This window comes from Cibotium barometz, chromosome 38 (genome assembly GCF_041138505.1).
Source record: "Cibotium barometz isolate CiBa-2024 chromosome 38, ASM4113850v1, whole genome shotgun sequence".
NCBI lineage: Eukaryota > Viridiplantae > Streptophyta > Polypodiopsida > Cyatheales > Cibotiaceae > Cibotium > Cibotium barometz.
Window position 1 is genome coordinate 44531724 of NC_141083.1, and position 144179 is coordinate 44675902.

Here is a 144179-nt window from a genome sequence, read left to right on the forward strand (position 1 = left end):
CACTTAACCTCAACTCCCAACTATGTGGCCTATTATGGACCATCCACACCTTCCACCTCCATAGGAGCTTCACCACCAACTTAGGTGACACGAGAACATGATCGCCATTAGGAAGGGGAGTGTGTCAACCACTCCATTGGTTAACATGGTTTTCACCCGTCTGACCTACCAGAACGCGCATGGCCATCTTACAGAGGCCCGAATAGACACTTATCTTTTGTAAGTGTCCATTAGGAAGGGGAGTGTGTCAACCACTCCATTGGTTAACATGGTTTTCACCCGTCTGACCTACCAGAACGCGTGTGGCCATCTTACAGGCCCGAATGGACACTTAACTTTTGTAAGACGATACTAGAACATATAAAGACTAGACCCAATGACACATGCTTCGATAAAGCTAGGGTAAGCTCTTGACTTGAACAATTGGTCACACTTTGGAATAACCAATGGCACTACAGCAACTGGGGCATGCATAGCAACACGAAGTAGGCTTTACACCCAAAGGATAAATAGTGAACGCACAAGCAATGGGTCAAAAACAACAAACATATAGAATAAACAAAAGCAGTATTTGGACACGTGCAAGATGTGCAAAGTGAGAGGTGCTTCAATCAATAATGGACAATGGTGATGGTGAACAAAAAGTGTGTTTCGATCCATGAGTGATGCCAGTTGGGTGGGCTTCAATTCATGAAGCAATGATCAAATAGGTGTACTTCAATCCACAATCCATGAGCAACGGTAAACATGTGAGCTTCAATCCATGAGGCAAGCATGTATATATGCATGCCTTGCGGTAAATAGGTGAGCTTCAATCCATGAATCCATGAGCGATGGTAAATAGGTGCTTCTTCAATCCATGAAGCAATGGCTTCAATCCATGTGCGTGGTAAATAGGTGCGCTTCAATCCATGAAGTAAGCATATATATATATATATATATATATAGATATATATATATATAGAGAGAGAGAGAGAGAGAGAGAGAGAGAATTGAAAACAATGGTCTTGTATATTAAAAAAGGAATTGCAGCTTTTAGATGCTTTTTGTTTAAAATATATATATTTCTTTGAAGTATGTTGGTTTTAGAGAAGTTACAAGGATACATAAGACATGTTACAATATATATATAAATCGCCACAATAGTTTAATAATCATAGCTTTCTATGGTCATTGTTTAGGCTCTTTTTGCAAACAAACCAAAAACGGATTTAATTTTTAAGCATTACCTTTAAAAGGAAATCTAAATAAAATTTTAAGCACCACAAATACAATATAAAATTGCTTCTATTGTATTTAATCCATTGGCATGTACTTTCTATCAACTATAGACATTTCTTTTTTACACATCTCAAGGCTATTACAACATTTTTATGGTATTTTTAATAATTCTAAAATTTTAAATTTTATTGAATACATTCTTTTTTTCAAAACCTTTTACCATAGGTATCTAGATGTATCATGAAAGTGTAAGTTCCTTTACCTTTCCACTTCCTCAAAATTCATAAATAAGTCTTAAAAACACCAACAGACACTTCATGTAGACGACTAGTGTTAAAAGGCTTACAAAGTCCGTCCTAGGCAAAAACCCACTCGACACAAAAGCTATGCACAGCAAGCCAAAACCTGAACGCAGACGCTTTGTCAATAGTTATGATGATTATCGGATGATGGTCGTCTTGTTCTGATTATTACAACAGTGAGAGTGAGAGTAGGGAACCCTAGTAAAACGCAATATAAAAGCAGCGCAATGACAGAATTTTGCTATGTACCATAGAAAGCAAATACTATGCGAGGGCCTTTTGTTAGGGGAGAGAGAAGAATGAATCTGTAAGAACGAGAATTCGACCAGCACTTGTCCATCTTGAGAATCTCCATACCTCATTCTTTTAACTACAGCATTGGAACCACCCATGTTTGTAGCAGAACCAATTCTGCAAACATACCCACTTCTAATATCAAGGAATTACACATTGTCTATTGGCAGCTCTATAAATCAACCATAGAATTATATAGAGAGAGGAGTGTTTGTAGCAGAACCGATTCTGCAAACATACCACTTCTAATATCAAGGAATTACACATTGTCTATCAGCCTCAGATTGGCAGCTTTATAAATCAACCATAGAATTATATAGAGAGAGAGTGTATCCATGAAGGCTGTATTCCCTTTAGGAAAAGGGAAAATGCTCATGCACGTAACAGCTCACAAAGTCTCCACTTGGCTACAGTTCACTCAGCATGGATTTCCTGTGCACTAGTGGCCAGTCGAACATAACTGAATGACGTTTTGTCTTGTAAAGTTCAGTGAAGTTTTAGAACTCTGCTGACACAAGGATGACTGTAAAATTTTAGGCAACCATAGCCATGACAGTGAACCCTGTGCCCCTGTATCGTATGCAGCAGGACACGTTTGGCATCTTTGTTTGAGGAGCTTACCACAGCTTAACCACTATGTTGTCTTTCACACCAATCTCGAGCATTTTGGAACATACGCAGCCATGGACTAGGGCCTGCTGGATCTAAGGCCTCCCATTCTCTTGGATACCAGGGGTATTGCCACATGAGATAGCATCGCTCGGGATGAGGCATCATGGCCAAGTGCCTACCATCTGGAGAGCACAATGCAGCAATGCCTAAAGGTGAGCCGTTTGGATTGAATGGGTAGGTCTCTGTCACTTCCCCAATGTCATCACAATACCTAACTGGGGCCAGATTGGAGTTGATAACTTTCTCCAAAACTGTCTGGTCAGGAAACAGTGCGCGTCCTTCTCCATGGGCAACCCAAATTCCAGTTGTTGTGCCAGACATGCCTTCAAGCATTATGGCGGGTGAGTCTTCAATCCTGACAGAGCTGAATCTGCATTCAAATCGACCAGATTCATTATGGATAAACCGGGGTTGGGATTTATCATCGTTGCCTCTCTGCAAACTACGGGCCTCAACACCAGGAATCCAGCCTAGAAGGGCCATGAGCTGGCAGCCGTTGCAAACACCAAGGCTGAATGTATCCGGACGTCTGTAGAACTCTTCAAACTGCATCAAAATGGCTCTCCAATGTTAGTCTCCTTTGTCAGCTTTCTGAATCATAACACTACAAATCTTACAAACAAGTGAGAAAATACCTGTTGCAAAAGAGCATCATTGAAACGAATAGTAGCTGCCCATCCCTTTCCAGAGTCTAAAACATCTGCATAGCTAAAACCCCCGACAAAAACTACTCCTCTGAAGTCCTTCAAGCTGATGCTTTTTGACAGTAGATCAGACATGGCAACATCCCAAGGCTCAAAACCTGCAGAGTACACCATGGCTGACATTTCTCGATCACCATTACTTCCCTCCTCTCTAACGATGGCCACTTTCGGCTTTGCTTCGGATGTTATGAGCTTCTCTTTTGTCTTGGTAGGAGTAAATGAAAGCTTCCATGAAGGCAGAGTCCTGCTTTTTAGTCCTTGTTGCTCAGCTTCAACACATGACTCCAACCTCTGCAGCCTCTCTAAAGTAAAACTAGTCTCTTCCCAGATGTCCCGCAGCTCCATGGTTGATGCACTTATACATTCATGACCATTGACTGATAAATTTATGAGTGGTGAGGTTGTAACATGGCCAATCATAGTACAAGAAACACCAGCTGCTGCAAGCTCATCAATTATTTCATTCTGCATCCTATGATCAACCTACAAGCATGTAGACAGAACAACACACTTCTGATACCAGCAGTTTGGAAAGTAGTGCAGAAATAATGCCACTTCTAGAAAGAAAAAATTGGCAAGATATCTCATGTTACCGACCTCAAGCAGCAGACCTAACTCCTCAGCAAATAAAGTTTCAAACAGGGAAAGCCTAGAAGATTGACTGCCATCAGGTGTTTGCAGGCAAACTTTCAAGCCACAATTGCCAGCGAATGCCATTTCCAATAATGCAACAATTATACCACCATCACTTATATCATGCCCAGCAGAAATGACTTTCTTATCCAGCAGGCCCTGTAAAACGAGCCTCATTGAGTTATGCAAGCAAAACAGAGAAGGCTCAACACTGAATAGAGAGAGTGTCTCACCTGTACAGCTAAGAAAACTTTTCCAAGGTAAGAAACATCATCCAAGTCCGGGCAGACGTTGCCAATCTGAAGGGAAAAAAAAAAACTAATGTATCAATGGGCAGAACAAAGGCAAGGAAGTTTTCGTGTAGCAGGTAAGTAGACTGACCAATCTGAACCTACCTGATCAAAGGCCTGTGCAAGGGCAGACCCTCCAAGCCGACGCTTTCCATTTGCTAGGTCGATGTACAAAAGCACCCCTTTGTCTCCAAGCTGCACAACATGAAAAAGCATCATGACATTTTTTCCTCTTGAACAACTGTGAGGTAGATGAATGCTAACTTTGAACATCAACTAGTGTGGCTGTAAAACAAATCCTAACCTTCAAATCAGGTGTAACTGTTTTGGTTATATCCGGGCATGTTGCATAGACACTTATGACCAAGTCACCTGGAGCTTTCACCAATTGTCCCCCTGCTTGAGCAGCCATAGACAGGCTGTCTTTCCCACCATCAATGGCTATTTTCAGTTCAATCATGGCATCTCGTAGGGCAACTGCAGCATCATACATGCAAGCCCCTTCACCATCAAGCTTAGCAGCATACATCCAATTTCCACTGGCTTTAACATCCTCAAGTGCAGTTACCTGCCAAATTTGCACCGACATATTCAGTTTCACAAATTACCCTACAGATGCAATGAGAACAGAAGCAGTTTATTACCTTTGCCCACACAAGGTTTGTGAGGGCTTCGCCCACTGCCAACCTAGCCATCGCCTTGGGATCAAGTAGCCCCTGAACAACGGACAAAAAAACAAGCGTAACCATCCGCCGTCGATAAGAATTAAATGTAGCAAGAATTCTTGTACAGAGAAGATGATACAAAACCTTGATAGGTTGTTCACCAATAGCACAGGCGCCACCAGTTAGACCTGTGTAGGTCTGCAGCACAGAACCTTAACTTATCAGCGTCAAGCCTACAGTATTCCATGTATTCCTTTTCTCGCTCAACTAAAAGTACAAGCCTTAGTGTTCCATTGTCACAATTCAATACTTTCTATGTGAACAGCTTTTCAAAATAGTTGACTTGTTGCCCATGCATCTTCTGGTCAATAACTTCCCCCTGGCACTCTGCATCATTAAGTAATTGCTTGATTTGTCTATCAGGTAAACACTCGACCAAATTGGTTAGCCAATTAGCCGCTTGGGCTTGAGCTATTCAGGTCTTTTCTTCATCACGAGTGTCAATGCATCATCTAATAATCATGCCAAAGTCCAACAGGAACAAATCTCCGTAGATTAAGAGCCACAAACAAGGAATCATCACAAACTCACGTAACATAACACCCATCAGAGCAAAGCTCTGGGAAAACCCTGTGTACAACATGTATCTCAGTTCTATTAGAATCTATCAAAAGACATACCAGGACCAACAAGTCTACCTAGGACTTTGAAGAGTTAAACTGCCTAGCAGAGGCTGTCTTACTTCCACATTTTCAACCCTGTAGGCATAAGCCATTGAGGCCAATTATATTTAGCTACCTGAAGTCCCAAAATTTCAAATGAGGAAAATTTAACACATCCCTCGGGCCCCATTGTTGTGAATTTAACCTCACTTCATTAGCTATTTTAATGATAAAATTAAAGGTTCCATTATGGGTCTTCCGGCAGTTCCATTTTCTTACAAAGGGGTGTTAATGGTCCAGTGTGACATTGTAATGAATGATTGATGTGAGCCTTGTGGGGGAAATAATCTTGACGTTGATGTAAACAGTGAAATAAGAAAAGTACCATGAATGATAAAAGCTACTAGAAAACTAAAGATTAAAGCAGAACATTTCAGTTGGCCAAGTGAACACTAATTGAGCCATTTGTCATACTTATTCAATCAACATTAATTTAAGCAGCCAACTTCTGGCTCATTCAAAAAATAAAATTAGACCTGAGCAATTACTGCCACATCTGAGAGCGTGAGCTGGAGAGGGCCTACAGTTTGCTGCTGTGCAACAAGGCCAGTTACACACCGATCAACCTACAAACAGAAAAGAGCGCATAAATCAAACACAAGTTAAACCTCACAAATATGTCGTTATAGTAAAAACACTCTTGTAAAGTATCCACAAAAGGCTTCATTGCACTTTCTCAAAGAAAGAACATACCTTTGTCGTTAAAAAACGCTTGGAACAGACAGAGGGAAGATGTAAAACTCGTTTAAGAGCATCCATGACAGAAACTCCAGGTGCAAGATCAAAGGGCTCACATACAGGCTCCTTTCTCACAAATTCAAACCTCTTCCTTGGCATGTCGCCCAGCACCTGAAGCTCACAAAAGACAAAACAGGAAAATAAGAAGCACAATAATCAAGTACATTCAGTATCAAGAATTTTAAGTACAGAACATTAGAAACGGATCGGATAACAAACATCATCTTCTTATCCAATCAAAAATCACAAAGAAGTTCCACAAAGCTATGCCTTCCTATCCATTCAACATCAATATTAAAGTTTGATCAATCCAATAGAGCCACAAAACTAGTATAGCTAGAGGTGGCAGAGGTAGCAATAACCAAAAATAACAGCAGTGGTACTCTAAAGGCATATATCCAACTTTATGTATGCTTTTGTTTTCGACCAAAAAAAACAACGCTTCTGCTGATCACCCTAAATGGTTTACAATATGCAAAGGTCTCACAAAATCGGACACAATTTTTCTTTCCTGCAAAGTAACTTTGTGCAAACTCACCTTTTTTCTTTGGCTAGTGAAACCCTAACTCTTCATTATTTTGATTCAGAGACAATAGTAGCGTCAAGATCGGACAGAGCTCCATGCATAGCAGCCCACTGAACAACCACCCCCCACACACGAAATACTACACACACAACCCACCCAGCGGTGCCTCCCCCACAGGGTCAACCTCTCGCCCTCCTGCCCACCCTCACACTTCTGCCCTTCCCAGTGTTTGCTTGTAGATCTAGGATCTCCGGCAACTTGGACTGAAATGAGAAGGTATCGATCATCTCTGTACTTTGACCAATTCAGTTGTACTTTAATAGGATTACAAAGGTCGTCTTCTTATACAATAAAAAATGATGTACCACAAAGCTATGCCTTCCTATCCGTTCAATGTCAATATTAAAGTTTGATCAATCCAATAGAGCCACAAAACTAGTATAGCTAGAGCTGGCAGAGGTAGCAATAACCAAAAATAATTGCAATGGTACTCCAAAGGCATATATCCAACCTTCTGTATACTTTTGTTTTCGACCAAAAAAAAACAACAACAATGCTTCTGCTGACCACCCTAAATGGTTTACAATATGCAAAGGTGTCTGATGTGTCTCTTTATTACTATTTTGTACCCAGGATGATATACCTCATGGATATGATGTAACCTTTTGGTCTCATAGGTCATTTTGGCATTTTGAAGACGTTAATACAGTACTGCACATTGAGCCCCTAGTGATAGAGCTCCATCCATCCCTTGTCAGTTTTGATGGTCCACTCTCCCATCGATCCTTAGCTTTTCAGCTTTGTACCTTGTACCTTTTTCTATTATCTGGATACCCAAAGGACATTGACAGTTGTATATTGTTTTGTCTCATAGGCCGACTTCGGCCTCTAGTAGACGTTAATAAAGCTTTCTTTCTTTCTCTCTCTCCCCTTTGTTTTGCTTCCGCATTGTGCAACTTTATCAAGGTATCAGACGACTAGGTCCCTGCTGCCCATTTCTGTGTTTTGCTCCCTCTTCTGCATTTTCGGCGGACAAAGACATTGCTACATTTTCTTCTATTACTCTCCCTTCTTGATCAGCGTTTTCATCTCCTATTGCTCCTGCCCTGCGTTTCCTCGCGAAGTCCATGTGCAATCTGGAGGGGCTGCATTGGTTGGTGATTGGTTGGTTGTGTTTTCTGTTGAACCTGAGTTTTTTTCTTCTATGCCTCTCCTTCATCCACGTCTTCTTCCTGCCATGCTCTTGTCTTTGCGTTTTTCTCCTGATTGGTGCAAAGGTGCTATGTTGGAGGTGCTGCGTTTTTCTTTCCTAGGAATTTGCAGCAGCTTTTGCAAGGAGTGTCCGCTATTTTACAGTCAGGTCAGCAACTAGAGGTGGTGTGTTTGCGTATGGTGCAGCCATTGGCTTTGACAGATCCTCTCCTTTCCCAGCTTCTTCTTTTCCCTTCCGGAGGCTGCTTTCCGGTGCGTTTTGGTGGATTGTTTGCAGCCCCTTTCTCTCTCAGTTTTGAAAGGGGGCTTGTTAAACAATCCTAAAATAGGATTGATCATGGTGATAGATATAGATTAAGCAACAAAATTAAGGTGGATTAAACCACACTAAGAACTCCATAAGAGAGAGAGATTGCACACTCAACACTTAATTCTATTACTTTATTGCATTCACAATGATCCATACAATGATATAGGCTTTCTAGCTTTTTTCCACTTTACACATCATTATCCATGTGTCAACTCCTTTTTCACTCTTTTGGTCAACACTCACACACCATTCAATATTACATGTGACATTCTTATCTTGCACCTCTAGGGTGCTTTCCCACATACACACAACACCGCGATTACATCTCCAAACACCCCCTCTTAATCGAGGTGTTCCACAACTTCACCTATCATCATCACCCATATCAATGTAGCATTGCACAACCGCAATCGCTACCTCTCAACACTCCCCCTCAATGATACATTGCAGTGTCCATCAAACAAATATATGTGCGCGTGTCTACCATCTTAGACACCAAGTCCATTTTGAGCCAACTCGCTCACAGCGGAACCACTGAGTCCAATTTGAACATATAAGTTTGGGTGGAAACCAACCCATGCGCATGCACCTCACACGTGCATCGCTCATGCACACATCACGCGACAACCATTTTGAGCTTCTCAGTGAGGTCAGGCAAGGCAACCTCATACCATGGGTGATTACAAAAAAAAACCTCGTTTTGAGCACGCAGGCTCGGGCACAATTACCCATCATCAATTGTGGGTGAGAATAAAAATTACAAAGTCTTTTGGCTGAAGCCGGACAGCGACCCACGTGTCAACACATATACATGGGATATTTTATACAAACAAGGCAAACACATGCTGCTCTTTTATGCATGTGAACAAGGCCTTAAGTGTTTACAAGAACTTGTGTGAATGGGGGCTTAATAAGGTAAATTTTAGGCCTTACGTTAGAACTTTGAACGTTATCTTTTTTTTTTTTAAAGAAATTTGTGAACCATTCACTGCAGCCACCATCTTGTCATTGGCATGATGCTGCGCTCTAATTTGCAGCTTTTCTTTTCTGCTACACTCCAAGACTGCCAATCGGGCCCACAAGTCAGATGGTCAGTTGGCCTTCTTCTCCAAGGGAACCTGCACTTCTTCCTGATCATTAGTGTCTTGCTTGGCCTTTCTCAGTAGCTCTTGTTCCACCTTGATTGTCTCTGCGAGCTTGTTCAGTTGTCGACTCTGGTTGGTCAGCTCGGCGGCCTCGGCTCCGCCCACCACCAATCCGCCTATGCCTATAGCTAGCGCACCGGCCGTGGCTGCCGTGGTGCTTATGGACACCTCTGCACTTGCTCATCAGCGCCTTTTTGCAGTCAAGCTTGAGGTTAAGCTTGTTTCCCTAACGGGATCGCTGATGATCATTCACCCTCCTTGCAGAGCGTGGGTCTGTTGATGCTCGTTTATCTCTGAGGCCTCTTGACCATTCGAAGTCTGCCCTCTTCTTAGATTTTTTAAGGCTTGTTTGCGCTAGGAAATGATAAGTGATTGCATAGTTCAGATGAGACCTTCTTTGATTACAGCAAAAGTTCTTTCGCTCCTAGCTGATCCCAGCGTTTCTGATAAAGTAAAAATTAGTGTTTTGAGATTGAAACTCTCTCTCTCTCACATGTTCATACGCTACTATGCTGCCCTTCTTACTTGCTGCTTAACATTGTGTGTGCAACAAGCGCCTCTGAATTTGCCACGACTACTTGCTTGCTTTCTTTTGCTGCAAGAGCTCATCCCAACTATCATGGCAACCTTAGACTTAGCTTTGCATTGCTAAGTGCTCTAAGTGTTGCATCCATGCTCGTCTTTACCACCAACTTCATTGCTTTCTCTTTAGGGCTCCATATGCCCAAGCTTAGCTCGTACACCGATTTGGGGTGCTGATCCACTTCCATCCTTACTATAGAATCTCCCTTTGCAGCCCTCTTCTAGCTGCAATTTTTGCCTCTTCATTTAACCTCACTCTTGAGGTTTACATAGCCATTATCTCATGACTACCTTGAGCTCCCAAATGAACTCCATAACCTTGCATGCTGAACTTTCAAGGCCCCTAAAAAGGGACAGGTCTTTCTCTTTGTGAAAGGGGGAGAAGAAGCTTGCAAGGCTTCCACCGCTCTCCATTGACACAACCTTCGAGCTCTCTTACCTCACCTTTCTCATCTCTCCAATCACTTTTTACATGTTTTTCTTTTCTGGTGTACTTTGTGGTTGTGTACGAGACTTTGTGGTGTACTTGCGAGCTTCGGATGCACGTGTTTCATTCTATCTCAGTTTTAGACCAGCGTGTTATGATGTATGTGTTTGTTTTTCACATGCAAGATAGGGTTTAACAATAAAAAAATAATAACAGCCTCCTAAAGCTGCTGAAAACAGCCTCCTACCTGCAAGAGCCTCACCCCCCCTTCCAACTCACTCACCGAAGGCAATAGGTGACAATTTCTGGCTGCTTACTGAAAAAGTTGTACACAGGTCTTTATCTTTGTGTATTAATATCTTGATTGAAATAATCACATTGCTTTGCAATTCTTGCTCCATCGAGTGTTTTCTTTAATTGATATAATTTCTTCCACTACTATCCCCTATCTAGGACGTGTGCAAGCTTCCTCATTTTCTCTAACTTGTTTGGATCTCATTCTCACAGTCTGCATATCCATCAGCAGCCAGCTTCTTCCCCAAATGACCAACTCTGGTGACCTTATGCCAGGCAGGGCACATTGGGTGTCACTGGGTGGAGATTTCAACGCGATAAGAGTCCCCAAGAATCACCAAAGCAGTCACGCAAACTCCACCATCTTTGGGGAGGGAAAGAGCACATTGGTAGGAGTTGATCTTCTCCATAGGGGTCACAACTCACAATGCCTAGCATCCTTCAGGGCTACACCACTCACCTTTTCTCCATGTCATACTGCACCAGCACCTATCCCAATAGTCATGCTAGAGCATTTCTACTTTGACGAATGGGCCTGTGATCGGGGAGACTCGGTGTGCATACCAACTGATGACCAAACTCTCTGACTGCCTCATCCAAGACTCTGAGGTGTGATAGCGAGTAGAGGAGATCTCGGAGACGACCTTCCCTTGGCTCTTCCGCACAATACCGGATAGAGCGGTTGAGGAAATCAGCTTATTTCTCAAGTCATCACCTCAGGATTGGCTCTAGACCTCCCAAGAGCCTCCGTTATAGCCTAGCTTCGCTTCAACACCTTCAGTAGCAGACCCCAGATAGCCCTTGGATCATAGTGCAAACGGAGGCTCCCAAAGCAACCTTGAAGCCTTGGACTCCTGATGGGTAGAGTACCACTACCATTCAAGAGCACCTTTTTGGAAGGCTAGTGACCCAAAGTTTCTCCACTGTCACCCAAAGCCTTTTTGGAAGGCTAGTGACCCAAAGTTTCTCCACTGTCACCCAACCCCACCACCAGTGCAACAATGTTTACTACCTCCACGGTCCACACTGAGTCATGGAGTTGACCCACTGCTCCTTTGTTTCTTTTTTGAATGTAAATCAACCACTCTAGCACCCTTTCTGATAGTACAACAGCTTCCACTAGCATATCAAAATCAATGTGAACTAAAACCATCAAAGCCAATGCTTCATGTAGCTTCGGCTATAGGCCCTGTACAAACCATCCAACGGTGACTTCGTTGGATGGATGATTGGCCAAATCCACCCATCCACGGAAAGTGTGAAATTTAGCTAAATAATCCTCCATAGGTAGCTTCTTCTACCTGAACGTCTTGGAAATGCGATACCATTGAAGAAATGCATCTCGCAATGCTGATGCATCTGGAAATTGCATAGGAGCTGTCCTAAATAAAGAGTGACATGTTGTAGCTTATGAGAGCCGTAGATTACATGATGCAGAGCTCTCTCTTGGCGTTTATGAGAAAGAGCTCTTGAATGTAATTCATGAGCTTCGGCTATAGGCCCTATACGAACCATCCAATAGTGACTTCGTTGGATGGATGATTGGCCAAATCCTTCCATCCGCGGAAAGTGTGAAATTTAGCTAAAGAATCCTCCATAGGCAGCTTCTTCTACCCGAACGTCTTGGAAATGTGATACCGTTGAAGAAACGCATCTCGCAATGCTGATGCATTTGGAAATTGCATAGGAGTTGTCCTAAATAAAGAGGGACATGTTGTAGCTTATGAGAGCCGTAGATTACATAATGCAGAGCTCTCTCTTGGTGTTTATGAGAAAGAGCTCTTGAGTGTAATTCATGCACGAACCATATGGAAACATTACCTTCTTGGGGCTGATTTCACTATGAAGACAGATCACCAGAGTTTGAGGTATTTTCTTATCCAAACTAAATTGTCAGAGAAGCATATGAGGATGGCTAATTTCCTCTCTATGTTTCATTTTCAGACCTTCCACACCCCACGAAAGAAGAATGTAGTGGCATGAAAGCTATATGTAGCAGCTATTGATTTGTATCATACGAATGCTGATTTTGCCACTATTTGGGCTGACTTGATGGCTGGTCATGCATATGCCTCATATGTGATCAAAGAGGGTTATCTTATGAAAGGTAATTGTCTATGTGTGGTGTCTCACATGAGGCAAAAGGTTTTGGATGAGTGCCATGCTCCTCCATATGCTGGTCGGTCATAGAGGCATAATGCCTACTACGCACATGATTGAGCAGTATTTCTTTTGGCCAGGTATGCGAAAAGACATAGAGGCACATGTACGTGCATGTATCACCGGTCAATGTTGGAATTAGGGTTGCAGGAAAGCACACAAAGCTTGGAGAAGAAGAAGCAAGAATGTACACAACACAAAGTATTAGATTGTGTCAATGTACAAAAGATAAGTTAGCCCTAGAAGGATGGGCGTATATACAAGCCGGGGGAAAAAACCTCCTAAAGAGGGAAAAAGTACCCCAGCGGTCCTAAGTGTGTTCACACACATCACTGCCTATATATATATGGCAACAAATCCCCCCTGGGAGTGATGGTGTGAATGAGAGCTGGCACTCATGTATAGGGGAGTACCATGCCCGAAGTAGATCAGTCCACAAAGGGGAGCAAGCCCAAAGCTTTGCGGAAAGCTTTGAACTTCTCACGAGGAAGCGCCTTTGTGAAAAGATCGGCGAGGTTGTCCTGTGTTGGCACATAGGCCAAGCTGATCTCTCCTGCTGAGAGTCTCTCCCTGACATAGTGATAATGCACCTCAATGTGCTTTGTGCGAGCATGAAAAACTGGGTTTCTCGCAACTGCCAATGCGCTCTGACTGTCAGTGAAGATAGAGGTGGCAGACTCCTGTCCAACACCCAAGTTAGCCATAAGCCGTCTGAGCCACACACACTCAACCGTAGCTGTGAAAGCTGCCCTGTACTCAGCTTCACAACTAGAAGTGGCCACATTAGGTTGCTTCTTGCTCAACCAAGATATGCATGAGCTACCGAGCATGAAACAAAAACCACTTGTGGACACTCTTGTGTCATAGCAACCAGCCCAATCAAAGTCCGAAAAAGCATGTAAATCTGGCGGCAACGATCCCCCCTTGGGATAAAACAACCCAAGATGTATGGTGCCATTCAAGTAGCGAAAGATGCGTTTAACTGCATTCCAATGCTGAGACCCTGGGCTATGCATAAACCTGCTCACCTGTGAGACTGCAAACTGGATGTCCGGCCTCGTAATGCATACATAAATGAGGCAACCAACAGCTGTCTGATAGAGTGTGACATCAAAGTGATCTCCAGCATCATGAAGACTCAACTTCAAACCTGTCTCCATTGGAGTAGCAATAGGCTTGCAGTCTTCAAGGCCAAATCTCCGTAACAATGTCTCAATATACTTTGTCTGACACAAAGCAATACCTCCATCACACTGCTTAAATTGTATCCCCAAATAATGATGCAAATGCCCCAAATCTAACATCTCAAAAGAGGCATTCAAATCAGCCTTAAAATCAGCAATATGACTTTCATTTGGTTCTCTGAGCACCATGTCATCGACATAGAGAGCAATGATTAGATGTACATCATCCACACATTTAACATATAAAGTACTTTCTGTTGGACTATTCTGAAAACCATGTACAGTCAAATATGCATGTATCTTTTCATACCAAGCTCGTGGAGCTTGCTTTAAACCATATAAAGCCTTTTTCAACCTGCACACTTTGTTTTCCTGCCCTCTTTGAACAAAACCACGAGGCTGCGATACATACACCTCCTCATGCAAATCTCCATTCAAGAACGCAGTCTTTATGTCCAACTGATGTACATTCCAACCATTATGAGCTGCCAATGCACAAATGCTACGAATGGTAGTCATATGACAAGTAGGAGCAAAGGTCTCATCAAAATCAATGCCCTTTTCTTGAGCATAACCCTTTGCAACAAGTCTAGCCTTATAGCGATCAACACTGCCATCTGGCTTTCGTTTCAACTTAAAAACCCACTTACATCCAATGACCTTTTTACCAATAGGCAAATCACACAAAGACCATGTTCCATTCTTCATTATAGCATCATATTCACTTTGCATTGCAGCCAACCAATTTTCTGATTTTTGTGCCTCATCAAATGAAAGAGGTTCTTCCTCTTCACACATACTAGACACAGCCAAAGCATAACAATCTGATGCATAAGAGGCATGCTGAAAACCTGAACGAGTACGACTAGATATAGGTGCATCAATTTTACTATCACGCAAGGTTTGCACCAACCATTTAGGCATACCTCTAGCCTGCTCATTTTCAGCCCTATCCTCAGAAATTACATCCTGTAAATCTGCATCAGAAATAGACTGATCTATGATGTCGTTTGAAATCTGCATAGGTTGAATATTTGCCTGATTAGGACTTACATTTGAATTCCCACCTGTAAAGAGAGGCAACAATGTATTAAATACATCCCGTGAGCTCACACCTGTCTCTTTGGTACATGATAACAAAGGCTGCAGAGCATCTTCCACAAAAAAAACATCTCGACTAATCAAGATACGCTTTGACTGCGGATGATACAATCTGTAACCCTTGCTCTCAGCACTGTAACCAACAAAAATGCATTTGACAGCCTTATCATCCAATTTCTTGCGTTGTTGCACAGGCACTAAAGCATAGGCCAAGCAACCAAAGACACGCAAGTGACCAATAGAAGGCTTCCTACCATGCCAAGCTTCGTATGAAGTAATAGACTCCAAGGCCTTAGTGGGACACCTATTGAGTACATATGCAGCACACATGACAGCCTCAAGCCAAAATGCATGTGGCAAAGCTTGGCTCTTGACCATACATCATGCCATCTCCATAAGTGACCTGTTTTTCCTCTCAGTAACACCATTTTGCTGAGGGGTATGTAGACATATGCTCACTTATGGTAGTGCTATGTGTGAACAGGACTTAACCAAGGGCACTTTTTCCCATGTGGTTTTTCCCCTTGGACATCAAGTGTGAAAGGACACTGTAACATATAATATTTTGTACTTCTATATTATATGGATGTGGCACACATGCAAGGGTTGACTTGCATTTTGTGGATACCACACTTTTGGCTCACTCTCTCTCTCTCTCTCATTTCTGTGTGTGAGCTTCTCTACCCTGCACCTAACCCTAATGTGCAGGTTTGTGTGTGTGAGTGTGTGAGTCCAACACCCAACATTTGGTATCAAAGCTGGGAGCTTGCCCTGGAGCAGTGCTTGTGTGAATCTGCAGAAAAAAACTGTGGAATTCCGTCGACGCTGTGTTTTTTCCGTCGACTGCGAATTTCCGTCGACGCTGTGTTTTTCCGTCGACGTCCGTCCGTCTGTGGCTTCCGTCCGCCAGTTCCGTCCAACTGCTCCACCGTCCGGCCACCGAATTCGGGCGGCACTAGTGGGGAGCCCACCACCACCACTCAGCTCGCGGGCGGCACCGCCGTTCCCAGCCGACAGCCACAGCAACTTACGTGGCTCCGTTCATCCGGCAGCCAGTGCCCGTCGGTTCTGTTCCTCCGTCAGAGCCCCCGAGCCCCCAGCCGGTCGACGTCAACACCTTTCTGTTCCGGCGCCCAGCAACGCTCCGTCCGGCGTCTGGTGCTCCATTCTGGCCGTCGACCAAGTCCGGCATCTGGTGCTCCCTTCTGGCACGTCTTCGTTCCAATCACCGCCTGCTCCCACCCGCCGTCGCCGTTCAGTTCCAGGCCTCCCAGCGCCTCGTCGCCTCTCGCTCGCCCGACACCACCATGCCCAGCAGCTCCCAGCACCCCTCTGCTTTTCTCCCCGTCGGCTGCCCACAGCCATCGTAACGGCTCCACTGCTCGCCCGTTACAGGCCATTCGCGCTAGCTCACGACTCCAGCGCTGGCCTCACTCTTGTCCGACTCCAACGCCTTCACCTGCCATTCGCCTCTACGCGTTTCACCTTCGCTTCCACCTGGCTGCTGCCCGTCGACAGAAGAGTCTACCTGCCGACAGCTCCTCGACACTCTCTTCATGTCTCCATCCGGCTACAGATACCCGCCTGCAGCTCGTTGAGTCTCCACCTGCACCGACTCCCAGGTCTCTTCTCGACTGTACTTCCGTGCTTCAACTTCCCTGGCTGTGCATCATTGCTGCCCAGGTAACTTTGTTTCAGTAAACAGAAAAAAAAATAAACAAAGAAAACCAAGGAAGATTTGACAGATTGCAGGTGGTGGATTCAGGCAAATTGGGGGATTTCTCAATTTCAGGACAAATTAAAAAAAATTGGGCATTTTGCTTTGCCTGCAATTTGGGGGTTTTTGAAATTGAGGTCAAAATCAGCAAATTGGGGGTTTTCAAAATTGAGGTCAAAATTGGCAAATTGAAGCTCTTACATTTGCAGAAATTTGGGGCTTTTCTGAAAATTGGCCAATTAGATGCACATTGAAGCGATTGGAGTGCATAAAAATTGGGGATTTTCTGATTACAGCTGCGATTTGTCGCGTATGTATACACATTGAGTGTAATTGGACAATTTGGTGCAGGTTTACACTTGCTTTGGTTTGCAGGCATACATTTGCACAGGACATTTGGTTGCCTGGCAGTGCACATTGGTGCTTGGTTTGCTTGCAGATATATTTTGTTGACATGGCACAGAATGCTACAGATGTATTTGGTGTGCTCACCCAGGAGGACAAGCTGGATGGATCTAATTACTCCCTCTGGAGTTTTATGGTCCGTAATTTGCTGGTAGCCAAAGGGCTTTGGGGCATCGTGTGTGGTGATGACACACGCCCACATACCATTCAGCCAGCAACGCCTCAAAGGGGAGGTGCTCAAAGAGCTCCTGATGTAGATCCTGCTCCCACACAAGAGCAGAAGAGATGGGACTCTAGAGATGCACAGGCCATGTCATTGATAGCCCTTTCAGTGAAAAGGACTATTATTCCGCACATTCGTTCATGCAAGACATCGAAGTTTGCATGGGACACATTGGAAGCAATGTATCAGGTACGCAACGAAGCAAGAGTTGCCTACTTGAAGAGGCAATTGGATCTTCTTTCTATGGATGAGGGTGACTCTATGGCAGATCATCTCACCAAAGTGAAAGATTTGCAGGAACAATTGCTCAACATTGATGAGGTTATCCCAGACAGACAGATGGTCACCAACACTCTTCATTCTTTACTGCCTTCCTACTTGGGCTTTCACACCTCTCTCAACCTCTCGATAAGAGGAGGTGGTGATCCCGTCACTTTTGAAGAGCTCGTGGGTTTACTCTTGCAGGAAGAGCAAACAAGAGCAAACATATCGAGCAACCGTGGTGGAGAAAAGGCATTTACAGCCAAGGATAAGGGTAAAGCAAAGAGCTTTAAGCATGGGGGACAACAGTCTAGCAAGGCTGGTCATGGACAGCCCTCTTCTAGTGGTGAAAAGTCTGACAAAGGGGATGCAAACAAGCCCAAAAAGAAGGGCAAATGTCACTACTGCCATAAGCCTGGACACTACATTATATGCTTCAAAAGGGCATCAAACACCAATGTACTGTGCCTTATACACCACAGCAGAATGGTGTAGCTGAAAGGAAAAATAGATCTCTCGTGGAGATGGCAAGATGCATGGTGAAAGCACAAAAGTTGCCTCACAAATTTTGGATGGAAGCTATAATGTGTGCAACTCATGTGTTGAACAGGTGTCCAACAAAAGCTTTGAAAACCATAACACCATTTGAGGCTTGGTATAGCCGAAAGCCAACAGTGGATTATATGCGTACATTTGGGTGTTTGGCATATGCACGTGCCAGAACAACTCCGAACAAAGCTAGATGACAAAGCAATTAAATGCATTTTTGTGGGCTACAGCAATGAAAGCAAAGGATACCGTCTTTATAATCCAACTACACGAAGGATTTTTGTAAGTAGAGATGTGGTATTTGCTGAAAATTCAGAACAGCCCATGGTCAGCTTGTGTAAAAACAATGATACAGGCATACAGGACATGTTTGATGGACTTTAACCCATTGTAATTAGGGGGGATTCAGATCAGCCAGCCCCTACACAAGAAAATCCACATGTAGAACATGTGGAACAGCCAGCCATTCAGCCCCCTTCTGTGGAAGCAGTGGAAGATCTTGTCAGGGAAGAGCAAACAGCCATAGACACAGCCAAGTCAGTGCCAAGATGGTTGCTGAAAACTTTGCAAGAAAGCAAACTTGCAGCTCCACTCACAGGTAGAACAAGGGCTAGTTCCAGCCATGCCTTGAATGTACATCGTGGGGAGTCTGCATTCGCAATGGGTGGTCTCTTTGATTCAGAAGAGCCTTCTTCTTATGAAGAAGCACATGAGAATGAGCATTGGTTGCAAGCTATGCAAGCTGAAATTTCTTCTATCATGAAGAATAATACATGGGATCTTGTGGAATTGCCTAAAGGCAAGCATGTAATTGGAACAAAGTGGGTGTACAAAGTCAAAAGAAAGTCTGATGGTACTATTGACAGGTACAAAGCAAGACTTGTGGCTAAAGGCTACTCCCAGAAAAAGGGAATAGATTATGAAGAGACTTTTGCTCCTACTTCGAGAATGACCACAATAAGATCTGTGATTGCATTGGCTGTCCATAAAGGATGGAAAGTGCATCAATTGGATATCAAAACTGCATTCTTAAATGGGGATTTACAGGAGGAAGTATATGTAAATCAGCCCATTGGTTTTGTAGTTCCTGGTGAGGAACATAAAGTATGCAGGTTGCACAAAGCATTGTATGGGTTAAAGCAAGCTCCAAGAGCTTGGTATGATAAGATACATGCTCATCTAACCAGCCAAGGTTATGAGAATAGTCCAGCTGAAAGCACATTATATGTGAAGAAAACCAATGCCGATATTCTCATAGTCATCTTGTATGTAGATGACATGCTCATTACAGGTACAAGCAAAGCACAAATTTCAGATTTCAAAGCTGATTTGAAAGCTGAATTTGATATGTCAGATTTGGGGCCTTTACACTACTATCTCGGCATACAGTTTATGCATACAGATGATGGCATTGTTATGCAGCAAACTAAGTACATAAAAAGTTTGCTAAAAAGGTTTCACATGGATGAATGTAAGCCCATTTCTACTCCGGTAGAACCAGGTGTACGGCTTACTATGCATGATATTGGAGAGCCTTTTGAGGCCGGCCTTTATAGCCAGGCAGTGGGATGCCTCATTTACTTGTGTAACACGAGGCCAGACATATCTTTTGGGGTGTCTTTGTTGAGCAAATTCATGCACAGCCCAGGCACAAAGCATTGGCAAGCAGTCAAACGCATTTTTCGATATCTTAAGGGTACCCTGGATCTTGGTTTGTTCTATCCCAGGGGGGGCAGCTTGCAGCTTTATGCATACAGTGATTCAGATTGGGCTGGTGATTATGATACCAGGCAATCCACTAGTGGGAATTGTTTTTTTCTTGGCAGCTCGGTTGAGTAAAAAGCAACCCACTGTTGCTACATCTACTATGGCCGTGGCACGAAATCCAGTATTTCATGCACGCACCAAGCACATAGAGATTCATTATCACTATGTCAGAGAGAGGCTACATGCAAGGGAGACCAGTTTATCTTATTGCCCTACACAGGATAATGTTGCAGATCTATTCACAAAGGCTTTACCTCGAGAAAAGTTTGAAGCTTTCCGCAAAGCTTTGGGCTTACTCTCATACAGAGAGTGATCTGCTACCTTGTACAGGTTCACACTTCCACTACAGGGGGGATTTGTAGGCATATGCTCACTTATGGTAGTGCTATGTGTGAACAGGGCTTAACCAAGGGCACTTTTTCCCATGTGGTTTTTCCCCTTGGACATCAAGTGTGAAAGGACACTCTAACATATAATATTTTGTACTTCTATATTATATGGATGTGGCACACATGCAAGGGTTGACTTGCATTTTGTGGATACCACACTTTTGGCTCTCTCTCTCTCTCTCTCTCTCTCTCTCTCTCTCTCTCTCTCTCATTTCTGTGTGTAAGCTTCTCTACCCTGCACCTAACCCTAATGTGCAGGTTTGTGTGTGTGAGTGTGTGAGTCCAACACCCAACAGGGTATACGGCACTGTACATTGGTGTTTTATCCCACGACTAGCCAGAAATGCATCAAACTCTTTAGACAAGTACTCCCCCCCTCGATCAGAACGGAGGGTGCCCACAGTACAATTGGATACATTTTCAACCATAAGAAAAAACTGTTTGAAGCACAAAAACACTTCGGACTTTGCCTTCAATGGATATACCCATGCATGCCTTGAGTAATCATCAATGAAAGTCACGAAGTACAAGTGTTTACCAAATGACGGAGTTTGCATAGACCCACATACATCACTATGTACAAGTTGCAATTTGCGAGTGGCCCGCACAGAACCATCCTTTGGAAACGCAGAACGCTGCATTTTGTCCAAAATACAGCCTTCACAAACATGTTTCAATGGTGCCTCAAGAGGGGGCAATGAAGCAACCATATCAAATTTCTACAAACGCAGCAAACTAGCAAAGTTCAGATGACCAAAACAAGCATGCCATAGTTTTGCATCTGAAATTGCCTTTTCATCAGAAACTGCATTTGCTGAATCTTCCACACACTTGTCATAAGAATTGAGCCTATACAGCCCACGAAACAAGGTGCCAGATGCAATAATCGTATCACCAGAAGTCAAATCATGAACAGTACATCTGTCATCCACAAATTTGACTACAAGTCCAAGTCTAGCAAGCGCAGAGACGGACAATAGATTCTTCTTTATCCCTGGCACATACAAAGCATCTGAAAGTGTGAAAGCGCTGCCATTTGCAGCAGTAAGCATAATTTTACCAACACCCTTCACTGGGTAAGAAGCATTATTGGCACATGTGACAGTATTCAGAGACAACCTCAAGACAAGTGAACATATCACGATGCGAGGTAATGTGCTTTGTAGCACCACTGTCAAAATACCATACATTAGAGTCAACAGAAACTGCCAAACATGCATCATGTACAGATGGGTCATACTGGCAATACACGCTAAACGCCCATCCTGCACAACATTTGCAGAATCTGCATTTGTAGAAGCATCCGCTATTATGGCTGCATTTGACTCTTTCTTCTTTGCCTCTTTAGCCTTTAGCTTAGGGCAATTCTTAATGACATGATCATTTACCTTACAATAGTTGCACCTGGTCTTTTTCTTGCCTTTATCAAGAGCCTTCTCAAACTTATTGTTGCTACCTGTGGAAGGAGAAGAAGTTGCAGACCTACTAATAGGAGAAGATACAGTGGAAGGGGCTGCCTTACCACTTCTTCTCTGCTGCTGGGCAGCAATAAATGCTTGATCAACTGCACGCTGCCTGGCCCTGTTTTGCCTGGACTGCGCTTCTTGCAAGAGCTTGTTGACTAAAGTATTATACTTGACAGCATCAGGTCTGTCCTCAGCAAGAAGTCTCCACGTGGAAGCAAAAGTCTAATATGTCTCAGGTAAAGCATCAAGAACAGTCTGTACAAGAGAATGATCAGGAATAATCTCACCTGCAGAAATCAACTGCTCTTTAAGATCTTTAATCTCAGCAAGAAAAACATTCATGTCATCATCTTCCTGCATAATCTTCAATTCTAGCTCTTTACGCAGGTAAGAGATTTTTGCCTCGTTTTTACGACCTGCATACAAACCAGCTAGAATATCCCAAGCCTGTTTTGCTGTTTTAGCTGAACGAATACGTTTGACAAAAAGTGCAATCAAGGCATGAGCCTGCGCATCTTTACCATCCCAACGAGCTTGTTCAACAGTGGGTAAAACAGCAGCAAACAGTAGAGCTGCTAGAGCCTGTAACATCCTCAACAGATCCTACATCCACAGAACCTGGACGTACATCCATACCCTGCACAATGTTCCACACTCCTTTTGCAACCAAAACATGCTGCATCATGTATGCCCAAAGTGGGTAGTTGCTGTCTCCATCCAGTTTGTCTTCAGCAGACAACATGCGAAATACATCATTGCTGTTATCAGCCATGGCCACTGACTGAAACTGATGCAAAAGCTACCTGTAATGAAGCAAATACTGAACAGAGAACAACTCGTGCTATGTAGCACGGTCCACAATAGAATACGTATGCCTGTTTTGCAAAAAACTGTACTGTCGAAATTTCTGCAGAAAATGACGAAAACACCTGTGCAGAACTTGAAATGCAAAAACGGAGCCCGAAACGACCTCAGATGCAATTTCTGAGAACGCAAAGCCCTCATGGCTTATTTGCAGAGTATAGGGACCTGCAAGCGCTCGTGAAAGCTCACCTCAATCAGAGAACGTTGAGTCGGAGGGTGCTGGCGACGTAGCCCTGGGAGCCGATGCCTGCTCTGATACCAATTGTTGGAATTAGGGTTGCAGGAAAGCACACAAAGCTTGGAGAAGAAGAAGCAAGAATGCACACAACACAAAGTATTAGATTGTGTCAATGTACAAAAGATAAGTTAGCCCTAGAAGGATGGGCGTATATACAAGCCGGGGAAAAAAACCTCCTAAAGAGGGAAAAAGTGCCCCGACGGTCCTAAGTGTGTTCACACACATCACTGCCTATATATATATGGCAACAGTCAAAAGGTGAAATTTTATAGACAAAAGGCACCAGGATTGCTTCAGCCATTGCCTACTTCCAACCAAGCATTATGGGCCTTTTCAAGTGATCAAGAGATCAATGAAGTGGCTTTCAAGTTGGCTTTGTCATTGTCACATACACAATGCTTTTCATGTGAGTCTCCTTCGCAAGTACGTGGGACCGGAGCCCAGTGAACCGGTCATTGACGATCCACCAAGGAACACAAGCTTGTTGGAGGCAAACTTGTCAGGCGTTACCTTGTGAAGTTCAAGAACTATCTTTCCATTGATGCTAAATGGGTAGATAAAGAGTTCTTTAGAGATTGCCCACACTTGCTTCAAGTGTATTTGGATGCTTTTCAATTGCGGACAACTGTTTAGAAGCCGGGGGAGATGTCACCATTTGGCCACCCAATTGGTCCACCCATGCTTTCTCATTATGTGTATACATTGAACTAGCCTCCATGGCAATTACATATGCCAGAGATTGATGCCACTCATGTTATACTGTGGATTTGGCTTTCCATTGAGACTTGCTCATGTGTGTACATGCCTAGAAATGCCTGGAGGATTAGTGTTCCATTGGGTTTGGTACCTCGTGTACTCGCCTGGAACACGTATATTTTATTATAGTCTCATGAACGGAAAATGTTCATACCAATGTTGCATTACATAACGTCTTTATGTGCTTTCTTGCAAATTGAATTTGCATGTTGTTTTCATGCTTACTTGACCAATGTGTAGTTTCAAGTAAGGGGATGCCCGCCCGTGAAGAACCGTGCGTGTGAAACTGTTTGTTGACATGGTTATGTCGCATGTGACATGTGATTAAGTATTGGTCAAAACCTGACCTTAGAATCTAGTATTGATTTATAAGAGAGTATATATACACTTCATTAAGTTTTGGGCGACCAAAACTCACTTATAAATTATAACCAGTCATGTGTTCGCACACATTGATGTCCCGAGGTGGACGAAGCTCAATGCCCACCGCCCAAACCTTACCCTCTTTGTCTCTCAACCAGCCATGTGTCCATCCTCCCTAAATGACACCCAAGGTGGACATCTCATTATCTCTCTTCTTCCTCTCTCTAGAAGTTGGCGCCTTCTTTCATGAGACCTTTTGGCTATATTTTCTGCACTTTCTCCTCCCCAACACTATATCCAAGCTTGCTAGTGTGTTTTTCAAGCTTCCAAGAGTGTTTCCAGGTTGTATTCACTCTCCTACACACTCCCAATGACTGAAATTCAACAAAACGATCCTTTTAATTTGTTGTATTTTCTAGTCTTTTGGCTAAAAACCCTAATTTCAGCCTTCCTTTCTCAAGTTGAACCATAAAAGGAAGCTTTCCCAAGGTTCCCTGCATCCACTTGAAGTTGTCGCGAAGGATCGCGACAAATTGAAGATTTCAACACTCCATATGCTTCCACTGCGAAGACTTCTGTTATCATCAACTCTACTTGCAATTGGTAAGCTTTAATGTTCAATTATGGAAGCAAGTAGCAAGTAGCAGGAAGGAGGAGTAGGACTCCATGTTCACATACCCTATGAGGTGTTCTCTTGTCCTACGTGCTCTCTTGCAGATTGTTTCTCCCATGTGTGGGTGGAACAATAGAGAGCAGATGGTAGGGAACATGGGCACTTGAGAGGGTAGTGTGAGTTGTAGATCTTCACCAACAACCATATTGTTTGCAATACAGTATTCATATGCATTGGTATGGAAATCTTGTCAGAAATTCCCATGACACTATGTACTTGATTCTTCCAAGATTAATATACACTATTTGAGGGAGGAACCAGCCGTTCCAGCTCATTGTACAAAGTCATTTTTCTAGAGATGACGACACAACATGCCCTTCTAAGGCCAGTCAACGTGCCGAGGATTACCCATCTACTTGAGTGGGTTAACGAGGGGAGCGCTTGCATGGTCCATAAGGCATTTCTCACTTGAAGCCCTCAATCTTTAAATAGGTTGACAGTACACTCTCTAAACCACCCTCAATCTTCCCTAATGTACAGCATCCACAATAAGAACATGACTCAAAAATTAGTTAGAATTGTGTAGTGCACAATTAATCACTCTGTAAAGTGCATATTAATCCCTCACCTCCACATTTAATCACATCACCTTCTTGTTTCCCCTCCTTAAGTTGTAGTTTAAACCTTCTCAGTTGTGGTTTAAGCTATTTGCTACTCGGAACCTTGATGTTACATACATGAGAGAGAGAGAAACGAAACCTTTACTCAACAAAGTAATGCAAGCTATATGGCTTGGTATTAACTCAAGTAGTTCTGTCAAGAAAACCCAAATTTTAGCGATAAAAGATGAAATAGAGACTAATACATGATGTTATGTTTATGCTATAGAAAAGTTGTGTAGAAATCAATAATAAGATGTCCAGGGATTTAGGTTGCTATCAAATTAGGTCAAAGTCGATGTTGTAAGATTGAGCTAGGCTGGAAGGCAGAAGTCCTTTTCAAAGAGCGACTTACCTTCATATGAACAAATATAAACTACCATCCAAAAAAGGGCTCCATTGTTGGTGATCCTTTAATTCAACCCTTCAAATTCAAGGAATGAGTAACCTCTTAAGTATATGGGACGTATCCTAGACCTTCAAAATGAAAGTCTAGGCCACCCTTCAAACTTGACCCCTGAAACTATTCATACAACTACTGCATCTGATTTATAAGGAACTTTAGGGAAAAAATAATGTAAATAAAATGTTGATTGACATAAATAGATACTGGCGCATCAAAGACAGAAAAAGCTTTGCAAAAACACCAACATTGTTGACCATTCTACTGAGAAGTGGTTTCATGTGAGCATGCCTTGCATGATAAAAATATAACCACTCAAACGTCTAAAAAATCACACCACTTACTTTATCAAGATCAAGATCGACAGCAGGACTAGGTGCAGGAAGACCCTTTGTTGCAGCTTCCGCTATTGCCAGGGAATCCGCCAAAACAATTTTTCCGTTGCCACTGTGCAAGCAAGAAAAGACCATTGCTGGGACAGCCAGTTCAAGTGGGAAGACTATGCTTTGAATAGCAATACAAGAAAGGGGGAAAAGGGAACCTTATGTTTCCTATCACAGCCATAGAAACCCTCTCCCGCTCACATATTGCACGAAGAAGGTGCTCATTTTCAGGCTTGACCAGCAAAGCATCCTGACATGAAGAAGAAAATAAAAATCCAGATCCAAGGTCAACTAATAACGCTGGGCGTATATACCACCTTCAAATGCTTGCTCCTGCAATTTAACAGAAGACATCAACCGAAATTACCTGCTCCTGATATTCAGCACCCCATATCTCTAAAACTGACAGTGTATTGTCACCAACCACAATTGACCTTATATCAATTTCTGCTCCCTACACAGCCATAATTAAGATAATGGGAAATTCTTTGAGCTTCTGAGCAGAAACAACAATAACCACTCTATATATCGAATGTGCACATAGTAAGTGTTTAAACACCAACATCTATCTGAGCATCCTTTCACCTTGGGATATATAATCTCTTTGACCACATTACAGTTGCCTCCAGCACCTTGATCATGTATGCTTATGATTGGATTATTTTCACCCATTTCAACACAGGCTCTTATGACTCGGTATAACTTCTGGGCCATCTCTGCATCTCCCCTCTGAACTGCATTGAAATCTAGCTGTGCATCATTTTGCCCACTGACCTGAAAAGGAATACCTTCATAAGATTACAAGAACATCCGCTTCAATTTTAGGTAAACTAGAAAAACAAGCAATAAGAAATAAACAAAGAGCCTCTTTCATTTGATTGATAATGAGCACTACAAGAATTTAAACAAGCCAGTGCATCATCCCATTTCACTGAACTGAAAATGTTAAAATTGAAATATAAAACCAACCTTACAGTTTGAATAAAATCAGAGAACAAAACTAAAGACACCTTGTTTGTCTGATTGACACCTTAAGGACTTTCTCAAGTACTCAGGCCATAATACAGCAAGATAGATGCGTTTCTAAGCTCACATTAGGTGGTGAATCTTTCTTTACCTTTTAAAGTACCATTCGGTCATGGCTATCCCGTGTGTTGATGATCTCATCATGTAATGCAGGCATTGTGAACTTTAAGCCTTCTCTTAACAGTTGAGAGGTTTGAAGGACCTTTTTTTGACATTTATTTATGGCACTGGAGACAAGCTGTTCATATGCAGAACTGAAAAACTATTTCTACTCCATTTTGTGCAGGAACATTGGGAGCTTTGCCTCAGTGTGTTATGGACCCTACTTCTTCATGCCTTTTCACGTTGTCCGCCCTTCACGCGTAATTATGCATGGTTACAGAGTTATGGTTTTGACTGTTTTTTTTATTTTTCTATGAAAATATTTGTAGAGCATATGTGGTTTTGATTGGTATCAAAATTCGGTGTGATCAATAATCATACATCAATAATCAAGTAATCAATAATCATACATTCAAACTTAGACCAACATTTTTCACTTTTCAATACATACCATGGGATTATTTGTGGTCGAGTTAAAATGATTACATTAATACCTTCCTACAAAAGTGGCAAGACCTTCATAGCCTAAGGAGAATCCCACTTGAGGATCAAGTGATATGTTGCATGCACATTCTCCCATGTGTAACGTGGACATGCTTCTATCCATTGGCCAACTCAGATGTCAAATGCGTGGCCAGACTCGTGTGTTTGTAAGGGCTATTGTGCCAGATCATTGTAATATTGTCTAGGTGCCTAATGAGCAGCCCAGTGTGGATAGAGTTATTGGGTGGTTGTGTGAACACACTTACTTGGACTTTATATTATGGTTGGTAGAGTTGGTAGCCAACTCACCAACATTAGACACTATAAATTGGAGTCTGTCTAGGTTTAGTCATATTTATTCATTGATCATCGTTGTGTCATTGAGAGCTCAAGGGCAGTGCTACCACTGAGTATCTCTATTCAGCATTGTACATATTGCATGTTACTAACACACAGTAGATTAGGTCATCTCTTTCTACTGTGTATTCAGTATGAAGAAGCAGCAGTTTGTGCATGGGTTTAAGTCTATGGGTTTAAGTCTCTAATTAGGTGTTAATCACAAACAAACCATTCATAAACACGCTTGCACAAGCACCCATGTTACATGATAGAATGAATTCTCATAGGCGGGTCTCACTATCGGGGAAGCTTGGGCAGACGCGGTCCTTATCCACGCCACGGCCAAGTTCGGCTACCCAGAAAGAAAACATAAACATAGCTATCTCACTAGGGTGATACAAAAGCACCCATGTTACATGATAGAATGAATTCTCATAGGCGGGTCTCACTATCGGGGAAGCTTGGGCAGACGCGGTCCTTATCCACGCCACGGCCAAGTTTGGCTACCCAGAAAGAAAACATAAACATAGCTATCTTTTTTTTGTTCCGAGAAAAGATCCTTTCATTAGTTATATAAAAACGCCCGTAGGGCTACAAAAGATCCTCTATACTCATAAGAAAACAGAGCAGAGAACAAAGCAAGGCAACCAGGGAGACTCTCCCTAGGTGCTGAAAAAATACAAGAATCAGTACAAAGAACTGAGAAGCTATATCATACAATAGGAGAGGGGAAAAGCCAAACAGGTGGCCTGTAGTGCCAACGGGGGGACCCCACGTGTAGGGTATAGAAGGGGTCGCTGCGCCAAGTGGTGTGAAAGGCCTGGCGCCACAAGATCGCCTCATCCGAGTCGCCCCGGATGCGGTCGTACTGTCCTCGCAGGGTGTGGATGAGCTCCTGCCAGATAGCCCGAACTGTCTCTGCTGGTGGCTCTGGTCTCCCCTCAAAGGCCCTGAAACACCGGGCCCTCCAGGTGAACCATATGGTGAGGTTGCTGAGGAGCTCCCATCGTAGATCCCTCTCCTGTGTCCAACCGGTGGACGAGAAGTCCGGTGAAGGAACAAGGCGAGGCTGGCCCCTAATGAATCTGATGGCCTGGCTGTCCTGCTCCGTCTCATAGCCCATAGTAGGCCCTGACGAAGTCGACCAAGCAGCGGCACCCACGTATACATCCCCTCTAGAGCGAGGGGGGCCAGAATGCGCAGCATCCGCAGCCAAATCTGTTGCGCCTGAGGGCAGTCCCATAGGCAATGTCTCTGTGTCTCCATAGGGTGGCCGCATCTGACGCAGGCCGCCGAAAAGACCGCTGTAGACAAGCCAGGTGCCAACTGCCAAACCCCTGTGGGCGACCAGCCAACCACTGGAAAGTCGAGATCCTGCGTGCCTGTCGACTAGCCCAGAGCCTAGTCCAAAAGTCCTCCAGGAACTCCGGTGAGAGCCCCTGAAGCTGCCAGTGCCCCGATGCAGCTAGAGAGACCATCCTCCTCGCCGTCAAAATATGTCGCCCCAACCGAACAGTATACTGGAAAAAGGTGATCTCTGTGGCCTCAAGGGATGTATAAGGATCATGCCACTCGTACTCGCCAGGGTCCCACTGGAGCCGGGCCAAGGGGCACGCTGCAATTGCCCATATACGCCAATCAGAGTCCACCTCTGCAGGGTCTGGGTCAATATGCCACTTCCGAGAAGCGGCGGCCACCACCCGTATCCTCTGAAAGATGCACTCCGCAACCAAAGGCGACTCCACCTCCACTCTCTGAAGTCTGCCCTCATCCTGGATCTCATAGTAGAGGCATCTGCCATCCTCAGTGCAAGCTCTGACAGCAATCAGGATCTCCAACTGAGTAAAGGCTCCCATCCACCGTGGGGCCACGGGCTCGAGAGGCGTGAACCACTCCTCTGTGAGTGCTTCCTGAATGTCATCCCTCATAATCAACCCCCCTTTGAAGTGACCTAGCCTCTCCACCTGGATCTCCTCTGGAAGACTGCAGAAGGCCTGCCAGTCTCCAAAACTGCGTGCTGGGCCTGCCGCCAGTGGTCCCCAGGCTAGACAAGGCCGAGAACCCAGCATATGACCCTGCTTTGTGCGAACCGCTGGGCTCCAGATGAGCGGCTGTCTGGCCCGCTCCTCATCACAAGAAGGAGGTCTCTGAGAGAGCCCCGGTCTCAGCAGCTCCCAAGCTCTCAGGATGCTCAAGGCAAATCTGTCCTCCCATCATCTACTAAGGCATGTCCTCCCATCCTCTACTAAGGCCTGTCCTCCTCATCTCCGTCCATCGTATCTCTCGTGCCCAAGTGCCCCCTGCTGGGGGAGCTCGGGCCTGCAGCCGCTGCAAAAGAAGCTCTTTCCAAGGCTCAGCGCCCCCGAACAATAAGCTTCCCCAATAAGGCTCTACTCTGATCAACTGGATCTATAATGCCCAAGCCTCCCTGGGCCAACGGAAGTGTAATAACTGCCCAAGCAACCTTTGCCCTGGCTGGCTAACCATCCCGCCCAGACCAAAGAAAGTTCCTGATCAGCCTCTGTACCTGGCTGATACAAGAGCTCGAGAAGATCCAGCAAGACGTAATGTACCACATGGTCGCTAGAAGCACCTGATTTGCCACCACCACCCTCCCAGCCAAGGATAGCCGAGCTGTACTCCAATACATTCCGAATGCTCAGAAGAAGCGGGGCAATCTGCTGCTAAGGTGACAAATCTAGTCCAATCTGGCATCCCAAATATCGCACTGCTGTGCCAGGAGGAATCTATCTAAAACCCGGGTCTGGGCTCCATGCCGAAGTGGGAGCGCTACTGATCCAAAAGACCACTGTCTTGCGCCAATTGATCAATGCTCCCGAAGCTGCACTAAAAACCTGGAGCGACTGCTCTGCCCGCTGAAGATTGGCCTCCTGACCATGCAAAAATAAACCCGTGTCATCAGCAAACTTAGCATCGAGCAGGTCCTCCCCCCCGACTGGGAGCTGAAGTCCTCTCAAACCAACCTCTGCCGTCAGATACATGCTCGTAGCCTCCGCAAAGAAGAGAAAAAGAAACGGGGCGAGAGGACACCCCTGGCGGACTGATCTGGTCAACTCAAAACTCGGCCCCCTTCCTCCTGCAATCAGCACCTGGCTACGAGCTGTGGAATATAGAGCCGCCACCCCTCGAATCCAACCTGGCTCAAAGCCCAAGCGAAGCATAGTGCCCTCTAAGAAACCCCAATCGACTCTATCGTATGCCTTCTCAAAATCGAGAAGCATCACGACAAAGTCCTCACCAAGAAATCTAGCTCGGGCCGTCACCTCCCAGAAGGTGAAAATGTTGTCAAGGATACTACGCTCCTTGACGAATCCTGTCTGGGTAGCATGAATCAACTCCAAGAAGGGCTGGATCCTCAAACTCCAGGCCTTTGCCAAGACCTTGTAGACAGTATTGAGGATCGTAATAGGCCTCCAATGCCGGATATCATCTGATACTCCCTCCCCCTTGGGGATAAGAAAGATCAAGCCCTCTGTAAAGCTCTGTGGCATCACCCCAATGTCCAAAACATACTGAAAGCCCCTGCGGAGGCCTAGCCCCAAAAGGTCCCAATAGCGCATAAAAAAGGCAGGCGTCAATCCGTCCTCCCCTGGGCAACTATGGCGCGGAAGGACCCTCAAGGCCTCAGCAAGCTCAACCTCTGAGAGAGGCTCAACCAGAATTGTACGCATACGATCTGTGACCCTCCTCTGCACATGGGCCCACACAGTCTGCCTGCAAGCATCCCGAGCCTCAGTGGCTGGCTCCGCTGAGAGGGGTGTCCTATTTGGGGCTAAGGGATGACTATTTGACGGCCCTAGATTGTCCATAGACAATGAGCTAGTCTCTATAGAACCCAGTGGCTATGGCTCTGATCTCCTCTGGCTCAGTAGCTACCGAGCCGTCCGGCCTCCAGGGCCCAAAGGACTCAAGTATGGGCCACCCAGCTTGTGGGCACTCTTTTGATCAAGTAAATACACATAAGTGTGTGTGGACACTAAAAAGAGGTGCCCACCATAGTTTAAGGTGGCACTCGGAGGTTGGACCCCTCCACCTCTTGCCCACCACCTAAGCACACGACTGTTTCTCTCTCTCTCTCTCTCTCTCTCTCTCTCTCTCTCACACACACACACATTTGAGGCTGGCGCATCCCTTCTCTCCCCAGCTGCAAGTCAACTATCAACCCAGAGCTATTCAAGCTGCCATACAACTCCTAGCTGTGGTACAATACTATCTGTACCTGCTGTGCAGCCCTCTGTACCTGCTGTCGTACAAGTGCCAGCTGCTGGAAACCCTACTGTACCTACAGTATCTGCTGGAAACCCTATTGTACTTGCAATACTTGCTGGAAACCCTACTGTACAGCCTTCTGTACCTGTTGTACTTGCTGGAAACTCTACTGTACAGCCGTAAGTACCTTCTGTACTTGTTGGAAACCCTACTGTACAGCCTTCTGTACCTGCTACACTTGCTGGAAACCCTACTGCACAGCCTTCTGTACCTGCTACACTTGCTTGAAACCCTACTGTACCGGCTGCTCTTGCTGAAAACCCTACTGTACCTGCTGTGCTTACAGTAGTACCTGCTGCACCAGATGTACCAGTACCTGCTATTGGAAACCACATACTAGTACCTGTTTGTGCACTTATACCTGTTTGTGTGCATGTACATGTTTGTGTACTTGCACCAGGGACTGCGAGGGTGTGAGCCAGGCTCTAGTACGAGAGTTCCTGGTCATGCGTGGTCTCGGAACGACAACTTCGCGTTCACTTCCCTCTAGGTGTATGAGACTGCTAGCCAGGTTATTATGATGGATTCGACGAGTCTAGCATCGACAATCTACTCCAACAATATTCTTGTTTGGGTAACTTGTCTTCATATTTGCATATGCATTGGATTATTTGGCTAGAAAGCCCTTGGAATCTTGTACACAAATTAAAATACTCCGATAATATACTTCAGTATTGAGGAGGGGTGGACCCGTTTGCGGCCCCAGTGGTGGTGTACTGTGCAGTGCTTGTCTCTTGCAGATTATCTTGTGCACTTACAGTTTTTGTGCATTGTGGGTATAACATTTTAAGTGTTGACGCACGCATTGTTCACGTGACGGTGCCCAAGGACGTTCACACCTAGCCAGTGTCATTTCAGCTCTCACGCTCACCCCTGAGCTAGAGCTTGTTACATCCCGAACTAGGCTAGGTGTAGTATTAACCATGGGTTGATGACCTAAGGTTAAAAGAACGGGCAAAACTGTGTCTCAACTTAACCTTCGGCCAATTGGAAATTCAAAATTGCCGAAGCTTCACCACCATATCTATAGGCCTAGGCACTACATCTTTGATGCGTGTTACCGTGAGGCAATGGACCTAGTAGACAATCTGCAAGATAGGGATGTGGAAGTCGTCCATCTGAACCAAGAGATAAGGGACACATCATCCAAAGCCTCCACATCTAAGGGAGCCCAACCACCACCAGAAAGGGATCTACTAAACAACATATACAAGAGACCCATATGGACATTATGATCCGTATAGGTTTTCAGAATACAGTACAAACTCCAACAATATATTATGTCTCCTTGTTCAAAGCTATGGTGCACCAATGAGCGAAGGATCTCAACAATATGGCATGTCGCCTGCCGCTTCAATGCTTCTGATGCAAAGGCCCACACCGTATCGTGGAGTGTCCTCACAAGGATCCTCTACGAAGTCTCCTGAGTGCTCCAAGCACTCCGAATCCAATAACAGACCCCAATATCATTCCTTATGGTGGCACCTGTTAGAAGTGTGGATTTGAACATCCTTACAAGGATTGTCCCAACAAAGTGCTAATCAGCCACTGCATTAAATCATCATCGACCTTCTACCCTAGGGAGTTGTTAAAACTTTCAAATTTTATCCTTTCCAGTCAAGGGTTCTCTACTCGGGATGTCCTCCAAAATGTGAATTAAATAATCCTTGTGTGTGTTTTCTCTGTAATATGTTTGTAATGCCTTCTTTTATAAAAGGTTCCATTCCTATGTTATCTCTATTTTGAGTGAGGGGCGGATAGTTTTGGAAGCTAAAGAATGTGTGGTCAAACTCCATTTGCAAGCTTGACTATGATCTGTTGTATCACGTCAGGTATGGCCACTGTGATCTTTTGCATCATGCGGTGCCAGTGAGCCCAAATCACCTTAAGTATGAAGGCTATTCCTCATAACACCACCCTAACTCTGAAGGGGACATTGTTGGGAAAATCGGAGTTCATGTGTGTGCACACCTCTTAGAGGTGAAAGTGTATAAGTGTGTGTGAACAAGGGCTTATAGCCACTAGTGTGTTTGTGTGTGTAAGCAGTGATGCCATTGGTTTAGCCAAGTGTCATTGCCCCATGAGTAGAGTGTTGAGAAATATTAGGCATTCAACCTATAAAAAGGCATTGCACTTTGAAGGTTAATACATCAATCAAATCTTACATTGTACGTGCAATAAGTCTCTCTCTTGAGCATTTCCCACCACCACAGGACTTTCTTCCGCCAGCTTAGCTTTCCTACATTGGGTACCATGATGCAACGCCCTATGTGGGATACTTTAGGGTGATGCCAGAGCTTGACGTTCTTTGCATTGGGATCAACTTTGGCGTTTCAGCTCTTGTTCCTTTTTTCTATTTTTAGTACCCATGATGATGTATTCATGAACATGATATAATCTTTTGGTCTCATAGGTCATTCTGGCCTTTTGTGGACGTTAATATAACTTTCTTTCTTTTTACTCCTCTCTCTTGATCTATACCACAGCCTCGACATCTTTCATCCTCCTCAACTTAGGCTTGAGCAACCCTAACCCTAAAGACTATAGACCCTCTCGAATTCCAACAACCACTTGAGCAACTATTCTGGTCCCATTCGATGTGGATACTGCTGCCGAGGACGGAGGGGTTCATCCCCAGTGACAATCTTCCATAACCCCCTAGCTATCAATAAGCTTTTCATCATAAAGCTCCAAAGTGAATAATTAGAGCCGTCCTCAGTGGCCATATATGATGGTTATAGGTGAGCTACTAAGGTGGTTGGTGGAGAGCCATGTTATATGAGTAGTGAGAAAGATAAGGCGTTCAGCCTATAAAAAGGCATTATACTTTGAAGGTTAATGCATCAATCAAATCTTACATTGTAAGTGCAATAAGTCTCTCTCTTAAGCATTGCTCTCTTTCTCTCTCTACTCCTCTCGCTCGGTCTACACCACAACCTTGGACATCTTTCATCCTCCTTAGCTTAGGCTTGAGCAACCCTAACCCTAAAGACTACAAACCGTCTGAAATTCCAGCAACCACCTGAGCAACTATTCTGGCCCCACTTGTTGTGGATACTGATGCCAAGGAACGACGGGATTCATCCCCAGTGACAATCTCCCATAACCCCCTGGCTCTACCAACAAGCTTTTCATCATAAAACTCCACAGTGAATAATTAGAGCCATCAAGTCTTTCCTCAGTGGCCATATATGATGGTTTAGGGTTAGACAGGTGAGTCGCTAAGGTGGTTGGTGGAAAGGCATGTTGTATGAGTGATGACACAGGGAGAGAGAATACTTGAGAGAGATATATGTTGCACAACTCTGATGTTGATTGATATGAATCATGACCACTCTAAGAGTGGGTTCACACACACTTGAAGGGAGAGAGTTAGGGTTTCATGTGGGAGACATACACAGAGAGAAGAAGGGAGAGAGAGAGAGAGAGACATGTGGGGATAAGTCAACTCACAGTGTGAGTGTGTGACTCCTCTATCACACATGTATATTTGCTCTGGTACACATAGTGCACTTAGTACATTAAAAGTACTAAGTGTACTATGTACTATAAAACTTATGGGCTAGTACACACTATAAGGATGGGCATAATGCCTTTACCCCAACAACCTCCCACTTAAAGGCAAAGTGCCCTTAAATGAAGGAAAAGAAAAATCAGCATGTACATGATAATATACAAGGCCATATCAAGGCTGAAACTGGCCTCATCCAATGCCCATCAAGTGTTTGCAATGAGCAAACCGCTCTGGAGGCAAACTCTTTGTCAACAGATCAGCTGGGTTGTCATCTGTATGAATCTTGACAAGCTGAATCAGCTTGTTCTCTATCACCTCTCTGATGAAGTGATACTTCACATCCACATGCTTCGTCTTTGCATGAAAGACAGGGTTCTTTGCCAACTGGATGGCACTCTGACTGTCACAATGCAACAATGGAATATCCCCTGTATAACTGTTACGACCCTGTGTTTTTCTCTGGACAGAATGCAGGTGTGCACGGGGACATGGTGGACAGTGTGAATGGCATCAGGTTGGAGTCAAAAAGTAAACCCATGTGTGGGCAACCCCAAGTGTGAAGGGGGCAAAGAGACTTTAATTAAAAAGGTTTTATAACCTTTGGTGGCCAAAAATTAATGTTTTAAAGGTTTCAAAACCTTGGGAGGCCCCTAGGGCAATTTTTAGAGATTACTCCACTTTTGGAGGCCTCTCTCTCTCTTTTCTCCCTCTCTCTAGCTTTTTGGAAAAAGGGGGTGCAACTTCTCATGCGTGGAGGAGAGGAGAAGTGGACTGCATGTTGGCTGCGCACAGGAGAATTCATGCTGATCTGTACGACTGTACGGACAGGACAGAAACAGGCGCTGGACAGTTCTGCTGCAGTCGGCGCTGGATAGATCTGGCTGCGCAGGTACAGGCGTGTACAGGCAGCGCTGGACGGAGCAGCGCATGTTTTTTCTCTACGTGCAAGGGGATGGACTGTAGGTACAAGTCGGCTACGTGGACGAGAAGACAGTCGGGCAGGGACTGAACAGAGCGTGGGTCTCTCCCCCTTCCTGGTGAAAAGATGCGCAGGCAATTACAGGGCTGCTGGAGGCGGATAGAGCCGGCGCAGAGACTGTCGGCATGGTCTCCACGTGGATGGACTGCAGAGGTGCACATGGTGCTGATCCTCCTTGCAACAGGACTGTTTTGGGACAGTTTATGGGCTGTTTTTGTTTGGCTGCAAATTCAGCTATGTACTTGGGTTTCTGGCTACAAGTGGTTATGTTTCTTGGCATGGGAGAGATGCAAGCTCGCATGCTGCGTGCTCATGGAGCAAATTGTTTTCTTCCTGCTAGAAAGGAACAGTGGGACCTACAGTTATGGGCATCTCTATGTTGCCAGATGTTTCATGAGGGAACAGGTAACTAGATGTATGGAAACAGGACAGAAGTTTCAAGGGGAAACAGGCCTAAGGGTTTCATGTGGAAACAGGTCGTAGGTTTCTCGAGGAAACATGTATTTGGGTTTCTCCAGGTGTAATATGCGGAAGCTTCGGAGTAGGATCGGTACTTCAAAACTCAGAAAACAGCACTTTTTTCGCGACGGAATTAACGCACAAACTGAAAGACGATGTGCAGAAAATAGAGAGAGAAGGGGGAGATGGAGAAGGACACAGTATTGGGTCCCAATTACCCTCTGTAGGGCCCCCACCACGGATGGTGTATTTGCTTTATTAGAATGATGTAAATCTGAAACAAATACAAAGTACTTGACCTTTTCTTGGCTGGAAAACCTGCCCTTGACCTTCAGTCCTTCACCCCTTTGCTTTAGCAATGTTCTTGGCTGTCCTGGCCCTTGGTTGCTTGGAGCACTTGGTGAATTATGAGATGACTACAATGAATTCTTGGCTGGGCTTTTATACTTCTCATATCATCCAGTCGGCTGGCTTCAGGGAGCTCCACGACTGAATTTTATTATTAAAGTGTTTTCACACTATGTTAAATACTATGCCACCCTGCTGTCCAGCCTGCGCATGCTTCTGGGGCAGCATCCTGGCTGCTGGGCATGCTGCGCAGAGGTGTGGGACAGCTCCCTACACCTGGCCGACTAGGTGGGTAGGGTACTAGACCTGGTCGGCTACCTGTCCAGCAGTAGTACAGTTGGCCGACAGCCCCTCCAGCCCATGCCTTGGCTGGTGGGCAAATCTTGGGCCCTCCTGGCCCCTTGGGGGTGGTTCTACACCTCCCCCATGCCCAGACTAAGAATGCAAAATGCAAATCCTTGCACTGGGGTAGCCCTATGGGCTGGCCCCATCTCTACATGCAAACCTACATGCCTACAGAGGCCTGGCATCCAGTTGCAAACCAGATACACAGCACATCTGACATCATTCCAGAGGGAGACTCACAGCGCCGACTGGCACTGCTTCATGTGCAGGACAATGCACACCTGACCTTGGACGCATGTGCAGGACAAGGACAATGCACACCTGACCTCGGACAACTGAGATGGATCCCTGGCTGACTCGTCCCGGACTGGGCTCACATGGGACCAGTTCACCATCCCAGGTCTTGCACCTACTGTACAGAAATGTCTACGTGGCATCCAAGTGCGGGATGCACGTGACATCCCCTTCTGCTTAACTTGATGGAAGCTGCATAGCCTCCAAATAATCCGTCAATAAAGCCGGATAGTCTTCGAAAAATTCTTTGTCGAGCCATACCGCTTCATGAGTTCCTCGGTCCTGAAACTTCGTGAGGAACTGTTGTAGTCTTCGGCCTGAGCCATGCTTGAAACGGTGCAGAAGGATCTGTTCTGGAACCATTACTTCTGCTTCATCAATGATGTCTGGTTCCGCTTCGTCTTTGACCTCTGAAGGGGGTGGACCTGCATATGGCTTTAACCAACTGACATGAAATACATCGTGCATAGTCCAACTCGGAGGTAGCTTTAACTGCATAGACACCTCATTAATCTTTTTCCGGATGGGGAATGGTCCGAAGCTCCTGAAAGACAACTTTGGGCATCGCTTGCCCACCTGCTTCAATCTTTGCTTCATAATCCGAAGATACACCCAATCTCCTTCCGAAAACTTCATGTCCCTTCGGTCTTTATTGGCCTGTCGAGTGTAGGCCTCTTGCGCTTTAGCCAATCTGTCTTTAACGGACTCTAGGATCTCCTGGTAAGACTCCGTCACTCTGTTCGCCTCCGGTACTAAAGACGACGTCCTGGTTAACAACGACTGGAAAGGCCTTCCAAACGCTGCCTCATATGGAGTCCTGCCAATAGCTGAAGAAAAAGAGTCATTCAAAACAGCTTGAACTAAAGGCAAAAACGATTCCCACTTACCTTGCTGATCGTGGACATAACACTTCAGCACATCAAAGGCCAACTGGTTGTATATCTCTGTCTGGCCATCTGTCTGTGGGTGGAATGCACTGGAAAAATTCAACTTAGTACCAAAATTATCAAACAATGCCCTCCAAAAATGACTGGTAAACTTGGCATCTCGGTCTGACACTATGGTCCTAGGAATCCCACCAATCGGGTACCAATGCCGAATGAATAGCTGGGCAACATCCTCGGCGGTCACATTGGCCCTGCAAGGAATAAGCATCACAAATTTGCTGAACCTGTCAACAATAGTCAAACACTGTGTATTACGCTTACTCGGACTGGGAGGCAGATTTGTGACAAAGTCCATCGAAATGTCTTGGAAAGGACCCTCAGGAATTGGCAAAGGCTGTAACAACCCTATCTTCTTTCCACGAGGAGCTTTCACCTTTTGACAAATGTCACAGCGTTGTACATATGTAAACACATCACGCCTCATCTTTGGCCAATAGTATTGCCGTTCTAATTTCTCCAGAGTCGAATTCATGCCCCTATGACCACCTGTAATGGCGTCATGGGCATCATGGAGAAGAGCTGCCCGGAATGATTTCATGACACACAGTCGGCCTTTGTAGTAAAGCCAACCATCGCGTATCAGAAAATGGCATGGTCCTGTGGCATCCAATGCCTGTTCCCACTGTGTACCGAATTCCTCGGAATCCGCGTACGTGTGCTTCATGTTTTCTAGTCCAGTACCAACAAGGTCAAGTCTAGTGGTCTGAATCGCAGATACTTGTCCCTTCCTGCTCAAAGCATCGGCCACTGGATTGGCCTTTCCTGGAAGGTACTCAATCATGCCACCGAACTGCTGGAATATCTGACTCCAGCGGTGTTGTCGATCACTCCACTGTGCACTTGGCATCGTCTGAATCCAGCGCAATGCCTGATGGTCAGTGCGAACCTCGAAGTCACGGCCATACAGGAAATGTTTCCAATGTTTCAAGGCCTGTATAACTGCTAGGAGTTCACGATCATAGACTGAGTAGTTCTTTTCGGCGGGCAGTAACTTACGAGACATGTACGCTACTGGATGACCATTCTGTTGCAATACACCTCCAATTGCGATGTTACTCGCATCGGTGATCACTTGAAATGGTTCGTCCCACGAGGCAAGAGCTAAACAAGGCGCTTCTCACAAAGCCACCTTGAGGTTCTGGAATGCCTCCAACGCTCGTGGAGTCGTTCGAATCTTTTGCCTCCTTGTTTTCACTCCCTTTAGCAGATCGGTGAGGTCTGCCGAGAGATCAAAAAACTTGTCAATGTGGGTGGAATATGCCTGGCATATACCCACAAATGATCTAATGTCATAAGCAGTCTGAGGTACTTCCCAGTTAACAATCTCGGCCACTTTAGCCGGATCAAGTCGAATGCCTTCGGCACTGATTATATATCCCAAGTAATGTACCTGGAACAGATAAAATTCTGACTTCTTTTCATTGACATAGAGCTCGTTGCTTTCCAGCAACTTAAGGACTTTCTCCACATCAATGTCATGCTCCTCAACTGTAGCTGAAAATATGAGTATGTCGTCCAAAAATATGAACACACACTCTCCAATAAACTCCCGGAAAATACGCATCATCATGCGGTTAAATGTAGCTGGGACGTTCGTCAAACCAAATGGCATGACCACAAATGCATAGTGGGCCCGTTCTGTACGGAAAGCTGTCTTGGGGATGTCCCCCTCAACAATCCGAACCTGGTGGTACCCACTCTTTAAATCCAATTTAGAGAACACCTTAGCTCCATTCAGCCTCTCGAGAATATAGTCAATTCGAGGCATCGGGAATCTGCTCTTGATAGTCAGCTTGTTGAGTGCACGATAATCGACACACAACCGAGAAGACCCATCTTTCTTCTTTACAAATAAGATCGGTGCTGCAAATGGCGACACGCTGGGGCGGATGAAGCCAGCTTGCAACAATTCTTGGAGTTGGCGGTCCAACTCCGATTCCATTGCCTTAGAAAGGCGATACGGAAACTTGCTCGGGGGTTCCGAGCCTGGGAGGAGGTCAATCTTGTGATCCTCCGGTCTGGACGGGGGAAGCTGGGGAGGGAGACTGTCCCGAAGAAAAATCTTCTGGAACTTTTCATGGAGAACCGAGTACTTCTCGGAAGCACTGGCCACCGTCTGGGCTGTCTGGACGTAAATCATCGCACACTGTGCGCCTTTCCTGACTGCTCGCTTAGCCTACAAGTGGCTTATAAGCGGAAAGTTTGGAATACCTGGCTCACACTTAATGGTCACCGGGGTGTTTGACACATTCCGATCAATCTGGAATGTGTGCTTGTCCCACTTGACATCAGGAAGAAACTTGTGAAACCACTGGATACCCAAAATTATGTCTGCTCCTACAAGAGGGGCAACCATAAAGTCACGCACAAACTCTATGCCCTGAATGACTAACTTAGAACCTAGAGCTTCATACTTGACGCTCGTTGTCATACCTGTGCTAAAACCCTCAACCTGTTTGTCCACCGGAGTCAACTCGAAACGGGCACGCCTAGCGGCCTCTTCCGTGATCACATCCTCCGTGCTGCCGCTGTCAAACAAGACAACGACTCTCTGGCCACCAATGTAGCCAAAGGACTTGAGCAATTCGTTGCGCTCATACTCCTGGTCATGGGCGCCCTTCTGCTTATCTTCGAGCTCCCGGCTAATAATTGCTCCAACTGAAGCACCGGGGGTTGAAGAACTAGGGGTAGCCGCTGGGGTCTGTGTGGGAGCTGTGCTCACCACGGAAGCTGTGGAGGCGGCGGCGGCCTTTGGAGGCTTCTTCGGACAATCCCGAGAAGTATGTCCTTTTGTGTGACAAAAGTAACATCTACCCTCCTTCCTGTACTGAGAAAGCTCCTCAGCACTCAACTTGCCACCTGTCTTGCCTGCCTCCGCTTTTTGGTTTGGAGTAAGCTTAGACGCATTGTTCGAGTTCTTGGAGCCAGAGGCTCCCGGGCTCTGTCCTGGGGAAGACCCCGTCTGGTTCTGGCTTTTGCCCCCCGAGGCGTTAGCCTTGGGAGAAGCCGACTGGGAAGTCTTGGGCTTGCCACCATTGTGTTTCATTTCTGCACTCTGCGCAAGCGAGAGTGCGTCCTCAAAGGTGGCTGGCCTAAACATACGCACCTCCCATTGGATTTGCGTGTCCAGGCCATACAAAAACTGCCCTTTCTTGTCCGCATCAGATAAGCCTAATTGTAGACACAAGGTCGAAATTCTATTGGCAAACTGAAGGACTGGTTGCGCATTCTGACGCGCACCCCTGAACTCGTCTTCGAGTCGCTCAAGGTAGTGGGGCGGTAAAAACCGTTGCTTAAGGTCACGGACGAACTCGTCCCACCCATAAGCTGCCATACCTGATCTGGTGTGGGCATGAGCCCACTGAGTCCACCAAGGAATGGCCTCACCTTCCAAGTACCAACTGGCTAAGATCACTTTGTCACTATCTGATTTCCTAACTGCGGCAAAGTAAGCTTCAAATTGATGTAACCATGAATACAGAGTAGTGGGATCGAGTTTACCATTATACTTACTGAAATTCATTTTCTCGGGAAAATGATTCGAGGGCGCCGCCGGTGTCAATCTGGCGTCCAAAGCTCTGAGGTAACGCTCGTGTTCCACTCGTCGCATGGCGTCGTCTTCGCGTTGTCGAATCTCCAATGCGCGCATCTGCATCTCAAGCAAGGAGCTTGGCTGCGGGCGGCTGTGACCCTGCGAGAGGGTCCCTGTGACGAGGATCTGGTATCTGGGATACGGAAGGAGAGGGAGGAGGAGATGGAGAACGCGACGCTAGAGAGCGAGAACGCTCCTCCAGAGCCAAAATCCGCGCCTTCTGCTCATCCAACTTGGTTGTCTGGTCTGCGATTGCTCGCATCATCTGCTGGAACATGTCTTGTACACTCAAGCCGGGTGCGCTAGCTGGGCTGCCTGGTCCCATGGTTCTGGTTCTCGAATCTCTCTCGTCACCGAAGTTCGCCATAGCGGGAAAATGCAGTTCCTTTCCGGAACGCAATCTGACCATCCACTATCTGTGTGGGAGACTTCCGGAGGCTTCCGGAGGCTAAAAACCAACCGTCCTTCGAGGGACAGGAGTCACTCCGAAAGGGGTAGTCCACCGGCGTCTAAAAACCAACCACACGAGCGAAAAAATTTTCTGGTTTTCTTTGCTGAATCTTTGTCCTTAAAGTGAGCTCTGATACCTCTGTAATATGCGGAAGCTTCGGAGAAGGATCGGTACTTCAAAACTCAGAAAACAGCACTCTTTTCGCGACGGAATTAACGCACAAACTGAAAGACGATGTGCAGAAAATAGAGAGAGAAGGGGGAGATGGAGAAGGACACAGTATTGGGTCCCAATTACCCTCTGTAGGGCCCCCACCACGGATGGTGTATTTGCTTTATTAGAATGATGTAAATCTGAAACAAATACAAAGTACTTGACCTTTTCTTGGCTGGAAAACCTGCCCTTGACCTTCAGTCCTTCACCCCTTTGCTTTAGCAATGTTCTTGGCTGTCCTGGCCCTTGGTTGCTTGGAGCACTTGGTGAATTATGAGATGACTACAATGAATTCTTGGCTGGGCTTTTATACTTCTCATATCATCCAGTCGGCTGGCTTCAGGGAGCTCCACGACTGAATTTTATTATTAAAGTGTTTTCACACTATGTTAAATACTATGCCACCCTGCTGTCCAGCCTGCGCATGCTTCTGGGGCAGCATCCTGGCTGCTGGGCATGCTGCGCAGAGGTGTGGGACAGCTCCCTACACCTGGCCGACTAGGTGGGTAGGGTACTAGACCTGGTCGGCTACCTGTCCAGCAGTAGTACAGTTGGCCGACAGCCCCTCCAGCCCATGCCTTGGCTGGTGGGCAAATCTTGGGCCCTCCTGGCCCCTTGGGGGTGGTTCTACACCTCCCCCATGCCCAGACTAAGAATGCAAAATGCAAATCCTTGCACTGGGGTAGCCCTATGGGCTGGCCCCATCTCTACATGCAAACCTACATGCCTACAGAGGCCTGGCATCCAGTTGCAAACCAGATACACAGCACATCTTACATCATTCCAGAGGGAGACTCACAGCGCGGACTGGCACTGCTTCATGTGCAGGACAATGCACACCTGACCTTGGACGCATGTGCAGGACAATGCACACCTGACCTCGGACAACTGAGATGGATCCCTGGCTGACTCGTCCCGGACTGGGCTCACATGGGACCAGTTCACCATCCCAGGTCCTGCACCTACTGTACAGAAATGTCTACGTGGCATCCAAGTGCGGGATGCACGTGACACCAGGAGATAGGTCACATGCAGGCAGAGGGTACAAGAATGGACACATGTTTGGTACAGCCTTGCTATTGATTGGGCAGGGGACAGGGAATCCATGACAGAGATGGATAGTACCCTTGGAAGGTAGAGAGGGTTGGTACAGGTGTGTCGACTGTATGGTATGCTGTGCTGTGATACTCTTTTGAGAGACAGTTTGGGAGTCTGTGTTGTGATGCAGAAGCACTGGATGTGTCAGGGTGTGATGTTGTTCATAGTGTGAGAGGCTATGGATGGTTGTGGCAGCCTTGATCATGGGAGAAAGCTTCTGTATGTAGACTCAATGTGAGAAGAGTCTTTCGATGCGAACAATGGCTGGACTTGTTTGTGGATGCCGAGTGGACAAGAAGCCAGATGCAGGTTCTTTGCAGGCTTCAAGGGTTCTACTGCGACGGCTGAGTTCCCAGCCTTATATTGTAATCAAAGCTCTTATATTCAATTAAAGAAATACCGCAAGGGGCGCCACTGCGATTTGGGGCCAATCAGTGTCCGTGTACTGTTTGCAGGAGCACTCTAGCTCCCCCTGTTTGTTTTCCTTTTCTAGGTCCTCAATGGCGTTGAAGTGTTTTATGTGCGCGTGTTTGTTTCACCGCCCGTTAGGCCGGTTTCAAGGTTCAGTTTGCCGGGACATCGTCGACTTTTTCAAGTGGGCGAGCCCAGGGTTGTTTTGGTCGGGACACATCGTCGACTTTCTTAGGGAGGCGAGTCCGTGGTTGCTTTGGTCGGGACAATCGCCAACTTTCTTAAGGGGGCGAGCTCGTGGTTGTCTCATGAGAGTCACATCAAAAGCTTCAACATGAGGAAAGTGAAAAGGAACTGCAGGACACAGTACAGGATTTTGTGTCTTTGCCTATATGAGGTGAAGAGCAAGAGCTGAAGATGAAGCTCAGGAGAAAAGACACCAAGGACACGAAGTAGTCTGCCAGGAACAAGAAGCAGTTGAAGTGTTATGGTGCAGGAGATGCGTTGAAAGCTATGGCTTTCGACAGTTTGTCACCGGTGGTATCTTCACGGAGGCTTCATGGGTTCAGAAGACAGTTTCTTTCTATGTTTAGCAGTGGTGATCTACTATGCTTCATCGAGGACTTGTGCTTACCACTTGGGTGGAGTGCAAGCAGGTTTTGGGTGCCTGAGGATGTATCAGATGAGGCTCAGATGGAAGTGGAGGAACTTGACGAGGTTCTTATTCCTGAGCATATACTGGCACATAAGGAAAGAAAGGTACAGGGTAAGGTTTCCCGTCGCTATCCTGTGAAGTTCAAGAGCTGTTCACTGATGGTTACGAAGTGGATGGAGGAGGTTCACTGATGGATGCGAAGTGGATGGAGGAGGGTGACTTAGCAAATTCACCTCAAGAGTTGCAGCTTTATCTTGATGCCTATGAGTTGGAGTCGACTCTTGTTACGGCTCATTCAGGTTCAGCAGAGCATAGGTCTGGAGCATTACCTGATGCTCAAGAGGGGGGTAGCACCTCCGCTCCCTTGTTACAGACAGGCTCATTTGTTATCTAGGAGTCGCTTGGTGACATCTTTGTATTCACCCGAAGGTACTGAGGCTGACAGTACATCTGCTTATGGGACTTCTATGATCTTGTGTTCTAGACACATGAGATGATGGTTGAGTATGGTTCACAGTCGCGCGCACCTGGAACTCTAACTGCAACTATGGATAACTCTATGGAGGGCATAAGTCTTGCGAGCAATCCTAGAGTTGGTTTGGTTCATGGATATATGAATCGAACTCTGTTTGTGCATGTATGCATTCACTTTGTGAGGTAGAGGTATTTTTGTATTCTGGTGCCATTGGATCCTGGTATCATTGAGAATACATTGGGAAATACTCTGCACTCTGTTGTATGCTGCATGTATGTTGGTATGATACATCAAGTGCTTTATTATGTTCATGGATGCACCATTGGGTGTAACTCCTGCGGGATGGCCATGAGACATATGTGGGAAAGTACTTAGTGGATGTAGTGTTTGGATGCATTGAGTACTTGCATATGCTCATGTTGTACCATCAGTCGTGGGTCCTGCGGGATGCCCATGGGCGTAAGGCTTGTGAGCAGCCCTTAGACTGTTACTTTAGAGTAGGTAGAGCAACTTGAGGAGCATATTGTTTGCGACTGCATATGTGTGTCATGCATATGTGTGCCATATGTAGAATGATGCATGGTTTTGTTTTTGGCTAACACAGTTAACGTGTTTCCATTTGGTTTTAGACTTTTGCTGTAGGTTCTGAAGGAACAAGCAAGAGGACAGTGTGGCTTATTGTGCAGGATGATTATTTTATCACCCAGATGCATTGGAAGGCCATTGTTTTTGCCATATGAGGAGTCTTTGCTCATAAGATGCCTTACTGCGCCATTGAGTGCAATCGAGGACGCTTGCCATTTTTCAAGAGGGGGGTATGTTACGACCTTGTGTTTTTCTCTGGACAGAATGCAAGTGTGCACGGGGACATGGTGGACAGTGTGAATGGCATCAGGTTGGAGTCAAAAAGTAAACCCATGTGTGGGCAACCCCAAGTGTGAAGGGGGCAAAGAGACTTTAATTAAAAAGGTTTTATAACCTTTGGTGGCCAAAAATTAATGTTTTAAAGGTTTCAAAACCTTGGGAGGCCCCTAGGGCAATTTTTAGAGATTACTCCACTTCTGGAGGCCTATCTCTCTCTTTTCTCCCTCTCTCTAGCTTTTTGGAAAAAGGGGGTGCAACTTCTCATGCGTGGAGGAGAGGAGAAGTGGACTGCATGTTGGCTGCGCACAGGAGAATTCATGCTGATCTGTACGACTGTACGGACAGCTGTACGGACAGGACAGAAATAGGCGCTGGACAGTTCTGCTGCAGTCGGCGCTGGACAGATCTGGCTGCGCAGGTATAGGCGTGTACAAGCAGCGCTGGACAGAGCAGCGCATGTTTTTTCTCTACGCGCAAGGGGCTGGACTGCAGGTACAAGTCGGCTGCGTGGACGAGAAGACAGTCGGGCAGGGACTGAACAGAGCGTGGGTCTCTCCCCCTTCCTGGTGAAAAGATGCGCAGGCAGTTACAGGGCTGCTGGAGGCGGATAGAGCCGGCGCAGAGACTGTCGGCATGGTCTCCACGTGGATGGACTGCAGAGGTGCACATGGTGCTGATCCTCCTTGCAACAGGACTGTTTTGGGACAGTTTATGGGCTGTTTTTGTTTGGCTGCAAATTCAGCTATGTACTTGGGTTTCTGGCTACAAGTACAGGTCACTTGGTTATGTTTCTTGGCATGGGAGAGATGCAAGCTCGCATGGCTGCGTGCTCATGGAGCAGATTGTTTTCTTCCTGCTAGAAAGGAACAGTGGGACCTACAGTTATGGGCATCTCTATGTTGCCAGATGTTTCATGAGGGAATAGGTAACTAGATGTATGGAAACGGGACAGAAGTTTCAAGGGGAAACAGGCCTAAGGGTTTCATGTGGAAACAGGTCGTAGGTTTCTCGAGGAAACATGTATTTGGGTTTCTCCAGGAGATAGGTCACATGCAGGCAGAGGGTACAAGAATGGACACATGTTTGGTACAGCCTTGCTACTGATTGGGCAGGGGACAGGGAATCCATGACAGAGATGGATAGTACCCTTGGAAGGTAGAGAGGGTTGGTACAGGTGTGTCGACTGTATGGTATGCTGTGCTGTGATACTCTTTTGAGAGACAGTTTGGGAGTCTGTGTTGTGATGCAGAAGCACTGGATGTGTCAGGGTGTGATGCTGTTCATAGTGTGAGAGGCTATGGATGGTTGTGGCAGCCTTGATCATGGGAGAAAGCTTCTGTATGCAGACTCAATGTGAGAAGAGTCTTTCGATGCGAACAATGGCTGGACTTGTTTGTGGATGCCGAGTGGACAAGAAGCCAGATGCAGGTTCTTTGCAGGCTTCAAGGGTTCTACTGCGACGGCTGAGTTCCCAGCCTTATATTGTAATCAAAGCTCTTATATTCAATTGAAGAAATACCGCAAGGGGCGCCACTGCGATTTGGGGCCAATCGGTGTCCGTGTACTGTTTGCAGGAGCACTCTAGCTCCCCCTGTTTGTTTTCCTTTTCTAGGTCCTCAATGGCGTTGAAGTGTTTTATGTGCGCGTGTTTGTTTCACCGCCCGTTAGGCCGGTTTCAATAACCCAAATCAACCACTAACCGAGATAGCCATAATGCCTCCTTGCAAGCCTCTGTGGCTGCAATATACTCGGCCTCTGTAGTAGATAAGGCAGTGCACTTCTGCATCCTGGATATCCATGACACAGCACCTCCTGTGAATGTAAACACATAACCGGTAGTAGACTTCCGGTTATCTGGATGACCGGCATAATCCGAATCCGTGTAACCATGCACTAATGCATCCTGCTTGCCAAAGCAGATGCACATATCCTGTGTGCCCTTCAGGTATCTCATGACACATTTCACTGCTTCCCAATGCTTCTTGCCAGGTTTGGCCATGTATCTAGTAACCACTCCCACTGCAAATGCAATGTCCGACCTGGTAGCAACCATGGCATACATGAGACTGCCACAAGCTGAAGCATACGGAATCTTGGCCATATCAGCCCTGTCACTATCCGACTGTGGGCTGTCCATAGCACTGAGTTTCACATATGGAGGCAAAGGAGTACTAGTCTTCTTCCCCCCATCCATATTGAACCTCTGCAAAACTTTGCCAATGTATTCCTTCTGAGACAAATACAACACATGCTGATTTCTGTCCCGAAGTATCCGCATACCCAAAATGTGATTTGCATCACCCAAATCCTTCATATCAAAGGTCTGATGCAGCCTCTTCTTCAAGGCATCCATCTCTTTACGAGATTTCCCGGCAATCAACATATCATCAACATACAAGATGAGGATCAATAGACTGTCATCCAAAGCTTTCTTGGTGTATAGGCAGTGATCTATGTCACTCCTCCTGAAATCCTGGGATTTCATGAATGTATCAAATTTATGATACCATTTCCTTGGTGCCTGTTTGAGCCCATAAAGACTCTTTTTCAGCTTGCATACAAGCTTCTCCTTTCCATTCACTGCATAACCCTCTGGCTGTTGCATATATATCTCCTCATGGAGATCACCGTGAAGAAAAGCAGTCTTCACATCCATCTGAATCAAATCCAGATCATCATGAGCAACCAAAGCTAATACAGCTCTAAGTGTGGTCATTTTGACCACTGGAGAGAAGATCTCATCAAAGTCCACACCATATTCCTGCTTGAAGCCCTTAGCCACTAACCTGGCTTTGTATCTTGGCTTTGCATCAGGTGCAACTTTGAGCCTGTAAACCCACTTGCATGGCAAAACCTTCTTGCCTATAGGCAAATGCACCAACTTCCATGTTCCATTTTTGTGCAAAGAATCCATCTCTGACTTATAGCACGCTCCCAAAGAGCCTTGTCTGCCCTCTGTAAAGCCTCCTTATAACATGAGGGCTCCCCACAGTCAATGAGCATCAAGTAGTCAACCCCTGGAACAAACCTATCAGGGGGTCTGGAGGGTCTTGTGGACCTCCGTACCCAATGACCATCATTTGCAGGTTGCTGTCCAACATGCATATCACCTATTGGTGGCTCCTGTTCCATGCCATAAGGTTGAAAGATCATGCCCGGTATCTCCTCTAACTGTGGGATATCCATAGGGATATCTTCTGCCATCTCTGGCTGTCCATTTGGACCATTTTCAGCACCATTTAAGGGCTGGTTTTGTTGCTGTAATGGCTGATTTACAACCCTTGGTTGTTGTCCATGATGTCCATCATCATCAAAGATGACTCTGCCAGGCTCATGTTGCCTTGCAGGCTCCTTATACATGCATGTTTTATCAAAAATGACATCATTGCTGCGTATAATCTTTCTATTCACTGGATCCCAAAGTCTATCCCCCATTTCACCTCTGTCACCATATCCTAGGAATATGCATTTGTGAGACTTAGGATCAAGTTTGGTGCGTATTTCCCTGCGTATGTGCACGTACGCAACGCAACCAAACACTCTCAAGTGCTTGTACGACGGAGGCTTCCCTGTCCATACTTCCTCTGGCACTTTCCCACCAAGCCTCGTGTTAGGTGACCTGTTTATAAGATGAACGGCTGTCATAACAGCTTGAGCCCAAAAACCATGAGGTAACGCAGCATGTGACAACATAGAACGGACCTTCTCCAGAATGGTCCTGTTCATCCTCTCTGCTGTCCCGTTTTGTGGAGGATCATAAGGAGAAGAGAGCTCCCTCTTGATGCCTTTAGCATCACAAAAGTCCTAAAACTGTTTGGGCGTATACTCTCCACCATTGTCGGAACGCAAAGCCTTCAGTGTTTTGTCAGTTTGATTCTCAACATGAGCAACAAACTTCTCAAACACTGAGAATGTATCACTCTTCAAACGAAGAGGATAAACCCACACCTTGCGTGTGGCATCATCAATAAAAGACACAAAATATTTTGCCCCTCCCAAAGAAAGCTAAGGCATCTCACATACATCTGTATGCACAAGCTCTAATTGAGCATCTCTCTGTCCAAGAGCTTTCTTGTGGGGGCACTGGAGTTGCCTGCCATATATACAATACTCACAAAACTGAAAACTTGAGAACTTTAGAGAAGGCAAGTAACCAAAACGAGACAATTGCTCCATTCCTTTGACACTCATGTGTCCCAACCGGCTATGCCACATAGAGATTTCCGACAGCTCGGTTGCATTTACATTAGCATGGTGACAAACACCAGCATGCATGAAGTAAAGAGTGTCCACCTTAGAGCCTCTGGCAACAACCAGTGAGTCCTTACTAATCTTCCACTTTCCACGACCAAATGTGGTAACATAATCAGCATCATCAAGCTGTCCAGTAGAAAGCAAGTTCTTCTTGATCTCAGGCACATGCCTGACATCATGGAGCATAAGCTGTGAGCCATCTGAAAACACAAGCCTCACATCACCTCTGCCGAGAATCTGGCATGCATGGTTGTCACCCAAATAAACTACTCCTTCATTGCAGCAGTATACCTAACAAACAAGTCTCTGCAACCTGTGACATGAAAGGAGGCACCTGAATCAATGATCCATGAGTGCATACCATGACCATCTCCTACAAGGAGTGAATGGGCATCAAGTGAAGACGTGAATAGGACTTCATCCTCACTGTCTTTGTCTTTTCCTTTGCCCTTTTCCTTTTGATCATTCTTCCATTTGTAGCATTGCTTTTTGAGATGTCCCTTCTTGCCACAATAATGGCATTCCAAGTCCTTTTTGGAGCGGGACTTGCTCCTTCCCCATTCTTGGCTTTTACCCCTTTGCTGGGATCTCCCACGTGCATTGATTGCATTGGACTTTCCAACAAAGTTGTTCTTCCTGTTCATCTCCTCTTGAAGGAGAGCACCCTCCACATCTGCATATGACAGCATAGCATTTGAATTGCTAGTGGCTGTCCTGAATGTGTCCCAACTCTCTGGCAAAGTGCATAAGAGAAAGGTGGCTTTGAACTCATCGTCCATTGCCAACTTTTGATTGATGACCTGGCTGACAACACCATTAAACTCATTTAGATGGGCTGTCATAGACGCCCCTTCCTTCATTTGAAGACCTATGAGTTTCTTCAACCAATACACTTTGCTTGAGACACTTTGCTGGGCATACAAGTCTTGCAATCTTTGCCACATTCCCCAAGCTGTCTGTTGAAAAGTAAAGAGTCTGACACAGACAACATGATGGTGGATCTTGCCAACTCATCCATATCTTCCCATTCTTCAGCTGTAAGAGAAGCGGGCATTACACCCCTTTCTTTGATGGGCTTGTGCTGCTTCTTCTGGAGCAACACATTATAGCACTGGGTTTGCCAAATGTCATAATTATGTGAGCCTTCAACCTTCTTGATGTGAAGCAATGAAGAGCTCTCACCTGGCAATATGCAACCTTTGACACAGTCAATGCCTGACTCCCTGCAAGATGTGCAAAACACTGCACCAAAGCACACAAAATGCTCACAGTTGTTCTCCCAAAGTTTATCTTCCACTGCGGAAGCACGAATGCAACTCTCCTCCCACTGAATGTGATAAAATCACCAAAATCTGGTTGCTGCAAATTTATGACAGCACCTTAGATGTGCTCTGTTCCCCTTCCAAAGTACTGTACAACAGTCCTAAGTGCTCACCAATGATGTACCAAATCTGTACCGGCAAGTACAGCAGCTGAAAATGAGCCTTTTCCTCACTCAAATCAATGTACAGCCATGCCAAAACTTGTACAAAGTTGTACCAAATCTGTACCAACAAGTACAGTAGCAATAAATGCTCTCCTGGCTGTCCAAATGAGTGAAAATCAGACCTTGACAGTCCCCACCACTGCATACAACAGTCCCGAACAGAAATTGGGCAAAAGCCCCTTGACTGCAAGTGGATTACTGAGGGTTCAAGGCATAAAAGTCTTCCCTGCTGCTTTGCCAAGCTCAACAAGCATAGAATCTTGAAAAGCCCTTTGATTCAAGATCAATTTCTGATCATGAATGGTACATTAATGCACATGAAGGCATCCAGAGTCATCACAATGCTTCCCCTGGCCACATATACATCCAATACATAAAAGCCCCTTGATTAAACGACACATTGAGTGCTTGACAGGCATCAACACATTGCCCAAAGCATTAAATGCCAGTGCCTGCATGCAAATCAACCCAATCGGCACAAAAGCCCTTTGATTTGCACTCCAATTTCCTGCAATTTTGCCCGGAATGTGAGATTCCTCACATCATACAGCATGTATGAATGCCCAATGGCACAATTACATCAAAAGCCCCAAATGTTGACACCCAATTTCCTCGTACAATTTCTGATTTCTGTTGCAATTGCAGGTACAGTATCTTGAGCAGGTGTCGAGTAGTGTGGTTACAGGTCGTCAACTGCAGAAAATTGACGTTGGGCTTAGGTGCGCCAGGGCGACAGAGAAGGTGGGGCGAGGGCGGGTGTAGTAGAAGCGGGTAACGTACTCAGTGAAGAGCACGCAGAGGACGGCGGCGATGACGTCGTTGACGCCCAAGGCCCCGAAGGAGAGTGAGATCGTCTGCGCAATGTAGAACCCGCCCAGCAGTCAGATGCCGCCAAAGAGGGCTCGCCGGAAGGGGCTCCGGTTGAAGTACCCTTGGACAGCCTTGGTGGTGCGCTGTCGTATGCAGGCTGATGGTCAGCGGCAGCGGTTGGCTGCACACAGATGGTGGCGGGTTGTGCTCGCCCAGCCTGGCTCGTTCCGTTTTTCTCCCGGTTCTACTAGCTGGTGCCTTCTCGCTCTCTCTTCCAGCAGCTGGTTTCCTCAGCCTGTCACGTGTTGTTGCTTGTTGACTTTGTGTTGTTGCAAGGGCAGCACAGGACAGTAGCGCACAGTCAAATTTGAGGAATCCTTGCCAGTTTCCAGGTGTATGATGTCCACCAGCTTCTGTAAGCGCACACACTCAGCTCGTTTTGCAGCTCTTCTACAGTCGATTTCAAGCTCTGCACCCTTGAGAACAAAACCCTAAAACCATGGCTCTGATACCAGTTGAAGGGAGAGAGTTAGGGTTTCATGTGGGAGACATACACAGAGAGAAGAAGGGAGAGAGAGAGAGAGAGACGTGTGGGGATAAGTCAACTCACAGTGTGAGTGTGTGACTCCCCTATCACACATGTATATTTGCTCTGGTACACATAGTGCACTTAGTACATTAAAAGTACTAAGTGTACTATGTACTATAAAACTTATGGGCTAGTACACACTATAAGGGTGGGCATAATGCCTTTACCCCAACAACACTTACTCACATAAGTGAGTGCTCTCACCCACACATACACGAACAATAACCCTTTTAGGGGTTGTTCACACAGACACAAGTGGGTACACAAACAAAGACGGATACACACATACATGACTCCGAATCCCAACAAAACTGCCTTTGGAGTCAAGGTGGTGTTATAAGGATTGACCTTCATATCTATGGTGATTTGGGCCTACAACTACACACGTGATTCAAAAGATCACATTGGCCAACACATGGACTTCCATGCCAGGCCTGATAAGGGGCTTGACCACACATGATATATGTCATCCATGCTAAACTACCCCACGACTCAAAACACGGATAAATTGAAGTAAATAAGCCTTTTATAACACAAGGCAACTACAACCATATAATCATGTTTCGCGGGACATCCCAAGAAGAGAACCCTTATTGACACACATTAACATTCAAAATGCCCAATCAGTATCTATCTCTGAAAGAGACAAATCAAAGAATGTGGCAATGAAACATTTTTCAGGTGCTGAAGTAGAGGTTTCTGGCTTCTCTGGAGCATCTTCATTTTCAGCCACCAAGTTGGCATCATTCTTCTCTTGTTCCTTGGACATTCTTTTGAAGCAACGGTCTTCTTTGTGACCTAGCTTCTTGCAGAAGGTGCACTTGACAGCTTTCCGCTTGTTCCTACTCTTCTGTTTTGTGAAGAAAGCCTTCTCTATGTCAATGCTCGTCGCAGCTTGATCTTGAAGTCATCTATCCTTGTCAATGAGGAGAGCCACCATGTTTTCATACATCATCTCCGAAGAGTGGATAGCACTTCTTTGAACCTTTCAAGCTCTTCTAGGCTGGAGAAGAGTACCGCCTTTTTGTCATCTTCATCAATGTTGGCCTTTAAGGCACCCAGTTGTTTGCAAGAGAGAGCTATGGTGCTGAGGTGCTCTTGAAGAGAATGGTGCTCTTTTATTTTGAGCCTATAGTATTTTTGCTTGAGAAAGACTTAAGAATTGTTAATTTTACTCCCAAACAAATTCTCAAACTTATCCCATCGAGGTGATGTATAAGATTGTCTGCCAGTCCAAGACCTAAATGTGCCAAAGCTTGGTCATTCTTGCTGTTCCAAGCTTGCACAGCTGGCAATGTAGCGGCACCTTCAAGTTTCTCCTCCGTTCCCTTGATGACATTCCAGAGCCCGTCTCACATTAGCAAAAACCTGAGCTTGGTTTGCCCTGTTGAATCTCTCTAGGGCTAGATTACCTCTGTTTGACTCCATCATGCACGGATTGCTCATAATGGGGTTTCTCACAAGGAAGACTCTGGCTGAGGAGTGAGCTGAGCTAGCCAAAGGACCCCTAATGGCCTTTCAATTGACGATTGGGCATTCGTGTTTGAGAGCACGCTATGTGTTTATGCCTATTTTGTACACTATGCACCACTCACAACCCAGATAAACCATTATGCCCGGGATATCTTCTAAGAATCCTCTACTTAACATCCTTTGCCATACATACTCGCTTTATAAAGATTTATACAAAATGAGCTAAGCCTATATAAGGTATCCAGGTCAATGAAAGTTTGAGCTGCTTTTACATTTATCAATAGAAAGCATACTTGTACAGTTAATCTCAAAGAAAATTGGCACTCACCATACTAGAGGCTGCCCCACCTCCCATGCCAATTCTGTAAGCTGGGCCACCAATCTGTTGATATACACATTTTGTTAAATTTCATAAGTTTGAAATGAGAGCCTGCCACCAGTCAAACAAACAAGCTTTAAAAGACAGTATACCTTTACAACAAGCATCCTCAGTTCAGGCTCCCCTTTCTTCACATGTTCATGATCAATCTGAAGAAGCTCCAATATCCTCAGCAATTAGATAAATTTTATTCATATGCATATGAAGCTTGAATTCATTATAGCCTGACTGGTATGTTTGTACAAACCTGCCCAATACCACCACTGAACATGATAGGCTTAAGCCATTCTCGGCGTTCTCCATTCAACAATCTCATTCCGAAGGTTCGAGTGAAGCCCTGTACTGTGTATCCAGTTATTCAGTCTTGTAATTTGTATATTGGGCTTATACAGCATCAAGCATGTTGAATGCAAATAAACTTCCACTAACCTGGATCAAAGGTTCTCCAAATTTGTTGCCATAGTCAGATGCCCCATCACTTGCATCAATCAGAATCTGCAAAACCACACGATGACCTCTTTTAGCAATATGATATCGAAGGAGCGTTGCACAAAAGAAACTCTTCACTCCAGCTTGAAAAAGCGGTATTATACCACCAATACCAAATGAAGACAACAAATTCCTCAACTTAGAATCTGACGGAGGGAGTAAACAAGGAAGTTAACTCTAAGGACGTACCTAAGACAACTCCAAATGAAACAAAGGGAAAGAAATTTCATATCCACAACCGCACATCACATAATTTTCTGCTGGGTAAAGCTATGGACAAATCAGAAAACAAGAGAAGAAGACAAATACAAATCCCAGAAAAGTACTGTGCGCGCTTCTCTATTCAGAAGAAGACAAAATACAAAAGCCCATAAAAGTTTCAAGAGAAAACATTCAAAAATGGTTGAAAATGCCCTTTCATCCACTCCAACAGCTTGGTGCTCAATATTGTGCAGGTGCTTCTTTGTAGAGACTTAGATATGGCTTTGAGGACTAGAGGTTCGAGGACTTTACCTACATGCACTAGCGAGCACAATGGATTAGCACCCAAAAGCAAAGCACACAAATTTGATAAATAAGAGGGTTGATGACTTCACCTATTGTATTATCAGACAGAGAATGAATACAAAATCATCCACACCTGGAGTGGGGAAGCCAAATTATTTGGGTACACAAAGCTTGAGTCCTCCCAAGGGGTGATGGCACCATCTAGCTGTAAGTCAAAGATCACTTTCCATTGGAATCAAGTTATCAACATGCAAAGAAAAAGAAGAAGAAGACCGTTATGAGTGTACAGAAATAGTAAAAATAAAACAAATTTCCACCCTCACTTGAAGATTTCCAACACAATAACCAGCAGTTGATGCAACAACTAATGACCCAGTGCCAGTTGCATGTGTGTCTCTAATACGGCCCCCAGCACCTGTTTCGGCACCTGGGAAAGGTGCAACCTGTAAAATTTGTAGGCAGGAACAAAAGAGAGATGTGAGGCCATTATCAAAAAGCTGTCCGCTTGAAACTCTAATCTGGAATGGTAGAATCACACACCGCACAAGGAAAGTTGTGAGTTTCAGCTGTGAATAATATGTCAAGGTTGCGACTACACGTCTTGAGAGGAGAGGGAGAACCAGGAATCTGTGGACGCAATACTTTGACTGTGAAACCTCGTATAGCGCTGCAAGAAGACAAGAATGTACTAGTTGAGGCACATGAACTAGTCACTAGCAATACTTCAATTTTTTTTATGTATGAAGACTTGCAGAAAAATACCTTGAGTTATCACTAAATCCTATCACCGAGTTGTTCGGATTTGCTCTAAGAGTATCCTTCACCAGATCCATTAACGAGTGGGGAACAGCTTTACCATCAATAACCAGTTCACCCTAAGGACATAGTATCAAAAACCAAAAAAGAAGCTTTGTGAAGTATCCGCACCTTAAAAGTTGAAATAATCCTCATGACAAACAACAAAAATAAAATGATAATTTGTAGTAAAAATTTCACCTTGAAAAACCAATGCCTGCTATGTTCACTGTTAGACTGGGCAATGTCAAAGAGCTCTACATTTGTTGGGTCGCGCTTTATATCATTTCGAAAAAGATTCGTGTAGTACTGGATTAATTCATGTAAAATGGAAACCCAACTAAGTAAAGAGTAATAAAATGTTGCCTTCTCAAAACCAAAATACACCTAGTTGGGACCTACTTTGACAAAACATAGATTACAAAAAAGGCAAGAGAAACGGAAATTTTAAAAGAAGGAAAACACAAGACTATTACATGCACTTGTGTTATCGTCACTACACAAGCTTTTAAAAAATCAGTAAAATAAATTGCATTATGATCTTCTGCCACAAACTCGGCAAAACATCTGACGTGTGATGAAATTAAGGTAATTCCATTGTCAAAAAAGATCAAACACCTCATAAACAAATCATTCAAGCAGCATAGAATGTGTTAAAGCTCAACCACGAACAATTGCACTTGCTTCTGTTCCTATGTTCAAAACAAATTAATAACACATAATGTCAACAGGTCAATACCTTGAGGTCGAATTCATCAAAAGCAAGACCCATTTGTCGATTGATAGCCTCCAAAGCTTCTTGTCCTTTCTTGAGATAAAAAAAATGTGTTTGAGGTACTGCTCTACCAATGTTTTAGACTACATCAAAACTACGAACCCCTTGAACAGCTTCAAACTTACCTCCATAACTGGCACTTGAAAAACAGGTTCTGGTACCACATTGGTTCGGAAAGATGTAAGCTTAGATGTATAAATGCATTCTGTCATCCTATCATGAACCTGTTAACAAGAGAATTTTTTGATATCATGTGGGCAAGGACCTCAATGTTGTTGTAAGCATTGCCACTTACAAAATCTCAAAAATGTCCCAGGCGTTATGTTGACTTCAAAAACTCAAGTGACTCACCAATGCAGTGAACAGCTCTAGTTGACTTGGATCCAAAGGAGGATCATGAGCATTTACGAACAGCAAATATCGGCGAGAGCGTTCAATGCGGATCACCTCATTAAGAGCACATGCTTTACATATTGAGACAGCATTGGCAGACCAAGCAGTAGTGAAAGAAAGACGTGGGCCAACTTCCACCAGATAAGAAAAGGAACCACCTACATTTCCGAAAAACACAAAGAAGATACATGTAAAAGAGAGAGATCTTCACAAGATTACATGAGAAAGAAAAGGCATCCTTGATAATAGGATAAGTGGTACCAAAAGACTCCTGCATTTCCAAGAAACTTTCATGTTGCAATTGATCAGGCTCAAAAGTCTCTCTCAGCAGCCATTTGAGAACCTCTAACTTCTCAATAGGAATGTCCGAGCTCAGAGCAACATTGAAACACTGTACAGAAAGGGTCATCAGTAATTAAAATCCTCTGAAACTGGTGTACTCTCAAGTAAGAAAGAGTATAGACATGACTCACCTGTTCTGTCTCTATGGAGTAGATATGAGGAGACACTTTTTCTTGAACCTGAAACACATCAATGAGGGTGCACTGTAAATAAATATTTGACAGGAGCTGGATATTTTGGCAAGAACACTGGCCAATCCTGAAACACATAATGAGGCAGCATTGTAATAGAATTTTGACAGAAACTATATATTTTGGCAAGACAGCTAGCCAATAAATACAATTTCTACAGCTGATTGGATGCTGCAGCTTTCACTATATTTTTAGATGCACTTGAAAAGTTCAGGAAAAAGGATAAAACTTACTCGTTTCAGCAGTTCAGCAACTGCACTTTCTGATAGAAATGGCTTCCGGTAAAAATGCAGTATTTGATCAAGGCTGCTTTTCTCAGTAAAAGCTTCAACAACCTGATGAACAATATGTTGAGCTTAAATTTTACTAAGTTGCACATAATTGCACAGACCAACCGGGCCAAATTAAAAAACTAAATACATAAGGAAATTTAGCAATTGAAGCATCAACTCTAAACATTACCAAACACAGAGAATGACTTTAAGGCCACATAAAATGTGTAAATTACCCTTCACTATGGGCCAGTTTCCACGATGGCACTGGTTGCATTTGCCCTTCTCATTTTCAAGCCTTAAATGCAGATGAAGATGATTTTTAAACCTGTTTGTAGCTTTCGAAATGCAGATGATTTTTAAACCTCTACTGCTTTTGGCGAGTGAACATGTAGCTTTGGCCAGCTGAGAGTATGGATTTGAATAAAAGCCACTCCAATCACCTCACCCACAACCAGCGACACTGGTTGCTGGTGTGAAAACCAGCCCCATGGCATAACTGCCTTCAAGTGATCATGTAAATACATATGTAACATGGAACAGAGATTCTCACCATACGCCTAGACGTCTGCATTAAAACCACAGCATCTCTTCAATTAAAAATTTTGATAAATAAAGTCACTTTTCACAGCACAAGTGCGCAATCGCTGTCTACATTTGAAAGGAGGTTGATACATGTGGTTTTTAAACCTTTTTAAAAGTCATGAGATAGACAAGGGCATACTTCATGATTTATCTTTGTCTATATAAGGTTTGATTTTCCCAGCACAATCTGATGATCTTTGTAAGCATTAAAGTGGATGCCTGCATCCGGAAGAGTGGCAAAGGTCTTGGAGTGCCCTAATGTCACATGCACCTGCTGTACTAGGGTGCTACGTCAACATAGCATACACTCAGGACACCTTTTCGATTGGCACTGTGCAAGTCGTGCGGCTTCGTCGAGGAACAAGTCACCACGCACCATTTAGCTCTTAGGATCATGTCAGCATCAGTCATTTGTGAGTCCGACACACCAAGATGTAGCCTGCTTGCAAGTTGTAAAGGTTTTATAAGGCTGCTTGCACTTATTAGACCTATGGTCACCTGCCCGGACAGTTGGGCAAGCGTCGTTAGGTTTAGGGCAAATACTCCTCGTGTGTGAAGTTTGAACCCATATAATGTAGCACTAATGACACCGAAATGGGGAAATGGATGGTCAAAGCCATGGGTGGTGGGCAGCCTGGTTGGGAACCCAAAAAGGCACCATGGTTTGGTCCCCGCCCAAGGGACCTGGGTGCCCAAGGACAAGACCAACTAGGCACCTTTTGGGGCACTATTCTCCATGCTCCCAATCTCCCAGCTCCATGACCCCAGTCGACCAGCATAGACTACTATAAAAGGTGCCATTGGGGGTACCGTAGAACCCAACTTTTCATGTTCAAGCAAGTGTGCAAGCCTCCATCGGTCCCGGGCACCAGTAGAGCAAAACGCAAGACATAAATGGATCAACCAAGGGGCAGATTTGCTGGTGAAGCTCATGCCCAGTTCAGTCCAAGAAAAATGCACATCTCCAGCCTGTGTAAAGAAAATGCAAGGCCCAGAGTATGAATCCAGCAGCCAGGCAAGAGGCCACCCATTTCAGTCAGTCTTGGGCAGCCCAAGTCAAGGTCATTCATGGTGAACTGGTCACCATAGAACACGCAAGTGTCCTCCTTATAAACTTGTTCACATGGCCCTTCCCCACACTGCTCCCATTCGCCTACAAGAGTAGTTTCCCCATGCACCTTTGAGCTTTCAAAGGCTTCACTACCATCTCACAGCTTCATGTCATCCTTACCGGCAAAGTCAACAAAACCAAATGCACCTAGCCCTCTAGTATTAGATAATCCCTCATTCCCAAAGTGTACATAAACTTTTGGGCATCCTAGTGTCCTCCAAAGCCCGTCCACATGAAAACTAGAAGTATGTCCAAAATGGTGACACGACTACCATCACAATTCTAAATAAATACAGGTCCACCATCATTTGTAAGGACCCATTGGCCAGAGTCCACAAGATCAAAAGCAAGGCACCAAGGACCCATTGGCCAGAGTCTACAAGATCAAAACCAAATGCACCTAGCCCTCTAGTATTAGATAATCCCTCATTCCCAAAGTGTACATAAACTTTTGGGCATCCTAGTGTCCTCCAAAGCCCGTCCACATGAAAACTAGAAGTATGTCCAAAATGGTGACACGACTACCATCACAATTCTAAATAAATACAGGTCCACCATCATTTGTAAGGACCCATTGGCCAGAGTCTACAAGATCAAAAGCAAGGCACCAAGGACACGTGATGGATCGCCAAAGAAGTTGGGGCAACTCCAAGGCAATCTTCTAGAGCTTCCAGCTCCAAGACTTCCACATCTACACCCAAGCTAACTCTGAACCAAAAGGCCAAGGAGGGCAAAGTTGGTAGCCACTACCAGACAAAAATCATTATTTCAGGTACCATGTAGTAGGGCATCCCATCACGCAATGCAGGAAGAAGTCAACTACTTAAACCTGGCCCCAGCCCCTGCCTCTACAACAGCAATGCGGAATAAGCTACTCAAGTGCTATGGGCATATGGAAGTTTCTGCGAGACTTTATGGTCACTCCTCTCGTAGGGGCAAACATAATTTTGCGTATCCAATAGTTTCACAATTTTTGACTCATGGTGGCCTGGGAAACTGATACATTCATCACCATGGAGAATGTATCAAAGGCCTCACTCACTATTAAATGTAAACCACGTCTCCCACACTTTTCAACGATTGCACATCGTCAAGCAATGCGGGATATTGGGAAAGACACTCAATGTGTAGTGGTTCATAGCCAGACCTTAGACACAGCGTCTAGTACTTCCCAGAGGTATAAGGTAATATATGACTAGTTTCCTTCAAGATAATCTTGCCCCCAGACTCCCTCTCTCCTTCCCAAAGGATCACAAGATTGACCTGTCACTCGACTCGGAGCCATTAAGCGAATTCCCCTACCACCTTAGTAAGACCATGGAGGCTGATCTAGACCCCCATCTAGAGGAATTATTGCATTCACGTTTCATGCGTCCTAGTGTGTCAACATTCGCCGCACCTATCCGATTTGTCAAGATGAAAGATAGTTTGTCGCAATTGTATGTGGACTATCTAGCACTCAACAAGCTAACAATGAAGAGCAAGTTTCTCATGCCACACAAGTAACATGTGTGCTTAACTTAATGGACATTAACACCAAAACACAGATTAAGCCACAGATTAACGCAAATCTACCTATGCGAAAGCGTGAATGAAAGCATGCAATAGACAAGAAAGATGTAGACCTAATCTACTCTCTATTACTAACATGAATGAATATTTACGAAGATTACTAATGATGAGAACTTGATGATGCTCACGATATGTCGGGTGTGGCCTTATCTTGCTTGCCTACCATTGTCTCCGAGCATGAATGACCCTCAACCCTCGCCCTCTGTTGGTAATAAAGATACCTCAGGGGGCTGGCCCAACTTCAGCCCCTAGTGCTGTGTCATGTGCAAGGTTATCTTATGTGGTTTCATGATGTATATGATTATGATGTCTATGAGACAGATGTATTGATTCATACTCATGTTGTGATGGATGTTGAATGTATGTTGTGATTTGGGCCATTGGTTTTCTGTATTCACGTGCCCACTTGTGACACCAGGGGTGCACTCTTCTTGGATGGACTGATTCGGATTGGGCTGGAGTTCCAGATACCCGGCATTCAACCACGGGTTATGTTTTCTCACTTGGGTCAAGAGCCATTTCATGGAGCAGTAAAAAGCAACCTATTGTGGCGCTTTCCTCTACAGAGGTGGAGTATCGAGCAGCCTGTTATGATGCATGTGACGCGATCTCGTTGCGGAGCTTATTGGGAGAACTTGGCTTTCCTCGTACCGAATCTACTCTTCTTTGCTGTGACAATCAAAGTTGCATTGCCATCGCCAAGAACCCTGTGTTTCATGCTCGTACGATCACATTGAGATTCAGTATCACTATGTTCGTGAGTAGGTTCTTGCTGGAGACTTGCATTTGGAGTATTGTCCTTCTGAAACTTCCAGGGTGCCCCGGGGTTTCGCAAAACACTTGACCATTAATGCAATTAAACACTGAAATCAGCCACAGCCTTAAACATATGCCACTTAATCCACAGAACTATAAAAGAGTAGCTGACACCGCATATGGGCCGACCCCCCCCCCCCTCCTTGGAGTATTCATTACCCAAGGGGAAAATATCATGTACAAGCTTTGAGGGCCTTACTCTTCCCATGGGAGATGCCAGATTATCCATATACAAATCATAACACATTCCAACACAAGGCAACCAAGGTTTCCATCGCGACGAAATACTGAAGGCAAGGGTATTTTGTCACCAATTGGCCGACCATTTGGTCCATTCCTAGTTTTTGCGTCTCGTTCACTTGAGGCCAGGCCGGTGTCTCGTGTGAAGAGGCCAGTATTTTGCTAACATGGATGGGAGCCAGACTGGTGCCACCCGTGTGTTAGCAGGATGGTGTCGTATGGACGGGAGCCAGACCAGTGCCACCCGTGTATGACCTGGACTGTGTTCAATCCATGGGACTGTCACGCCATGGAAGAGCCAGTATTCGTGCCGTGTTTTGCCTATGGGACTGTCACACCATAGGGAAACTCGTGCCTGGAACTGTGTCTTACCTATGGGACTGTCACTCCATAGGAAGACCAGGTTTTTATGTTTTATGTCGTGCCAGTTTTGTGCCGACAGATATTTTGTACTTGTTCCATGAACGGGAGATATGTCCCTGTTACTATTTGCACATGCACACATGATTTGCATGTTTGAAACTGTTTTCGCATGACATGTATTTGTGTGTTTGCCTGCCTGACGTGTTACTTACTGAGCGGGGACGCCTGCCAGTGAGTCGTGAAGTCTGCCCTGTATTCTGACGAGTTTCAGTGCATGTGAACAGGTGGTAAGTATATGGTACATGTTGTTTTAATGTTATTTTATTCTAACCCCTTTATTTTATAAGGTTAGGGGTTCACACTTATTTAAAAGTGGGCACCCCCTTTGGGCACCCACTTTGGGGCCAAGGTGGGGAGCCCCACTTTTAAGTGAGTGTGGGGGTGGGCATGGTCACCTACCCCCACTAATCCCCCCACATGCATGCGTGGATATCAAGAGTTAACTACACCTTAATATTTTATATCAAGGGGACCCTCTTCATCAAGCGTAGGAGGAATCACTTCTATCTGGCGCATGTTTATCACCCGGCGATCATCACTACCACCTCTTCGCTGCTGCCTCCTTAATAACAGGCTGCGCATAATCTTCTACAGGCGCCTATCCCATCACCTCTCCTACAGGTGGGCTGCGCAGATTTGCAGCCAGGTGTAGCTGAACTACACACCCAGCAGGCGGCTGTTTATGGCTGCATACAACCAGGCGGCTGGGGTCTAATCGGCTGCTCCTCCACGCCATCTCCTGCAGGCAACTCCAGGTGACACTGAAGTGCTGCAGCTGCTCTCACAGGCGGCTCCCTCTGTGCAGCTGTACCACCTACAGCAGGCGACTCTCCCTCTGTACGGCTGTACCTCCACTGCAGCCAAGCCCCTCCACATGCTCCCTGGCGGTTGCTGATAGGCTGCACTCCAGGACCCTTTTGCAGGCGACTCTCTTGGCTCTGCAGGCTGCGCATTTTTTCGCCAGCAGACTACCCTATTGTCCTACTCCTACAGGTGGCTGCAAACTTGAAGGCTGTGCTTTTTGCGGGTGTATTTAACTTGGTGGCAGCACTAGGTGCACCACGAGGCGATTGACTTTTCATCTGAGGAACTTCACATCTCTTGGGTGGTTTCATCTTCTGCACAAACACCACAAGTTTTGGTCTTATATCAACCATCTACAAGTAAGTATGGAGGGCACGAAAGTCACATGCATGCAAGATATGTATCTCATGGTGACAGGTCTGCTTCCAGAAAAATTTTGCCTTCTGAGTTGTCTCATGGAGAGACTATGCCATATGCAGGTAAGTCACATGCATCTGAGCTTCGAGTTCGTGGAGCACATGCCACCGTGCCCCATGAAGCTTCTTTGACGGCCCATGGAGCCCATGCAGATAGGGCTACCCCGTTGGATAAGGGGAAAAGAAAAAGAGAGGACCATGAGCCTCATGCCAGGAAGCTCAAGGAGTTCAAAGCAGGTGATAAATCTGTCAAATTTGATGTCTTTCATGGTGAACATGATGCCTCTAAGGTGTTAGCGTTTGTGGCACAGTTCGACATTGCTTTTAGCGATGAGGACTTTACAGAAAAGTCGAAGGTGCGCCATGCTAGCATGTTTCTGAAAGGCACTGCTGCCCATTGGTGGATCATTGAAAAGATCACCAAGGATCCCATCTCTACTTGGAAGGAATTCAAAGATAGATTTTATGCTCAGTTCTTGCCACCCAATGCGGAGCAAACTCTCACTCAAAAGTGGGACAGGCTGGAACAAAAAGATAATGAGAGTGTGCAACAGTATGTTAACAAATTTTGGAAAGTGTTGCTGGAAGTGACTCCCTTCATGCTAATCACCGAGGATGAAAGAAAAAGGAAGTTTCGTTCTGGATTGCAACCTGCATATAGATCGGGTATTGAATTGCACCCAAAACATACATTGCAACAACTCACAGCTTCTGCCCTTGCCACAGAGCAATTGGTGCTCAAGATCAAGCAAGATCAAGGAGGTTCCAAGGGGAAGGACAAGGCTGCCCCAAATCAGCAAAAGGGTGGACAGCCACCTAAAAAGAACTTCCGGGAGCCTTACAAGGGTGGTAAAGCTGAAAATAACACATCAAAAGAACAGGGCCCAAGGAAGAACAAATTTGGCTTAACCCCGGAGCAAAGAGAGCAATATGCTAAGGATGGAAAATGCTTTTCTTGTGGTAGCAAAGACCACATGTTCCGACAATGCCCAGATCGCAAACCAAAGCACGAGGACAAGCACACCAAAGCAAATGTTCATGCAGTTCCTGATGTGCAAGGTCATACAGGTCATGATGCAAAAGAGCGTATGGTTTGCAAGGCTTGGGGGCAAATCAAGGATCAGCCCGCACTCTTCATGTTTGATGACTGTGCAACTGACAATTTCATCTCTATGCAAATGGCAGCTGCATTGGGAATTGAGGTTGAAAACATGGGACCTCAGATTGAGGCCGAAGCTGCATTTATTGGTAAAGAGGTGCAGGTTACCCCTTTGATTGGGAAGTTGCGTATCCATATACAGGGCTATCTTGATAATGAGCATTTCCTAGTTGCTCCACTGAATGGATGTGATGTATTGTTGGGCAAGCCGTGGCACCATAGGCTTGAGCCCCGCAAAGACTACAAGTCTAATATGATTTCTTTTACGCATAAAGGCCGCATGCACTTTATTGATGCTGGCAAAGGGGATTCTATCCCAGTTGTATCACACATCCAAATTAATAAAGCAATGAAAAAGAGTCTTTCAGCGTACTTGGTTTTTGTGCGTGATAATCTTGTGCCAAATCATAAAAATGTGGATGCTATGTCTAATGATAGGCTGAATTTTCTTAATGCACTCAACGACTGTTTTGCTGACTCGTTGCCAGGTGAATTACCTCCCCAAAGGCCCGAAGATCATCGCATAGATCTTGTGCCAGGTAGTTCTCCACCTAACAAACCCGCATACCGAGTAAGTGCTGCACAACAAGAAGAAATTATGAAGCAGGTAAACGAGCTTTTAGAGAAAGGTTTGGTTCAGCCCAGTTCCTCACCTTACTGCTCTCCTGTGCTTCTTGTTCAAAAGAAGGACGGATCATTCCGTATGTGTGTGGACTATAGAGCTTTGAACAAGCTTACCATCAAGAACAGATTTCCTATTCCACGTATTGATGATATCTTGGATAAGCTTGATGGTTCCGCTTGCTTTAGCAGACTTGATTTGAAGAGTGGTTATCACCAGATACGCGTGGTGCCACAAGATGTCCATAAGACTGCATTCAGGACAGCTTTCGGATTATATGAATTCTTGGTAATGCCTTTTGGTCTCACCAATGCTCCTGCTACCTTTAATCGTATGATGGATAGGATATTCCGAACCCATCGCAAGTTTACAGGAGTCTTCTTTGATGATATCTTGGTTTCCTCCAAGAATGAGCAGGAACACAGAACTCATTTGGTCACAGTGTTCGAAGAGTTGCGGAAGCATAAACTTTTCGTCAATGCCAAGAAAAGTGAGTTTTTCCTTTCAGAGATTCATTATCTGGGACATATTGTATCCAAAGATGGAGTTACAATGGATCCTGCAAAGATCGAGACTATTCGGAATTGGCCCGAATTGCAAAACGTACATCAAGTACGTAGTTTTCTGGGATTATGTTCGTATTACAGGCGTTTCATCAGGCATTTCGCCATGATTGCCACTCCTCTACATGATCTCACGAAGAAGAAAACTGTTTTCAAATGGACTTCAAAGGAACAGGATGCTTTCTTGCAGCTCAAGCATGCGATCATATGTGGTCCAGTATTGATTGTTCCTGACTTGCATAAGTCATTCGTGGTTGAATGTGATGCTTGTGGTGATTGCATAGGAGCTGTCCTAAATCAAGAAGGGCATGCAGTTGCATACGAGAGCCGTCGTTTGCATGATGCTGAGCTTCATATGGATATCTATGAGAAAGAGCTCTTGGCTGTAATTCACGCCTTAAAGATTTGGAAACACTACCTTCTTGGGGCTGAATTTGTAGTCAAGACAGATCATCAAAGCTTGAGATACTTTCTATCTCAAACTAAGCTTTCAGAGAAGCAGATGAGAATGGCAAATTTTCTTTCCATGTTTCATTTTCAGATTGTGCATACTCCAGGAAAGAAAAATGTCGTGGCCGATGCACTATCTAGGAGGCCTTATGTTGCTGCAGTCTCAGTGGCCTCTCATGGAGATCTATCTGCTATGAGAGATTTGTATCATTTGGATGCTGACTTTTGCCATATATGGACTGATTTGATGGCTGGTCATTCACATGCCTCTTATGTTATCAATGAGGGTTATCTAATGAAGGATAATTGCCTATGTGTGGTGAAGGATCTGCGTCCAAAGGTTATGGACGAATATCACGCTCCACCATATGCTGGTCATCGAGGTATTATGCCTACTACTCGCATGATTCAGAGGTATTTCTTTTGGCCAAGCATGCGTAAAGACATTGAGGCTTATGTGCGTGCATGTATCACTTGCCAAAAGGTGAAATTTGATAGGCAAAAGCCTCCAGGTTTGCTTCAGCCATTGCCTATTCCCTCGCAACCTTGGGAAAGTATCACGATGGATTTTATTATGGATTTGCCCAGATCCCAGCATGGGAATGATGCTATTTGGACTATTGTGGACAGGTTTAGCAAGCAAGCTCACTTCTTGCCTGTCAAGAAAACCATCAAAGCTGATCATATGGTAAAGCTTTTTCTTGCTAATATTTTCAAGCATCATGGTATGCCTAAATCCATTGTTGGGGATAGAGATCCCAGGACTACAAGCCTATTTTGGAGGGCTTTGTTTGATAATATGGGTACTAAGCTTGAGTTTTCATCAGCTTATCATCCCCAAACGGATGGCCAAAGTGAAGCTGCAAATTCAGCCGTGTTGGATTTATTGAAGTGTTATGTGGCAGATCAAAAGAGTGCATGGGAGAAGTATCTTCCACTTGTTGAGTTTGCCTACAACAATACAATCCATGCTTCCACAGGAAAGGCTCCGTTTGAGATTATTTATGGCAGAGTAGTCTTGCCACCCATCCTTCGTACAAAGGATGAGATTTTTGCAGCTGATGAATATGTTCGTGACTTGGATGTTGCCTTTGGTCAGGTGCGGACAGCCATTGCAAGATCTCAGAATAAGCATAAAATGGCTGCTGACAAGCATAGAAGGGACATGGAAGTCAAAGAAGGTGATTGGGTATTGCTGAAATTTGAGAAGGCTAGGCTTCGGAAGAGGCCAGGATGAGAAGGATCATATCCTAAGCTTTCTCCTCGCTATTATGGACCCTTCAAGGTGATTCACAAAATCAATGAAGTGTCCTACAGGCTTGCTTTACCTAGTCATTGGAAGATTCACAATGCTTTTCATGTGAGTCTATTTCGGAAATATGTGGGGCCAGATCCTGATGAGCCTGTCACAGAAGATCCGCCAGAGATTGAAGAGCTTGAGGAGATCCTCCAGCCAGAACAGATTGTTTTTCACAAGGAGAGAAAGCTACCTGCAGGAAAGCTTTCCAGGAGATACCTTGTGAAGTTTAAGAATTATTTGCCTATTGATGCCAAATGGGTAAATGAGGATTATTTTGCAGATTATCCGCAATTGTTGCAGGCATATCCTGAGGCTTTTCAGTTGAGGTCAACTCTTTAGAAGCCCGGGGGGATGTCACCAATTGGCCGACCATTTGGTCCATTCCTAGTTTTTGCGTCTCGTTCACTTGAGGCCAGGCTGGTATCTCGTGTGAAGAGGCCAGTATTTTGCTGACATGGATGGGAGCCAGACTGGTGCCACCCGTGTGTTAGCATGATGGTGTCGTATGGACGGGAGCCAGACCAGTGCCACCCGTGTATGACCTGGACTGTGTTCGATCCATGGGACTGTCACGCCATGGAAGAGCCAGTATTCGTGCCGTGTTTTGCCTATGGGACTGTCACACCATAGGGAAACTCGTGCCTGGAACTGTGTCTTACCTATGGGACTGTCACTCCATAGGAAGACCAGGTTTTTATGTTTTATGTCGTGCCAGTTTTGTGCCGACAGATATTTTGTACTTGTTCCATGAACGGGAGATATGTCCCTGTTACTATTTGCACATGCACACATGATTTGCATGTTTGAAACTGTTTTCGCATGACATGTATTTGTGTGTTTGCCTGCCTGACGTGTTACTTACTGAGCGGGGACGCCTGCCAGTGAGTCGTGAAGTCTGCCCTGTATTCTGACGAGTTTCAGTGCATGTGAACAGGTGGTAAGTATATGGTACATGTTGTTTTAATGTTATTTTATTCTAACCCCTTTATTTTATAAGGTTAGGGGTTCACACTTATTTAAAAGTGGGCACCCCCTTTGGGCACCCACTTTGGGGCCAAGGTGGGGAGCCCCACTTTTAAGTGAGTGTGGGGGTGGGCATGGTCACCTACCCCCACTAATCCCCCCACATGCATGCGTGGACATCAAGAGTTAACTACACCTTAATATTTTATATCAAGGGGACCCTCTTCATCAAGCGTAGGAGGAATCACTTCTATCTGGCGCATGTTTATCACCCGGCGATCATCACTACCACCTCTTCGCTGCTGCCTCCTTAATAACAGGCTGCGCATAATCTTCTACAGGCGCCTATCCCATCACCTCTCCTACAGGTGGGCTGCGCAGATTTGCAGCCAGGTGTAGCTGAACTACACACCCAGCAGGCGGCTGTTTATGGCTGCATACAACCAGGCGGCTGGGGTCTAATCGGCTGCTCCTCCACGCCATCTCCTGCAGGCAACTCCAGGTGACACTGAAGTGCTGCAGCTGCTCTCACAGGCGGCTCCCTCTGTGCAGCTGTACCACCTACAGCAGGCGACTCTCCCTCTGTACGGCTGTACCTCCACTGCAGCCAAGCCCCTCCACATGCTCCCTGGCGGTTGCTGATAGGCTGCACTCCAGGACCCTTTTGCAGGCGACTCTCTTGGCTCTGCAGGCTGCGCATTTTTTCGCCAGCAGACTACCCTATTGTCCTACTCCTACAGGTGGCTGCAAACTTGAAGGCTGTGCTTTTTGCGGGTGTATTTAACTTGGTGGCAGCACTAGGTGCACCACGAGGCGATTGACTTTTCATCTGAGGAACTTCACATCTCTTGGGTGGTTTCATCTTCTGCACAAACACCACAAGTTTTGGTCTTATATCAACCATCTACAAGTAAGTGATTTTCAGATTTGAATAAAGTATTTTATGTTTAAATCTGATAAAAGATTCATTCCGCTCGGCCAACACCCGTTCGGTGCCGGGTTGTCCAAGCTGTATTGGCGAACCTCGGTCCAAAGGTGCTGAGATCGGGAGAGCCAGGCGTTAGTACGAGAGCGCCTGTTTGTGCGTGGTCTCGGAACACCAGTGAGGCGCTCTCCGCGGAGTCCAGTGAAAGCACAGGACCGTAGAGATTGGGCCACACTAGTGGTCGTTCTGCTTCGAGTTTTCTTCATCGAAATTCGAGCCTATTTGTTTGGTACTGTTTTCATATGTACATGGACATTATTTGGTTCTCAGAACCCATGGAGCATTGTATTCATTAAATACTCCCAATAAATATATCATATATTGAGGGGGGGGTCGGCCCGTTCCGGCCCCAGTGCTGATGTCCATCTTTCCATTTCATTTCATTTAATTTTCAAGTTGTTTTAAGTTGTCCATTTCAAATTTGTGGTTTTAAAGTTGTGCTATTAAGCGTGTGGGTGTCCAACGGAGTCCTTCCCACTTAACGGGATCGGTTTCATATTTAATCATTTTATTACGATTTCTAGGGTATTCTTCATGGTGCCTTCAAGAGAGAGAGAAAGAGAGTGGCAATCATTAGGGCAGCCTGTAGCGGTGGTAGAGACTAGTGTGCAACAAGAGAACCTGCTTCAAATGAAGAGAGAGGGCTCCAATTTATAGATTTGGCCTCCCATGAGCTAAAATGGCAAGAGAAGGCTATAATGACAAGTGTGAGGCCACTTGTCTCACTTTGATCCACTTTCTTGACAAGTGTGAGGCCACTTGTCTCACTTTAATCCACTTTCTTGCCACATGTCCCAATCTAAGAGATGGGTTCTCCCATAATCTTTATCCCTAAAAATATCCCAACTAGTAGCCCATTTGTCATAGGTACTTTTGGCAACTCTTGGTATATGCTCAATTCAATGACGCGAACAGAATTTACATCAAAGTCGGGCTAAAAATAGCAACTCTTCTAAATTTTAGGAGTGTGATCCTTTGTATTCCAAGATAATCCCCCATTCCCAAAGCTTGTTCTTTCCAAATATTCGGACGTCTTGAAGTCCACCAAACACCTTTCATACTGGGAAATGTCTAGGCTCGTGACATCTTCCCGACCTTTTTAAACAGTTGACCGCAAATGTGACAGCTCGCTTGCAAGAAAGCAAGGTTGTTCTCATCCAAAAGGATGAGCCCGGATCTAGTCATACAGAGTCCTCAAATGAAGGCCATCCAACCATAAACAGCGACTATATACCAGTTAACTCCTAGGTGAACATCTATCACACTCTGCATGGAAAGAGCTGGGCTCAAAACCAAAGGTTTAAGCTACTTTCTAGACTACGAGATGAGGCTGAAAATTTTAAAAAGGATACAATATCTTGGGTTTATCTAAACCCATGTAAACATCCTCCCCAGCTTCTTGAAAGTTGTCCACAACTTTAAGCTTCAAGCCATATATCCAAGATATAAGCATGTCCCATCAAGTGGTCAAGACAAGACTCAAAATTCCAATATGACTGAAAGAATCCATATCTCAAATAAATGGGCAAGACTAAATAAGTCTCCATAATACCAATATCAAAATCATGTCCCAAAATAAATGGATGAGATAAAACAGTCCCATAAGTCCATATCATAATCATGTGTCTCTCTCCATACTCCCAAGTCGAATCCAACTCCAAAGAGCAATTTACTCATTCCCCAATCCTCGATGACGTCAAACGCATGCTACTCTCCACTGGGTTCCATGCCAACAAGGTGTCAGTCCACATGACCCTTGGCGTAGATATAAGTGCCCTGCCAACCAGGCGTCATGTCCACTCTACCACTTGCACTCCGTGTAGGTGCTCTGACCACACACCTTGGAGGAGAGGTGTCACGTGCATGAAAGATGCCATGGACATTCTCAGATGCTGGTCCAGAAGAGGCAACCAGATAAAGAGTATGAACCAGATAGAATCAGAGATTGGAGCACAGAGTGCTATGGGCAGTATGGACTGGAGCAAGGCTTGGAGAGCAAGAGAAAAAGCCTATCGGCTGCACGCAAATGACATAAGCTGTGCTGATTCCTCTTGCAGATGCAAAGAGTAACCAGCCAAGGGAACCCCTGCCCTTGACTGGTTGCGACTCTTCGCCAAAGGATGTACCTCTTCATCGAATAGCCACATCCCTTCGACGAATGGTTGTATCCCTTGATGAATGGTTGTGCCTCTACATCGAATAGACACATCCCTTAGCCTAAAGTTGTATCCTTTCGTCTATGGTCATGTCCTTTCATCTAAGGACATGCCTCTTCAAATGTGTCTCTTCATCTCCTATATAAGAGACCTATTGTACTCAGTTTAATCAATTCAAGTCAATTCAATCTTCTCTCAAGTGTTCTCCTGAAGGTTCTTGTTCTCTAAGTTAAGTACTTAAGTAGTAATTAGTACACAATATGAACGATTAACAACATAATCCCCAAGCAAATTTTTTTCCTACCCGTGGTACCCGTGGGTTGTGAAGCCCTCACCCTCTCCGCGGCACTCCCTCGTCCACCCCTCTTCTTGGTGTTGTATGGAAGCAGCGGAGCGATGGTGGACTTGGCGTAAATCTTTGCCCATGGTGATGGTTTAAAAAAAAAATCCACACCCATACACACGCACCGTGTGTGTTTCAGCGAGGGAACCCTTGCTGCATACCTGGATTACCCCCCTCCCTGCTGCCGGTGGTGGTAGTCGTTCGCTGCATGGCAGGAACCCCCCCCCTCTACTGAATATGGAGCACCCGCCCCCCTCCTCGCTTCGTTCGCTGCAGGCCGTGAGCCCCTTGCTTGCTTCGCGCAGCTGCCGGCCTTGAGCCCCTCACCGCCGAATATAGACCGCCCTCCCCCTCTTCGCATAGTAGCTGGCAGCGCCTTTTCGAAGCGGCGCACCTTTTCCTCCTGTCGGCTACGTGATCCAAGCCCCGTCACCTTTACACGATTTTTAAAAAAAAAACAAAAATCAATAACATTGGCACTTGGGTCTCTCTAATCAAAAAAAAAAAAAAGGAGCATGCGCCCGTGTGAACCGAACCCCCCTCTTCCGTTGGCGATTCAACACGGGTGTGAAGTGCCCCCCTTTCCGTTGGTGATTCGGCGACCATCCTCCCCCCGGCTGTCATGATGCCGCCAACTACACGTTCGCCTGCATCTCCTCTCCAGGCTCTGCCCACGCCACACTGTGTGTGCGCTCTCGCCATCTACGTGCATGCTTCATGGACTTGCCGGAGGAGCCCGACATGCACATCTCCTACCTGAGTTACATCGACGAGATCCCCGAGGCTCTTCTTCCCGAACACAACCCTCCTCGTGCCCCCACTCCGGAACCGGTGCCACTTTCCGCCGATGCTGGGTGGATTCCAAGTCTCCCAGACTCTCCTATCCCAGTAGCCCCGGCCTCACAGGTGTACCGCATACATGTCAGCAGCCCGCATGTAACCGAACTCGACACTTGGGCGATCTGGACTATTTTCCTCACCTGCGAGCCACTGCACCTTACTCATTTCGAGTACTTTCTGTCACGGTACCCTCAGTTGGCACACTTTCTTCCACAGTTGTCAAATCCCCACGGATGGGCAAGCCCACAGTCTTGACTGTCCCCACCGAGCCACGAGCTGAGCTAACTAGGTTGACGTACCGACCAATCTCCTCCTCGTGACGTCCCATACCGCCACGAAGCTGCCCTCGCGGGCCTCGAGATTGCTGCTAGCCTCGGCTACATAAAGCAGGTGCATGTCTGCACTAGATCCACGCTCCAAGACCATAGAGCTCTCACAAACTCGCGAGACTCTCTATAATACAATAACTAACCTTGGCCACCCTTTTATAGGCTCTGAGCGTCCACACTTGGGCGCCCGCCCGTCCATACTTGGGTGCCCGCCCGTTAGTATTTCCCTAACTCAGCTCGTCAATCAGCCTGCCTAGTTCCAAGCTTCCCCAAGCCTCGAAACTAGTCTTGCATGCGTATAGCACACGGTAGATACACACTGTGCACATGACATACTCCCCTTCCTCTAAGAGCTCACTCCTGAGCTCACTAAAAAGCCAGGGTAATCTCTCTGAAGAGTAGTCAATGTCTCCCATGTAGCGTCCTCCTCAACACGATCCTTCCACTTGATCTTGTATTCCGTGATAAGCGTATTACGCAATCTTCGTTCACGAAATCCAAGAATCTTTTCAGGTTCGTGCGGAACAAATGTCATGTCCTCGACATCTATAATTTCTTGTGAGGAGTAACTAACTGATCTCCTCCACCCAGTACTTCCTTAAGTCTACTGACATGAAATACAGGATGAACTTTCACATGAGAAGGCAAATCCAATTCATATGCAACTGAACCAATCCATCGTGTAATACGAAATGGTCCACAGTATCTAGGGGATAATTTCGGAGATCTACCTGTCCGTAAAGTCTCGAAATCTTTCGGAACTCGCAAATACACTATCGTTCCTTCAGAGAACTCTCTAGGTGAACGATGTCTATTAGAATAAAACCTGTCTCGGTCTTGAGCACTTCTAATAGATTCCTTTGCAACTTGTAACATTTCCTGCACATCTTGCAAAAAATTACGTGCTGCATCATGCTGAAGTCCTAAGAATCCTACTGTAACAGGTGATCTTGGTTGAAAACCATACATAAGCATTACCATCAGCAGTAGCACCATCAGTATCATCAGCATTAGAATCAGCAATACCATCATCGTCATCATCATCATCATCAGGGTCACCCTCAGCAGCATAAGCATCATCATGGAGGGTTTAGGGAACCAGTCGGCAGCCATATATGCCCTTAGGCAACAGTCGGCAGCAGCCAGCCCAAGACCCTAGCAACCAGTCGGCAGCACCCTATTGAAGGCCAGCAATCTGGGGCAAGCATCAAGTCAAAGTGCAGCTTTTTATGGTATTTAATGCCTATTTTCTGGTCTAATACTGGCCTACAGCAGTGAATGCTTGCCAACCAACTCCTCCAACACATATATAAGCATCAAGTCATAATTCATTCAATCATTCAGTAGTTACACAGTTCATTCATCATTCCATCATTATAGTCATCAATAGAAGTCATGTAAGGGGTCAGAGGTCAACCCCTTTGGGGCTAACCAAGGGCTCAACCATGTACAGACATAAAGTCACCTTTTTGTACCATATGAAATACAAGAAAACCTACACCAACTCTCTCTCTCTCTCTTCTTCTCTCTCCTCTATCTTAATCGTGTTTAAATCAACATCTTGTTCTTAATCAAGCTTAGGGTTGTGGATTAGTAAAGCAAGGCTTCTGCGCATGCAACAGAGGGCGGCTTATATACGCACACCCACATCAAGTCGGTTATCTATAGGTTGTCGGCTTATTGCTGTCACCTGCACACTCAGGAGGACATGATTCTTGTTGGAATATATATCATCTACAGAGCGTCTACATGTACCTTTTCATGCTTGTACTGGTCATTTTATGAGACCTTGCATTAGCATATTTTTGTAGATATTATTTAGGATTTTTCTACCATTTTTTAGGCTTTTTATAGCATTTTATGCTATTGACAGCCATCAGCCTGCTACAGCTGGCCAACAAGCTCATAGGAGGGATATATAAGGGTGCACACCCTTCCCCTCATATTCCATCTCATTTTTTGCGTATCTGTTGGAGGTCATTGGCTGTAGCAACAATCTCTTATGCTTGTAAGCACCTACCAGCTTCCCTCGTGCTCATTTTCAGCAACAATCAACTGTTCCCAGCCTTCTACAGTTTGTGCATTGGACCGACAACCTATGTTTGCTCTTTCTTTCATGGTATCAAAGCCCAACGCTGATCCACAGGCAGAAGGTGCTACGTTTTTTTTTATTGGCACAGAGGCTTCATCAATTTGCTTCGTTTTTTGCATCTGTACTGCTGCGTTTTTGCTGTTGGAGGTTGAAGCTCTCTTCTAGGTGCTGAGGACAGAGTTCTTGCGAGATTTACTTTCTCTATTTCTCTTTTCCCACCCTCCCTCCCTTTGTTCTTTCTCTCCTCTTGTTGTGCACAACTTGAGAGGAGGTGAGAGGAGGCTATTTGCTGTTTTTTTTTTACAGCCCTCTTGCTTCAGAGAAGGTTTCTTGTCGGAGGACATGGCTTCAAGAGATTTCTCTACTGCTACTCCTTCTCCAGTTGATACTCCAGCACCATCACAACCTGGATCTTCTCCTCCCACTCCATAGGTGGTTCCTCTTCCTAATCTTTCTTCTCTGAGTTTCTCTCATCCAGGTCTTGCTCCCACCCCTACCCATATACCATCCTACAATCCTCCCCAAGTCGGTGACTCCATGAAGCTACCAGCAACCAACTATCATACATGGTCTTTCTACACTTGATTATTGCTGGAAGGAGCTCGTGTGTGGATGGCTATCTCCACACCTCACTTGGTGGACCCTGCTTTGAGAAGCATATTGGATGCTCGGACTCGTCTCATTATCATTCATTGCATGACTCCATCTATACAGGCACAGTTTGTCTCTAACCGTAGTAATGCTCATCAGATGTGGACGGAGATCTAGAAGGGGGATGGGAGAGTTTCGACAATGAAGATTACCAAATTGGAGTCAAATCTGGAGAAGCTTACAATCAATGAGTCAGATAACTTGATTGAGAAGATTGGAGAGTTCACCTGTATCAAGCTGCAGCTTGAGGAGTACATGCTTCTATCCATTGACTAGCTCAAAGGTTGAATACATGGCCAGATTCATGTGTTTGTAAGGCCAATTGTGCCAGATCATTGTAATATTGTCTAGGCGCCCAATGAGCAGCTTAGTGTGGACAAAGTCATTGGGTTATTGTGTGAACACACTTACTTGGACATTATTATTAAGGTTGGTAGAGTTGGTAGCCAACTCACCAACATTAGACACTATAAATAGGAGTCTAGGCTTCAATCATATTCATCATTGATCAGTCAGTCATCATTGAGTCATTGAGAGCTCAAGAGCATTGCTACCATTGAGTATCTCTATTCAGCATTGTATATACTTCATGTTAGTAATACATGGTAGATTAGGTCATCTCTCTCTACTGGGTATTGAGCATGAAGAAGAAGAAGTTTGTTGTGCACGTATTTAAGTCTTTGATTAGACACTAATCACAATCAATCAATCATAAACATGCTTCTGCAAGCACACATGACACATTGATATCAGAGCATTAGGTTTTGATGAAAGAAAGGCTGCAATTCTTTTTTCTCTCATAAGAACCAGAACCCCATCGTCATCACTCAGGTTTGTACTTTTTTCATCAATGCTGTGTTTTGCAAATTTTGTACCCTTGTGTGTGCAAGGGCCGCTTAGCCAAAGAACAAGGAAGAGGGCCAAAAGGCACCAAGTAGAGGGCGAACAAAGCAAGCAAGCAAGGCAGCCTATTGGTGCTTCAATCACAGCCAGACGGGGTGGAAGAAGGCGCATCAGGGGTCCGGTGGTGTGCACTCACATAACTTTTAGTTTTTTTTAAGGGTTCTACTCCTAGACAAGTGTAGCACTGATGATGAGCCAGTGTGTCACATAGCACCTCAATGCATGGGTGCATGTGACACTATACCAATCAGACCAGCAACCCTTTGATAATAAGGAAAAATGGCAAACAAATCATAAAGAAACAAAAAATAAAGAGAGCTTCTCATTAGCAAAACATTGATGAACGATATAACCTTGATAATTCAGAACACAATTCAAATTACGAGTGTATCTACACTACAAGAATGCATGATCCCAACATAGGAATTAGTCTCTGTTTAGAGACAATCAAGTCTTGTTGCACTTCTATGTACTCTGAGGATGTTTGCATATATTCTCCCCCACCTACCACCCACTGCCCAAACATTGCTAGGGGAGATGGGTGGAAAAGCAAGCCACCTTTTACACACATGGTTGCTAGAGAAAGGGTAGCCTACCAATTAAAAGCTAAAAACAAAAAGTTTGGAGGCATTTGTTTTCGAAGATGCCCATTATAAGATTTCAATCTAAAAACGTCAGAAATGGACTTGCAAAAGTTTCTCCCTTGCAGATGGGACTTACCATTTCCACTTGTAACAAAAACAAGTGTAGAAGACACTACAGGCCTACCTTAATTTTTCACAAAAGTGAAAGCTTCAGGATACTAAAAGTTATGTGTGCACAACCATATAAAAATAAGGCAATCTCTCGAGCCTAAAATTAGGATTAGGGCCTCAATCATAATATGTAGCACCAAGTATATTTAACCGATAGGAGAAATTATTTAGTTCTTTTTTTGTAAAATTATTTTTGCCCATTTTTTAAGAATAACCTAACACCAAGGCCTACCCATGACAGGCCAAAAACAGAGATCTACGAAATTGTACGGCTTGAATTGTATATAGGTTACCAATCCTATCTCGTGGAAATAAGGGTGTATGTGTGTGTGTGTAAACACCGTCAAACAGGTAAATAAGGATGTGTGTGTGTGTGTGTGTGTGTGTGTGTGTGTGTGTGTGTAAATAGGTTCAAGCCAGCATAACTAGGCATTCATACCTCTTTGCTTTCTGTGGTGGTAGCCCTTGTTGGCCATTCTATATCCTTCCTACGATGCAATGGCTTGGAGCTCCGACCTGGAATTTTTTTTTATGTTAAATAGCTTGGCCTTTTGAAAGAGCAGAGCATCAAATGAGATCATGCGTTCACACACACAGAGCCTACCTGCATCAATGAATTTTCCATCTCCGGTGAAAGTGGAATAAGTAGAGTCCCGACGTGCCCTTGCCACAGTGAAAGAAGGGACGAGTAGCGACGCCCTCCTCCTCCTCCTCCATGGCAGTTGCATTTGCTGTAGAGAGATAAGCTGGCTTTGGCAAGACGAGAGACACGGTGCAGGCGCCGAAGGAGCAGCTGAAGTCGCCATAGCCACCTTGTACAAAGAAGCTGCCTTTTTCCCTTACTCGGCCTAAAGTCTTGAAAATCAACCCTTTACCTCTACTCGGTAGGGTAAAGGTTGCAATAATTAAGCCAGCCAATGGCCTTGGAATTTTGTCTTCCAAAATCTACAAAATTCTTACGGCTATGGCCCCTATTATTATCTTGTTAATTTTGGCTGTTTTATGAATGGAATAGATTGTCGTATATAGATGTAAAGCAAAACAGAGTTTTCCTTTCCACATATTGAGGTCGGAATGGGATTCAGTGTTCTGCATCTTACTAGGATGCCTAGACGCTTGATTAAGCTGAACCCCCCAATCGCTCAAGACTTCGATCAATGAACGGATTGTCTTGTCGTTTACCCTGCTCTAGTCTTTAGCGGCGGTTAGCACAACTTATCTAGTCTTTCAGTACTCCATCCAAAAAATAATTGTGTAGATTTTTTAAAATTTTGTCTTCCCAAAATAAAAGCTACAATATTCTAACTATGGCCCCTTGTAGTAGATAGAATTATCTTGTTAATTTTGGCTTCGAAATGTCAAAAAATAATTGTGTAGATTTTTGAAAATTCATATTTTTATATATTCTCCTCTCCTTCTAATCAATAATTATAGGCCACTTACAACATATTGATTCTTCTCTTGTTATATACAAAATTAATATTTAATATATAATAAGATCTCATAATTAAAATGTTTTTAAAGATTTTATTAATTCAAATTGTGTAATAAGTTATCAAGATTATATCAATAGAATTTATCATACTCTTCATTTTATATTTTGTAGAATTCGTAGCATTTGAATGTGTATATACACTTTTAAAAACACAAAAAGCATAAAAACGCTCTATTGTCCATAAGACATTCTCGATGAGTTAGTCTAGCAGTAGAAGAGCACAAGTTCAAATCCAAGGAAGACCAATATTCTCAACCATGGGTGTGGCTAACACTTGTCACACACCCATGGCTTATTAAGTGTGGTAGACTAGGAAGCAAGGAAAGATTCATTGCCTAGGAGAAAGATTGATACTAACTTTACATGGTTGAAACCAAACCATCTGCAGCATGGACCAAGTGCAAATCTTTGGGTGATTTTGGCAAGATAGGTATATCTTTCACCTATGGCCTCTCATGCACCAAAACAAGAAGTATTAAAAAAAATGATGCCATTATAAATAGCATGCCTTCAAATAAAAATATACTTTTATTTTATTCTAATGAGCAGGTCTCTCTCCGTCCCCTTTCAATTGGATGATTGGATGATAGGACTACATTTGTGTGTAGAAGAAGCATAAGTTCCGAATGAGGAACTAAGTTAACATAATTGGTGGTGATGGGTTATGTTTCAAGTTAATGGTTATGGGTTATGTTTCAAGTTAATGGTGTAGGCAATAACGTAGGTGAGGGAAGTTCTCAAAGATCCTTGTAAGGTAATTACTAGGTTAAAGGGTGTTAAAACCCTAAGATCTCTCTAGATAATTGTTATGCATAAACATGCATAAATCAGGCATAAACTCAACCACCCCCGAGCCCAAGGGATGCACACATGAATCATAAATGAAATACATCATACCTCTACCTTGATGTCCCATACCATCAAGAGGTATAACACAATCCAATAGCATGTAGCTATAGTGTGAAATGGTAGGTGAGTAGATATGGACCTTTACACAAGAGACCATAGTATAAGCCTCCAAGCCCCTAAGCCTCCTTGAGTGTGCCCCATGCCCCTATTATATAGGAGGGCCCTTAAGTGACTCTTGACTTTCCATTCCCCATGTGTGATCCTTGGATACCTGACCCTAACTTTAATCCTTAAGGTTAGTCCTAACCCATGCTCCACTAGAGCTTGTTCCCATGCTCCCATGCTCACAAGCCTAATGTGGGTTAGCCTCCTAGTATATGCACACATAATGTGCATATAACATAGCACACATAATGTACATATAACATACTTCCCCTCTCTCAAAACATTGCACTCTTGCAATGAAAAGAAGGAGAACTGCGCTAAACAATCTCAACCGACTCCCAAGTCGAATCCTCAATTTCCCTATCTTTCCACCTAATTTTAACCTCAGGGATTAGTCAACTAAAAAATTTCCTTTCCCTGAATTCAAGAACCTTATCAGGTTCATGTGGAACATAGGATAAATCTTCGACTTCAACGAGTTCTTGAGGAGTAACTGTGTTATCCTCACCTCCCAGTTTCCCTTTCAATCTATTAATATGAAAGACTAGATGAACTCTAACATGTGGAGGTAGTTTCAATCTATTAATATCAAAATCCAACCTTAAGAATATCCTAATAATACTCAAGATTGTCCTCTATGACATTAGTATCATGTCTACTGGCTCGACTTATAGCCATATATTTAAAACTGTTATAGGCAAATTTCATCATTGGAAGATATTTTTCCCAATATGATGATTTTCTAGAGACATATGCACGAAGCATATACACTATAATTTAAAACTCCCTAGTATGCCGTCTAGGAAATATGAATAAAATCTTGTATAAAAGAAATAAGATGGCCTTATCCAGACTTTCACATACTAAAACATGTCTCTATATACCTGCGACTACATCAAGGAATAACCCTTATCGAGTACATCATTAGAAAAGAATTTTGAATTATTGGCGCCTTTCTAATGATAACTACCCAAAACACAATAAAGTTAGGGTAGAAAAATAACTCGCCTAGATACATAAGCAACTAGGTATCCGAGTTGGAATATGTACAAGAGTACAAGGAATATAGTCCAAAATTACGTGCAAAAAATGAAGGCAAATGCTACCTTCTTCAAAGCACATGAAATTATGCAAAAGATCAAAAGATCCTTATAAAACCATGGATAAAAGCATAGAAGCTCCTCGAATCCATGAAAACCATAGTTGATCATAAAAATCAATGCATACCATCTAATGGACATTAATCATGCCAAAAGAAGCATTAAAATTGGTGGCCAACTCATCAATCTGGAGTATATGAACGTTGTGTTGTTCAAATAAAACTCCAAAGTAAGAAAGTGAAACACATGTGTGTAGCACTCAATAAAAAAGCCCTAGACACAAGTAATCTAGGCAGAAACTGATGAGTCCATATATAACTTGGAAAACATTCAATAAAAATTCCCCAAAATAAATCGATCAACTAACCCATGAGATAGAATTTGTCTTAGGCTTAAGAAATTAAGCACAATCCACACTTAAATAAGTGCAAAATAAATTATCATGGAAAAGTGTCAGAGGTGAAACACACTTTGAACGCAAATTATAGCCATCAAAAGAAATTAAGGAACATGTCCAAAAGAATGGCTAAACAATGGTAAAAAATCATGAATACATCGTTTAGAATTAATCCAAACATAAATATCCATTAATACGAGGTATAATCATATTAATAATATGCGAATAACCCGCATCTATCTAATGTTTACATGAATACATCGTTTAGAATTAATCCAAACATAAATATCCATTAATACGATGTAAAAGAGGATTCCTAGGATTAACTGGGTGGTACAGAATCTTTATACCCAGGTATGCTCAAATAGCATCCCCTTATTAATAATATGCGAATAACCCACATCTATCTAATGTCAGCATGAGAAAACATACTTCAACATTAAATAACCCCAGAAAATATTAAATTCTCGAGAAAAAAAATATCATGATTTTTTTCTAATTTTATAGGGCCTCAAAATATGATAATTTTGAATTCCACCAAACCTATCTTATGACATTCCAAAACTATATTTTTTCAAAAAAAAATAGCAATTGAATTTGCCAAAATACCATTGATATTTTAAAAATACCAATTTTTAGGATTTTTAAAAATAATATCTAGAATATTCCTAATTTTTCCTGAGAATCCCATCGTTCACACGAAATTTCCAATTCCACCCGACAATTCTCAAATCCAATGAAAATTTACAATTTTAATGGATTTTTCTAATTTTTTGAGTCAAAAAATATATATTTTAAAGGAATTTGAATGGTCACGGGTGCCCGAATGGACACACCACATGCCAAACACCAACCCCACATTTTTTTGAAATTTAAAATAACCTTTGTCTAATTTTTTACTAATTTTGAAAAAAAAAATTAAATTACCCCGAACGCATTTAGAATACGAACGGTCAAAAAATTTCGGAATTCCAACGGTTTTTTCGGAATGTGAAAAGCCAAAAGTTTCTTGGGAAAATGAAAAGACAAAAAAAAATCAAAATGTGAAAGATCAAAAGTTTCCGGAATACGGAAGGTCAAAAGTTTTTCCGCAATTTGGAAAGCCAAACGGTTTCGGGAAAACGGAAAGCCAAAAATTTTCTGGAAGATGAAAAGCCAAAAAGTTTCAAGAAGAAATTTTCAGAGAATTTTATCTCAAATTCTATAATTTCTTACTATTTTTCGGGCTTTTTTCAAGCTTTTTTTTGAAATATTATCAAAAGCTTTTTTTAAAATAATAAAAAACTTATTATTATTTTTTAAAAAATAATAATAATAAAAAAGCTTTAATAAGCTTTGGGTTTTGATTTTTTAAAGGGAGGGGCGATTTTTTCGCCGGTTGGCTGCAGCGCAGCCCCCCCGGGTCTACGCGCAGATGACTGAGAGAAGGAGAGAGTAAGAAATTCCCTCTCTCCTCCCTTCTTTCCTCTCCATCTTCTCCCTTCCATTTCTCTCTCTCATCCCCTCTCTGTTAAATGGTTAACTTTAATCATTTGATTAAAGTTTTTAATTAAACATTTCTTAATCATAATTAACATTAATTATGATTAATGTTTTTTAAAATCCATTTTAAGAGAAATTCTCACGGAAAAAAGAAGAAAAAATCAAGATTGAGAGGCGGAGAGGATCCCACGCACACGGGAGAGCATTTCATGCATCAACATGCTGTCCCCTACTGCATTTCAGTAGAAAATCGACAGAAATTTGATCGCAAACTCATGGAAAAACCCGCAAAAATGTATAAAAAATACATTTTAATCATAAAAATGCTCAAAAAATTCCAAGAATTTAGGGAGTCCATTCTACTAAAATATCCACCATAAAATATGTGGTGTTTTTGTAAAAATTTCCATTAATGCTTATTTTAAACCATAAAAATAGGAAAAAATAGCATTAAACTCACGGAATTCCCCCGCAACGTCGATTCGTCCATTGAATTGTAGTAACACGCATTCCAATTGCCATATCGATGATCCACGTGAAATTCATCAACACAAATCAACAAAATAACATTTTTATTTGTAAATATTAAAATTTACTTTAAAAAATCAACAACAATTAAATAGAGATTGCTCTGATACCACTGTCAAAACCCTAAGATCTCTCTAGATAATTGTTATGCGCATAAAGATGCATAAATCAGGCATAAACTCAACCACCCAACCACCCCCGAGCCCAAGGGATACACATATGAATCATGAATGAAATACATCATACCTCTACCTTGATGTCCCATACCATCAAGAGGTATAACACAATCCAATAGCATGTAGCTATAGTGTGAAATGGTACTTTTACCCTGCCTATGATTGCCGTGCTACCCACCATCTTCGTCGTCGACATCACTATGTCTCCATCTCATACCCTTATCGTGCGATATTTGCTCGTATCCTATCATTCTGGCTTCATCGCCGTTATCTTGATTTGCCATTTCAGGTGAGGAGTTACATATCATTTGCCGAGTTCATACATACATTTGGCACATCGCGGCTTCGACCTCTAGATCCTTCTTCACCGACATCATGCTATGATGACACATCATATTTATGTCACATATGGATGTTTGAGCTTTAGATGTTATTACCTAGCCAGTGTAGACATTTATTTTATGAGGAGGATGTTTGTGCTAGATGGTCTAGACGTTCTACACATGGTGATTTTGTTGAGCACATGTACATGGGGAATGGGGCCTAGGCACTTGGGCTTAGGGACATTTACATGTGTACTTTTAGGGGATCCTATATAAGACATAGGGCTCATGGACATTGTACCCTTTTTTTGATCATATTCACTCTATAGACATTCATGTATTTTTGGTGCTCATGCCTGGCCTTCTTGGCTATTGCCCTAGGATGGTGACCCACACCCATGTTATCACTCCATGCTTTGAGTGGCCAACCCTAGTCTCTTGCACACATGGCCCCTTTTATTTGGTCCATTACCTTTTTTATGCCTTAGCACTTCATTACAAACCATCCTCACCCATAGGTTTCATTCTCGAAACCTTGTGGCATTTAGACATTCCATATGGTTGGATATTCATGTGTAAGTGCTTGGCACCATATCCACATAGCATAGTAGTGAGCGACATGTCACATCAACATAAGAGAGCATCCTCATGTGATTCTTGGTTGTAAATGGCCTCCAATTTCTAAAAACTATATCTCATGCCTTCAAAACAACCCCAAACTTGCTCCTCATAATACTACCTCAAGTACTAACACTCCCAAATGTAAGAATCATGATTCCCAAGTGCTATGAAGCTCTCTAATAGTGATTTATAGGAAATTCCAGCAAGCAAAATCACTATTATTACTCCTCATTTGTCCCACAACATGCACCCAAAAGTTCCTCATATCCTTCTAAGATCGAGGAGGCGGGTTGCCATGAAGCCTCTTCGTTGGGTAAACCCCTCCATTTGATGAGATATTCCACCAAAGAAGGTTGCGCAATATCCTTTCTCTAGTGCCCAATAATTTTTCCAGAACATATTCTACCATACCTTCCTCGTTCATGGGAGGTAACTCATTTTGCACTTTCACTATTGGCCCCACATATGCCTTCAATTGAGAGACATGGAATGCATCATGTATGCATGTAGTTGTCGGTAGCATTAGTTTTTAAGCCACTTACCGCCGTGCCCAACTCTTCTCTCAATCTTCTACTGACCATAGTACCTATGTGCCAATTTGGTGTTTGTATTACCCTTAAGAGATAAATATCTTGACTTTGGTATGCATAAAAGCACCCAATCACCCACATTGAACTCCATAAATCTTATATTGGCATCAGCATATTACTTCATACTTCTTTGAGCATTCTTTAAATTGTCCTTGCATTATTGTAGTAGAGTTTGAATTCTCTCAACCTCCTCTTGTGAATTTTGATTTGCAATATCTTTTTGGTTGATTACCATTGGCGCATTCATCTTGTATCCATAAATGGCCTCAAAAGGCGACATGCGAATGCTTACATGATTTGTGCTATTGTAAATGAATTCCGCCAAAACTACCCAATCATCCCATGCATGTTGAGTGTCAAACAAAAGTGCCTCAAGTATGTCTCCACCAATTTGTTGACTCTCTTCGTTTGCCCATCCGTTTCTAGGTGATAGGCAGTGCTAGGAAGCAATTTGGTCCCCATGAGCTCAAATAGTGTTTTCCAAAATGAACCCATGAGCTTGGCATCTTGATCACGTACAATTTGTTGAGGCATACCATGCAATTTGAACACAAACTACGGATGCCTTGTAAGTGACCTTGGAAGGAATGAAGTGTTCCATTTTTGTTAACCGATCTACCTTTACATATAAGCTGTCCCAACCCTTCTTTGTGTGAGGAAGTCCCATGACAAAATCCATAGATATATGTGTCCACTTCCCCTAAGAAATAGGTAAGCTTATGTGTCGGATCTTTGTTTAATCGACATGGTAACACTTTGTGACATATACATGCACATCTCTCCATATCTCCTTCCATAAAAAACTCTTCCTTATCTTGTCAAAGGTTTTGTAGAGACCCAAATGACCTGCCATAGGGTTTGCATACATTTCCTCCATCACACTTTGGCCTTGTATGATGAACTAGGTATAAGATAGACCTTTGTCCTTATAGTGAAAGAGACCGTTTTTGAGCTTATAATGAGGCAAATCTTCATGGGTACCTTGTTGTAATTTCTACACCATTTGTGACACATCCTCATCCAAGAGATATTCCTCTTGAATGTCCATGACCCAATCTTTGTGTACCTTCGAGATTTCATTCAAGTAATAAGCCCACGTCCGTGAAAGAGCATCATCAACCACTACATTGTCCTTTCCCTTTGTGTAGGTGATTTCAGAATCATAGTTTTGCAAAGTGGCCACCCATCTTCTTTGCTTTGGAGATAGATTTGGTTGAGATAGAAAATATTTGAGTACATCCTACAAAAATTGCCAAAATAGAGGTCATTTCCAGCCAATGCACCAGTTCTACGATTGTTGGATAGTTCGCGCCTATAGTTCTTCCAGCTGCCACATTGGGTGAAGGTGAATTCAGCTTTGTGTGCAAGGTCAAAGTGCTTGACTCGGCCTTCCTAGATAATTTCTATGCTATGAAGTGCATCACTCGTGCGGAATCATTCATGTGATCACTTCTAACATAGAAACATCTCCCATAGAGATAATGGTGCCACTTCTCGATTGCATACAAGATGGAGATCATTTCTTGATCATATACATACAATTCCATCTTCTTATCATTTAATTTGCGGCTCTTACATGAAATTACCCCATGATCTTGCTATAATACGACACTGATACCTCTTCCACTTTCATCTACCCTTATGGCTTTGAATGGCTTTGAAAAGTCAGGACACATCAAAATAGGGGCTAATGTAAGCATTCTCTTGAGCTCTTATTTGCAATTGCATCCCAAAAGAATGCTTCGCTCTTGAGCTTGTTCATCAAAGGTGCGGCTATGTGCACATATCTTTCAATGAATCTCCTATAGAATGATACAAGTCCCAACAAGAACCCTCTCAATTGAGTTGTATTGGTCAAAATAGGCCACTTTTGCACACACTCCACCTTCTTGGGATCCACTCTTATGCCATCTTTGCCAAAAATGTGACCAAGGTACTCTACCTCACTAGCCATGAACGTACGTTTTCTTTCCTTGGCATACAATTGGTTGGCATGCAAGGCATCCAAAACGATGCACACATGCTTCAAGTGCTTGTATTCACCCTTACTATATACACCAAAATGTCATCGAAGAAGACAAACACAAACTTGTAGAGAAATGGTTAAAGCACTATTCATCAAGGCTTGAAATGTGGCGGGTGCATTGCATAGCCTAAACGGCATAACCATGTAGTGAAAAAGTGGTGGGTGCACTGCATAGCCCAAATGGCATAACCACGTAGTCATAAAGATCCCTCTCAGTCCTAAATGTGCTCTTAAAGCACCCATGTGGTGATCTCACATCCATTATCATGCGAGTGTCACCACCAAGTGTATGCATACCCCTCAATGTGGAGTGAGGCAAAGTACACCTTAGCATGATCAATTCTTGGGTTCAGATCAAAGTACATGTCCAACTTGTCAACTCACTCATCATACTCTTCATTGCGTGATCCCTCCCCTTTGAGCTTTGAGAAGCCCACCTTGTCCTTGATACCCTTGAACTCATCATCATCCTCTTTAGCATTACCCATGCATGACCTCATGGATGGATCAACATGATCCCATGACCCATCCACATGTGTAAAATCAAACGCTACATGCTTTCCTTTTGCATCACCACCGCGTGATGTAGGCAAACTCCCAAAAGAGAATGACTTTGGTGGTAAATTTTCCTTGTTTCCTAATTTCACATGCACATTACCACTCAAATTCTTGTGTTGATTCATGAAGTATTCAAGTTGTCAAGAAAGACTCAAGCCTTTGCCATGTTATTTGGTCCATTAACCTTTTTATGCCTTAGTACTTCATTATAGAGATCCTCTCTTTGATGTTAACCAAAGCCTGCTCTATAGGCATGCCTAGTATAGGTTGAGTATTTGAATCTACTTCCTTGATTGTGGCCTTGTTGGAAACATGGATCCTCCCAGTTCTCGGGAGGTCACCCATCGCAGTTGTGTTCCTGTGCAAGCGCGCTTAACTGAGGTGTTCCACAAATTGATCTAGCCTTCCAGACCCTAAAACCTTAAGGTGTTAGGTGACCTCCGGTAATCCAATTTATAGAAACCTCAACTTGCCAAGATTCAAACCCAATCTCACCACGTGAGTTGGTTCTCTCTAGAAGTGTGGATTGCATCTCCAACACCTCCCCTCAAGCCACACTGTGGTTGAGGTCTTAGCTTCCAACATCACACCTGGGCTCTGATACCATGTTGGAAACATGGATCCTCCCACTTCCTGGGCTCTGATATCGTGTTGGAAACATGGATCCTCCCACTTCCTGGGAGGTCACCCATCCCAGTTGTGTTTTACTGCGCGCAAGCGTGCTTAACTAAGGTGTTCCACAAATTGGTCTAGCCATCCAGACCCTGAAACCTTAAGGTGTTAGGTGACCTCTGGTAATCCAATCTGTAGAAACCTCAACTTGCCAAGATTCAAACCCAATCTCACCACGTGATTTGGTTCTCTCTAGAAGTGTGGATTACATCTCCAACAGGCCTACACTGGGTCCTCTTACCAAAACAACTTGGTCCCACACTCTATATACCTAATCCATCAAAGGGAAGAGCTTCAAAATAAGTACATATCCTAGAATACCTTCAAAGAAACTCCTAAAACTCTGTTAATAGAATTAGGCTTTGTAGGAAGCCTAAAAGTTAAATTAGATTTTGGGCCTTTTCTTGGAGTATGTTTTTAACGTTGGTAGGTTTGGGCATTTTTTTAAACAATGTATAATGTTGCCCAAAGGGAAGTACCTCTAGAGAGGTAATAAGAATATAACAAGTGGTATTAAGGGGGATGAAAGGGTAGGCTCCCTAAGTAAAGATTTGATTCTCCAAAAGAAGGGTTTAAAAATGATCCTCCCCAAATAGAGAACAAGGTACTTTATTTTTCAAATTTGTATATATTTTGGTGGTTTTGCAATGATAATAAAAGTGGAATATTATGGCACGTGCAATGGAATGGTGGCACTGACAACGATAATAAAGTGAAATATTATGGCACGTGCAATGGAATGGTGGCTTTTGGCACTAACAACAGTTTTGCCTTTTAAGATTTTGTATTTCCTAAGGTTTTATTTCATGTGCCAACGTGCATCTTGTAAATACCACCACAAGTATGCTCTATACATACAAGTGATGTGAAAATAAAAGTGGACCTTATGCCTACATGTCTTGTTAACTATATTAAAATAAGATGGCAAACACATGCCAAGCTTGTGGATGATGGCATGTGGAGAGCATGTGGAGGAGTGTGAAAGAGTGCATGTCCTATGTAGACTTAGAAGACTTTTGATATACGTACATGAGGGTCCTTTAGGTGGGCTCAAAGTGGGGTTAAATCAAGGATTATTTGATTAATTATTCAAGGAGACACCTGCCAAATGTAGCCAAGAAGGATAATTGTGATAGTGATATCTAGTCTCATGTCACAGAGGGATGAAGGTTTTTATTTTTGTATTTGTGAAGCTGAGGTATGGTGATTCTCCATTTATAAAATCAGTGAATTAAGGCCCCCCACATTTGAGCATTCTTGTGTCATTGTCACTCTCTATTAGTCTTTATAATCACTTTGTTATGCATTTTCTTAATGTGTTATAGCTTCTTTGTAGTATTAAATCTTTATATCTTAGCTGTGCTTATCTTTTCAATAAATCAAAGTAAAGGAGATTTAGGAGTTGTTAATCCTCAAAATACTAGTGACCTTATATGTACCTGCTTGAGGTAGCCCTTGTCTTATTACCACTCTCTTTTAGGAGTTGTTGATCCTTAAAAGACTAGTGACCTCATAAGTTAGGTAGCCCTTATCTTATTACCACCCTCTTTTGGAGGTACCAACAACGATTTTAGTGGTGTTGGATATTCAGAGCCTCATGTATGTGAACAAGCCCTTGTACATGTCTCATCATGTGTGTATACCCCTGTTTATGTGTCCTTGTGTGTGTGTGTGTGTGTGTGTGTGTGTGTGTGAGAGAGAGAGAGAGAGAGAGAGAGAGAGAGAAGAGTCCCTAAAAGGGTGTGAACAGTCATTGTGTGTATTTGTGTGTGAACCCACTCTTAGAGTGACAAGCATAATATCCAAATATTTTATATGTATTTGAGATAAGCAATGATGTCATAGGATGAACCTTCAGTCAAATACAATACCTATAAAGGTATTGTACTTGATTGAAGAAAAACAACAGTCAAATCATTCTAGTCATGCATTACTGCCTCTCTCTTGAGCATTATTCTCTCTTTACCCTTCTCTCTCTTCATCTCTCTACAGACACTCACAATGTCCATCTTCCATCCTCCTTAGCTCCTGCCACAAATGGTATCAGAGCTAGAGCTGCACATTGCCTGCTGATTTTGCCACAAACTGTAGTATGTTCATTGCCAGATTGTCGTCGCCACCTCCATCGATTGCTCCACCGTCCAACCACCAAACTTAGTAGACCTTTGTGATAGCCCTACTGTGATTGAGCTGGGCTGAGCTAGTTGCTCAATGGACCTTGGCTGAGCCACTTGGCCACCATTGGGCAAAAGTGTGATATTTCCTAGCTTACCACCAGAGTGTATTCTCTTCACCGCATTTCTTTTATTTCTTTTGCTTGGTTAGTAGCCACGCTAGTTATGTCACATGCCTATTATAACCCAAAGGGAATCCTTTGACTATATCAAATAGCCTACATATACCACGAGCATTCCCTTACAAGTGGAGATGCCACCATTTAAACTATTTATGTGGCGTACTTGCAAGAGGCTCCAAGGATGAGGCATAGGAGGCATATGCCTTTTTTCACAAGTCACAAGCCCAAATATGAAGAAGTGAAGTTGATGACTCCTTAGAAGACTACTCCTTAAGAATGATGAGGACAATTCTTAAAGGATGAAAATTTGAAGGGTGTTAAAAAGCGTTCTTTGGGTAGCAAGGATGATAGAGAAGATCTAAAGGAGGAGGATTGAAAGCCGGCAATGGGTGACCTAGATGCCACTCCCTCACCACAATCACCTTCCAACTTAACTCTCCATACTTGCTTGTTCTTTTTCACATGTAAGGTGCTTTCTGTAGGGCTGTTTTAAAGTCCCTGTCCAATTAAATAGGCATGAATCTTTTGGTACCAAGATTTGGGACTTTGTTGTCTAATTGTACGTTTTCCATCCATGATGGGCCACCAAAGTAATAATAAATCAGATAGTGGTAATAAGGGAAGTTGGAGCAAAAGTTTCATCATAATCAATCCCTTTGATGGAAAAGTTTACCAAGGATGCATCCTTCACAAACATATCGTGGTGGTGGATCAAGTCGAGGAAGATTCTCTAACATCCCATGTTTTTGCAAAAGCATGAAACCATCCATAAAAGTGTGGCCAAACCTAGCATGCCATAACTGAGCTACCAGACAAGCAACATCACACTTGTCATACATGTCCAATTTGTATAAACCACTTGTGGTTGAAGATCCAATAAGGAAAATTTATTTGTTATGTTCTCTATATTAGGGATAATGCATTTATCATCTGAAAGTTTAACATTAAGGCTCCCCCCCTTGCTAGAGTGGGCATAGAAGTAGATTATTTTGAATTTGTGGAACAAAAAGTACATTTTGAAGACAAAGGTCCTCACCACTATAATAGTGAGAATTATCTCACCAATACCTTTAACGGGATAAGAGGCATTGTTGGCACATGTAACAGTGTGACCACCTTGCACAATCTCTACATGTTTAACCAAACAATGTTTTTAGAAGCACCAATGTTAAGAAACCAACTGTTAGAGACAGTTGCACTCAGACACCTGCATCTTGTTTAGGATTACAATTACAAATAGCTATTAGTGATAAGTCTTCATGGGCAATGACATACCAGAGTTGAAATTTGAGTGTCAACAGGGACAGAATTACGAGAACACTTGTTGGATTCTATTTTCTTCTTTTCTTTATTTTGAAGTTTGAAGTAATTTTCAATTACATGGCTGGGCTTTTTGTAATACCAACAATTCATCTTCTTTAACTTTTCGGAATCACCTTTAGCCTTAGAAGTTTTGTTTGAATTGTTCTTCCGTTAAAATTTTTGGCCCTTATCCATGGTTGCTAGAGCTTGATCTCACTACTAGAACTTTCAAAGGCGTTCTTTTTCGACTGTTCCTCCTGTAACAGTACGCTAACAAGCTCTTGATAGGTGAAAGGGGTTGCATTGCCTCTGAAAGAAAGTTGGAGGGAAGCATTGAAACCCAGATAAGATTTATACAAAGAGCTAAGGGTGATAACCATTTCCTTGTCAGAAATGATCTCATCAAGATTCCAACTAATTCACAAGTCTCCAAAGAAGTCTCAATAAAGGGTGGTTTGTAGATCTACAGTGCCGCCATGCTGAGGTGCATATGATTGACTACATGAGTTGGAAAGAATGTGACTGTTAGATTAAGTAGGAGTAGGTAAGCAATGGTGTTAGATGGGTGATGTGTCATCAAACTATGTTAGCATAAGACTCTTTGGTTGTATAAGTGTTACTACTCTCTCTCATAATAATGATAAGTCATCACCATGGCCATTGTGTTAGAGCTCCTAGAGGAGGAGATCCTTGCATGCACATGTTTATGTACCTACCATCGTTAAAGATTCCATTAGGATAAAATCAATGACAAATTCTCTCTAATGAGAATTTCTTGAGAATTGTGCATGGAGTACAGGGTGTTATTGAAATTGAAAGAGCTTGCTATACATTGAATTTATGGGGTGATTTTTAGTCAACTGGGTTTTAATGTTTGAGAATCCAATTTACACTATTGATTTTGGAAATTATAGCTCTTATGATGTTGCAAGTAATGTTTCTTAAATTTCTAAACCAGTGAAAGTATTATTATTAACTTAATTGTTTGAACAATATACATTGCATAATTCACGGATATGTTATGCATGATTCTATTTTTCTTTTATTAGATTTAGAGTAATGTGGATATTCTCATTTGAGAAAAAAGTAGTTCCACTACTTGCAATTGAAGTCCTTAGGGAGATTCTTTTATGAAAATTTTAATGCAAGGGATAGTGTGTATTTTCAGTATCTTTGGAGTTTTAATCTCTAAGATACCAAGGAGTATTTTTAGTTGATGTCATGGTCTATTGTCCAAGAACATTCTTATATGTGGCACTACACATGGTGCATCCATCCAATAAGAGCTTCTTCATGAGGTAAATGGTAATTTATTTTATGAAGACCCATAATAATGCTATCTTATCCTGTATTATTGGAATCCATTATGCTATATTAGCCATCATTAACCCCTCATATTTACTTGTTTTGTTAAATTGTTGCCATGGCATCCTGTAATGTGCAATTGTGATGTGAAATTGTGATGTAAGACTATTATAGAACTTTCCATTGATTGATTTTGATACATAAAGAAGCTTTTAGGATAGCTACATCCTAATATGCAATTGATGGGACAAATTGGGAGGTGCACGATTGGCCATGTCAAAAGTTTTCGTGAAATGATTTATAGTGTTCTTTTTTCAATTTAAGCGAAATTTGAAATTGTTAGTTTTCATTATTTTTTTAGTAGCTTTTCTTAATCAAGTAGAGTTATTTTTAGGAAACTTTACTTTTAGGGTAAGTTTTTTATATTTATAGTGTCACTTTTTTTCCCTCATTATTTTGCTAGATTCTCCTACTATTATTGAGTGGTCACCCCAGTCTTCTCTCTACTAGAATATCCTACGAGGATTACTATATTGCAACCTAATAGAGAATTCTTCATGGACACTACTCCTAATACTGTATTTCATGATTTTATTGCACGTGGTGGGGAGCTTGTTGGTAAGTAGGAGGAGTTGTCTGATCTATAATCATCATGGCTCTAAGTTCAGAGAGCTTATGTTATACATGGAAAAAATTATAGCCTTGTAGGCTATCAACTTTGAAGATTCATCAAAGGGATGGGTTCCTTGTGATGATTTGAATCATCTTTTTGATGACTTTAGAAGTTTTGGGAAGAGATTAGCTAGAATTATAGAAAATATCTATAGATCAGTCAATGTAGAATTTCTTATCAACAAGGGATTAATAAATACTGGCACAACTTTCATAGAAAATATCTATAGGTCAGTGGATGTAGAATTTCTTATTAACAAGAGCTTAAGAAATATTGGCACAACTTTCATTTCTTGGGAGATGCATATCATTTTGTTTTTGTTTCACGTTCAAAAAATGAAGATAGCTCCTGCAAAAAGCAAAGGCTTAGGGGAAAAAAGGTTTAGCTTTGATGTTAAGAGGGAAGATCAAGAGGAGTAAGAGAAAACTACTCAAAGGGAAGAGCAAGAGAAACCCCTCAATATTTTGGATGAAGAGGCTTTGACCTTGGAAACTTTGCAACATCTATGTCAATCGTATATTGTTGAAGATGTGAATGATGAGGACCCTACTATGGAACTAACCTACCTTCCCCCACCCCATGATAGTGGATTGAAGGGAAATATTATCTTTTTCTCATCGACATTCAATTTCTTTTTGTCTTTCAAGAAGATGAGGTGCTAGGGAGGTTATCCAAAATTCATGGAGTCATTAATTGTAGACCCAGATTTTTTGGATCCAAATCCTCATATAGCTCTACATATGATGTGATGATGCTGCATTGACTAGGGTCACAAGCACTCTCTCATATGGCATTGTGTGATGTTAAACCCTCAACCTCGACCATGAATGATGTCATTCTACCCTTCCTATATTGTGCAAAGAAATAAGAAGGATGGATCTCAAATTTGAGTAAATTTTCCAACCGATACTCGCTCTTATTCATACTTTGTTGAGTGCATTTGCAGTATTGTGTAGGTGTTTGGGACAACATAATGGTAGAAAGCAATGATTTGTTTGGCATGCTTAGTGGTGGAGGATAAGTTGAATGGCACCAACCATCCTATGGAAAAACATGATGATGATTCATCATGTTTTTCCATAGGATGGTGCCTATGTATCGGGTTCAGAGATTCATCCTAGCACCGTACGAAAAAACAACTTTGGGCCTATGTATCGAGTTCAGAGATTCATCCTAGCACCATCTAAGTCTATTGATGATTTAATCATATTGTCCACTTCGGTTCCTCTTGCACCTCCCATATTGGAGTAAGCCAAGTGGGATGCAAAGGATGCATAGGGCAAATATATGTTAGTCTGGAACATCGAAACCAGATTCTACCATGCAACTGCTAGAGTGTTTGCATCTTGTATGTGTCCTATCATAGTGTCTGTGACACTAATTGAAAGCCAATACATGACTTTTCTTGCACCCTGATTCCAATCCTTGAATGCCTTTATATCTACAAGAGTGGCATTCTCCTCAGATAACTCTGGAGGCTCCTCATTGTCTCCCTCTACATAATCCCAAAATCCTTTACCCATTAGAAAATTGGTCATTCTAAACTTCCAGGCATGGAAGTTATTCTTATCCAGCTTCTCACTAACAATCTGAGTAATTCCGTCAGACATGTTTTCCTACAACAACCAAATAACCTGCAAATAGACAACTTATGTATGCAACCTATAATATAGTAGTATCTCTTGTAACTGCTGCAGAAGTGGCACTTCAGCACAGCCTGTGTGTCACCAAATGTGACCAGAGTACATGTACATACACCCAGTATCAACAATACATGTGCAAACCTTGTCTGCACTTCCAAAATGCAATGCTGCATTGCAATAACTAGATTTTGAGCAAAAACAGTTCTCTACCAGAACTTCCAGAAAATACCCTGCAGTGAGGAAACGGGGCCCGTAAAAACGCACCTGAAACGCGAATGTAGCAGAAAACATTTTATCCAACAAGATAGAATACTTGCCCTGTAACTCCGCTCCCACGAAGACAGCTTCTCAATCAGAGAGGTGTAGCTCCCAAAGCTACTGAGGGGGTGTTGTACCTAAACCAAGAAGGGGAAAGAGATGATGGTGCTCTTACCCGGTGTAGTACCTTCCTTCCTTGCTTGTTGTTGCCTCTTCCTTGTTTCCTGAGCTCTCACACGAACCGTGTAGTTTCACTTCCTTCCTTGCTTGTTGTTGCCTCTTGCTTGCTTCCTTATCTCTCACACAAACCAGGCTCTGATACCATAAAGAGAATGTGGGGGAGAGGGAGAGCTTCAAACCCTAGCAAGCAAACACACACACACACAAGAGAGAGCAAGACATAAGACAGAGATGGATAGCTGAATTTTCTTCTATCTTCTTCTTCTCTACTCAACCAACCTAACATAAAGATAAGAGTACACACTATATGGGTTAGTACTCAAGTATACTACAACATACAAGGGTAATGTGAACCCGACTAAATGAGCTGGCGCTATAACTATGCCAGTCTCTAGTAATCCAAAATGGCTGTCACACATCATGTCATCCCACTGGCCGCATATCACCCATAATCTCACCAACCATGCCAGTGGTGTAGATGCGGAAGCTATCACCTAGGTGGGTCATCAATGTCTGTCGTCATAGCACTAGTTGAGCTCGATATCTCAACAACTTGGCGATAGCGAGACGATGGGTGTTGTATGGATATGGTGCACAGTTTGAGAGTGCGCACAATAGTTCTATTGGCTTTATAGGTGGCACTTTCCGGCATTGAAATCATTTGGATCTTCTTTGAGATTGGACATGGGAAGGGAGAGCATGTGTTAAATTTGTTGTTCATCAGATCTTCTTTGAGATTGGACATGGGAAGGGAGAGCATGTGTTAAATTTGTTGTTCATCATTCCCAGCTTTGGCATGTGTAGATAGATTTTGAGGTGCAACCCAGGTGGTGGACTGGTGTGGCTAGCATTTGGTAGGGAGAGCAACATCTTCATATCCCATCTATAAGGAGGCTTTTTTGGTGTGTGGTTGGTAGCATAATTGATCTCACACCGCATGATTGGAAATAGTTGCAGGAACTCTTGGACTCCATTCCATTAAGAGCATGATAGCACATGCCCCCTAGGATATTCACTCAACATTTTTGTGGGTGATGTATGGATGGTGATGGACTACACAGATTGTACTATGTCAGCATGGGCTAATCCGTAGTTTGAGAAGGTGTTGACTCTTATGCACCTTCCACATCCTCCATACAGTCCTATTACCTACAAGCCTAATTCATTTCGTAGACTATAACACATTGATAGATTTCTTATAGGAGGAGGGTGATGCTTTTGTAGTCATTGCTAATGAGGATAATGAGAAGGGGGTCGATTAGTATCTCATGAGATGCACTAGGTGGAAGTGCATCCTTGACCATGACATAGTGGATGAGCACAAGTTTCACTTTAATGGCCACAGCATGATTATGGTAGGGTATTTCTATTATTAGGTTGGCCAAGCTAGGAGATTCATTCTCACTTCCAATAGCAGTGGAAGTGGGATTTAGAGACCTTTCAATTTTCCCATTTAGTGGTTGCGAGCAATTAAGCTTAACCTTCACCATCATCCCAGTCACGTTAGCATCTTACAGGTAGTAGCCGATCATGAGAGCATATTAGATACTTTGAGAGAGCATGAGAGAGCATGAGAGAGTGGCGATGGCTAGGTTCTTTGGAGATAGTTTATCATCTTTTATCAATAGTGACCAAACTCAGACCAAATTGGGTTAGCTCACATTATGATGTTCTTGGTTAATAATTATGTTTTATGAGATATGATTTATACTTAAACAGATCTATTAATAGTGACTAAACTCAAAATAGTTAGCTTAGTGCACATAATGATGTATTTGGGCATTGCTTATGTTATATGAGATATGTCTTCATTGAGCACTGTTGCATTGGGCATTGCTTATGTTTTGTGAGATACATCTTCTGAGCACTATTGCATTCAGTTATGATATTCATGAGTTCTTGATCTCGTCTTACCTTAAAAACATCTAATGGTGGGCTAAACTTTGCAAGAGTGTGTGCGGTATCCCTCCCCACTTGAAAAGTTTGGTCACCATAGAACATCATTCAGGTGAGATATGGTACTTCGTCTTGTGTTTTCTATGTGGGTTTCTCCAAGAGGACCCAAACACATAAAATTTGGGTTTTCTCAATCCCGTCATGCCCAAAAAACTCTCATAGTGGCCGAAATTTATGTGTGTGTGTGTGGGGTATCCCTCCCCACACACTTGCAAAGCTCGGTCACCATTAAATATCATTCGAGCGATATGTGGTGCTCCATCTCACATTGTTTTCATAGGTTTCTCATATAAAATTTGGATCTTCTCGATCTCGTCTTACCTGAACGACATCTCATGGAGGTTGAAATTTGCAACTATGTCTGGGATATCCCTCCCCCATACTTGTAAAGCTTGGTCTCACCATCGAACATCGTTTGGGCGAGATATGGTTCTCCATCTCATGTTTTTTATGATGTCTAACCAAACTTTACAAGTGTGTGTGGGGTACCCCTCCCCACATACTTGCAAAGTTTGCTCACACCATTTGCATCAAACCTTGTTTGGGAGAGATATGGTGCTCCATCTCGCATTTTTTCTATGTTGATTTCTCTAAGAGCACCCCAACACACAAACTTTGGGTTTTCTCGATTATGTCATGCTCAAACAATGTTTGATGGTAAAAAATTACAAGTGTATGTGGGGTACTTGTTGCAAAGTACCATCATCGGACATCATTCGGGCGAGATATGGTGCTTTATCTCATGTTTTCTACATGGGTTTCTCCAAGAGGGCCTAAACACACAAAAAATGATCCCATCATGCCCGAAAATGGTCTAAAACTACTTGACATTGTCTTGAAACTTCACCGTAGTGTTCCTGAGACCAAACTACGCCTGCTATTCTTATCACTAAATGATAAGAAAGCATCTTTGGGTGTTTAACAAAGCCAGAGTGTTGTTGGCTTAGTCCGCAAAGATGCAAGTCCTCATGCATGGTCCATTAGAGATGCATGCCCTTGTGCATGGGTTATAACATGCTAATGTGAGAGAATCTTTGGTTACAAAGATGTCTGGGTTAGGTCTTGACCCTATTTATGGGAAGAGAGGCAAAAAGATATTTTTTACTACCCCTTTAACGAGATTCGTAGTGATCCCATGCTCATAGTCAATGGGTTTTGTAGTAACCCCGAGCTTGGAGTGGGAAGGTATATAACATGTTATGCCATCTGGGAAATATCGGCTATAAGTTTCCTCGTTTTTGTATTATAACTCCGTAAAATTTTGTAGTCCAAGTGGTTGGAGTTACATGTAGCCCAAGATTTATGTGAACACATAGTTTTAAAAATTATACCTTATATAAATGGTGATATTTTGCATCACTCTTGGGTTTTGGGGATGTGGAATAAGAGACAAGGTTCACATTGTGTCACAACAGTTTTCATAATCATTTGATGGTATGGGACATCAAATGTTCTACGTAGGCTCTTGTGACCTTGGTGGTATGGGACACTAAGGAAAACACATGAAAGTTCACTTTCTTGGCTTTTGTTTTCATGGTACGTAGTCACTACATAGATTATGTTATTGATAGACTTTGCTAAATAACCATTTGTGATTTTAGCCATAGTCTACTATGTCTAGAGGGGAGTGTTGATCCAAAGTGATCAGAGGGGTCTCTTGACATGAATATTGAGTTTAGAGTTGAACAAGGTGATTCAGAAGTAAACTCAAGGTTGGGGACTAATATGGCTCCTTTAGATATTTCAACTTGAGAAGAGTATATCCATGAGTACGAAATCAACCAAATCAAGGGAAGGATTTTTAGTTTTATATAGACAAGGTAAAGTGGACGCATTTCAACTTTACCAAGCAAACATCACAAAAGAAGAAAAAGCCAACTTATACTAATTTGAGTTTTGGAAATATTCTATGAATCTTATACGAGGACCCAATATTCCTTGTTTGTCATCGATTACATTTGGGTAGTATATTGCCACATGTGGTTAGGTAATGCATCGCCACTGTGATGAGGAGGCAACAAGGAAATGTTATCTGTTAGACTTCATATTGGTGCTAAATATAATTGGATAAGTGATGTTCATGTCATAGAAATCTCAAAGTATTGAGATTGAGATTGTTTGTCTATCTGTGTAAGGTATGTTGGAGGCATACCTAAACCACATGTCATAGCATATGTATATATAAACTGGTTAAACAAGAAAGGAATTCTCAATTCTTGCTTTGTAGCATTGTGTGTGGTGGCTAAGAGTGTTTTACGGTTTGTTTGTGTATTATTTGGCTTGGTAAAGGGCTCTAGTGAGCCCACACTTCTAGACTACTAGCATTTAGATGTGCTCGGATAGCCCATATAGAGACATGGGTGGTTGTGGAGCCATATGGCCGTAGTGCTAGGCACCTGGAGTGGTTGCCAATAAAGAAATGTAGATAGGTATGTATCTACTCATGGGCTTAGGGGGTTGTACGACTCTCATTGCTTACACATTACTCTTGATTTCTAGTAGTGCGTAGACACTATAGATCACATAGATATTGTCTATGTGGACATCATCTTCATTGTAAGATGTGTGAATTGTCCTAGTAGGAAGAAAAAAGGACTCAAAATTGTTCTTGGGGAAACATACAAAGTTTTTTTAAGAGGGGAAAGTGTAGCTTTCCTCAGACTATGCACATTGTCAATTGAATATTTTACCACACGATATAGTACAAATTACTAAAGACTTATAATAGTCACACATATTAGTTGTGCTAATGTGGTTTCTAACCATAATAGAAAAACATATTTGATGTCATAGAACATGTAAAGAAATTCTTTAAATGTCGAAACACATTCAATATAAAGTTTTTGAGGATTTGTAAATTTCTAGCATATACAAAGGGATGATATTATTCGATGCCTTAGTAGCGATTTGTGTTTTATAAGCATCTTTCATAATTTCAAGTGGCAACTATGGTTTATATTTTCCAAATGAAACACGAGTGCTACATGTTTCCTTACTTGTAGTACTAAGGAAAATGCATGTTATGTGTCTTGATTTCCTTGTCATAGTACTTAAGAAGTTGTAGGTGTAGATGATCGTATGGTCTGGCACATATGGACACTTGTTTGTAGTTTTTTTTATTGTTTTGCGAAAAAAATGCTTCTTAAAAAAGAGGGGTAAGGTTGACCAATATGGAAAAGTTTAATCCAACTAAAATATGTGAAAACATTTAAGCTTGATAGGCTCTTTATCAAACATCTCTACAAACTATATGGCATGTGCCCACAAATCTAGTGTTTGGATAGAGATAGGAAGTTTGATAGGTAGTTACTTTTGAAGGGAAATCTTCAACAAGTTGGATATTATTCTAAGTATGAGTACGGCCAGCCATCTAGAGTTTATGGTCAGATTGAAAAGTTGATCAAGTTCTACTTGTGCATATATGAGTAGAAAGCAATCCAATTGAGATAAACATTCATCTACTAGATTTACTCCATTCAGGTTGATGCATGGATACTATTCTAGATCTTCTATGGTCATAGAGCTATATAAGGAGAAGATTCAACATCTTGGTAGCGTAGTCTAAAAACTTGAGTTGCTAGAGAGCTCTCGAGTATATTTAGTTTTTCATGTCAATGGCATAAAAAACAGTGTATCACCAGGGCAATATAGTTTGCATGGAAGTTCTAGTTGTGTCCTTATGATCACTTCCATTTGAACCAAAGAGGATTCATGGGTTTAGAGATTGGAACACAAGGCATACTGTGTATTGTTGACAGTTGTTAACTAGAAGGATAGGTCAGAGGAGGCATAAACATTAAAACAATTAAATACGCTTACCAAAAGCTTTCCCCAGTTTGTTTTCGTGGATGAAAACTATTCTTATGGGGGGGTAATGTCACATAGCATGTAACCGCATGTGGGAGCTCAATCGAATGCAGAGCCTAAATGTCAAAGTGCGGGTGGCGAGTGCATCCGAGGTCTAGGGTTGAGGGCCCCCAAGTTGGAGCACTTGGGGAGTCGAGCAGGCTTATGGGCAGGCAGGCCCCTATAAGTGCCCGGGAGTGTGGATAAATCCACACTCCCCTCTATGGTTGGGTGGTTACTAGAGCTCCTTTTCCTCTTGTGTTATGGTGGTGGCTATGGTGGGCATAACACAACCCAACTAATTTGAGTTTTGTCATTATCAACCAATATCATCGTCAATATCATCATATCTCATTGAGGGTTGATGTGCAAGTCAAGGATGCTATGCACATCGAGGAGGTTGTGTCGACTATAGGGGCTATCAAATCTTTGTGGATAGGTTTACCTCAAAGGTAGGATCATGGACTGGTGGTGGTGTAATTGGGAGCTCACGAGTTCTATAAGCTACAGCCCACTCTCTCTTTCGATGTCGTGCTCCTGCGCAAGATATCTCTATCGATAAACTCAAAATTTGTAATGGGCTACTATGGTCCGTGCTTGTCACTCTGAGTGTGGAGGCTTCTCTACTCTAAGGACATGTTGCTCATGTAAAGTAGCACTGCTACTTCCACACCACCATCACCTCACGTGCCATCACTGAGACGAACATCACCCATGTGCTCGTGTGCAGTGAATTGGTTGTACTAAAGGACTCTTTGGTAGGCATTCAACTCATGTGCACTCCACTCAATCTTTCCGAAAGCACCTTGAACTCCTATACTCTGTCCTTGAAAACGTTAACTCCTAAGTCACTCATCTCCTCATGTAAAATCTAGAGGCCTACTAGTCTTAACATCAACATGAGGGAAGCCTGAGTGGAGGTCATCAATGCCGAGAACTCTATATGTCGCCAAGTCGACTTATGTTAGGACTCACACTAACCCTCCTTGAAACACATCCAAAAAGAGATTACCTAGTGAACTGCAACTATTGTGAGGGTCTTTCCAATGGCCGAGCTCGTAACCCTTGAGGTCTCCAAGCTCTACAACTCCTTGAGAAGCAATTTGACTGCATCTCCCGCGCGTGTTGTCACACTGCCGCATTGCACTACGGGTCCTCATCCCTCCTCTCACCTCACTTCACTCACACACACTCACTAGCATGCATTAGGGAGAGAGATTAACAAGAGGATTAGCAAGAGCAAGACTCAATTGCAGACTCAATTGCACAATGGGAGAGTATCTTGTATTATGAGAGAAATTCACTTATATACATGGCCACAAGTGTTTACACTCACTTAAATTGTGGCCGGCTGGGCACTTTAGGCTCATAAGAGGCCTAATGCTATTACAATGACTAATCTCATAATATATCCATGAAGTATATCACTTAGTACTTCATCCTATCTTACTACCACATGCTCTTGAAGCGGGAATTGCCATAAATACTCTGTCACACCATTACGGGGGCCCGTCCAAGTTGTAGCTTTCGACACTATTGCTTCATATCTTGAATGTATGACCCTTTGGTGTATCTATCGTGACTCCTTGATGTAAGATAATGGTGGTAGCTCTTGTTAATCCTAGAATTGGATTAACATTCCCCCCGTCTTGATGACGATCACATCCTCATGATCATGTTGAAAACTTTTGTGTGGGGAGAATGAACAAGCTTTGTCGATGGCTTTGATGTTAAATGGCGTTCAATGGTCTGTGTTCCTCCGAAAGGAATAAGAAAAGCTAGTTAATGAATGAAGTGGTTAATGGTGTATTGGGAATTCCTAACAGGGTGGGGGGTTTTGTGAATGATTGCATTTTTATATTTGTTGTTGATTGCGAGGTTTTGGCATCCAACTTCGTAGATGAGGATAGGGTTGAAGGAGTAGATACTCTAACAGAGTCGGTCGTTGACGTAGATGGTAGGTCATTGTGTAGAGGGGCTTGTGTAGAAGAGGCTTGTAACCTTTTGCGTTCAGCATCATAGAAATCCATCAAAGTTGGATCCTCTTCCTTGCAGTACGGTTGTAAGATTCCACCCTCCACCTTTTGAGGTGTAAAGGTGTAAGAACCTCCCCTTCTATTCTTGTAATTATTCCCCTCTTTGAAATAGAAGAAAGATCTTGTTTTACCTTGTTTTGATCTAGAGAGAGATAATCCAAAATTGAGATATCTTTGGATATAAAAATCCTCCTAGTGTCTAAAATGGATTCCCCTGAAATAGAAGTTCAAAATGAACTTTCCAATGTGTTAGGAATTAACTGAAAATGGTATAAGGGACCTTAGCCTAAGGGTCTACATTTTCAGAAATTTTTGGATTATGGTCCAATTAGGGATCCAATGGACTAATTGGATTAATCCAAGTGTTGGGATGAGATGAATCCAAAAGAATAAAAGAAAATATCCAAAAACGAGTAAATCCTCACATAAGATGAAGAGTTGACTGAGTACAAGGTTTATTAGTTAAAAATTATGAGATATTACTAAAAAAATGAGATATTTTAGAATAATGATGCATTTTTGACACCTTGGTAAGGAAAGGGAGACTCTTGAAGTAGGCGCCTCTTTCACATGTATGGAAGGATTTTTAATTCAAAAAATTGTGATATTTTTATCTCTCCTCTCTCCTGGATCAAACCAAATAAAAAAGGGAGCCAAACTGGTCCAAATCTTGTCCAAATTGAGTCAAACTAAACCTGGAAAATTCTAGAACCCAGTTGGACTTGGTTAGTGGCCTCCCTCACCTATAAATAGACCCTCAGCCATTTAAAATTGAATATTGGAGCTATATTATGCCAGTATTATATTAAAATAATCATATTTTCTATTATCCTTTAAATTTTCCTCTCTCTTGGGAGCTTGGAGCTCTCTCTCTCTACAACAACTCTTGGAGTTGCTCTTCTCCTCTCGGTGGACCAATTGATTGGTCGGGGGGGCTTCACTACAATTAGAGAATCAAGCCAAACTTGGAGGTAAAATCAAATTTTATGGTTTTTTTCTAATTTTCTCAAAAACTTTCTTCTTCTCAACCCCTCTCTCAAGCTTGAGAAGCTTTCTAAATGATTGTTTTAATTCAAATCAAGCTTTCCCTTAAAGTCTTAATGCTTAATTAAGAGAAAGTTAATCTTTATGCTTATTTATAATGCTTTCTTTAAGTAAATCTCTCTCTCTAAAAGGATAGCCATCTTTATGGCTAAATCCCTTGAAAAAGGATGCTTCTCAATGATAGTCTCTTAATTCAAAGCTAAACTGTAGGCTTGATAAGCTAGAGATTAAGAAAAATATATTTTTATGATTTTGTGTTAACAAAATAATGGTTATTTCTTTTAGATTATTTATAAGTAGTTAAAAACTACTTTGATTGATTCTAAATGAGAAATATATTATCCTGTCAATTTGGGAAAAGATAAATAATGGAATTAGCTTAATCTAGTGAAATAATCATAATTAAGTTTATGATTATGGTTAAAATTATGATTTGAATTCATCGTTTGATTTTAAGCATAAAAGAGGAACTACTATCATATTTTCATTACAATTTTTTATTCTTTAGAAAGAAATTGAGAATTATCAATAATAGCAGTGAAGCTATGGTAAATTTTTTTAAAAATAATACATATCTTATTTTTATGCATAATGCTAAAAGAGGACTTCCTACCATATTCTAGGATTAGTCATCCTATGCAAAAAGAATGATTTTCATCATATTCATGAGATTTTTTTTTAATAATTATGCATAATTAATTGATTATGAGAAAAGAGTAAATTTTGGTAAATTTATTTTTGTACAAGAAGAGGAATTTCCATGATATTTGAGATCCAAGTAATTAAATGGTAAAAGAGGAACTTTTGGTAAATTTATTTTTATGCAAAAAGAGAAATTTTGGTAAATTTATTTTTATGCAAAAAGAGGAATTTCCATGATATTTGAGATCCAAGTAATTGAATGGTAAAAGAGGAATTTTGGCATAATTCAAATTATTAGTATTTATCAAAAGTGAAATTTTGAGCATTATTAATTTTATTGGAAAATATGGGTAGAATTGATTTTTGTAAATCCCATGAATCTTTTACTCAAAAGAAGAATATTGAATATATTTCAGTTGAGAAATTTGAGAAAGAATATGAAAATATCCATCGAGAAATAGTACCTTTAACTAGGCCAAGCAATTGGCAGAAATTTAGAAAAGTCCTATCGGTATATCGAAAGTAGAAAACGGTACTAAATGTGAATGCGGTGTGAATAAGACGTGAATGCGATGTGATAAGATGTGAATGCGATGTGATAAGATGTGAATGGATGTGATGAGATGTGATGTGAACGGATGTGATGAGATGTGATGTGATGTAAATGGATGTGGATGTGATGAGATGTCATGTGACGTAAATGGATGTGGATGTGGATGTGATGTAAATGGATGTGGATGTGGATGTGATGAGATGTGGATGAGATGCGATGTGATGTAAATGGATGTGGATGTGGATGTGATGAGATGTGGATGAGATGTGATGTGATGTAAATGGATGTGGATGTGGATGAGATGTGATGTTATGTAAATGGATGTGGATGTGGATGTGATGAGATGTGATGTGATGTAAATGGATGTGGATGTGAATGTGATGAGATGTGGATGAGATGCGATGTGATGTAAATGGATGTGGATGTGAATGTGATGAGATGTGAATAAGATGTAATGATATAAGAAAGGACGTGATATGATGTAAATGGGTGAGAATGAGATGTGATGATATGTGAAAAGATGTGATGTGATGTAAATGGATGAGAATGAGATATGACGTGATAGATATGCATGTGAATGAATGTGGGATGTGAATGGGTGTGATGGATGTGAATGGATGTGATGAGATATGAGTGGATGTGATGAGATGTGAGTGGATGTGGTGAGATATGGTGAGATGTGAATGTGATGTAATGAGATGTGAATGAATGTGATGTGAGATGTGGATCTGGTTAGATATGAATGGATGAGGTATGATGTGGATAGATGAGATGTGATGTGATGTAATGAGATGTGAATGAATGTGATGTGATGTGGATCTGGTTAGATATGAATGGATGAGGTATGATGTGGATAGATGAGATGTGATGTGATGTGGATCTGGTTAGATATGAATGGATGAGGTATGATGTGGATAGATGAGATGTGATGTGATGTGGACTTGGGTGAATGTGAATGGATGTGAAGTGATGTAAATAGATGTAAACGTGATGTGATGATATGTGGATGTGATGTGGATCTGAATGAATGTAGATGGATGTGATGTGATATGAATGGATAAGATGCAATGTGGATATGCTGTGATGGGATGTGATTAATATAGATGTGGATAGATGTGATAAGATGTGATTGCATGAGAATGGATGAAGGACGATCAGAATACATATGACTAGATGCGGAATAAGCAATGTGAATTGATGTGGAAGCATGTGGAATAATGAGAAATGATGTGGAACAATGTGGAAATAGGAGAATTCGTTAGAAACTGTATTTATGAAACCTATTTTTAAATGACTGTTTTATGTCAAGAATGCTAGGGAAGCATTTTGACCATCTTGTGAATGAGATCGTGGAGACCTAAGTGATAAAGTTGCAACAGCTGACGGAGAGTCAATGGAGAACGTCTCACACGTAGCAAGGTCAGCCGAGGTCTTGACCAGCCTCGGTTCGATTTAAATGGTGAGCTTCTGGTATAGTGGATGAGGGACCAAGGAAGCGGCCTATGAGTGAACCTGCGACGAAGGAGTCTAGAGGGTGCTGACCATACGGTGCTCGGGCTCTGGGTCGCCAAAGATACCCATGCGTGTGTCGGGGAAGAAAATGGAATAAGGAGTTAGAGTTGTTTTCTAAACTCGGGTATGGATCTAGTTGATTGGCCTTGCTAGTCCTCAACGGATGAGTCCATGACTCTTTTAAATGGATCTGTTGGTTGATCTTGCTAATCTTCAATGGAGACTCCATCTAGATTTTTCTTATATGATTATATTTCCAGGTACTATGAGCTAGAAACTATTGAAAAGGCCCCTGAGTGAATATGTGGTGAGCGTTCTGGTTACCAATGATACCAAAGGTACACCGATAAAGAAATGATTGCAAATTGGAACTCAAGCTAGATATTTTGGAGGATTATGATCAGTGATACTATGGTTTCATTAAAAGATTGTTTTAAAGACAACTGAATCTGTGAAACAGGCAATTTCATATTGGGTGTGTAAGTGGTGTGACTATCTTGAAGTTTGCTTGAAGCGCCGGCTAGGGGGCTTGGGAACTCTTTTCCCTGGTACCCGAGGCAAAACATAACCAAATTCCTAAATGGATCCTATCACTACAGTGGTTAACCCATGGGATTGGATGGGGAGGCTGGACTAAAGGATCCCTAAAATGAGACTCAATTATGTTATGTTATGATAGATGAAGTAAATCCCGAATAGTCCTTGTTCTATGGAAAAGAATCAACGGCTGTGCCTCTTGACGAGGAAAAAAGCGTTGATCTCTATGATCCAAGTGCAAGTCTCTTCCTTGATCTGACCATGAGATTTACGGGTTCGGTCGGATAGTTTGGTTAGTGAAGACCTTGACTACGTTAGAATAAAATATCCTGGAGGAATCACCTATGTCTACTGGGTGAAGGAAGTTTTTCTAGGTTCGGTTTTGGAAGATCTGAGGGATTAGTCTCTTGTTCTTTCGGATATCCGTGGGTGGGCGAGGTCCCGAGTGAGAGGCTCTACCCTGCGCAAGAAGTGCTACTTCCGCTGCTAGCACCCCACAATTCATTACGCGTGGGGGTAGGGATCTTTCAGCTGGTATCAGAGCGAATTGGCTAAAGTGGATCAACCGAGAAGCAAGAAATGTCAAAAATTTATGAAGTACCAGTAAAAGATTGTAATGAGGTGATGAAATTTATATAAACTAATATTCAGAATGAAGATTCATAAACTGGAATGCGGGTCTTTAGATGGAAGTACCGCAATTGTATGGAATCCCTGACTTGCTTGAGGCCTCGATATGATGGTATTTACCTTATAGCTCCAAGGACCGTGACTACCCGTATACACCATGGGTATATCTGCTGCTCTTTACTGACAATATATACGAGTAAATCTAAGACCTTGAAGTTACAAGCAAAAATGCTATCCAAAGGATGAATTCGAATGGTTGATATGATTTTTGAATTCTGGTCGAGAATTGATGAATTGATTTGGATTCTGATTGAAAGATGATGATTTTGAATTCTGGTTGAAAGAAAGTAAGTTGAACAAAGCCACAATGAGGATGAATGGGACGAATCCCAGTGATGATGTTAGTAATTGGAATGACGATTATGACTTCAGCAAATCACTATGAGATTAGTGGATTGTGCTGACAGATTATTGTTGTTTGACCTTTCACCCAGTGGATCTAATTAAGGAATGACAAATTGAGAGCCTACATAACTAAAATTCCCATGGAGGAATGTTCAGATGAAATTTTTGGTTTGATGGACCATTATTGTGATAAGAATATGAATGAATTATTCTCTAGTAACGAGTTCTGTACGTTCTTCTTGTAGAAGGGATCTTTATCCCAAGATTCTATGGGAGGCTGACCAATCTAAAGAACCCCAGAATCAGTTGGATCTAAAGTCAGATTTGAATTATAAATAAGGTGGTCTTTTCACATGAGCATCTTGGTTAATTTGGAAAAAAGGGACTTAACAAGAATTTTCATATTGCTAGGATCATGGATCCAGGTCGTCATGATAGGAATGTTAATCTCCAACTCGATGTGGAAGAGCTCGACCCTGATGTTCATAAAACTCTTCATAGATCGCAACCTGGCCTTTCAAGGGTGAAGGGGAAAACTTGGGCGAGGCTGTGGAGAAGTGGATCGAAGCAATGAAGAATGCTTTGATGTTACTAGGTATAGTGAGAAGAGTAAAATGGCTCTTGTAAGGCTGAAGATAGTAGAAACAGCTAGAGTGGCATAGAAAAACCACTCTGTGAGACAAACCGTCTGGATTGAAACACCCAGACATGGAATAATCTCAAGATTTACCTAAGGAAGAGATTATGTCCTCTCGGATTTTTGGAAGCCAAGATGAACGAATTCTTAGAGTTAACCCAGGGGAGTAGAACTATTGAAGAATATCATCAAGCGTTTGCTCTCCTCCTCAAGTATTCGCCACCGTTGGATGAAGAACAATTGATGGCCAGGTTCATTCGGGGACTGAACAAACCTTTGAATATCCTAGTGAAGAATGTCAAGCCAATTTCCATGGCCGAAGCACTGCGGATGGCGAAGGATTTCAACAAGGCCGTGATGTCAAGGTCCCGCCACCCCAAAGCCAGTTTTCTAGCTTCGGAAGATGATTCCAACTTTCCACCGCCTAAAAGACAACAAGGTCAAAATCAAGATATGGGAAGTCCCAGAATGGAAGAAAGGTCTTTTTCCCGGAACGCAATCCCCTAGAATTCAACTTCAGAAGTTCCACCCTTGAACAAAGAAGTGAAATGCTATAATTGTCTTAGACATCACAGTATGGATTACCCAACTCCTTTTGGATCAAGGTTTTTGGGACAAGGAAGTCAAGGACCAAGATTCTAGACTCGAGCTCCTTCCTTCCAGAGTAATGAGATTCCTTTCCGTCAAAATCAAGGAAATGCCAGAGGTAGACCCTCTAACCTGTTGAGAGATGTAATCGCGGTGTTGTGTGTTATGTGGGAAAGCACCCTAGAGGTGCAAGATATTGTGGTGAGATAGGAATGCCACATGTAATATTGTATGGTGTGTTGAGTGTTGACCAAAAGAGTGGAAAAGGGAGTGCCACATGGATGATGATGTGTAAAGTGGGATAAGGCTAGAGAGCCTATATCATTGTATGGTTCATTGAGATATGCAAGGCAATAGAGTCTTGCTGAGTGTGCAATCTCTCTCTCTCTCTCTCTAATGGAGTTCTTAGTGTGGTTTAATCCACCTTAATCTTATGCTTAATCTATGTCTATCACCATGATCAATCCCATTTTAGGATTGTTAACATGGTATCAGAGCTTGGGTGGGCTCTTGGTCATGGTGATTATTATGTATATTAGCTTGTTTGTGTGTTTGTTTGATTAAGCATGTTATTATGGTTCATTTTTAAAAAATTTTTTATGCACACTCTATTATTGTTCTCTATTTGCATTTGAGAGAGGAGTTCAAAGCTGCCTATGAAGCTAAAAATTAAGATTTCAGCATTATGAAGACTATGGAGTCTTTATCAAACATCAAAGAAGCTGCCCAAGAGAGTTGCAAATGGAGTTTTGCAACATGGAGAGCTTGCTCATCATCAAGGAAGCTGAAAATGGAGATTTCAGCATTATGAAGGCTATGAAGTCTTCATCATCGTCAAGGAGAAGCTGCCAACAAAGTTTTGTGAAGGTAAAAGTGTGGTTTTGCCTCAAGTTTTTGTTATTGAACATGGAAGAAGGGTTGCTGATTTGTGGGATGAGAAGATCCCATGGTTCTTTGCATTTGGGCAAAGAGTGTAAGAGGTGCAAGCTTGTCAACTTGGTGGCAAGCTATAATGGGCTGATTGCAGCTCATGTTGGAGCATGTTGAAAGAGCATGGCTCACAGAGTTGCTCATGGAAGATGGGCAACAATGGTGGAAGCACTTAATAGCTTTCACATGTTTGGCACCTAGAGATTTCTTGTGAGAAATCTAGTTGAAGGCACCCTTGGAGTGGTTTCCTTGTGAGAGAAGCCACATGGAAAGTTTGCTTGTCAAAGATGGAAGAGGCAAGCAGTTATGGAGCTCGTGTGTGAGCTCAACATGGCCATGTAAATGGCTATGATGAAACCTTATGAAGGAGGTTGAGGAGGCAAATCATTTTTGGCAACAAGGAGCTGTGTCTAAGAGTTCTTTGAGTGCATGCTTTGTCAAGAGAAGAATGCATGCGAGTTGGAAAAACTCACATTAGAGCTTATGTTTGTTGCCATGTCAATGGCTGCAAGAAAAACAGAAGAAAGCTTACAGAGATGAGAAGCAAGCTTTATGAAAATTAAAGCTTGAGGTGAGAACAAGCAAATGGAAGCTCAAGATTAGAGCTCTGGCAACTAAAAGCATCTCAAATACAAGTGAAAGAAGAGAAGGACAGCACAGGTAATGGGGAGTCGAGCTATGAGACACGACATCCTAGGAGAACCTCGAATCAGCATGCCATGGTCATCACCGCTCATAAAGTGGATAGGAGATGAGAGAGCCTATCGCACAACTATAAAAATAAAATTAAAAAATAATATGCCATTAGGTAGATTTACGAAAGCTGAAAGAATCGGGTATGGCAACAGCAAGTATAAGGGAATGGACAGGGAACAGTTCGGCAAACTTCAGCTAACGCAGAGTTCCTGAGGTGGACTGAAGGAGAACTGGCAAGAGAAGGGAGCAAAGAATTGACGTAAACAGTAGCACAACAGCACGGTGGTAAGCAAGCCATGGAATTTCATTATGAAGAGCTTGAAGCGCAGCAAGACAAAAGCAGTGCAGGTAGATTGAGCAACAAGGTCGCCATGGAAGGTCGGCACTGCAGCAGAGGTAGCTCACAAAGAAGAAGACCCTAGTGGGGTCAAGGTCTGCCAAAGGAAGAAAAAAAAAGCCTGTAGACTCGGTGCACAGAGAACGGCCCACTGACCTGTGGAGCCCGTTTTCTGGCAGGGCAGCGTGTGGACCTCAAGGAAGCTGACGGTGTCCTTGGCGTGTAGCAGAGAAAAGGATGCAGGGTGGTCTGACATAGATTTACAAAATCATTTTTTTTTGAAATTGTATTCCTTTAATACCTTTTAAGGGGGTTTCATCACAAAGCCCATATTCGGACACTTACTCATAAGTTTTTTAAAGAATGCTTGTAATTTGTTTTATCACAAAGAGATTTTCACACACACAAGGTTGTAAGTGCCCTAAATAATTGGGCAAAATATTGGTCTACTAATGTGAAGTCGTGGATAACTTTCATATGCGGGTCCCCTGCCCGGTTGCGACCAAAATGGAGATAAAAATTGTATTTGTTTCACCCATGTATATGAGGGCAACCGTGCCTGAGTCTGCGTGCTCAAAACGAGAAATTTTTTGTATTCACCCATTGGTATGAGGGTTGCCCTGCCCGAGCTCACCTAGAAGCTCGAAATGGTTGTTGCGTGATGTGTGCATGAGCGATGGACGTGTGAGGTGCATGCGCATGGGTTGGTTCCCACTTGAACTTCTATGTTCAAATCGGACTCAGTGGTTCCGCTGTGAGCGAGTCGGCTCAAAATGGACTAGGGGCTAAGATGGTAGACACGGGCACACATGTTTGGTTGATGGACACTCCAATGTATCATTGAGGGGGAGTGTTGAGAGGTAGTGATTGCATTTGTGCAATGCTACATTGATATGGGTGAGTTGTGGAACACCTCGATTAAGAGGGGGTGTTGAGAGATGTAATCGCGGTGTTGTGTGTTATGTGGGAAAGCACCCTAGAGATGTAATCGCGGTGTTGTGTGTTATGTGGGAAAGCACCCTAGAGGTGCAAGATATTGTGGTGAGATAAAAATGCCACATGTAATATTGTATGGTGTGTGAGTGTTGACCAAAAGAGTGGAAAAGGGAGTGTCACATGGATGATGATGTGTAAAGTGTGATAAGGCTAGAGAGCCTATATCATTGTATGGTTCATTGAGATATGCAAGGCAATAGAGTCTTGTTGAGTGTGCAATCTCTCTCTCTCTCTCTAATGGAGTTCTTAGTGTGGTTTAATCCACCTTAATCTTATGCTTAATCTATGTCTATCACCATGATCAATCCCATTTTAGGATTGTTAACATAACCAACCCTCAGTTTCAATCCAAAGTAACGCAAGACCTCCGTCTCAGAATAGGGGAAGTCAAAGAGAGATGTTCCCAATTCGGCCTGTCCACTTCCAAGGTAGTTGAAGAAGAAGATGAAAGAGATTATACTCCACCTGCGAGATGAGGACATCTCACATTTTTTAAGTGGCGTAGGATGTAAGATTCCTCCCTCCAGCTTTTGAGGTGTAAAGGTGTAAGAACCTCCGCTTTTTTTCGTGTAATTATCCCCCTCTCTGAAATAGAAGAAAGATCTTGTTTTACCCTGTTTTGGCCTAGAGAGAGATAATCCAAAATTGAGATATCTTTAGATATAAAAATCCTCCTAGTGTCTAAAATGGATTCCCCTGAAATAGAAGTTCAAAATGAACTTTCTAATGTGCATTAGGAATTAATTGAAAATGGTATAAGGGACCATAGCCTAAGGGTGTACATTTTTAGAAATTTTTGGATATGGTCCAATTAAGGTTCCAATGGGCCAATTGGATTAATCCAAGTGTTGAGATGAGATAAATCCAAAAGAATAAAAGAAAATACCAAAAAATGAGTAAATTCTCACATAAGATGAAGAGTTGACTGAGTACAAGGTTTATTAGTTAAAAATTATGAGATATTACTAAAAAAATGAGATATTTTAGAATAATGATGCACTTTTGACACCCAAAAATACCCAAAAATGAGTAAATGCTCACATAAGATGAAGAGTTGATTGAGTATAAGGTTTATTAAATACCCAAAAATGAGTAAATGCTCACATAAGATGAAGAGTTGAATGAGTACAAGGTTTATTAGTTAAAAATTATGAGATATTACTAAAAAAATGAGATATTTTAGAATAATGATACACTTTTGACACCTTGGTAAGGAAAGGGGGACTCTTGAGGTAGGCACCTCTTTCACATGTGTGGAAGGGTTTTTAATTCAAAAAATTTGTGATATTTTTTTCTCTCCTCTCTCATGGATCAAACCAAATAAAAAAGGGAGCCAAACTGGTCCAAATCTTATCCAAATTGAGTCAAATTGAACCTAGAAAATTCAAGAACCCAGTTGGAGTTGGTTAGTGGCCTCCCTCACCTATAGATAGACCCTCAGTCATTTGTAATTGAATATTGAAGCTATACTATCCGAGTATTATATTAAAATAATCATATTTTCTATTATCCTTTAAAATTTCCTCTCTCTTGGGAGCTTGGAGCTCTCTCTCTCTACAACAACTCTTGGAGTTGCTCTTCTCCTCTTGGTGGACCAATTGATTGGTTGGGGGCTTCACTACAATTAGAGAATCAAGCCAAACATGGAGGTAAAATCAAATTTTATGATTTTTTTCTAATTTTCTCAAAAACTTTCTTCTTCTCAACCCCTCTCAAGCTTGAGAAGCTTTCAAAATGATTTTTTTAATTCAAATCAAGCTTTTCCTTAAAGTCCTAATGCTTAACTAAGAGAAAGTTAATCTTTATGCTTATTTGTAATGCTTTCTTTAAGTAATTCTCTCTCTCTAAAGAATAGCCATCTTTATGGCTAAATCTCTTGAAAAACGATGCTTCTTAATGATAGTCTCTTAATTCAAAGCTAACTCTAGGCTTGATAAGCTAGAGATTGAGAAAATGGTATTTTTATGATTTTGTGTTAACAAAATAATGGTTATTTCTTTTAGATTATTTATAAGTAGTTAAAAACTGCTTTGATTGATTCTAAATGAGAAATAGATTATCCTATCAATTTGGAAAAAGAGAAATAATGGAATTAGCTTGATCTAGTGGGATAATCATAATTAAGTTTATGATTATGGTTAAAATTATGATTTAAATTCATCATTTGATTTTAAGCATAAAAGAGGAACTACTATCATATTTTCATTATAATTTTTTATTCTTTAGAAAAAAATTAAGAATTATCAGTAATAGCAGGTGAAGCTATGGTAAAATTTTTAAAAAATAATAGATATATTATTTTTATGCATAATGCTAAAAGAGGACTTCCTACCATATTCTAGGATTGGACATCCTATGCAAAAAGAATGATTTTCATCATATTTATGAGATTTTTTTTATAATTATGCATAATTAATTGATTATAAGAAAAGAGTAAATTTTAGTAAATTTATTTTTGTACAAGAAGAGGAATTCCCATGATATTTGAGATCCAAGTAATTAAATGGTAAAAGAGAAACTTTTGGTAAATTTATTTTTATGCAAAAAGAGAAATTTTTGGTAAATTTATTTTTATGCAAAAAGAGGAATTTCCATGATATTTGAGATCCAAGTAATTAAATGGTAAAAGAGAAATTTTTACATAATTCAAATTATTAGTATTTATCAAAAGTAAAATTTTGAGCATTATTAATTTTATTGGGAAATATGGGTAGAATTGATTTTTGTAAATCCCATGAATCTTTTACTCAAAAGAAGAATATTGAATATATTTCACTTGAGAAATTTGAGAAAGAATATGAAAATATCCATCGAGAAAAAGTACCTTTAACTAGGCCAAGCAATTGGTAGAAACTTAGAAAAGTCCTATCGGTATCGAAAGTAGAAAACGGTACTAAATGTGAATGCGATGTGATAAGATGTGAATGCGATATGATTAGATGTGAGTGAATGTGATGAGATGTGGATGAGATGTGATGTGATGTAAATGGATGTGGATGTGATGAGATGTGATGTGATGTAAATAGATGTGGATGTGGATGAGATGTGGATGTGATGAGATGTGGATGAGATGTAAATGGATGTGGATGTGATGTGATGTAAATGGATGTGGATGTGGATGTGAATGAGATGTGATGTGATGTGATGTAAATGTGGATGTGGATGTGATGTGATGTAAATGGATGTGGATGTGAATGAGATGTGATGTGATGTAAATGGATGTGGATGTGAATGTGATGAGATGTGGATGAGATGCGATGTGATGTAAATGGATGTGGATGTGAATGTGATGAGATGTGAATGTGATGAGATGTGAATAAGATGTAATGATATGTGAAAGGATGTGATGTGATGTAAATGGGTGAGAATGAGATGTGATGATATGTGAAAGGATGTGATGTGATGTAAATGGATGAGAATGAGATGTGATCTGATAAATATGCATGTGAATGAATGTGGGATGTGAATGGGTGTGATGGATGTGAATGGGTGTGATGGATGTGAGTGGATGTGGTGAGATGTGAATGTGATGTGAGTGAGATGTGAATGTGATGTAATGAGATGTGAATGAATGTGATGTGATGTGAATCTGGTTAGATATGAATAGATGAGATATGTTGTGGATAGATGAGATGTGATGTGATGTGGACTTGGGTGAATGTGAATGGATGTGAAGTAATGTAAATAGATGTGAACGTGATGTGATGATATGTGGATGTGATTTGTGGATGTGATGTGATATGAATGGATGAGATGCAATGTGGATATGCTGTGATGGGATATGATCATGATAGATGTGGATAGATGTGATGAGATATAATATGATGTGATTGGATGAGAATGGATGAAGGGGACGATGGGAATACATATGACTGCATGCGGAATAAGCAATGTGAAGTGATGTAGAAGAATGTGGAATAACGAGAAATGATGTGGAACAATGTGGAAAGAGGAGAGTTCATTAGAAACTATATTTATGAAACCTGTTTTTAAATGACTGTTTCATGTCAAGAATGCTGGGGAAGCATTTTGACCATCTTGTGAATGAGATCGTGGACACCTAAGTGATAAAGTTGCAAACAGGTGACGGAGATTCAATGGAGGACGTCTCGCGTAGCAAGGTCACAGCCGAGGTCTTGACCAGCCTCGATTTGATTTAAATGGTGAGCTTTCGGGACAATGAATGAGGGACCAAGGAAGTGGCCTATGAGTGAAGTGCTAGGTGACCTGTGAAGGAGCCTAGGGGGTGTTGACCATATGGTGCTCGGGCTCTCAGCTGCCCCGAAGATACCCACGCGTGAGTCAGGGAAGAAAATGGAATAAGGAGTTAGAGTTGTTTTCTAAACTCGAGTATGGATCTGGTTGATTGGCCTTGCTGGTCCTCAACGGATGAGTCCATGACTCTTTTATATGGATCTGTTGGTTGATCTTGCTGATCCTTAATGGGAGACTCCATTTGGATTTTTCTTATATGATTATATTTCTGAGTACTATGAGCTAGGAACTATTGAAAAGGCCCCTGAGTGAACATGTGGTGAGTGTTTTGGTTACTAATGATGCCATAGGTACACCGATGAAGGAATGATTACAAATTGAAACTCAAGCTACATATTTTGGAGGATTATGATCAGTGATACTATGGTTTCATTAAAAGATTGTTTTAAAGACAGGTAAATCTGTGAAACATGCGATTTCATGTTGGGTGTGTAAGTGGTGTGACTATCTTGAAGTTTGCTTGAAGCGCCGACTAGGGGGCCTGGGAACTCTTTTCCCTGGTACCTGGGGCAAAACATAACCAAATTCCTAAATGGATCCTATCACTACAGTGGTTGGGCGGTTGGCTAACCCATGGGATTGGATGGGGTTAGGCTGGACTAAAGGATCCCTAAAATGAGACTCAATTATGTTATGTCACAATAGATGAAGTAAATCCCGGATAGTCCTTGTTCTATGGAAAAGAATCAACGGTTGTGCCTCTTAACAAGGACAAAAGCATTGGTCTCTATGATCTAAGTGCAAGTCTCTTCCTTGATCTGACCATGCAATTTACGGGTTCGGTCGGATAGTTTGGTTAGTGGTGTGAAGACCTTGATTACGTTAGAATAAAATATCCTAGAGGAATTGCCTATGTCTACTGGGCGAGGAAAGTTTTTCTAGGTTCAGTTTTGGAAGAACCGAGGGATTAGTGTCTTGTCCAGATATCCATGGGGCAAGGCCCCGAGTGAGAGGCTCTGCCCTGTGTAAGAAGTGCTACTTCTGCTGCTAGCACCCTAGAATTTGTTGCGTAGAGGGGGTAGGGATCTTTCAGCTGGTATCAGAGCAAATTGGCTAACGTGAATCAACTAAGAAGCAAGGGATGTCAAAAATTTATGAAGTACGAGTAAAAGATTGTAATGGTGTGATGAAATTTATATAAATTGATATTCAGAATGAAGATTCATAAATTGGAAAGCGAGTCTTTAGATGGAAGTACCGCAATTGTATGGAATCCCTAACTTGCTTGAGGCCTAGATATGATGGTATTTACCTCTGTAGCTCTTTACTGACAATATATACGAGTAAATCTAAGACCTTGAAGTTATAAGCAAAAATGCTATCCAGAGGATGAATTCGAATGCTGGTTGATATGATTTTTTGAATTCTAATCGAGAATTGATGAATTGATTTGGATTCTGATTGAAAGATGATGATTTCTTAATTCTGGTTGAAAGAAGATAAGTTGAACAAAGCCACAATGAGCATGAATGGGAGAAATCCCAGTGATGATGTTAGTAATTGGAATGACGATTATGACTTCAGCAAATCACTATGAGATTAGTGGATTGTGCTGACAGATTATTGTTATTTGACCTTTGACCCAGTGGATCTAATTAAGGAATGACAAATTGAGAACCTGCATAACTGAAATTCCCATGGAGGAATGTTCAGATGGAATTTTTGGTTTGATGGACCATTATTGTGATAAGAATATGAATGAATTATTCTTTGGTAATGAGTTCTGTATGTTCTTCTTGTAGAAGGGATCTTTATCCCAAGATTTTGTGGGGGGCTGACCAATCTAAAGAACCTCAGAATCAGCTGGATCTAAAGTCGGATTTGAATTATAAATAAGGTGGTCTTTTTACCTGAGTGTCTTGGTTAATTTGGAAAAAAGGGACTTACAAGAATTTTCCTATTGATAGGATCATGGATTGTCGTGGTAGGAATATTAATCCCCAACTCGATGAGGAAGAGCTCGACCCAGATGTTCGTAAAACTCTTCATAGATCACAGCCTGGACCTTTCAAGGGTGAAGGGGAAAACTTGGGCGAGGCTGTGGAGAAGTGGATCGAAGCAATGGAAGAATACTTCGATGTCACCAAGTACAATGAGAAGAGTAAAATGGCTCTTGCAAGCCTGAAGATAGTAGAAACAGCTAGAGTGGCATAGAGAAACCACTCTGCGAGACAAACCGTCTGGATCGGAACACGTAGACATGAAATGATCTCAAGATTTACCTAAGGAAAAGATTCTATCCTCCTGGCTTTTTGGAAACCAAGATGCGCAAATTATTAGAGTTAACCCAGGGGAGTAGAACTATTGAAGAATATCATCAGGCGTTTGCTCTCCTCCTCCTCAAGTACTCGCCATGGTTGGATGAAGAACAGTTGATGGCCAAGTTCATTTTGTCCCAGTGAAAAATGTCAAGCCAATTTCCATGGCCGAAGCAGTGTGGATGGCGAAGGATTTCGCCAAGGCCTTTGATGTCAAGGTCCCGCCCCGAAGCCAGCACCTTCATCTTTCAAAAAATTTCTAGCTCTGGAAGGTGATTCGAACTCTCCGCCGCCTAAAAGACAACAAGGTCAAACTCAGGATATGGGAAGTTCCAGAATGGAAGAAAGGTCTTTTTCCCGGAACACAATCCCCTGGAATTCAACTTCAAAAGTTCCACCCTTTAACAAAGAAGTGAAATCCTATAACTTTCAAGGATTTGGACATCGTAGTATGGATTGCCCACCAGCTCCCTTTGGATCAAGGTTTTCGGGGCAGGGAAGTCAGGGACTAAGATTCCAGACTCCAGCTCCTTCTAGAGTAATCAGGTTCCTTTCTGTCAAAATCAAGGAAATCCCAGAGGTAGACCCTCTAACCAACCCTCAGTTTCAATCCAAAGTAATGCAAGACCTCCGCCTCAGAATAGGGGAAGTCAGCTAGAGATTAAGAAAATGGTATTTTTATGATTTTGTGTAACAAAATAATGGTTATTTCTTTTAGATTATTTAGTTAAAAACTACTTTGATTGATTCTAAATGAGAAATAGATTAACCTATCAATTTGAGAAAAGAGAAATAATGGAATTAGCTTAATATAGTGGAATAATCATAATTAAGTTTATGATTATGGTTAAAATTATGATTTAAATTCATAGTTTGATTTTAAGCATAAAAGAGAAACTACTATCATATTTTCATTACAAGCTTTTATTCTTTAGAAAAAAATTGAGAATCCTATAAAAACGATTTTTAAGCATAGAAGGGCGCATAAAGGATTTATTTTTATTTCAAAAGTCATTAAAATTGATTTTATGCATAGAAAGATGTATAAAGGATTTATTTTTATTTCAAAAGTGTTATTTTCCTTAAATTTGAATTTATGCATAGAAAGATGCATAAAGGATTTATTTTTATTTCAAAAGTGTTATTTTCATTAAAATTGAATTTATGCAAAGAAAGACGCATAAAGGATTTATTTTTATTGTAAAAGTGTTATTCTCATTAAAATTGATTTTATGCATAGAAAGATGCATAAAAGATTTATTTTTATTTCAAAAGTGTTATTTTTATTAAAATTGATTTTTATGCATAAATAGATGCATAAGAGTATTTTTATAAAAGTGTTTATTCCCACTGAAGTTGATTTTTATGCATAAATAGATGCGTAAAGAATCTTTATATCAAAATTAGAATTCTCTTAAATTCTATGAAATAGATGTGAATGAATGGACGGATGGATGTGATGTGAATAGAGGTGATGAGATGTGAGGTGAATAGATGTGATGTGAATTAGATAGATGTGAATGAATGGATGGATGGATGTGATGTGAATAGAGGTGATGAGATGTGAGGTGAATAGATGTGATGTGAATTAGATAGATGTGAATGAATGAATGGATGGATGTGATGTGAATAGAGGTGATGTGAAGTGAGGTGAATAGATGTGATGAGATGTGATGTGAATTAGATAGATGTGAATGAATGGATGGATGGATGTGATGTGAATAGAGGTGATGTGATGAATGGATGGATGGATGTGATGTGAATAGAGGTGATGTGATGTGAGGTGAATAGATGTGATGAGATGTGATGTGAATCAGATAGGTGTAAATGAATGGATGGATGGATGTGATGCGAATAGAGGTGATAAGATGTGAGGTGAATAGATGTGAGATGTGATGTGAATCAGATAGATGTGAATTAATGGATGAATGGATGTGATGCAAATAGAGGTGATCAGATGTGATGCAAATAGAGGTGATCAGATGTGAGGTGAATAGATGTGATGAGATGTGATGTGAATCAAATAGATGTGAATGAATGGATGGATGGATGTGATGCAAATAGAGGCGATGAGATGTGAGGTGAATAGATGTGATGTGAATTAGATGGATGTGAATGAATGGATGGATGGATGGATGTGATGAGATGTGATGTGAATCAAATGGATGTGAATGAATGAATGAATTGATGGATGGATGTGATGAGATGTGAGGTGAATAGATGAGATGTGATATGTGAACCAGGATGTAAATGAATGATATGGGATATGAGTGAATGTATGTGATGATAATGGATGTGGATGTGTATGTGAAGAATGGATGTGAATGAGTACGTGAAAGATTAGATGTGAATGTGTATGTGAAGAATGGATGTGAATGTGTATGTGAAGAATGGATATGGATGTGCATGTGAAGAATGGATGTGAATGTGTATGTGAAGAATGGATGTGAATGAGTATGTGTGAGAGAATGGATGTGGATGTATGTGAAAGAATGGATATAGATGTGTATGTGAAAGAATGTGATGTGATGTAAAGAGATGTGATGTGACATCAATATATGTGGATGTGAAGTGATAGATATGAATGTATGGATAGATGTGAGTAGTCGTACATGTGAATGATTGGATGGATGAGATGAATGAGATGAGATGGATGTGGATGAATGAGATGAGATGTGTATGAATGAGATATGATGTGGATAGAAGTGATGTGATATAATGGTGATGTGAATGAATGTGATGGATATGAATGAATGTGAATGTGATGGGTATGAATGAATGTGAATGTGAATGTGATGGATATGAATGAATGTGATGGATATGAATGAATGTGATGTGATGGGATGTGAATCGGGATATATATGAATGAATGAGATGTGAGGTAAAATGAATGAGATGTGGTGTGAGTGAATCGGGATAGATATGAATGAATGAGATGTGAGGTAAAATGAATGAGATGTGGTGTGAGTGAATGTGATGTGGTCTGGATGGATGAGATGTGGTGTGAGTGAATGTGATGTGGTCTGAATGGATGAGATGTGAATGAATGTGATGTGGTGTGAGTGAATGTGATGTGGTCTGAATGGATGAGATGTGGTGTGAATGGATGAGATGTGAATGAATGTGATGTGGTGTGAGTGAATGTGATGTGGTCTGAATGGATGAGATGTGGTGTGAGTGAATGTGATGTGGTCTGAATGGATGAGATGTGAATGAATGTGATGTGATGAGATGTGGATATGGGTAGATGCGAGTGAATGAGATCTGATGTGGTTTAATTGAGGAAAGATGTGATGAGATGAAAATGATGTGACTAGATGAGAATAGGAATACTTATGAAATGGTTGTGGAATTCAATAATGTGGATTGATGATGGAACAATGTGGAAAGACAAGAGTTCGTTATAGAAACTGTATGTATGACCTGTTTTTAAATGACTATTTTATGTCAAGAATGTTAGGGAAGCATTTTGACCATCTTGTGAATGAGAATGTGGAGAGCTAACTGATAAAGTTGTAACAGATGACGGAGAGTCATCAGAGGAGGTCTCGCGTAGCAAGGTCGGCTGAGGTCTTGACCAGCCTCAGTTTGATTTAAATGGTGAGCTTCCGGTACGGTGGATGAGGGACCAAGGAAGCGGCCTATAAGTGAAGTGCTAGGTGACCTGTGAAGGATCCTAGAGGGTGCTGACTATATACGGTGCTCGAGCTCTGGGTCGCCAAAGATACCCACACGTGCATAGTGGAAGATATTGGAACAAGGAGTAAGAGTTGTTTTCTGAATTCGGGCATGGATCTGGTTGATTGACCTTGCTGGTCCTCAACAGATGAGTCCATGGCTCTTTTATATGGATCCGTTGGTTGATCTTGTTGATCTTCAACGGAGACTCCATTTTGATATGTGAATATATTGCCGAGTACTATGAGCTAGGAACCATTGAAAAGGCCCCTGAGTGGACAGGTGGTGAGCGTTCTGGCTACCAATGATGCCATAGGTACACCGACGAAGGAATGATTGGAAATTAGGATTCAACCGAAGATTTTGAGGATTATGATCAGTGACACTATGATTTCATTAAATGATTATTTTAAAGACAACTAATTTTGTGAGAAAGGCAATTTCATATTGGGCGTGTAATTGGTGTGACTAGTTTTAAGTTGGCATGAATATCCAGCTAGGGGGCCTGGGAACTCTTTTCCCTGGTACCCGGGACAAAACCTAACCAAATTCTTAATTGGATCCCATCACTACAGTGGTTGGGTGGTTGGCTAACCCACAGGACTGGATGGGGTTAGGTTGGACTGATGGATCCCTAAAATGAGACTCAATTCTGTTATGGTACGATAGATGAAATAAATCTCGGATAAAAATTATTCTATGGAAAAAAATCAATGGTTGTGCCTCTCAATGAGGAAAAAAGCGTTGGTCTCGATGATCCAAGTGCAATCTTTTCCTTGATCTGACTATGGGACTTATGGATTCGGTCAGATCAGTTCAGTTACTTAAGGCTTTTGACTACGTTAGAGTAAAATTATCCGGGAGAAGTCGCCCGTGTTTTTCGGGTGAGGGAAGTTTTTTCGGGTTCGGTTTTAGAAGAACCGAGGGATTACTCTCTTGTCTGGATATACGTGGGCGAGGACCCATGATGAGTGACACTATGATTTCATTAAATGATTGTTTTAAAGACAGCTGATTTTGTGAAAAAGGCAATTTCATATTGGGTGTGTAAGTGGTGTGACTAGTTTTAAGTTTGCATGAATATCTAGCTAGGGGGCATGGGAACTCTTTTCCCTAGTACCTGGGACAAAACCTAACCAAATTCTTAATTGGATCCTGTCACTATAGTGGTTGGCTAACCCATGGGACTGGATCGGGTTAGGCTGGATTGATGGATCCCTAAAATGAGACTCAATTCAATTATGGTACCATAGATGAAATAAATCTCGGATTAAAATTGTTCTATGGAAAAGAATCAATGGCTATGCCTCTCAATGAGAAAAAAAGCATTGGTCTCGATGATCCAAGTGCAATCTTTTCCTTGATCTGACTATGGGACTTACGGTTTTGGTCAGATTAGTTTAGTTACTTAAGGCTTTTGACTACGTTAGAGTAAAATTATCCTGGAGGAATTGCCCGTGTTTTTCGAGTGAGGAAAGTTTTTTTGGGTTCGGTTTTAGAAGAACCGAGGGATTAATCTCTTGGTTGGATATACGTGGTCAAGGCCCTGAGTGAGGGACCTTACCCCGCGTGCAAGAAGTGCTACTTCCGCTGCTAGTACCCCAAAATTCGTTGCGCAGTGGGGACAGGGATCTTAGCTGGTATTAGAGCGAATTGGCTAAAGTGGATCAACTGAGAAGCCAAAAATGTCAAAAATTTTTGAAGTAATAGCAAAAAGTTAGAAATGTGTGATGAAATTCATACAAATTGATATTCAGACTGAAATTCATAAATTAATAATTGGGTCTTCAAATGGAAGTACCGCAGTTGCATGGAATCCCTAACTTATTGGAGGCCTAGACATGATGGTATTTACCTTATAGTTCCAAGGACTGTGACTACCTGTATATATCGAGGGCATAACTGCAGCTCTTTAGTGGCAGTATATATGAGTAAATCTAAGATCTTGAAATTATAAGCAAAAATGTTATCCAGATGATGAATTTGAATGTGGTTGATATGATTTTAAAATTTTGGTTGAGAACTGATGAGTTGATTTGGATTCTGATTGGAAAATGATGCTTCCTGATTTTTGGTTGAAAAGCGATAAGCTGAGCAAAACCACAATGAGGATGAATGGGATGAGTCCCTATGTGTGATGATGTTCGTATAACTAGAATGACGATAATGACTTCAGCAAATCACTATGAGATTAGTGGATTGTACTGGACAGATTGCTAGTGTTAACACTTGACCTAGTGGATCAAGTTAAGGGATGTCAAATTAAAAATCTAGATAATTGAAAATTCCCATGGAGGACTCTTCAGATGGAAATTTCGGTCTAATGGACCATTATTGTGTTAAAGATATGAATGATATGATCTGAAAGAATTGTTATCTGATGATGAGTTCTATATAAGGGATCTTTATCCCAGGATTCTATTGGGTTGACCAAACTATAAGGAACCCCAGAATCAGTTGGATCTTAAGGGAAAGAGTTGTCCTCTAGTTTGCGAGACGAGGACATCTCGCGTTTGTAAAGTGGTGTAGGATGTAAGATTCCTCCCTCCAGCTTTTGAGGTGTGTAGGTTTAAGTACCTCCCCTTCTTATCTTATATTTATTCCCCTCTCTGAAATAGAAGAAAGATCATGTTTTACCCTGTTTTGGTCTAGAGAGAGAAAATGTCTAGAGGGAGGTAATTCAAAATTGAGATATTTTTGGATATAAAAATCCTCCTAGTGTCTAAAATGGTTTCCCCTGAAATAGAAATTCGAAAAGAACTTTCCAATGTGCAATTGGAATTAGTAAAAAATTAGGTATAAAGGACCTTAGCCTAAGGGTCCATATTTTCAGAAATTTTTGAATTATACTCCAATTAAGGTTCCTATGGACCAATAAGATAAATCAAAATGTAGGGAAGAGATAAATTAAAAAATAAAAGAAAAACCCCCAAAAATGAGTAAATGCTCACATAAGATGAAGAGTTGATTGAGTACAAGGTTTATTAGTTAAAAATTTAGAGATATTTAGAGGAAATGATGCATTTTTGACACCTCAGTGTGGGGATCTCCCCTTATGAAGGAGGCACCTATTTTATATGTGTGGAGGAGTTTGAAACTAAAAAATAATGAGATATTTTCATCTCTCCTCTCTCCTGTTTCAACTAGATCCAAAAAGTAAGCTAAACTGACCTAAAAATGGTCCAAAATTGACCAAACTGATCTGGAAAATTCTAGAATCAGTTTGCTTGGTTAGAGGCTCACTTTTTCCTATAAATAGAAGCCTCCCCCTTTGTAAAAGCTTGATGGTGTTTTATGCACTGGTACTTTGCTCCTGTCTCCTGAGCCATTTAACATTGAATTTCTTAATAATTTAATTGTTTTTGGCCTAATCCTCTTTAACGAAATTGGTGGCCACTCTTGCTTCAAACAAGAGTAGAACCCTCAATACCTCAAGCTAAAGGAAAGCTTACAACTCCATGTAAGCTAAATTTTCTTACTTTTTTAATTTTAAATATATGGTTTTCTTGATTTTCTTGTTTTACAGTTGCTTGAATTAAATTTAAATGCTATGCCTTTGAGGAAAAGGCCACCCCCTTCTCTTCTTTACAATTCAGCCTTTCTTAATTTTAGAAAGATTAGTTAAATGATTAATTAAACTTTTTTTATTGTTTACTCTCTTGAATTCTAAAAATTGAGTAGATTAGAGTCCTATACATCTAGATTGGGTTAATTAAGTTGAAATTAGAATGATAAAAATGAGAAATGGTCAGCCATACAAAGGAGGTTATGGCAAAATTTTCTAGAATTTTGTGGAAAAGAAAGTTTGTTTTTATGTTATTCCAAAAGAGTAATTTCCACCGTTTGCGCATTCTAAAAGAAATATTCTAATTACTTCATGTACATATTCACGTATGAATATGCATGGAAATCACTGATATTAATTATTAAAATTGATTTCTATGCATAGAAAGATGCATAACAAAAATTATTTTATTATAAAAGTGTTATTTTCATTAAATTTAATTTCTATGCATAGAAAGATGCATAACGGAAATTTTTTTATTATAAGTGTTGTTTTCATTAAAATTAATTTTATGCATAGAAAGATGCATAAAGGATTTATTTTTATTTCAAAAGTGTTGTTCTCATTAAAATTGATTCTATGCACAGAAAGATGCATAAAGGATTTATTTTTATTTCAAAAGTGTTATTCTCAATAAAATTGATTTTATGCATAGAAAGACACATAAAGGATTTATTTTTATTTCAAAAGTGTTATTTTTCTTAAAATTTATTTTATGCATAAAAAGATGCATAAGGGACTTTTTTAAATTTCAAAAATGTTATTTTCATTAAAATTGATTTTATGCATAGAAAGACGCATAAAGGATTTATTTTTATTTCAAAAATGTTATTCTCATTAAAATTGATTTTATGCATAGAAAGATGCATAAAAGATATATTTATATTTCAAAAGTGTTATTTTCCTTAAATTTGAATTTAGGCATAGAAAGATGCCTAAAGGATTTATTTTTATTTCAAAAGTGTTATTTTCATTAAAATTGAATTTATGCATAGAAAGACGCATAAAGGATTTATTTTTATTTCAAAAGGGTTATTGTAATTAAAATTGATTTTATGCATAGAAAGACACATAAAAGATTTATTTTTATTTCAAAAGTGTTATTCTCATTAAAATTGATTTTATGCATAGAAAGATGCATAAAGGATTTATTTTTATTTCAAAAGTGTTATTCTCATTAAAATTAAATTTATGCATAAATAGATGTATAAAAGGAATTTTATAAAAGTGTTATTCCCACTGAAGTTGTTTTTTATGCATAAATACATGCGTAAAGAATCTTTATGTCAAAATTAGAATTCTCATAAATTCTATGAAATAGATGTGAATGAATGGATGGATGGATGTGATGTGAATAGAGGTGATGAGATGTGATGTGAATGAATGGATGGATGGATGTGATGTGAGATGAATAGATGTGATGAGATGTGATGTGAATCAGATAGATGTGAATGAATGGATGGATGGATGTGATGCAAATAGAGGTGATGAGATGTAAGGTGAATAGATGTGATGAGATATGATGTGAATCAGACAGATGTGAATGAATGGATAGATGGATGTGATGCAAATAGAGGCGATGAGATGTGAGGTGAATAGATGTGATGAGATGTGATGTGAATCAGATGGATATGAATGAATGGATGGATGGATGTGATGTGATGTGAATAGAGGTGGATATGAATGAATGGATGGATGGATGAATGGATGGATGTGATGTGAATAGAGGTGATGAGATGTGAAGTGAATAGATGTGGGTAAATGCGAGTGAATGAGATCTGATGAGGTTAAATTGAGGAAAGATGTGATGAGATGTGATGAGATGAAAATGATGTGATTAGATGAGAATAGGAATACTTATGAATGGTTGTGGAATTAAATAATGTGGATTGATGATGGAACAATGTGGAAAGACGAGAGTTCGTTATAGAAATTATATATATGACTTGTTTTTAAATGACTGTTTTATGTCAAGAATGCTGGGGAAGCATTTTGACCATCTTGTGAATGAGAATGTGGAGACCTAACTGATAAAGTTGCAACAAGAGCTGACGGAGAGTCATCGGAGAACGTCTCGCGTAGCAAGGTCGGTCGAGGTCTTGACCAGCCTCGGTTCGATTTAAATGGTGAGCTTCTAGTGTACAGTGGATGAGGGACCAAGGAAGCGGCCTATGAGTAAAGTGCTAGGTGACCTGCGAAGGATCTTAGAGGGTGCTGACCATACGGTGCTCGGGCTCTAGGTCGCCGAAGATACCCACACGTGCGTAGTGGAAGATATTGGAACAAGGAGTAAGAGTTGTTTTCTGAATTCGGGCATGGATCTGGTTGATTGACCTTGCTGGTCCTCAACGGATGAGTCCATGGCTCTTTTATATGGATCGGTTGGTTGATCTTGCTGATCTTCAACGGAGACTCCATTTTGATATGTGAATATATTACCGAGTACTATGAGCTAGAAACCATCGAAAAGGCCCCTGAGTGGACAAGTGGTGAGCATTCTGGCTGCCAATGATGCCATAGGTACACCGATGAAGGAATGATTGGAAATTAGGATTCAACCGGAGATTTTGAGGATTATGATCAGTGACACTATGATTTCATTAAATGATTGTTTTAAAGACAACTGATTTTGTGAAAAAGGCAATTTTATATTGGGTGTATAAGTGGTGTGACTAGTTTTAAGTTTGCATGAATATCCGGCTAGGGGGCCTAGGAACTCTTCTCCCTGGTACCCAAGACAAAACCTAACCAAATTCTTAATTGGATCCCATCACTACAGTGGTTAGGTGGTTGGCTAACCCACAAGACTGGATGGGGTTAGGCTGGACTGATGGATCCCTAAAATGAGACTCAATTCTGTTATGGTACGATAGATGAAATAAATCTCGGATAAAAATTGTTCTATGGAAAAGAATCAACGGCTGTGCCTCTCAATGAGGAAAAATGCGTTGGTCTCTATGATCCAAGTGCAATTTTCCTTGATCTGACTATGGGACTTACGGGTTTGGTCAGATCAGTTCAGTTACTGAAGGCTTTTGACTATATTAGAGTAAAATTATCCTAGAGGAATCGCCCGTGTTTTACGGGTGAGGTAAGTTTTTCCGAGTTTGATTTTGGAAGAACCAAGGGATTAGTCTCTTGTCTGGATATACGTGGGCGAGGCCCCGAAGGAGGGACCCTACCCCACGCACAAGAAGTGCTACTTCCGCTGCTAGCACCCATGAATTCGTTGCGCAGTGGGGATAGGGATCTTTCAGCTGGTATCAGAGCGAATTGGCTAAAGTGGATCAACTGAGAAGCCAAAAATGTCAAAAATTTATGAAGTAATAGTAAAAAGTTGGAAATGTGTGATGAAATTCATATAAATTGATATTCAGATTGAAATTCATAAATTAATAATTGGGTCTTCAAATGGAAGTACCGTAGTTGCATGGAATCCCTGACTTACTTGAGGCCTAGACATGATGGTATTTACCTTATAATTCCAAGGACTGTGACAGTATATACGAGTAAATCTAAGATCTTGAAATTATAAGCAAAAATGCTATCCATATGATGAATTTGAATGTGGTTGATATGATTTTAAAATTCTGGTTGAGAACTAATGAGTTGATTTGGATTCTGATTGAAAAATGATGCTTTTTGAATTTTGGTTGAAACGCGATAAGCTGAGCAAAACCACAATGAGGATGAGTCCCTGTGATGATGTTCGTAACTGGAATGACGATAATAACTTCAGCAAATCACTATGAGATTAGTGGATTGTGTTGACATATTGCTAGTGTTAACACTTGACCCAGTGGATCAAGTTAAGGGATGTCAAATTAAAAATCTGTATAATTGAAAATTCCCATGGAGGACTGTTCAGATGGAAATTTCGGTCTAATGGACCATTATTGTGTTAAAGATATGAATGATATGATCTGAAAGAATTGTTATCTGATGATGAGCTCTATATAAGGGATCTTTATCCTGGGATTGTGTTGGGTTGACCAAACTATAAGGAACCCCAGAATCAATTGGATCTTAAGGGAAAGAGTTGTCCTCTAGTTTGCGAGATGAGGACATCTCGCGTTTTTAAAGTGGGGTAGGATGTAAGATTCCTCCCTCAAGCTTTTAAGGTGTGCAGGTGTAAGTACCTCCCCTTCTGATCTTATAATTATTTCCCTCTCTGAAATAAAAGAAAGATCCTATTTTACCCTGTTTTAGTCTAGAGAGAGAAAATATCTAGAGAGAGATAATTCAAAATTGAGATATTTTTGGATATAAAAATCCTCCTAGTGTCTAAAATAGTTTCCCCTGAAACAGAAACTCAAAAAGAACTTTCCAATGTGCAATTGGAATTAATAAAAAAATAGGTATAAAGGACATTAGCCTAAGGGTCCAGATTTTCAGAAATTTTTGAATTGTGCTCCATTTAAGGTTCCTATGGAACCAATAAGATTAATCCAAATGTAGGGAAGAGATAAATTGAAAAATAAAAGAAAAACCCCAAAAAATGAGTAAATGCTAACAAGGTTATTAGTTTAAAATTAAGAGATATTTAGAGGAAATGATGCATTTTTGACACCTCAGTGTGGGGATCTCCCCTCATAAGGGGGTGCCTATTTCACATGTGTGGAGGAGTTTTAAACTAAAAAATAATGAGATATTTTCATCTCTCCTCTCTCGTGTTTCAACTAGATCCAAAAAGTAAGCTAAACTGACCTAAAAATGGTCAAAAATTGACCAAGGTGATTTGGAAAATTCTAGAATCAGTTTGCTTGGTTAGAGGCTCACTTTTTCCTATAAATAGAAGCCTCCCCCTTTGTAAATGCTTAATGGTGTTTATGCACTGTTACTCTGCTCCTCCTGTCCTGAGCCATTTAACATTGAATTTCTTAATAATTCAATGGTTTTTGGTCTAATCCTCTCCAAAGAAATTGGTGGCCACTCTTGCTTCAAACAAGAGTAGAACCCTCAATCCCTCAAGCCAAAGGAAAGCTTACAACTCCATGTAAGCTAAATTTTCTTACTTTTTTAATTTTAAATCTATGTTTTTCTTGATTTTCTTGTTTTACAGTTGTTTGAATTAAATTCAAATGCTATGCTCTTGAGGAAAAGGCCACCCCCTTCTCTTCTTTACAATTCAGCCTTTCTTAATCTTAGAAAGATTAGTTAAACTTTTCTTATTGTTTACTCTCTTGAATTCTGAAAATTGAGTAGATTAGAGTCTTATACATCTAGATTGGGTTAATTTAAGTTGAAATTAGAATGATAAAAATGAAAAATGGTCAGCCATACAAAGAAGGTTATGGCAAAATTTTCCAGAAGAAAAGAAAGTTTGTTTTTATGTTATTCCAAAAGAGTAATTTCCACCATTTGCGCATTCTAAAAGAAATATTCTAATTACTCCATGTACATATTCACCTATGAATATGCATGGATATCATTGATATTAATTACATTTCTTATTCATAGAAAGATGCACAATGAAAAATATTTTATTATAAAAGCGTTATTTTCATCAAATTTAATTTCTATGCATAGAAAGATGCATAATGGAATTTTTTTATTATAAGTGTTATTTTCATTTAAATTGATTTTATGCATAGAAAGATGAATAAAGGATTTATTTTTATTTCAAAAGTGTTATTCTCATTAAAATTGATTTTATGCATAGAAAGATGCATAAAGGATTATTTTTATTTCAAAGTAGTATTCTCATTAAAATTGATTTTATGCATGGAAAGATGCATAAAGGATTTATTTTTATTTCAAAAGTGTTATTCTCATTAAAATTTATTTTATGCATAGAAAGATGCATATAGGATTTATTTTTATTTCAAAAGTGTTATTTTCATTAAAATTGATTTTATGCATAGAAAGACCCATAAAGGATTTATTTCTATTTCAAAAGTGTTATTTTTCCTAAATTTGATTTTATGCATAAAAAGATGCATAAAGGATTTATTTTTATTTCAAAAGTGTTATTTTCCTTAAATTTGAATTTATGCATAAAAAGATGCATAAAGGATTTTTTTTATTCAAAAGTGTTATTTTCATTAAAATTGATTTTATGCATAGAAAGAGGCATAAAGGATTTATTTATTTTTTCCAAAGTGTTATTCTCATTAAAATTGATGTTATGCACAGAAAGATGCATAAAGGATTTATTTTTATTTCAAAAGTGTTATTCTCCTTAAATTTGAATTTATGCACAGAAAGATGCATAAAGGATCAATTTTTATTTCAAAAGTATTATTTTCATTAAAATTGAATTTATGCACAGAAAGATGCATAAAGGATTTATTTTTATTTCAAAAGTGTTATTTTCATTAAAATTGATTTTATGCATAGAAAGACGCATAAAGGATTTATTTTTATTTCAAAAGTGTTATTCTCATTAAAATTGATTTTATGCATGGAAAGATGCATAACGGATTTATTTTTATTTTCAAAGTGTTATTCTCATTAAAATTGAATTTTATGCATAAATAGATGCATAAAAGGATTTTTATAAAAGTGTTATTCCCACTGAAGTTGATTTTTATGCATAAATAGATACGTAAAGAATCTTTATATCAAAATTAGAATTCTCATAAATTCTATGTTTAAATTTTATGAAATAGATGTGAATGAATGGATGGATGGATGTGAATAGAGGTGATGAGATGTGAGGTGAATAGATGTGATGTGAATTAGATAGATGTGAATGAATGGACGGATGGATGTGATGTGAATAGAGGTGATGTGATGTGAGGTGAATAGATGTGATGTGAATTAGATAGATGTGAATGAATGGATGGATGGATGTGATGGGAATAGAGGTGATGTGATGTGAGGTGAATAGATGTGATGTGAATCAGATAGATGTGAATGAATGGATGGATGGATGTGATGCGAATAGAGGTGATGAGATATAAGGTGAATAGATGTGATTAGATGTGATGTGAATTAGATAGATGTGAATGAATGGATGGATGGATGTGATGCGAATAGAGGTGATGAGATGTGAGGTGAATAGATGTGATGTGAATCAGATAGATGTGAATGAATGGATGGATGGATGTGATGCGAATAGAGGTGATGAGATGTGAGGTGAATAGATGGATGTGAATGAATGGATGTGAATGTGTATGAGATGTGAGGTGATGTGATGTGAATAGATGTGATGAGATGTGATGTGAATCAGATGGATGTGAATGAATGGATGGATGGATGTGATGTGAATAGAGGTGATGAGATGTGAGGTGAATAGATGAGATGTGATGTCATGTGAACTAGGATGTAATGAATGATATGGGATGTGAGTGAATGTATGTGATGATAATGGATGTGGATGTGTATGTGAAGAATGGATGTGAATGTGTATGTGAAAGATTGGATGTGAATGTGTATGTGAAGAATGTATATGGATGTGTATGGGAAGAATGGATGTGAAGAATGGAGATGGATGTGTATGTGAAGAATGGATGTGAAGAATGGAGATAGATGTGTATGTGAAGAATGGATGTGAATGTGTATGTGAAGAATGGATGTGAATGTGTATGTGAGAATGGATGTGAATGAGTATGTGAGAGAATGGATGTGGATGTATGTGAAAGAATGGATATAGATGTGTATGTGAAAGAATGTGATGTGATGTGACATGAATATATGTGGATGTGAAGTGATAGATATGAATGTATGGATAGATGTGAGTAGTCATACATGTGAACGATTTGATGGATGTGGATGAATGAGATGAGATGTGTATGAATGAGATATGATGTGGATAGAAATGATGTGATATAATGGTGATGAGAATGAATGTGCTGGATATGAATGAATGTGAATGTGATGGATACGAATGAATGTGATATGATGGGATGTGAATCGGGAGAGATTTGAATGAATGAGATGTGAGGTAAAATGAATGAGATGTGATGTGAGTAAATGTGATGTGGTTTGAATGGATGAGATGTGAATGAATGTGATGTGATGAGATGTGGATATGGGTAGATGCGAGCGGATGAGATCTGATGAGAGGAAAGATGTGATGAGATGAAAATGATGTTACTAGATGAGAATAGAAATACTTATGAAATGGTTGTGGAATTAAATAATGTGGATTGATGATGGAACAATGTGGAAAGACGAGAGTTCGTTATAGAAACTGTATGTATGACTTGTTTTTAAATGACTATTTTATGTCAAGAATGCTGGGAAAGCATTTTGACCGTCTGGTGAATGAGAATATGGAGACCTAACTGATAAAGTTGCAACAGCTAACGGAGAGTCATCGGAGGATGTCTCGCGTAGCAAGGTCAGAGGTCTTGACCAGCCTCGGTTCGATTTAAATGGTGAGCTTTTGGTACGGTGGATTAGGGACCAAGGAAGCAGCCTATGAGTGAAGCACTAGGTGAGCTGCGAAGGATCCTAGAGGGTGCTGACCATACGGTGCTCGGGCTCTGGGTCACCGAAAATACCCACACGTGCGTAGTGGAAGATATTAGAACAAGGACTAAGAGTTGTTTTCTGAATTCGGGCATGGATCTGGTTGATTGAACTTGGTGGTCCTCAACGAATGAGTCCATGGCTCTTTTATATGGATCCGTTGGTTGATCTTGTTGATCTTCAATGGAGACTCCATTTTGATATGTGAATATATTGCCGAGTACTATGAGCTAAGAACCATCGAAAAGGCCCCTGTGAGTGGACAGGTGGTGAGCATTCTGGCTGTGCCAATGATGCCATAGATACACTCAGGAAGGAATGATTGGAAATTAGGATTCAATCGGAGATTTTGAGGATTATGATTAGTGACACTATGATTTCATTAAATGATTGTTTTAAAGACAACTGATTTTGTGAAAAAGGCAATTTCATATTGGGTGTGTAAGTAGTGTGACTAGTTTTAAGTTTGCATGAATATTCGGCTAGGAGACCTGGGAACTCTTTCCCCTGGTACCCGGGACAAAACCTAACAAAATTTTTAATTGGATCCCATCACTACAGTGGTTGGGTGGTTGGCTAACCCACATGACTGGATGGGGTTAGGCTGGGGACTGGGGACTGATGGATCCCTAAAATGAGACTTAATTCTGTTATGGTATGATAGATGAAATAAATCCTGGATAAAAATTATTCTATGGAAAAGAATCAACAGCTGTGCCTTTCAATGAGGAAAAAAGCGTTGGTCTCTATGATCCAAGTGCAATCTTTTCCTTGATCTGACTATGGGACTTACGGGTTTGGTCAGATCACTTCAGTTAGTTAAGGGTTTTGACTACGTTATAGTAAAATTATCCTCCTGGAGGAATCGCCCGTGTTTTCCGGGTGAGGGAAGTTTTTTCGGGTTTGGTTTTGGAAGAACCGAGGGATTAGTCTCTTGTTTGGATATACATGGGCGAGGCCCCGAGTAAGGGACCCTGCCCCGCGCAAGAAGTGCTACTTCTGCTGCTACCCCGGAATTTGTTGTGCGGTGGGAAGAGGGATATTTCAGCTGGTATCAGAGCGAATTGGCTAAAGTGGATCAACTGAGAAGCCAAAAATGTCAAAAATTTATGAAGTAACAGTAAAAAGTTGGAAATGTGATGAAATTCTTACAAATTGATATTCAGATTGAAATTCATAAATTAATAATTGGGTCTTCAGATGGAAGTACCGCAATTGCATGGAATCCCTGACTTGCTTGAGGCCTAGACATGATGGTATTTACCTTATAATTCCAAGGACCATGCTACCAGTATATACCGAGGGTATAATTGCAGCTCTTTACTGACAGTATATACGAGAGTAAATCTAAGATCTTGAAATTATAAGCGAAAATGCTATCTAGATGATGAATTTGAATGTGGTTGATATGATTTTAAAATTCTGGTTAAGAACTGATGAGTTGATTTGGATTTTGATTGAAAAATGATGCTTCTTGAATTTTGGTTGAAAAGCGATAGGCTGAGAAAAACCACAATGAGGATGAGTCCCTGTGATGATGTTCGTAACTGGAATGATGATAATGACTTCAGCAAATCACTATGAGATTAGTAAAATTTAGAATCTACGCGTGATTTTACCCTAATATAGGATTTTACAACATCCAAAACGGACACTGGATCAAGCTTATACGCAAATTTTGTTTATTTTTAGTTAAAAAACGACAACCTTTAAACCTTAATAAATGCACGACCGGGCGTCTGATTGACAAACGGTATGCATCATCCCAATGACCGGAAGAACATCCCGGACAAAAATATTTTTTGCCGAGGCCGACGTCCCAAATTTGGAGACCCCGTCCCAAAAAAGAGACCATACACACTCACCAGGGTGCCCGTACAATGGCCGCACAAGAACCAAAGGTCGGCCACCCACTGTGTGGTCCACACGCACCGCTACGTGGACACCCATGCTTCCTCTGACCAGATAAGGTACATGCATAATACCACTCATTTTCCTGTTAACCCCGCCACCATACCTTTCCCCCAGTGTTATATGTACATTATGTGTGCATATACTAGGAGGCTAACCCACATTAGGCTTGTGAGCATGGGAGCATGGGAACAAGCTCTAGTGGAGCATGGGTTAGGACTAACCTTAAGGATTAAGGTTAGGGTCAGGCATCCAAGGGTCACACATGGGGAATGGAAAGTCAAGAGTCACTTGAGGGCCCTCCTATATAATAGGGGCATGGGGCACACTCAAGAGGGGCTTGGAGGCTTGGGCTTATGAGGCCAAGGCTATGTTATGCTCTCTTGTGTAGAGGTTCATATCTACTCATCTACCATTTCACACTGTAGCTCTCTTGTGTAGAGGTTCATATCTACTCATCTACAGTGTGAAATGGTAGATGAGTAGATGTGGACCTCTACAGAAGAGAGCTACAGTGTGAAATGGTAGATGAGTAGATATGAACCTCTACACAAGAGAGCATAACATAGCCTTGGCCTCATAAGCCCAAGCCTCCAAGCCCCTCTTGAGTGTGCCCCATGTCCCTATTATATAGGAGGACCCTCAAGTGTCTTGACTTTCCATTCCCCATGTGTGACCCTTGGATGCCTGACCCTAACCTTAACCCTTAAGGTTAGTCCTAACCCATGATCCACTAGAGCTTGTTCCCATGCTCCCATGCTCACAAGCCTAATGTGGGTTAGCCTCCTAGTATATGCACACATAATGTATATATAACACCCACAGCCATGCAGGCCACTGATCCACATCCTTTGCCGGCACACCGTCCTTTTGATCGTGCTTTGCCGTGTCGCCGTCTGTACCACCCACTATCCCTGCGTAGTGTACTTGCTGCAATGCAGCAAGTACACTACGCAGTGCAGCTGCGCCTCTCAACACCCTCTCATTTGCCACTTTTCAGATAAGGCAACTTTCCTCCAATCCCCCTTGTTAGAAGACAGTGTCCTTAGCTCTACTCACAGTGCCACTTTTCAAATAAGGCAACTTTCCTCCAATCCCCCTTGTTAGAAGACAATGTCCTTAGCTCTACTCACAGCGCCCACCCCCCTCCGCCCCCCGGCGCTCGGTGTGAAGAGACTTACAACAACAGCACCCCTCTCCCCTTCAGCAAAACGTTTTTATTAAGGACATCTCACAAATTCCTCCCCCCCCATTTGTGTGGAGGTTTCGACCTTAGAGAGGGTTCACGCGCTATGGTCTTTGATTATACGGTGAGCAAACGATCTCGGAATTGAAATTTGACTAGAGCATCACGACCGCGCGACAGCGAGTACTATAAGGCGACGTCCAAGATGGCCCCATCCCAGAAACGCCAGAATATTACCTCAGGAGGAGCACGCAACAATGAGATTAGAGAAGATGCTCCTAATGCGGCTCCACCAACCCTCCCGTTAAGCTCCTCAAGGAAATGGTGGCCAAGTTAGCTTGGTTATCTTTTAAAGAAGAGTTTTTTTCTTTAATATTAATGTTAATAAATGTGTATCTTTTCCTTTAAAAAAATAATAATTATATGAAGCTACGATTTGAAGTGATGCTGTATTCAATGAATTGTATTGAAATTGTTATCTTTAAGAGAAAGAGTGCAAGTTTTTGTTGGCTTCGACGCTAACTCCGTTCCGTGCTTGTGTAGTCGGGCGGCGTCGTTAGCAAAGCCTGAGAATGGCCCAAGGTATCCCTCACACCATTGGGAGAATAAGGTTCGCCGATTGAGGCGAGAGATTATGATGCTATCTAGTTCTGAGGGCCCAGGCTAGTGCGGTGAATAAGCCCACCCTAGTGCGTAGACATCCCTCTGAGTGGCGGGAGGATCGAGCGATGGAGCCTGAGAGGGTGACAGGCCACGTCTTGAGTCCTCAGTGGGCCGATGATGAGGTGTATGGTCCCGTAGGGTTTTGCCCAGCATGTAGAGGCTCGAAGTCCGAATTCTAGATCATCGACAGTATAAAGGAAAACAATAAGAGAGCCAGTTTGGCTTGTATGGGATTGATTCATGTATAAACTTTTTTTAATAAATCTTGTCTTTGATATTATTGTACTATGGCAAAGGGCTATTTTAACAAACCTTGTGAAAAGGGCCTTAATTAAGGAACATGTTTATTTATGTCAAACAGTGTGGTAGAATTAATTAGAAAGCAAAATTGACGCATGAGTAGGGTGGAAAGTGGGAGGAATGCCCTGATGGCACCATCCTATGGACGGGTGGACCCGATTAGTCGGGTAACTTTCCAATAGATTATGTGATGAAAGCCATATGCTAGATAAATAGGTTCTCGGACGATTCTATTCTAGAAGACTAGGCCAGTGGCTGTGCCTTGCATGGATGAGGAAAAAAGCGTTATCTCTAGGAATCAAGACTAGTAGTTGCCCAAATTATGATCAATTACCCTATGGGTGACTTGATTTTTAGAAGATCACACTCCCCCTGCGGGATAGGACTAGGTCTTACTTATGAGTCATATCCTTGAATCTTTGCATGGTCAAGGTGTCGAATAGGAAATTTTCTCCAAGTTAAGACTTAGTGGACTATCTTAAGTGTTTCCCCTATTTTGGCAGGGGGGAACCTTACAATTGGTATCAGAGCCGATCTTAGCTCCGAGAACTTGACATTTAAGGACTATTTTGCAATGTATGTTTTACCTAACATAATGCTAATTAATAAAAACATCTTACTAAAAACAAGTTGAATTGATGTTTGAATGATTGTAGGAAGAGGAAGATGCCTACTCGAAGTTTCTAGTTTTCCAATGCATCTTCGAGACTGCTATAGTCACTCCTCAAATTTTGAGTTCTGTGACACCATGGTGCAGATACTAGAGAAGATGTCCCTTCCCCGTTTCTCTCGTATCGAAAGAGGATGGGGTAGAGATTTCTGGAGTTGCGGGCCGAGATATTTCTTCATCTAAGCGGATCGAATTGGGAACCTTACCACTGACCTAAAGTGGATTCGTTGGATTGAAAAGTTGAAGATGATCCATTTATTTTGGCTCGTCGGTACTCCCAGGGCCGACACCTCTATGACTATAGATGGGATTCGCATACCTTAGGATCACTGGGTGTATGATCGAGTGATGTAGATCTTAGCTGCTGCTGACAGAGTAGCTGTGTTGGGACCTACCCCAAACCAGATTCTACCACCCTTACCATTAGTTTTTCGAGTCTTAGAAACTATAGCAAAACCCCCATACTTCACCTATGTGGACCGCTCTACCCTTATGTCATAGTCAAGCTTAGGAATTTCCCTTGATGGCAAACAAGACTAATTATATTAGTCTCAGATCTTTGTAATAAAACTCATCCTTGTAAATATTTGGAAATAAAATGATTTCAATGTTTTACTCTCCAAAATAAGTGTTTTGCAAGTATGAATCTTGTAATCTTAAAATTATTTTTTCAATGATGGCCAGGACGATCAGCCTCCACTTCCCAATGCGCTTTACACTGATATCCAGGAGAAGAAGCTCCTACTCAGGCAAATGCAATCTCCCTCCTTTAAAGGAGAAGGTTCAAAGATTGAGAAGGATGCTGAAGTCTGGATTGAAGTGATGGACAAGTATTTCTCTGCTGCTGCTACTGCTACCAGTATTGGAGTAGTAAATCAGTCTATGCTTGCATGGTTTTGCCTCAGAGATGCTAAACTCTGGTGGAAACAGTGGTGCCGTGAGACAAGGGAGTCACTGAGCATTCTCAAACCTGGGAAGACATCAAGTAGGCCGTGAAGGAAAGATATCTTCCCCTATCCCATGAATCCATAAAGATGATGAGTTTTTTAGTCTTAGGTAGTACAACTTAACTCTTGAGGACTACTATTCCAAATTTATCACTCTTCGGAAGTATGCCCCAGCTATGACTACTTCCCAGTAAGTGGCTCGTTTCTGCCAAGGGTTAAGTGAACCCTTAGATTCCCGCCTTGAAGCAATGAGGCCAAGCACATTACAGGATGCTCTCATACGAGCAAAGCCCCTTGTGAAAGAAATGAGGACTGACAAAGCTAAGCCTCAAAAGAGATCTTACCCTGAGGCAAATCCTAAAGATCAA

The 144179-nt window shown here is 42.0% G+C and overlaps 1 protein-coding gene and 1 non-coding gene across 4 annotated transcripts; one reads left to right on the plus strand and one right to left on the minus strand.

The window, feature by feature from the left end:
* Positions 1-1858: 1858 nt before the first annotated feature.
* PUR4 (purine biosynthesis 4) lies at positions 1859-80932 on the minus strand. 3 transcript variants are annotated; one of them, XM_086777826.1, is made up of 32 exons: positions 80561-80932; positions 80396-80472; positions 59840-59941; positions 59547-59594; positions 59335-59464; positions 59032-59231; positions 58806-58904; positions 58645-58713; positions 58107-58214; positions 57873-57985; positions 57651-57777; positions 57434-57553; positions 57244-57315; positions 56544-56609; positions 56362-56451; positions 56207-56263; positions 56064-56117; positions 26824-27012; positions 26606-26692; positions 26397-26488; positions 26200-26302; positions 6197-6352; positions 5980-6069; positions 4926-4979; positions 4761-4832; positions 4421-4684; positions 4222-4311; positions 4060-4125; positions 3791-3985; positions 3125-3676; positions 2439-3035; positions 1859-1934 (listed from the first exon to the last, which is right to left on the minus strand). In XM_086777826.1, the coding sequence occupies exons 1-31, from the start codon at positions 80760-80762 to the stop codon at positions 2445-2447; spliced, it is 4335 nt and encodes a 1444-aa protein (XP_086633952.1). In that variant the 5' UTR covers positions 80763-80932; the 3' UTR covers positions 1859-1934; positions 2439-2444. The 3 variants fall into 3 exon arrangements, with proteins under 3 accessions (XP_086633952.1, XP_086633953.1, XP_086633951.1); XM_086777827.1 differs by having other exon boundaries at positions 1917-1952; XM_086777825.1 differs by having other exon boundaries at positions 1917-3035.
* On the plus strand, positions 9787-9874 carry LOC147616770 (small nucleolar RNA snR60/Z15/Z230/Z193/J17). Its single transcript, XR_015262572.1, has one exon. It is a non-coding gene; the product is annotated as a small nucleolar RNA snR60/Z15/Z230/Z193/J17 (small nucleolar RNA).
* Positions 80933-144179: the final 63247 nt, after the last annotated feature.

Bases quoted from the DNA above. Each gene is read 5' to 3' on its own strand.
- PUR4 (XM_086777826.1), bottom strand. From the start codon at position 80,762: ATGGCGACTTCAGCTGCTCCTTCGGCGCCTGCACCGTGTCTCTCGTCT. The intron at 57,554-57,650 runs GTGTGTGATTCT...CAAATTTTACAG, and splicing joins CTCACAACTTTCCTTGTGCG to GTTGCACCTTTCCCAGGTGC. The intron at 56,118-56,206 runs GTATACTGTCTT...GTATATCAACAG, and splicing joins TGAGGATGCTTGTTGTAAAG to ATTGGTGGCCCAGCTTACAG.